Here is a 116,412-nt window from a genome sequence, read left to right on the forward strand (position 1 = left end):
ACTTTATATTTTAATGTATCCACAGTACCTAGAGCAGTTTCTGGTACCTGGCAAACACCTGTTGAGTGAATGAGTGAATGAGTGAATGAATGAATGAATGAATGGGCTTTTGCTTCCTTTCAAGTACTAGGATTTGAAGTGACACGTTGAAGTTGGTAACTGTGGCAAGTTTGGGGGATGGCAGTAGTATCCAATACTCAGCTTTAGGTGTAACTTACACTGTGTGTCTAAGATAATGTCTCCATTACCTTCAAACCTTCAGTAGAATTTGTCTACACCTCGCATCTGTGGGAGTGGCGCCCTGCGGGGTACAGGTGTCGCACACTGGGGGTGACAGGAGCCTGAACAGTCACTACCAGACCCAGGGGTGAGCCAGACGCTAGAATGTGGCCTTCCCAAAGAACGAGGTTCTTCCCGGTCATTCCCAGAAAACTTGGAGGACACCGGACTTCCCACAGAACGGGAGGTTGAGGTCCACGTCATTCTGTTGAGCAGTAGAAGAAAAGGTGATGAAGAAAAGGTGACCCCGTAGAGCAGATGGAGCCGTCAGGTGGGAGCGGAGGGACTTCTGAATTCTGCTTTTCTCTGAAAAAATGTACGAGGTAGAATGGTGGAGAATGTCTCCCAGTAAGGGGGAAGCTTTGCCAAGCGTGAGAGTTTCCTACCTTCCGGTGAACTGGGAGAATACCCACTTACTGTCTGCGTTTCCAAGCCTGGTTGCTTTCTAGATGAATCGCACGGGTCCCTGGCTACCATCCACGTTACATTATTTCTGAATCAGGTTCATTTCTGAGGCTGGAGATGTAAGGAATGGAGTTTTCATTCTGCTTCCCTGGGATCGCCTCATTCTGCCTCCGGATGATCCACAACCCTGGCAAAGAAGGAAAACAAAAACAAGAAACAGAAAATAAAACTCGATCTCTACACCATCAGAACTTAAGCAAACTCCTCTGAAAAATGCAGTTTAACATGTGGTGACACGCTTTCTTAGTTACGGACCAGGCGTGACCCCCTAAGGAAATCTTTTTTTTTTTTAAGAAGAAACATATACATATATATTTTATTTTACTTTTAATTACAGTTGGCATTCGATACTATTTCATGAGTGTCAGGTGGACAGCATCGGGCTAGACGGTAGCCTGGCTTGGAGGAGCTAGTGTCTCCCTGTAGTCCTGTCTGGCCGTGGTCTACCCCAGTCCCTCTCGCAGTGACGGTGCCCCGGAGGCTCTTTTCCTGTTTAGCTGCGGTAAGTCAAAACTAGTTCAGAGAAGACAAAGTCACCACCCTAAGGGGGCTTAAAGAAAACACATGGTTTTGTGTCTGAAAAGAAAGAAAACCTCAAACTACTGAACTAGAAGTAACCTGTGTGTGTGTGTGTGTGTGTGTGTGTGTGTGTGTGTGTGTGTTCTACTTTGGGTTTAGCACTTCATAAGGGAACAATGGCAGATTCCCTTTTAGAGAACACATTCAAAAGTTTTGGGGTTTTGACATCCCGTATGTTTCCACTGAGGTAAAGAACAACAACTCAGGCTCCTACAGGAGCGGTTAGCACCCCTTCCCTAGAGCCGGACAGTGAAGCATGGTGAGCTGCCCCCTGTCTTCAGGAGATGGCCCAGGCAGGTGAGCAGAGCTCAGACTTTGCGGGTGAGACTGACAATACCAGCAATCCCAGCGATGGCACATACCATCGGGTCATCTCAGGACGTGGCACTATTTCCTCTTTGCTCTGGTACCAGTATCTGGAAGAGTCCACAGACCCCCCAAAATGGTCCGGCAAATTTCTCGATGGTTGGAGCCAAAAGATGAGGAGGATTTCACCATGAGGCGGGCAGACAGCCCAGCAGCGCAGAGGGGTGAATGCCTCTCTGGCTTTCCCCACGAGGTACCTGACCTCAGACAGCAGATGAATCGACCCAAGAGTTCTAAGTAGAGCAGGTGACACCCCAACCTGAACTTTTCGCTTTGGCTGTTTTATTCAACAAATATGTACTGAGCATCTTCTAAATGACAGTCTCAGCTCTAGCTACTTGGCAGTTCTCATCACCAGCCTCCGACTAGCTCCTGGTTAATGCCAGGAGATACACAGTAGGAGATACAATGTGGGGGCGCGGAAGCTGGAATGATGGCTGGTGTTGTGAAATCCAATGGGTACGGTGATGTCTGCCAAGGACACAGGCCAGGGGAGGCCGTGGCTGAAGACCACGGGGAAAGGCCATTGTGGGTGATCAAGGTGAGACAGTAAGAACCCAGGTATCTAGATGGATCCTTCAGACTTCTTCTGGAGAACAAATGACCTCTCCTAGAGTAGCTTATAAATATGGTGCATGCCATTGTTTGACATTGTGCTGTGTGTCAGATACTTTAGGTACAAATGAGCCCTTTTCTGTCCAAGAGAGGGCAAGCCACCTGCGCAGTGACCGCATAGTTAGTAAGTGGAGGAACGAAGATTCAAATTCAGGATTTTTTTAGTCCAAAGTCTGTGCCCTTCCCACTATGCTATGACTCTGCCCCCAGGAAAGACAAGTTGTCATCAAATCCATGGAAAGTGGGGTGAGTTTAACACTGGCAATACTATTGGCGGCGGAAACTGGATCACGGGAGACGGAGAAGGGAGAGAATCCAGCGAAGGGCCGGGAGCCTGGCAAAGTCCTCACCCCAGTCAATTCTCCTTAAAGTGGCCATAAGTCCTAATGAATGAGGAAGCCATGGAGAAAGAAATACTAAGAAAAACAAAACCTTTGTGACTTCCAAAAAGGACATCCATAATGTTTATCTGTATTCTAAAATATAGTTTTTATTGCACGTACTCTTTTCATGAAAAATGTACAAAATGTATATAAATATAGGTTTGTAGGAAAACAGCATCACCAGCTGATAATCAAAGATGAAAGGACTGTTAGAGTTGGTTGCCAAGAAGCATTCAACATCCACACCAAATGCACCATATTTTCCTAGCACACCCTTCCCAATAGCCACATTCTCTCTGCCGAGGAGACTCTTCTAGTCTCTCTCTCTCTCTCTCTCTCTCACACACACACACACACACACACACGCGCACCTGCCATTGCTCTGGAAATATACATGCTGTATCCGGAATGGACTGAGTCCCCCACAGATCTCCCTCACGTCTCTGTCCCCATCGCCTGGCACTCAGGCTAAGGCTCCGGAAGTGAAGATCTGTCACTGGGATACAGGCTCTCAGTCTCCTGAGCTTATCACACAACCTAGTCCTCTTTTTCCATCCCTTGCACACTCATGTCACACCATGTACCCAAAGGACAGCCCTCCCCTGAGGTAGACAGCAGACCCACCCCCAAGAGGTGAGTTAAAAGGTGTCCTTTGCAATGTGCCCAAACACTCTTGGCCTCTGACGCTGAGTGTAGACGCCCCTGGAGCTGCTGTTCCCAGCCCTGCATCCTGCCGGGCAGCCCAGAGTGTTCTGTTCATCCGTGATCTCCCTCCTCCCATCTGGCTCAGGGACCTTGGGTGAGACGAGCAACCGGAGATCTGCTGGACCTTGTGGTCTCAGGATCCTCTGGGTTTCCGTCTTCTCACTCGACCTCAAGTGGGCTTAGGAAGACCTCCTTCAAGATAACATTCTCAGTGCCCATAACAAGGAACCATAATGGAGAGATTCCCAAAGTGCTTTTCTCAGAGCTTATATAAGCCAAAAAATGTCTTCGATTCCTCAAAATTGACCAGCGAGAGCTCAGACACGTTAACATGCAAGCGGTCAGCAGCCGTGAGGTTGAACACGGCGCCCAGGTAGCTGCTGCGGGCCCACATCTGGCCAGCCGTGCAGTAGTCCATCATCTTGTCCTCCATCAGGACCAGGTCCCGGAGGTACTCGGAGCTCCGCATGTACACCTTGTGGTTCAGCGGCTGGTTCTTGCAGGACTGACCCCGGAAGTACACTTTGGAATACACGAAGTACAGCCCGGTGTCATTGACCACAAGGCTGCCCTTCTTATACTTCACCCCGGAGACCAGGGCAATTCCGTAGGTGTCTTCCCATTCCAGAGGGATGGATCTGGAGCTGGGCTTGCCTGAAACCAAGTCAGAAAGGAGTTTTAGCGAGGAACACTCGTGCACCCAAGACACCAAGCTTCCAAGGCAAAACTGTGGGCTCTCCCCCCTTGAGCAACAGTTTTTCCCAAAGTGACAGAGCCCCCATAGAACCGGCCGAGGAGTCAGGCTTGTCCATCACCAAATTCCTTCAACGCCTTTATCAAATGCCCTGCCTCGATGTGACCATCCACGCCACCGGGCGCACAGTGGGACAGCCATATGCACCCCCGTCAACGGCAGTGAGAACTCCGAGGGCTGGGTTTGGTTCTCGGGGACAAAGGTCCTGCGGTCTTCAAAACGAGCACCCAAACCGTCAGGCTCTCCGCGAGGGGAAAGCCAAGTGCGAGGAACTCCACAGTTCCAGGGACCTCAGGGATCCCCTGCTCCAACTCCTCCCCTGCGGTCCCCCTTTGGGCTCAAACCCCTTTCCTGTGTGTGCCCACACCTGAAGCAGAGAGCACGCTCCAACCCGGAACCGGTGGCCTGAGTACCTCTTTCCCTGGGGATCTGAAGCTCCTTGAAGGCAAGAACCAGGTCTGTTTATCTCCAAGCCCCCAAGGCTGCACACACACACACACACACACACACACACACACACGCGTGCTCTATAAATGCCTGTCCATCCAAACTGCATCCTTCCGCAGCCTCTGCCTAACCGGTCCCAGGGAGAGTGGCACCCTACTGTCCGTGACACTCACCCTCTTCCCGCGAGGAGGCCCCTACCACGCGGCCGTCAGTCATTTCTCTCCACAGCACGACCACGTGCTGGAAGTCCCCAGTGCCAGGCTGCCCCCCACCCCGGGTACCAGCTCCCCAGGTGCCAGCTCCCTCAGAGTGAGCGGTGGACACCGAGTCCCTGCCTCCTGCGCCTCCCACATACAGACCTGTCAGATGTGCCGCTTTCCTCTGCTCCCTCTGCCCAGAGGGCGGACCCGGGCGACCTGCAGCGGAGAGAGAGGAGCCACGTAAGTAGGCGGAACTCTAAACAGGGCATTTGGAGATGAGAGATTTTTTCTTAAGCCTAAATGGCAACAGTGTGACATATATGGATGGTGCAAATCCAAGCCGTGGAGCTCACAGCCCCTGCGTCTCCCTCAGGGAGGGACCCGAACACCCCGCCTCCGCGACTTTGCTCATACTGTTCCTTCTGCCCGGAATGCCCTTCCCAGCAGCTCTCTGGGTCACATCCCGATGAGCCCTATAAATGCCATCGGAAATGCCTCTTTCTTTGGGACACCCTCCCAAGCCTTTTTCATCAAATAGGATTCTCCCCTCCTGGGAAACCCAGAATCCCCGTCTTCACCCCTCTTGTCAGGGTGACAAGTTTCCCAGCTCTCTCAAACACACGGTCAGCTCCCCAGCACAGAGCATTTAGCTCCGTTTCTAACACAGCGCATGTGGCCAGCAAACGTTTGCTCAATTCAACTGAGGAGCTAAATAGACGATGGTTCTCAAAACAGACCCTTCTCTGACTTGAAGTATTTAACCGAAGAGAGCCACCGCTTAGCGAAGGCACTGAGCTAAGACACTCGAGAAAGAGCCTTAGACAGGAGCGTGGAAATGCCCCCCCCCCCCCCGACCGAGGACATTCCCGGAGCTCGCACTGCCTCTGCAGCCACCCAAGGTTGCCCACCACAGATGAGGCACCAGGGAGCAGGAAGGCGAAGCTGAGTCTCGGCCACGTCCCCACACCACAAGCATCCGCGCCGCGGATCTGGCGTCTGGCCATGTGCTGACAGGAAATGGTGCACATCTCCGTATCCCTGCGAGAGCCCTGTGTGGTGTGCTTCTCACAGAGACACTCAGCAAGCTTGCTGCTGGATACGAACCGGAGTAAACAAACTAGACATGTATCCTGCCGTTTGGGGATGACTGTTTGCTGCCCCAGGATCTTTGCACATGCCATTCTGTGCTGAAATGCTTTCTCCTACCTTCCCACCCCACTGCACACACGCACACACACAGGCATACACACTCACAACACCTCCTTTAAGGGACTTTCCAGACCACCCTCCTTCAGGTACCCCGGGTGCAGTTTGAGATGATGTGGTCTGTCTGCCTGCTTTGTCTAGCTCCTCCGGCCTGCTTCCCGCCCAGTGAGGGCGGGCGCTTCGTCCCTCTTGTTCTCGGTGGTCGCCCCTAACCCAACACCCAGCCTGGCACATCGGAAGCCCCCCACGAACATTTGTGAATGAATAAAAGATGGCATGAGTTAACTGGGGAAATATATGAAAAATATGATGAAATATATGATGAAATATAATGAAAAATGAAAAAGAAGTACATAAGAAAGTTTAGCCAGTACCTGCCAGAGAACCTCGCTGTCACCACATTAAAATATAAATTCTTCTCGTTCTCCGCTGAGAACAAAGATATAAAAATATGCATATATGTATATAGTCGATATTAAACTAATTTGTCTTTTCACCTAACACTACAGAATGCACAATCTCCATGACATTGTCTTTCTAATACATATATATTTCTGTTTTCGTTTTTTATCTTTATTGTTGAGAGCATTACAGATGTCCCCCCTACTTTCCCTATCGACCCCCCTCTAATATATAGTTTTCAGTTGCCGTTTATTATGCTCCATTGCCATTCACCATGGTGTCTTTTTTTTGTCTTTTTTTTTTTATCCTCAGCCGAGGATATTTTTCCATTTTTTGTACAGATAGAGGGGGAGGGAGAGAGAGAGAGAGAGTGAGAAACATCGACGTGAAGGGACACATCGAGTGGCTGCCACCCGCACGACCAACCAGGGCCGGGGACAAACTGCAACCGAAGTACGTGCCCTTAGCGGGAACTGAACCCGGGTCTCTCCGGACCGCAGGCCGACGCTCTAACCGCTGAGCCAAACTGGCCAGGGCCACCATGGTGTCTTTAACTAAGCTCCTATTAAGAGGGATTTAAGTTTCTTCCAAATTGTTCATTATAAATAGCGTTATAAGGAAGTGAGGAACATCCTTATGGATAGATGTTTAGGCACATCTCTAATTATTTTCTAAAGATACATTCTTTCTGATAAAATTACAGGTAAACGAACAGTTTGAATCATTTGCTGTGTGTTTCCCAGTGCCGCAGAGAAGCTGCAGCTGTTGTCATTCTCGGCTCGTGGGTAAGTGGCTATCTGCTCTCAGCTTTGCCAATCTGTGTGGTTTGTTCTAACCTTTACTAACTTGGTGGATGAAAATGGGTAACCTTTGTTTTCATCTGCATCTCTCATCTTATTAGTAAAGTTGCTATTTGATTTCCATGTGATAATTCACCAGTTTCGGGTCCATCTGGGTTGATCTAGAGAAGATGATGGTTTGTGGGAGTTGGTGGCCCTGATTTTAGTCACTCAGATCAGAGTGGGTGAAAGGTGAGTAACTGGTACCTGTTTCACCAGCCACATGGCACTAATTTTCAAATCTATTTTTAGTCCAGAAATCTTCCAGAGGCTCTGTCTTTCCAGCAAATATTTCTACTCTGCTGTGTACATCTGGAGCTTCGTACACTTGGGGACTTGGACCCAGACCTGGGGATCAGAGCATCCTGACGGTGGCTCCCACCTTCTAGGGCAGTCGGGTGCCTTGGATCAGTAGAGTGGGTACCTCCTCAGAAACAGGCCCCCTACTGGCCAGTCTGCCTCTGTCCCCAGTGTCTAGTAAGAAGTACTTCCTATCCTCACAGAGGCAGCCTGCTTGAGTCCATGTTTCAGTCCATAAATAAATGCATCACAGAGAGATGGCAGCTGTCTTATTTCACGAGCCATCAGGTCACACACTGGAAAGCCCTGTGGTTCCGCACCAATAGTTTTGGGCACGTCACCTAATCTGCCTGGTATTTTGTCCCTCTTTGGAGAAAACGAGATGACTGAACCAGATACTGTCGACACTCCCTTCCAAGCCTAAGGTTCAGCGGAGCCTAGTTTGATGAGCGGGAGCATCCTAAATCTATCTGTCCACGGTTTCCAAAACTATGTCCCGAAATGCCATGAGGTCAAGGCTCACACTGTCATCTTCTGCCTGTCCCGGCTCTCATTCGAAGGGCGTCCCTTCCTTATTGACGGTAGCTCACAACCACCTCTGCGGGGGACGCGGGGCCACCTTTGAATAATGGCTGACGTCTTCCCCAAGCTTTCGAGAGACTACAAAACCACCACATCCTAACGTGGATGATTGATTTCACGCTTTTTAAAAGCTTAAACATATCCTGTAAAATGTTTTAACTAAAGCTTGACTCTTGAGTAAGCTCTTAGAAAATTGAAAGAGGAGACAATCTTTCCTAGAAACCTCTCCCTGCCCCCACCTCGCACTCATCCAAGGCGTTACGGCCACCACCCTGTGCATGGACGCCGGAGGCCCGAGGAAGGACCCTGGCCTGGAGCCAGCTGCTCAGGGGGCAAAGGTCCAGGGCTGTAGAGGCGTGTGTCCCTTCCCAAAGCCAGTGGAAATTCTTTCGACCTGTACGCGGTCCTCAGATACACTGATTTGAACCACTAAATTCCCTTCCTAGCTGAGGGCAGCGGAAGGGGCCCAGAGGACGGGAGATTCCGAATCAGCCAGGACTCCCGGCCAGTGGGTGGAGCTCACCGCACCGCCCGTGGGTCCAGCTCTGAGGACCAGCCTTGGACTCAATGTGCATGTGCAACAGGGACTCACCTACTTGCTTCTCCAACGATGATCCTCTAAGCCTCTGGCTGGAGGACTGGCAAAGAGAGAGAACAGGCGAGGAATGCACACAAAGTCCTCTAAGCAAAGGAGGCAGACTCGTCCAACACACTGGGCCCAGAGAAGAATCTAAGTCCCCCCGCCCCCGCCTCTCCTGCCTGGGACCTGGGCCGAGCAGCTGCGTCTCACGGTGCCCGGCCTTGTGATGACAATACTTCCCAGACTTTTACGTCTTTTAAAAATGTTTTAGTTTGGCCATTTGCACAGATTCCCTTCTCAGTGGAACACGAAGCTCCTTTTCTTCCCGGACCCTACAGACATGGTCCCCGGGCTGAGCTGCCAACTCAGAAGGAAGCAGGTGGCGGCCAGTCCTGTTCTAAAGCCCTTGGCTGAGACGCCGGGGTGCACGTGGACTGGGGAGCCCCCCCCGCGGGCCCCCCCTGCAGCCCCCCACCCCCCCGCAGGGGTCTCCCCGGGGCAGCTTGCTTACCTCTCTGAGCTCGGCCAGCTCCTTCTGCAGGTGGAGTAGCTGGAACATCCCCAGCCCCAGGGCCACCAGGGCCACCAGAACCATGAAAAACAGCACAAGGAGACACAGGCCGGTGCGGTCCCTCCTGTTCTTCAGCGGGGGCAGTGGCAGGGGTGGTGTGGGTGGTGGCGGTGGCGGTGGTGGCCTCCTCTGACCAGGCCTCCCAGGCACCGAGGAGGGACAGGGGAGGACTGTCCCTGGAGGGGCCCAGGGGGAAGGGGCCCTGCTGTCCACCCAGTAGATCTGGGGGTACGGGTAGTTCAGGGGCTGCTGCATGGCAGCCGCGGACTTGGGCAGCCCCGCAAAGGGCGTCCCTCCTGCTCAGTCCCGCGGAGTCGGGGCGTCACGAAGCGGCATCTGCTGCCGACTGCGCGACAGGTGGGAAGCGGCTCCTTCTTTATAGAGTTTCCATGGTCAAGGGAAACACCTCGCTTTCGTTCTCTCTTTCTGCTTCTCAGAGAGACGCCCACGCACTCTGCCTCTGAAGCTGAGAAGCCTCGAGAAGCTCAGTGCAAACCCCGGGAAGTTGCCACCCACAGTTTTCTGATGAAAAGCCTCCGGCCCAATGGGTGCTCGCGCTCCCTGCGCGGCCGGGGGGGGGGGGGCTCTCTGCCGAGAGACAGGTAGTACCAGGTGTAGCCCTGCGCTCCAGCCACCGCCCAGCCCGGGACAGTGACCAGCAGTACGTTCAGGCCCCGGGGGCATTGCTTCCCCGTGTTAGCCTTTGCCCGAGTCATCCCCTTGCTGTATCCCCTCCCCACACAAAGCCCTTGTACCCCACCTTGCAAAGCCCCATCGCTTACAGCTTAGACACCTGCCCTGCCCACTCTCAAGATTAGATCAGAGGTTGCAAACCAGGGGCGCCTGCACCTTATGGAACCCACAGACCTGCTTGGTTTGCACCTCGAAATGTTTTCTCTTTTCACTGGTTGTTTATAAAATTGGGATGTTTCGTATTTATTTTCTCTTCTGTTTTGGAACATTAGCATATGGAATACCTTCAGTGCCATCTCTGCAAACCCAATCAGGGGGATTGGGGAGCAGCTACCCGCACGGAAAAGGCGGGTGCCCAGCCTGCACCCCGCTCTCGCCGCGGCCCAGTCTCCCCTGGTCCCAAAGGGGCTGCTATTCGTAGCCACTCTTATGGTGAAATGCAGGCTGCCCAGTTACATCTGAATTTCAGATCAACAATAAATAAGTTTTAGGATAAGTAGGTCCTAAATATTACATGGAGTACGCTAAAAAATTATTTGTCGTTTATGTGAAGTTCAAACAGTCCTATCTGTTTGTTAGATTTTTAAAATTAAAGATGGCAACTCTATGCCCTGGCCGGCTTGGCTCAGCTGCTGCAGCATCAGCCCGAGGACCAAAGAGTCGCGGGTTCAATTCCAGTCAGGGGCATGTGTCTCGGTTGTGGTTTGATCCTGACCCTGGTTGCGTAGTCCGTGCAGGAGGCAACCAATAGATGTCTCTCTCTCTCTCCCTTCCCCCCACTTTCCCTGTAGATGAATGGAAAAATATCCTCGGGTGAGAATTTAAAAAAAGGTGACAACCCCTTTCTCTAGCCTCAGACACCATTTATATGCGAATAACTTTCCAGTGCTCGGCTCTGGTCACAGTCTCTTCCTATAAATCATATAACCTCCCACGAACGCTTATTTTCCATTTTACTGGAGGGCTCTCCTTTTCAAATGTCATTAGTTTCTCTGACACACGGTGGCACTTCCGCGACTGTCATTCCGGTTCTCCACCTGTACCAGACCGACAGCAAACCCGTGTCCCTGCACTTTCTTCCCGCCCAATAGAGCCTGTTTTGCCTGAGGTCGCTCGTTCTGGTGACAATGTCAACTCCTCTCTCTTCCTCTCCTCCAGCATTGTCCTAGTCACCGAAGCCTGTCGGCTGGACCCGAGACATGCTTCTCACGTCACCTTCTCCCACTCCCATTCTTCCTGCTGTCATTTTACAATCCCTTACCTGAAATAGTGCCATGGCACCCTAACTGGCCTCCGCCACCAGCTGTCCCCAAGCCCAAGTCTCCCTGCAAAATGCTGCAAAAAATGGTGTTTTTAAAGCGAGTTTGTCATCTGACTTCCCTGCCTGCACCTTCCGCTGGGAGGCTTGATTCCAGGAGTTGTCCAGATTCTTTCGTGTGCGACACCAGGTTCTTCACAGTGAGACCCCAGCACCTGTCACTCGCCGCCTGCTCTCCGGACATGTCACCTACATCCCACCCTGCACTCGGGAGACAGTGACCGGGTGAGACCAGAGTGGGCACAGTGTTCCCACCAGACCCTGGAGATGGGCAGCGTCGATGTGCTTCCCAAGTCACTCAAGGCCATGTTCCCAGTTATGGACAATGGTGAGCTTAATGTTACTAAGTAATAATCAGGAAACACGTTATTTCTTTTTCATCCTCACCCGAAGACATTTTTGCATTTATCTTCAGATAGAGCGGGAGGGAGAGAGGGAGGAAGAGAGAGAGAGAAACATCGATGTGAGAGAGACATATCGACTTGTTGCCACCCACACGATCCCAACCGGGGCTGGGGACGAACTACAATGAAGGGACGTGCCCTTAGCGGGAACCGAATCCGGGACTCGCCGGTCTGCAGGCCGACACTCCAACCGTTGAGCCAAACCAGCCAGGGAAGGAAATATAATTTTGAAAATATATTTAGGGGCTCCTATGTTGGGGGAGTATATGTTTACAATGGTTATATTTTCTCATTGGATCGATGCTGGGAAATGCAATTTTAAGAACTTTCCTCGTGCAAAATTGTTAGACTTTTTAAAGTATCTACCTTCTTAGATGACACATGATGGTCTGTCTGGCAATGCAGTCCCTTCAGAACTGTCCTGCTTGGCTGCAGAGGGAGAGGGACACTGGGAGGACAGCACCCAGGACACTCCTGGCCGGAATCTGTTTAGTCACAAACATTTGCTTGTGTTTCTAATTCACCAAATACGTCCAGGCTGCTCGTCTGAGTGGCTGAATCTATGGACACCGACACTGATGGCTCCCTCTTCCCACATCTTCCTCTCTGCTCGGTCCCGTTCAGCTTTCTCACCTCGTCCAAGCATCATGCAGCCGTGTCTCGTCTAGTGTTTTCCTTCCTCTGATTCCTGTGAGGTTGGACATCCGGGCCTAAACTTGTTGGACATTCAGGGTTTTCTCGGTTGTGTCTATGACCTGTTCATGCGCCACGCGTCATTGTTTAGCCATTGTAAATATCTCCTCCCACGCTGTCACAGATTTCACGTCTCTGGGGTACACCTTTGTGAAATGTGTCCATCTCTGTCTTTCTCCACGGATGACCCATGTTCTCCACACAAGCCTCTTCCCCTCGGTGAATGACACATTTATCACACATTTATCTCGGGGTGCATTTATCACACATCAAGTTTTCAGGTGTAGGACAGTTTTCTCTGGGCTCTCGTTTCCGTCCATTGATTTCCTTCTGTATTCCGGGGCCGGGGCCACAGTTTGTGTGACTGTGGCCTTACAGATGGTCTCGAGAGCTGGCTGAGGGAAGGTCCCCTCTGCCCTCTCCTTTTTCAGAATCGACTTAGTGCTTGAGTATATGTAACCTCCCATGAATGGATTAGGGAAAAATACTGTCATGTTCCCCAAATGTTCTAGGACACTACTAAGTGTAATCGCACAAATTTGGGAAGAGTGTTATCTTTACATTGTCTGTGCCCTAACTGTACGTTTTCACATCATGACCTTTACAATTTTTCTCCAGCCCAGCCGGTGTGGCTCAGTGATTAGAGTGCCAGCCCTCAGACCGAAGAGTCCCGGCTTGATTCAGGGTCAAGGGCATGTCGTATCTGGGTTGTAGGTTCGATTCCCGGCCCCAGTCAGGGTCGTGCAAGAGGCAACCAATCGATGTGTCTCTCTCATATTGATGTTTCTCTGTCTCTCTCTCCCTGCCTCCCTTCCACTTTATCTAAAGAATCAGTTGAAAAACATTCTCAGGTGAGAATCAACAACAATTGTCTCCAGGATGGTCTCATGCATTCTTCCTTAGATTAACTGCTTGACACTTTCTAATTCTATTGTGGTTATACAAGATGTCCTACTTTCTGTGCTATTTTTAGTTTCTCTGGAAGGCAGCCTCTGAGATGACCCCAGTGACCCCCACACCCACCTCCTGGGATTTGTGCCCTTTAATAATACCCTGCCCTCGAGTCTGGGTCGGACCTACTGAGTCACTTCTAACTAACAGACGCAGTGGAAGTGAGGGATCGCATTTCCGGGATTAAGTTACAAAAGGGCTGCGGCTTCCAGATCACACATGGTCAGCTGCTCACCGCAGCCTCACGTGCTGGACAGAGAAGGAGCAAGCAGCTCTCTCTTGAGTCTATTATTAGGGCACTAACCCCATTCATGAGGGCTTCATCTTCATGACTTTGATCCTCAGTTTTCCCCCAAAGGCTCCACCTCCTAATACCATCACATTGGGACATAGGCTTTTGATCCATGAATTTGGGAGGAACACAAGCATACAGCCCATAATACCCGGTGAAGCCAAACTTGCATTTCTGACTCACAGAAATTGTAAAACACATATACTATGTTACTTTAAGCCAGTGCATTTTGGGGTCTTTTGTTAGGCAGCAACAGATAACCCATACAGCTGGCTATCACGGGTTTAGATAAACACCCCTTATTTTGTAATAAGTAATCTTGAATCTTGCAAACCTGTGGAACTGTCTTTTTACTTCAGATAGCGAGTCTGTGGATTTCTGTTGTTTTGTTTTTTTTAATATAGCTAATTTATTATCAGTGGGGGAAAATGACCATTTTAAATCTTCCCTTCCCATCCTTATACAGCTTTCTTTTTCTTTTCTTTTGCATTGTCCCAAACCTCAAAAACCGTATGAAAGAATAACTGTCATTGTGGGCGTCTGCAGTTTCTCATGATGCGTATGATGTTTTCCTTACATTTTCTGTCCTGTATATACTGCTTCTGTCACTGAGAGAGTTTCCTGTGGTACTGTCAGGGTCTGGTCAGCACACACATGGGGGAATCATATTAGGGAGAGCTCGCGGGGGCTTCCGGGGAGGAGCTGTTTGCAGACACGCAGGTAGGGGGCAGGAACCCGAAGGGGTAGTGTGGTGCCCTGGGCAGAAGGAACAGGGGTGCCATGACCAGTAGACAAGGGAAGAGATACGTTACTGGAAACTAAAAAGGAGAAAATTGTGTGGAGAAGAACCAAACGGGAACTGTGACTTCCGGCCAAGAACTGCAGAGGAGCCTGAGCCCGGAGAAGAAATGCCCTGTGTGCCCGCTGTCCTCCCCTGCCGGAGCCCCACGCTGCACAGCTTCAGCCGGAAGCCAGGGGCAGGGAGCCTGTTGACGTGGTCCGTCCAAAAACTGTCAGGAGGGAGAGCCTAGAATTTTTTTTCTTTATTGATTTGAGAGAGAGAGATAGAAACATTGATGAGAGAGAACACCGATTGGCCGCCTCCTGCATGCCCCCCACTGGGGATCGGGCCCACAACCTGGGCATGTGCCCTGACCGGGAATCGAACCCGTGACCTCTTGGTGCCTGGGTCAATGCTCAACCACTGGGCCACACCAGCCAGGCAGAGCCTAGAATTTTAATTCTGGTTTGTGATGGATTCTTCTGTTTCCTTTGTCCTCATATTCAAGTGCTGCTTTAGCGGGACCTACTTTTCCAAATCAGTTATTCTTCTTCTTTTTTTAAAATCTCCCAAATTTTGCAATGATAACTCTTTGTCTTCTCACATCCAGAGCTGTTACAGAGAAGCTGGTGGTCCATCCGACTCCTATTCCTTTTCGGGCATTCTGCTTTGTACCCCACAGGAGGGAGCAGAACCCAGACTCATTCCCGCCAGCTCTGACAGTTCCTTTGGTCGACGCCCCTCCTCCACTCCCACCTCACAAGATCTGATTGGCTGGGGAAGACCTGTAAGGGGTTGAAGGTTTTTTTTGTTTTTTTTTTTTATCTCACTGGAGTGGACAGCTACCATTTGCTTTGTGCTTCGATTTGATCCCGTGTGTCCAAGAGAAAGGTGACTTTGGTGTCCTTTTCCAGTGTGGAAGGATGAGTTGGGGATACGCTATAAAGCATCATAGCTCTGGTTTCTCCAAGTTCCGCCAGGTTGAGGGGTGACAGCAAGAGTGAGGATGATGGTGGCGATGGGTCCAAACAGCCCTTCAGCCTTGCTGCCTTGAAACAGGACCATCTTGCCCAGCCGGTGTGACTCGGTGGTTGAGCATTGACCTGTGCACCAAGAGGTCACTGGTTCTATTCCCGGACAGGGCACATGTCCAGGTTGTGGGCCCGATCCCCAGTGGGGGGCATGCAGGAGATAGCCAATTGATGTTCTTTCTCATCAATGTTTCTCTTTCTCCGTCTCCTTTCTTCTCTCTCTAAAAATCAATAAAGAAAAAAATTAAAAAAAAAAAAAATACAGGACCATCAGATCTCAGGATATCCCAGATCCTCCCCTGCCCTTCTGTGCCGCGCTGGTCAGGAAAGCAGAAGCCAACCCAACATGCAGAGTGAGGAAAGGGTTAATAACGGGACTGAAGGCTGGGCAAGCCAAGGTCAGAGAGCCCACTTCTAGGAAACTGCACAACTCATGTTGCGACCAATACTTTTAGCTGCTCAGGTGGGTGATTCTGAGGAGGACGGGGAAAGTTCTAGAACACGCCGCATGCCGTCTCCCACATGCCCCCCAGTAGCTGCTGCAAACAATGTCTTCTCCTCGTCCACCTTCCAGTCTCATGCAATTGCTGCTCCATTGGCAGAACCCAGCGGGGATCTCACTTGCAAGGGGATGCAGGCATTGTAACGGGCTCCTAGGGACCGGCATTAACACCTTACATGCGGTACACTGCGTCTGTCCTGTCCACTGAGTACAGTCTCAAGCAACACGTGTTGGCTGAATTCAGGAAGGCAGGGGGGTCCCAGGGCAGGAAGGGGGCTATGGGTGGGAAGGCAAGATTCTTCTGCGGCCTCGTCGGTGGTGGGATGTCCCCAGCTCTGGCCCTCTGCGGTTGCTGCTGGCCTGCTGCCGGCTGGAGTTCACTGTGGAAGCTGGACTTCGAGATTCAAATAGAAATCTGACCGTGTAAGTCTGCTGTGTCCTACACGGGCGAAACCTGAATGCCAGTGAGCCCTGCAGTCTCACGTTCCTCCCTCCCCGCACTGCGATCACACCCGCCTTTCAGGCCACCGAGTGTGGCGAGTGCTGGCCCACGTCAGGGCCTTTGCCTCGGACGCTGCTGCTCCGTGTCTAGCCTAGGGCCCGGTGGTAGAGACACTCACAAATCTCTGCTGATGCGGCGAACACAGGCAAGGAAACGAATGGACGCTCACAGAAGTTACGTGACAGGCCTAAGGCCACACCGCACCCGGGCATTTGAGCCAGAATTCTCACCCCGAAAAGCCCAAGAGTGATTACGAAGCAAGGATGCTCACTTGAGCAGCACCCCCAAGTGCGCAGGGCTGGTGGCCCACCTGCAGAGTGGTGAGGAAGTGGGGAGAGGTGCGAGGCGCACCCCAACACCATCTATTAAGACTGGAAATGCTTGGGTCTTGTGGGCTCTTTCATGAGCCCGTGTCGATGTTTGAAATGCTTCACTGCAAAAAACATGTGTCATGGTGGGTTTGCAGGAAAGTCAGATGCACCAAAGACAGCCTTAAATGTCAAAGTCGTTGTTTTTGTCACCCACTGCTTCCTTTGAGTGTCTAGCAGATGTTGGGGGGGCTGTGCAGCTGGATGCCTCGAGAGCTCCCATCCTCGGGCCCCCAGAAACCAGTGGGGAGCGCACAGCCTGGCGCCGCAGGAGGGGAGCAGCTTGGGCCCGCGACTGCAGAGCAGGGCCCCCACCCTGAGCCTGCTGTGCAGACAGCTGCAGCTGTCTCACCAACTCAGAACCTTGCATGGCTCCAGGATCTCAACACTGGAATAATGTGATCACCCTCTGTGTCCCTTCCTTTGCAGATGAGGACCTGAGCGCCACGCGGGACAGAGGGGGCCCCTAAGGGCACCGCTGGTGTGTGGGGGAGTCGGGGAGAAAACCACTCCCGGCTCCTCGCACTGCCACCTCCCCCCACACACCCGCAACAGCTGGACGCGCACTGACCCCTGAGCGCCTCCAGGACAATGACCAGCAGCCTCGGAGCCAGCTTCTGCTCTGCAGGGGCCTGGCCCAGGGCTCTGCAGGGCCCGCGGTGCGTCCTGCATCCATCCTCCCATGTCTCACCTCTCACCTGCGAAGATGACTGTGCTGTAAAGAAAGGGGGGGCTGCAGCCCGCGTGGCTCAGTGGGGGGCGTGCAAGAGGCAGCCAATGATGTTCTCTCATAGATGTTTCTATCTCTCTCTCCCTCTCCCTCCCTCTCTCTCTAAAATCAATAAAGAAAAAAATTATTTTAATTATAAAAGAAAGAAAGGGGGAGCTGACCCCGGGCCTGCTGGGGCTCCCATCCCCCAACGTTGCGGACTCCAGGGAGGGAGCAAGGTCCTGAGGTCTCCTTCCTCTGGCAGCGCTGAATGAACTCACCTCCGGGCTCTGCACCTTCTTTACTCCCGCATCGCAAAGATTTCTGGCACCTGCACCCTGCTGCCTGCTAACCGCCCCCCCCCCTTACTCTCCCGGGGCTCCTTAACCACATGGGGTGGAGGAAGGGTCTGGAGAGGGTCAGGCAAAGAATAAAGATGTGGATAAGCCACCGTCCCTAAAGAGTCTGGTTCATCCAAACTGCTGCTTCTGCTTCAGCCCTGTTCCTGGAGTGAAGGGGCGGGGCCGCAGGGTGGGCGGGGCACTGAGGAGCAGGGGTCAGAGGGTCAGAGGCAGCAGGAAGCACTTCCTTTCACTGAAGACCTTGGGGTTGAAGCTGAGAGTCCTGATCTCTCTGCTGGGAAATCTCTCCTCTGGCTTGAAGATGCGTTTTCTCCGGCCTCCGGCCTCTGCTGTTCCACATCTTCCTACATCTCCCTACACAAGATGCCTGTGCTGGTGGTCCTGGGAGTGAGGACGGACGCTGATCTCAGCACGTGGCCGCCTGTTCGCTTGTTCGTCCGCTGGCTCTGCACGCCCTGCGCCCGTGTCCGGCGTGGGCCCTGCCGTGGGTCTCAGCGGTGTGATCGTCCAGGGCCCTCCTGGTCCAGCTGGCAGCCCCAGAGGACGACCTTTCCCACCCACCGGCACCCTGGGGCAGTGCATCCCTCCTGTTCTATTTATTTATTATTATTATTATTTTTATCCTCACCCGAGAACACATTTGCATTTATCTTCAGATAGAGCTGGGTGGGGGGCAGACAGACAGAGAGAGAGAGAAACATCGATGTGAAAGGGACACATCAAGTGGCTGCCACCCACAGGATCCCAACCAGGGCCGGGGACAAACTGCAACCGAGGTACATGCCCTTGTGGGAACTGAACCCGGGTCTCTCTGGGCCGTGGGCCGATGCTCTAACCGCTGAGCCAAACCGGCTAGGGCTCCTTCCTTGTTTTAAATGTCAGCCTATCTGAGTGGGGTTTCTGACCCTGGAAGCCAAGGGGGACCTGAAAATCCGCTACGAGGACACTGAGCGGCAGCTGACAGAGCACGAGTTTCGGCCGAGGGTAGTGAGCAACGTTGGCACTGGCCCGAGTCCTGCCAGCCCCCGAGAAGAGGAAAGGTCAACCCCACCGAAATGGGGGTGCTGGCTCAGGTGCCAGGGTGGCAGAGCCCAGCTTGCCAGGAGAGAGGAGCTCATCCCAGCTGACATCTCACCTTCCACCCACTTAACCTTCCATGAGATTCATCATGAGCTTACGAAACTGCTTTGATAAGATTTCGCCTCCTCTGACTCCCACAATGCTTTCCAGGTCCCCAGAGTATAATTTTCAATTTAGATGCACCCAAAGCAGCCCGAATGGGGTTCATCCCCAGCCACCTTCCCTCTATTGATAACAGACACCCCGATCTCCAAGCCCTTCCTTTCACCTCAGGGACCGCTGTCCCTCCCTGCATGGACACGGGTCCTTGCACAAGGGGGCAGTGTCAGCCCTCTGTGACTTACAGCAGCTCCCAGGTTTTGAGAAGATGCTTTGCTTTCTCGTGGCCTTTCCTGGTGGACTTCCTGCGGGTCCTCAGTCCCTCCTCCCCAGAAGGAGTTGGAGGAAGGGGCACATTCCCCGCCAATGAGCCCCACAAAGCCGGGAGCTCCTCTGTCATTCAACCCCCCCGCCAGCCCCAGGAACCACGCGGAGGCTGGAACAGGGACACCCCTGCCCTCCAGGGGTTTCCACAGGAAACCGCAGTGGGACCTTGTTTGTGGCTTGCAGGTGATGCTAATGACTGTCGAAGTCACTGACAGTCAAAGACAGAACACCTTTCTGGAGCCCAGGCCTCGTGTGGCTCCAGCAACCTGGCCTCATCTATCTGAAATGTGTTCCAAAGGTCTCCCAAGTCCCTTCCCAGCTCATCCGGACAGGACTGGGCAGGGCCCAGGCGGGAGTCCGGTCCACCCTGACCCCAGGCTCCCAGGTGCTGAGCTCTGGGCTGCCCACTGCAGGGCACAGGGAGGGGCGGGCCAGTCCGGGCATAGACCGAGGGCAAGCAGAGAAGGCCCCGCGGAACAGTGACTGGGGAACAGTTGTGACCTGGCCCCAGACACCCACACGTTAGCATTGGGCTGGACAGAAGTCCTGTTCGGACTGAGGGCGGAGTTGGGAGCCCAGGAAACATTCAGGCAGGAGGTTAAATCTGAGATGGGGCTTGAAGAATGATCGCCACTCATTTATTTTAACATTACATCTTAAAAAAAAAAAAACATGAAGCAAGTGACCAGTTGAAGAGAAACTGTCAGTCTGAGAATGGGTCCCTTCAACAGAGCCTTCCCGCCAGCCGGGGTCAGCCTGTCCCCTGGGCAGCGAGACAGCTCCCGCTACAGGACTGTCCCCTGCACCGCCGGCCCCCCTCTCCCGGGGGAAGGCACACGGATGCCCCTCGGCGGGCCATCCCCCAAGCTACCCCTCCAGGGCACAAGCGCCCCAGGCAGCCGCCCGCTCGGTGCCGAGCTGCCCCCTCCTCAGGCCGGCTTAAGCCTGGTCACTTTCTTTGGGGTCGGCTCTGACACAGCTTGAAAGTCAGGGTTTCCAGAGATGAGACAGATCAGAGGCGGCTCTGCCCACAGCCCTCTGCGGTCGGCTGGCGTTCCGGAGCACAGCGGAACATGTGCGCCACCCCCGCCAGCAGTGATTCAGCCTCCCCTGTCCCACGGCTGCCCAGCGGGTCTTCCAGAGAGCCGGCAGCCTCCGGGCTCCCTCCCGGTTCTCAGGTTCTCAGCGGCACACGGAGCAGCTTCCAGCCCTGGGAGTCACCTGCAGGAGGCAGGGGGGACCACAGCCGTCCAAGGGCTGCCAGGAGGGCGAGCTGTGCGGGGGGGAGGGGCTGCGCCAGGGGAAGGGCTGTATCAGGGGAGGGGTTGTGCCGGGGGAAGGGGCTATGCCGGGGGAGGGGCCTGCCGGGGGAGGGGCCTGCTGGGGGAGGGGCTGTGCCAGGGGGAGGGGCTGTGCTGGGGGAGGGGCCTGCCGGGGGAGGGGCTGTGCCAGGGAAGGGGCTGTGCCAGGGGAGGGGCTATGCCAGGGGAGGGGCCTGCCGGGGGAGGGACTGTGCCAGGGAAGGGGCTGTGCCAGGGGAGGGGCCTGCCGGGGGAGGGGCTGTGCCAGGGAAGGGGCTGTGCCAGGGGAGGGGCCTGCCGGGGGAGGGGCTGTGCCAGGGAAGGGGCTGTGCCAGGGGAGGGGCCTGCCGGGGGAGGGGCTGTGCCAGGGAAGGGGCTGTGCCGGGGGAGGGGCTATGCCAGGGGAGGGGCCTGCCAGGGGAGGGGCTGTGCCAGGGCAGCTTCTCAGGAGGCTGTGCTCTCCCTTCACCAGGGTCTTCTCCTCCGTCCTGACTGTCCTTCCTCGTGCACCTGCCTGCTCCATCGACACGGACGAGTTTGCAGCCTCCAGCCTGGGTTCAGAATGCCTGGGTTCCAAATCCCAGCACCAGAGTGTCCGGGCGCAGGGCAGGCTGCCCCCAGGATATCCCACAGTGGCAGGTGGATTATTTCAAACCCGATCACCCGAAAAGCAGCAGAAGCGGGAAGAGCTCGGACTGCTCTGTCCCCCGAACGTGGGAAGTACATCTCCTGTGCAGAGGCCTCCCTCCCCAAGGACTGACAGACAGCCTCTCACAAGTTACAAAATCCGGGTCGGAAAAGCCCGTAGCTGGTTTACTAGCCAAACCCAAGCGCCGCTTAGATTCCTTTCCAACGAGCACTTTCTCTGCGGTTTGTATCTTTGTCTAAAAAGCAGGAGAAGGTGCCTCGTGCCATCCCTTCTCTGAGCCTCGGTTTGTGATCTGAGCAGCACATTGTGATTCTCCCAGGTGCACGTATTAAATTAGCTTTTTTTCCTCTCCTTTAATCAGGTCTAGTGTCAGTTTTACTCTTTTATAACTAGTCCGGCCAGAAAGATGGAAGAAGGGTCGAAGGGGAAAATTCTCCTGCTCCCCAACAATAGCAAGGGTCCAGAATCCTCTCCCAGGGACTGAGCTCCCAGTAGGGCACCGCCCCCGCCCGACCCCAGTGCATCTGAGCTGGTCCTGTGCAATGAATACAACGTCATGGAAATGACACTGTGCAACTTCTACAGCCGGTGGCTAAGAAGCTAGTCATCCCATTAGAAGTCTGACTACCTGGAGGCCTCCATGATGTGAGGAAGCCCAAGCTAACCATGGGGACATGCCATACAGATGGAGAGACAGAGACGCCTGGGCTGCCCCCCAGTGTTCCAGCCGTCCCATCTGAGATGCCAGACATCTAAAAGCTGTCTCAGACACCCAGGCCAGCCGCCATCTAACTACAGCCACATACAATCACCTAAGAGACTCCAACGGAGACTCATCCAGCTGAACCCACTCAACCCCCAGAACCACGATAAATAATAATACACTGTTCTAATCCGCTGTGATTCCTTGGCTTGCTGTAGAGCAAGGGATCATTAAAACACTCCCGTTCCCACTTATTAAGAATGTGCCCCTTGGCACTTTATTTAGCATCTTTAAGCCTGAATTTCTACAGCTTTAAAATAATGATAATAATAGTACTGACTGCAGAATTTTTGGAAATTCAAATTAGATCCTGAACAGGATGTACTTAGCCTCGAAGCTAGCACACCCGAAGTGTTCGATAACTGTTAATCATGACTTTTTTTTGTTCTCATGACTGCTGTTCAAGTCTGTCCGGCGGGTCGCACCTCTCAAAACCAGCATGCCCGAAAGGGAGCAGAGGCAGGGCAGGAACAGATGACAGACCGGGGTCCAGGAGGGAGGGCGTGGAGAAGACAGTTCTCAGTGTGGTGGTGGGTGCCTCGTTCTCCCAACTCTGCAGTCCTGGGCAATTGTCTGTTTGCCCCATTTTGGCATCTGTACTAAAGATTCCGAAAGCTCTTAGCAAGGCACAATTCATTAATTCATAACTTGTTCAGAAACACTGACTGAGTGCTCACTCTGTGTGCCAGGCATGTTCTAGGTCTGGGGACACGGCAGGGAGCCTGTGGGCCCTCCCGGGGCTTCCATTCCAGTGCTGGAGAAGATATAAACAAACAAGTGAGCCGGTGATATGTACAGTGAAAGACCAGCACAAGTTAGGGTGATAATGAGCGCGGGGTGGAGAAAACCAGTTGTAATTTTAAGTAACTAGGTGGAGGAGGCCCGCCTGTGCAAAGTGAAAGAGGTGTCTGGCTGGGGAGGGACCATCATACAGAAGGCCCCCAACATAAAAATGAGCGGGAGCCACATATTGTCACATCTACCGACTATTAATCGAACTGCTGGGTATATATGTTATCCCCCAATGACATGAGGAGGCGAATTATGATGTGTCACCTTTCATTTAATCGATCACTTTTTTATCCTATTGTGCTATAGTTCTCTTGAGGCTCCTTTAACTTCTTTTTGGAACAAGGCAAGGTGATACATCCGGTGAAGTTAAACAAACAATGCCAACATTTCCTTAGCCTAACACAGCAATAGTGAATTTCTTGTTCACACAAAGCCCACAGTGGCTGGACTGTGTGTGTCTTCGTTCAGGGACCCTGGCCAGCTGAGGTCCCAACTGCCACTCTGCCAACCACCCCAGCGAGGAGGAAAGATGGGGAACTGGCACCAGCCCTTCAGTGCTTCTTCTGGGAGGCACACAGGTGCATCACCTCTCCTCGTATTTCATTGGCCAGAGCAGGTCATGTGTAGGGGTGTGTGTGTGTGTGTGTGTGTGTGCCCGAGCATGTGATCATTCTAATGCCTAGCGGGAAAAGGAAATAGATATTGATGAATAGTTTAACCTGTTAACCGGGGAATAACTGGGGAATTCCCTTTTTACTATATGCAACGTTTGACGTATTTATATGCCCAGCTCGGTTAACAGGTTAATGTCTACCATAGATGGAGAGATGGAAATAATGATAGTAAATGATGAATGATTGATAGATAAATAGATAGAAGATAGATAGATAGATAGATAGATAGATAGATAGATAGATAGATGATAGATAGAGTAGATAAAAGAAAGGGTATATAATTTGATCTTAGAAATGGTAAACAGTTTGCCCAAGGTGAGAGTTTTAAGTACCCAAGTCGAGATCAAAACTGGTATCCAGGTGGGTTTCTCTGGTCTTGGCGACCGCGTACAGGGACTCTACGGAGCTGAACAGAGTTCTCCGAAACCAGCTCAGGTGTCCGCATCTGAAGGTGCCTCTCTGAGTGGGTGTTGAGTTTATCTCTGAAGTTTTTTTCATGAAGCACAGTCTGAGAACCTCAGATTTTCCCAGCAAATCTGAAAAACCACCATTGCTCAACGACCACGACAGAGGACTGCACGGCTCAACCCTTTGCTGGTCCGAGGGAATAGCTGAGGGTCACTGGGGAGGAAGCCTCACTGTGCGGTGTCTCTCAAAAACCAGTTCTCGTTCTCCAGACAACTCCACTCGGTTCTGACACTCACTTCTGGGCGTTTCTCTCGGCTCCAGGGCCCAGACCCAGGACTGCTCGGACTGCGGAAGCCAAGTCGAAGTGGGGCCGCGCCTACCGCCGCCTGGCCGGGTATAAATCAGGGTTCAGGCCTCCAGGCCTTGCCCCTCACATCACCCTCCGAGCACCTTGACATGTTTACCACCCTGTAAGCTCCCAAGCTCCATTGTTTAGGGGCTTTTATGTAGACGTAAGTAAGCAAATCCTCAGCCATTTGGTGACTAACTCAATCCCCAGGGCTGAAAGTTCCAACCCTCTACTCATGCCTTGGTCTTTCCAGTGACCAGCTCCCAGCCTGAACTGTCTAGGGGCCCCCAGCCATCTGTCACCTCATTAGCATAAAAAATACTCATCTCTCTGGAGACCTCTTCCCTGCCTCCCAGGTGTGGGAGCTGTGTCCCAGGACCCCAGGACCCCAGGACCAGACATTTATTTATTTTTTATTATTATTATTTTTTTATCCTCACCCGAGGACATTTTTCCATTTTTTGTTCAGATGGAGCGGGAGGGAGAGAGAGGGAGAGAGAGAGAGAGAGAAACATCGATGTGAAGGGACACATCGAGTGGCTGGCACCCGCACGACCAACCAGGGCCGGGGACAAATCGCAACCGAGGTACATGCCCTTAGCGGGAACCGAACCCGGGTCTCTCTGTACCGCAGGTCGACGCTCCAACCGCTGAGCCAAACCGGCCAGGGCCAGACATTTATTTTTATCACACCACACTCACCATGCTCAGCTCATTCCAGAATACCCCAAACGCACAGCTTTGACTGTGGACACAATTTGTAGCTTCCAAGAAATGAAAACAAGGAGTGGGAGACACCTGAGCAAAACAAGCGTCCTCAATTTTTTACAAGTTGTTCCCCTGGATGGACTCCGGCTGTTACTGAGACGGAGTATCAATACCCGAACAACTCCTACGACGACTTTTCACGGGGGGTGCGCGTCCTTTCTACGAAGTATCTTACACGCCGAGTTCTGAACGTGTATCGGGGACACAGAGCTGCAACCCTCTCCCGTGAGGATCTGAAAACTGGGAATTTCCCATCATGCACGTGGCGGCGAGCCCTACGTTGAATTCATTTGGGGGTGACTTGGGACCTGGACTGCCAGGAGACTCTTTAGAGTCTTTAGAGTGCGTCTCTTTCCCACAACGGTGACGGTTGCTGCAACCAACCCCCAAAATGGGACCCTTGATCAGATATTAGCTGGACCGTGGGAAACTGGTCCGGATCGGGGTGTTACGTCATTGCAAGGCCGGGAGCATGTTTCCCTTCTAAAGTGAAAACGTTTTTAAATTTTGAAACACACTTGCCCCCTCCCCCCGCCCCCACGTGCATCAGAAATGATAACCTAGATCAGCGATTTCCAACTGGGGTGCCAGAAGAATTTTAAAGCATGCCGTACCTGACCAGTTAAGGCAGGGGCACGGACCTCTGGTCCCTCGGATTGTCAAATAAAGAAATGACAACAGCTAACTCAACAGTAGCTGTCCGGTGTGAATGCATCAAAATTATACATATTTTTTTGTGGTTGTTAGATCGGCAAATATATTTTGGGAGGTGCCGCAGAATTTTAGCAATTCGTTCATGTGGGCCAAAAGATGAGAGAGGTTGAAAATCATTGACCACATCGTCATCTTTCCTGCCGATAAAACCATCCAGGCATCTTGCCCGTGGAACCAGCCTGAGAGACGGGGCTCTCCCTGGAGGGGATGATTTTTCTTACCTCCCCGGGCGGAGACAAGACGTGGTTATTCTGCTGCTCTGTCATCAGTGAGCGGCCACTTGTCACTGGGTAACGTCCTCTGGGGAAAAAAGAGGTCCTCGTAGTCGGGTGTTGCCTTTTTGCGAGCTTGGCCTCATGCAAAGCTTTGCTCTTTCCTTTGGCCTTTCTGTTAACGGTCCCACTCGGTGCCAGGCGCCTGTGGTGATGGGGGAACCCTGCCTGGGTAGAGGTTCTGTCGTGCCCGAGCAGGAGCCTCTGTCCGTGGTGTCTTCCCACGCCGTCCTCATTAGCGTAACTTGGGACTATGGCCAGAACTCTGCAAACAGCCCGATGGCTTTCCGTGCCCCCCGGGTCCCGCTTCAGGGCAGCCGTGACGAGCATTGAAGGGAAGATTCACTAGGGTTTTCCTCTCACCACTGACACCCCCCACCAAAAATAAATAAATAAAGTCAGAATTGAAAACACAATGTATCAAATTCAGGGTTTTAAACTTGTCTGGGAGGGACAGAGCCCTTTGCAAACTTGGTGAAAGTCAGAGACCCCCTGACAAATGAGAATAGACTCAGACTGTGGCGTGAAATTCAGGGTTCTCGGACACCCTCCGCCAAGCCCGGATCAGGACGACCTCAGACCAGTGACTCTCCAAGGGGAGGGGTCCTGGCAGGTCCATGGGTCCTCGGGCAGAGAGGTTCCCATTCAAACCTCCACCCACACTCCCTCCCACTCGGAGACCACACCTGGAACCATCCGAGAAGCCTCTAGAATAAAGAGAAATCCACATGTCCTCAGGCTCCCTGGTCACTTGGAGCTTTGGTGTCTTCCATGCCCATCACTATACAAAACCTGAGTGTTTCTCTCCCTGTCCTTTGGAACTCTTGCTCCCTGTCCTCTGCAGAAAGATGATGAAGATGATGAGGGAGCGAGGCACTGTCCCCTCCGACAGCGATTAAAATTCCTGTGGTGCTCAGAGATTCAGAAACAGAAGTTAGTTCAGTTGATTCGCCCAGAATAGAACCCAGAGGACCCACAATGACAGCCAACGACTACTTTTCGACCCCACTAGCCACCATCAAACACAAGCCATGGCCACAACCAGCTCAGCAGCTAGAGGCCCCACACTTACTCTGTCTGCAGGAGCACACGGTGCTCAGGAATGGCACCTTCTGACGACGAGACTGAGTCCAAGATGACCTTTACCCTGGGAAAGAAATTGAACTCCACAGGGTCAAGGACCAGCTGTGGCTATGATACTCATCGCATTTCAACCTTCTGGGCTTTGTAGGGTTCTTTGTGGATGACATGCCCTCCTGATGCCCACGCTGACCCCACTCCTTCCCCAACCACGCCCATCACCTCTGCTCCCATTGCCTGGAAAACTACTCGTTCTCCAAGACAGCTCGAAATCTGCCCCGAGCAGGCAGAACGACCCTTGCTGGTTCCTAGGGCGCGTCATGGGACCTCACAGCCTAGGAAGGAGGGACGGAGGCAGACATTAGCCCATGGCTGTCATTATAACCTCAGGACTAAATGTGAGAAGACAGGTGTGTATGGAGGGATGTTGGACTTTTTTTCTACCTGAGTATTTAGACAGTCTTTGTCTGAAAGTCAGGGGATTTTTTTTCTTGGGAGGTACACATACATGCACAAGCCGTGTGATCTCATCTTCTCTGGCCACACCAAGAGAGGGACACAGCCCCCAGCACCGGCCAGGCCTGCGGGCCTCCCTCGCCCCCCTGAAGGATGCTTTATGTTAGGGGAACGTACTACTGGACTACAAAGACCTGGCTGTGCTACCCAGGAAACATTTTGAAATGGGTTAGACAATAAAGATCTTCTGTGAGGCCCCATTGGAACTCAGGGAAATAAATCAGTTGCTAACATTAAAGTTACCAGTGGACGCTTGTGCATCTGTAATTCTTCTCACAGGAGGGACGGGATCTATCAGCGATGGACACTCCTCGGTGGCGTCCTGAGGACAAGGAATCATCTCCTTGGCCCAGGCCGGGCGGCTCAGTGGGTTAGAGTGTCCTCCCAATAGGCCAAGGTTGCGGGTTCGACCCCCAGTCAAGGCACACACAGGAAGCCCCCAAGAATGTATGAATAAGTGAACAAATAGATGTTTCTCTCCCCACCCCTCTGTCAAAGCAATTGAAAAAAGAAACCATTTCCTCCGATTTCACGTACAGATCATCCTTTAGTGACGTGACTCCTCTCTCAGAAGTAGAATGGACAAGCAAACACACAGCCACAGTTCAAAGATGGATTGGCTGGCATTCGTCATGAATAGCAGTGTGAGTCGTTCGGAGAGTCACCGTAGGACCGACTGAAGGCGATGTGGCCAGAGCCGGGCTGGGACTCACGCCTGGAAACCTACACGGAGACTCCCTGATCTTTACAGCCTGACGGCCAGCAGGGATGGCTCCAAACTGGTCTCTGCTACGGCAGTGGCTGGAACTATACTAGGCAAGAAGGCCAGAGCCCAGGGCGGCAACGTGGCTTGCGGTAGCTGGTTCAGGCATTTCTGAGGGACTTATTAGCTCAGTTGCTCTGGGATATAGCTCAGTGGACCAGGGTTGGAGTTCAAGTGTGGCTCTTACATGATGTGTGCTGAGTGCTCTGGGGCTGTGGGGGAGATCAGTCTTGGGGGGAAGGAGAGCCACAGTTTCCGTTCTTTGCTGTGCTGGTTATTTTTAAGCAAAACCTCTTTGATCTGAGGTTCATTAGCATCTTCTGCTCCCTCAAATCAATCTTCTTTTTCATGTGGGGATTTTGAGTCATTTTTGTACTTCCTCTTTCAAAGTTCCATAAACTCCGATAAATAATAATTCTGATTGCTGCTCTTGGGGAGACTTTCGCTGCCCCCGACCTGAACGCTGTTCACGGCTCTTCATCCTGGCCGGGCTCTGGGAGCTGCCCGGTGGACTTCCTGACCCCCAAGTGGAGGGGCTGCGGTGGTCCTCTAGGCAAGAGTGTTCACCAAACAGTCACTGCCTCACTGAACAGCACACTCTTCGGAAAGGACTCGTATACGTGTATCTGATAGCTACATGCTGCACGTGATCTTTGTGTATCCACTGGACAAGCAGCTGGGTGTGACGCGGGTGGACCCCAAGCTGATGATGTCTTTCCGGGACACAGCCTCGCGGTCACAGCAGGGAGGAGGGGAGACGAGCAAGCTCCCCTAGACGTGCACAGCGGACTCAGGCCATGCGACCCACTGGTTCAGGGTACCAGCTAAATTAGGCAACGAGACAAGGAAAGGTACTATTCAGAGGAAAACATTGGGTATAAGATTGTTGGGGAAATAATTCAAGCCAAAGAGTTAAGCCAAACTATAGCCTTAAAGAGAGGACTGGGCCCTGGCCAGGCGGCTCAGTTGGTTGGAGCGTCTCGGCAGGGCACACACCTAGACTGCAGGTTCGATCCCTGGTGGGCTCACATCAATGTTCTTTTCTCTCCTTCTTCCTTCCTCTCTCTCTAATATCAATAGAAGCATGCTCTCTGGTGATAAAAAGAGGGTTGGTTCAGCACATTAACAGACAAAAAGTAGGCCCCAAAGCAACATAAACACCCAAACGGTTAAAAGTGCCGACTCTGGATGGATCTTCTCTCTCCCGAGAAGGAGTTCAGAGGAACATTTACTCTGCAGAGGAAGGGAAAGAAAAGCGTCGTAAAGATGCAGACAAATCTGCCTTGGAAAATTCTGATTGCAAGTCTTCAGGAAAGTGTGCAGTTGGTCTTCCCATCTGTTCAGAAGTCACGTCTTCCGGTTGGAAGGCTTTCAAAGACTCTTGGGCAGAAAGTGACATGTTCACACTCCCTCCTTCTCCTGTACACGTGGCAGAACCTGACTTCCTACTTCCCAGCTTCCCTTGCCGCTAGGTTGGGATAGTCACTAACCTCACGTTGGAATGTGTGTCAACAGTGTGTCACTGGGAGGTCGCCGAGAACATGTGTGCCTTCCCTGTGCTCTCTCGTCCCCTTTTGCAGCAACCGTTGAGTCTGTGCTCTGGATGTCATTGTCTTAAGATGAAGAAGAGCCACCCAACCAGCACTGGACTTGCCACAGATTTCACTGTGTTGACCCACGGAGATGAAAGAGTTGATTTGTTACTGAAACATGGCCCAATCTAAGCTGACCAATACAGAACAAAAACAAGACACAAAAACCCACAATAGATGTCAAAAGCAGGTTGATTAGGTAATCAGTATGATAGACGATCTATCAGTACAACAATCGGTTACATAAGACAGAGGATAAAACAACTGTGAACTGGATAGAGGTTCAAAAGCATTTGATAAAAATCCAAATACTATTCCAAACGGGAAAATTTAGTCATTAAGATCAAATACCTTAAACTAAAAGCCATTTCTCTTACGAATGAGCCATGGGAGCTGTCTTAGCTGCATAGTCACAAACGAGAAAGGGGCACCTGCCAGCACCTCCACTCATACTGCTAAAGCCTGGGCAAGTGGAAGAGAAGCAAAGGGAACTAAAGGTGTAAATATGGAGAGAAGGAGGCATCCTCATGGGCAGATTATTTGCCTGGAAAAACTAAGAGACTCAACCGAGAAAAACTGAGTAAAATTTTGAAAGAGGAATACAACAAGAATTTTATAAGACAGGCCATTACAAAAAATAGATTTCATAAGACCTCTGTTTTTAATTCATATTTTCGAAAACTCGATAGAAAAGTAGGGAGGGAAAATCCCATTCATAACATCAACAAAAATCTGAGTGGGAGACTTAAACACAAATTACAGGACTTTTAGGAGAATTACAGAGCTTCAACAACAACTTGAGTAAGTGGAGACATCCTATATTTCTGGATAGGAAAATCCAACATTCCTCTACCAATTAGTTCATGTATCTAATAAATTACGAACAAATGTTCGTAAAATCAACATTCCTCTACTAATTAGTTCATGTATCTAATAAATTACGAACAAACGTTCTAAAGAAGTTTGAGGAATCTGACACATTCTGAAAATCTTCATTTAGGTATAGAAGACTGCTAACATTTGAAAAGACATCGCGAGGTAATAAAGCAGTAGGCATTGGCTTTGCAAACACCTCCCACTTAGTTGGCTGACTTCGTGTTTCTTTGGTGGTTTATTTTGCTGTGCAGAAACTGTTAGTTTGATGGAGTCTCATTCATTTATTTTTGCTTTTTCTCCCCTTGCCTTTGGGTTCACAATAACCAAGGTTCATAAGTTTAGTACCTATGTGTTCTATTTATTTTATAGTTTCAGGTGTTATATTTAAGTCTTTAATCCATTTTTTGAAGTATGTTTTTACTGATTTTTTTTTTGGAGAGGAAGGGAGATAGAGAAACACGGATGTGAGATAGAAACATCGATTGGCTGCCTCCTGCACAACCCCTTCTGGGGATTGAGCCTGAAACCTGGGCATGTGCCCTGACGGGGATCGGATCTCTTGGTGCACAGGGCTATGCTTAATCCCTTCACCTTTTTCACCCAGTCCCCAGCCCCTCCTGACAGCTGTCCGTCTGTTCTCTGTATCTACACATCTGTTTCTGTTCTCACTGTTCATTCTCTCTTGCCAGAGTTCTGTGCAGGGGAGCAGAGCAGCAGGCAGCAGCCGGAGGACGCGGGCCGAGATCTAACCAGGAGGAAGCAACAGCACATCAGTACGCTGATAAGACCGATCCACTTGAAGGAGGAAAATGCGAGGTCGCAGGAAAGGACAGGAAGCCGTGTTCTCAGAAAGGTAAAGCGGGGCCTGAACCCAGCTCACCAGGAGAGCATGGGTTCCGAGGAGCAGGAGGAGAGCAGGTCACATGGTCGGGCTGGGAGTGGAGGCCTGTGCGCGTCTGTCTCCCCAGGGAGACGAGGCCACCAGCTGGGGCAGTTCAGAATGGACAGATGGCCCAGGGACACGCACGACGGCGGCCAGCAGCACGAGGCCCGCAGCACGAGGGGAGCAGTCCTGGAGCTTCTCCCTGGCCTGCTGCTGTTTGCGGGTGCAGGGGCGCAGTGGGCTGGCTTCACCAGCGTTGTATGTTGCCCGGCAAGTACATCAAGGCAAGGGAGGGAGAGGAACCGGAAGGTGGCACAAAGGAGCCATTTGAAGGCTGGACTATGGACTCCAAGCTGGGTGTGGCTATAGTACAGGGGTCACATAGGTGAATGTCCTGACACTTAGAAAACAAGCTCAGGTATTCAGAGGTCAAAGGTCATGATGGCCCAACTAACTTCCAGATGGTTCACCCCCAAAAAGGTGCGTGGTATAGATACACATGCAAACTTACATACACACACACAACCAAAGTGTTAACTGTCGAACGTGGTTGGAGATGCATGGGTGTTCAACTTTCCACGCCTCTGAAGCTCTTCAGTTTCAGAAGTGGGGGAAAGCATGAAGCTTTTAAATAACTTTATGAAATGGAGAGTTGAAAAGGCAGTTGTTTTAAATTGTTAAATAGATGTGTTCCACTGGGTTCATAGATGTAAGTTTACATGTATTTCATCGTCATGCCTACAAGTTTACATGTTCAAACTGGGGACACAGTAACACTGGAAAGTGAATAAAGAGCAAACCAAGCACAACAGCTGGAGACAGAGCTAAGACATGGCTGGTGGGGCAGGGGACCCTTGGTGGGGGAGGGGTGGGGGTGGTAGAGAGTAGAGAACAAAGTCCTCAAATGACATGTGTAACTTTTTAAAGAATCCAATGGAAAGAACTGCTTCACTTTGTATCTTTGCTCCTACTGACCCCTCGTTTCTTATTTCCTACTGTTTTAACGGTTCACTCGACATTGGCAGAAATGAACCGAGGTGGACCATCGGGCAGCCATGCGGGGTGGGCAGCAGCAGGCTGGCAGCTGTTCGTAGGGAAACTGATACAATAATAAAGGAATAAGTGCTTCGTGTGCTCACAGTTGTGACCCTGCTTTGCCTGCCTGTACATAGGTACACAGCTTTGCTTCTTACCGGGCACACATCTGTTAATGAGAACGTCCACTCGTCTCCTTTGTAGGTATAATCTCAAAGAGGAGAAATAAAACCCAAATTGTAAAATGCTCTGCTCTAATTAGATGTGGAAATTAAACGAGCAGTCTTAACGACGGCTCCTCATCAGAGAAAAGCGCACCGCATATTCTATCTACGAACAAAAATGCAATGCGCCCCTGGTGTTCGACAGGACGGAACGTCCGCGCGACAGGTCAGTCAGCTTGCGACTGGCTGAAAGGTGACCGGCTGCGAATGGCATGCGGGATGGGATGCTGCTGAACTCGGTTTCTGAAGTGGAAAGAACTTAAATCTGTGTTCGGAGGAACACATCTGTATGTTCTCCTTGAAAGAACAGAGGAGGCGACGGTTAATAAAGACAAGTGTTCAGATTTATTGGAAATTCACAGTTTCTAACGGCGCTCCAGCTCCGTGCAACGGGGCGCCCGCTCCGCACCTCGCCGGCGCTGGCGGGCCTGGCTCCGCTCGCTCTGCTGGCTGTGCAATCGGACCTCCTCCTCCGAATGGCTAATTGTACAGACTGGAAGAATGTCAATCACCCAAAACACACTGGTACTCTAAAGCAGCAACTTAAACAAAAAAGGCTTTAAATACGTCACATTACAAACAATACCCCCAGAAAGGTATGAGACAAGTTTAAACACAGTTACTACTAAAAGTGCTCAATAAGTTATAACTTAAGTCTGACAACACAAAATGGTCAACTCGCTCCCTTTCAAAAAGAAACTTTCCACTTTCACTCATTACTACAAACACACACAAATACAGTCGCTGCCAAATAAGGACATAGAGGACAGGTGAGGACAGACACGCACAGCACACGCGCTCCTCTGCACATCTGTAGCCGACACAGGCCAACACCAGGGACGAGGAAGCCCTGCACCCGGCCAGTTGAGCGGGTTCGGAGACTCACTGCCAGGCCACACGTCCACGGGCAGTGACTGCGTCCCGAGGGACCTGGACTCACTGGAGAAAGCTTCACATTTTCTATTTGTAGCAAGTGGAAGTCTGCAGGGTTGGTGCTTACTGTGAATGTTTAAACGGTAATGTAGCTACTGAAAACCTTTACAAGTAGTTACACGTGTTTAAAAGGTGAACGTATAAAAGATTTGCAAATACCAATCATTTGTAAGAAAAGATCTTGCAGCTTTGTTTCCCTCGTTGAATCAATAACTACAGAAAACTAGTGTGAATAAGTTAAATGAAAGGACAGTATCACCGTTCACCTAGACACGGACCTGGAAACTCCCGAGAGCTCATTTCCGGTGAGTCTGCCAAGCAGCGTCTACTTGGCGAGTCTGCAGGCCCTTCACACTGACCAACCCACTCACTGAGCCCAGGAGCAGATCACCTTAAAGCCTTGTAGTGTTTGCAGCTTCAAAAGACTAACGAAGTTACTAAAGAAATCAAATGACAGGAAAAGTCCCCTCCTCTTCCAGTGGCATTATAAATAGACAAAAGGCACGTAAATATGGAAGGTGCAAGAAACAGGAACAAAGCTACGGGAAGAGGTTCAGGCGTCCATTCCTACCCCACCCAAGGAACTAGGCCTCCACACTACCAGGATTAACCTGTGGAAACACCTTTAGAAAACGTCCACCACGTCCTTACAGGAAGGAATCAGCCTTGCAGAACTGCAGCTCATTGACCAAGACTGACGGACACAATCCCACTTACCTTTAAAAAGGCAGAAACCATAAATTCTGAATACTTTTCCCATTAATATTTCTCCCTCCCCCAAACCCTTCAAATACCACAAACTGTTCTTCAAAGAACAACAGAAAGTCTCCAGTATGAAAGTTCGATTATTCTAGATGTGGCCCGAGACTGCCGTCACCCCAAATGTCCCCACGGCGAGCTCCTTGTTGCCTTTGATGATGTCATGCAGGCTCGGCAAGGACCCTGACTTAGTCTGTATCAGCGTCTTTATCAGCTTTCCTTGGTCTTGGACTTTGGAGCGCCTTCGTTTCAAAGCCCTCTTCTCAGTTTTTGTCTTTTGGGACTGTCCACTGCACAGAGTCGTGCAAGCTGAAATGCCACAGAAATAAGACTCTTCAGACTGTGAGGAAGTTTCTGAGCTCCCCTCCGAGGGCGGGCCCTTGTGCGAGGAGTGATACACTTCTCCCACGTGAGCAAAGTCCCTCTGGTTCGTGAAGGGCTTCCTTCCTTTTATGTCTCCATTGGCTACAGGGTGCAGCGGGTCTGCCGGCTTTAGGGTCTCAATTTTTTCTGTTTTGTACTTGCAGCGTTTCTTCTACAACAGGAGTGAAAGAAGAGCAGGCATTAGACCTCCAGCAGTGAGGCCTCAGCAAACACCTGGAGAGCTGAGCGCGTGGAGGAGCCGCGCCACCTCCTGGTGGGAGCGAGACAGCGCTCTGCTCTGGAAGACATCTGCACTGCCTTCCTGTTTAGCCAACACCACTCAGTCAAAGCTCTCCCCACCACCTCTGAAGACAGATTTGGGGGTGCTAACTGAATACCTAGGATGCACCAGATATACTACTTGTTTTCATGTGTATCATACCAACCCTGAAAGGTGAGGATTTTATCCCTGGTTTTGGGTCTCTGCCCAACGTACAACATCCTGAGTGGCCAAGTCGCAAATGAATCCGTCTGTTCGACTCTAGAGCCCAGGTTCTTCACCTACAAACCCTCTAATCAACATGAGCACAACTGACTTTGAGAAGCAAATGGGAAAAGCACAGGCTTTGGGACCAGAACTGCCTGCTTTCCCTCAGAGTCCGCCACCCACTGGATGGGTCACATAGAGACAAACTCTGAGTTTCAGTTCTCTCACTTAAAACACGAGGCTGCGCCCTCGTCAGGTGGTTCAGTTGGCTGGAGCACCATCCCGTACACCAAAAAGTTTCAGGTCCTATTTCTGCTTATGGTTTGTTTGGTCCCCAGTTGGGGCAGGTATGGGGGGCAATTGATCAATGTTTCTCTTTCACATCGATGCTTCTCTCTCTCTCCCTTCCCCTCTCTCTAAAATCAATAAAAAGCATAGCTGAGAGAGGACTCAAAAGACATGATGAGATGAAGCACAGCAGGAGGCTGCTGGGGGCGCTGCACCTGCACCGGTCAGGGACCACACTGCCCAGGGGCACTGCACCTGCACCGGTCAGGGACCACACTGCCCGGGGGCACTGCACCTGCACCGGTCAGGGACCACACTGCCCGGGGGCGCTACACCTGCACCGGTCAGGGACCACACTGCCCGGGGGCGCTACACCTGCACCGGTCAGGGACCACACTGCCCGGGGGCGCTACACCTGCACCGGTCAGGGACCACACTGCCCGGGGGCGCTGCACCTGCACCGGTCAGGGACCACACTGCCCGGGGGCGCTGCACCTGCACCGGTCAGGGACACACTGCCCGGGGGCGCTGCACCTGCACCGGTCAGGGACCACACTGCCCGGGGGCGCTGCACCTGCACCGGTCAGGGACCACACTGCCCGGGGGCGCTGCACCTGCACCGGTCAGGGACCACACTGCCCGGGGGCGCTGCACCTGCACCGGTCAGGGACCACACTGCCCGGGGGCGCTGCACCTGCACCGGTCAGGGACCACACTGCCCGGGGGCGCTGCACCTGCACCGGTCAGGGGACCACACTGCCCGGGGGCGCTACACCTGCACCGGCAGGGACCACACTGCCCGGGGGGCGCTGCACCTGCAACCGGTCAGGGACCACACTGCCCGGGGGCGCTGCACCTGCACCGGTCAGGACCACACTGCCCGGGGGCGCTACACCTGCACCGGTCAGGGACCACACTGCCCGGGGGCGCTACACCTGCACCGGTCAGGGACCACACTGCCCGGGGGCGCTGCACCTGCACCGGTCAGGGACCACACTGCCCGGGGGCGCTGCACCTGCACCGGTCAGGGACCACACTGCCCGGGGGCGCTGCACCTGCACCGGTCAGGGACCACACTGCCCGGGGGCGCTGCACCTGCACCGGTCAGGGACCACAGCAGGCACCGCAGGCTCTCACAGCAGTGACAAAGCTGTGCGGGTCGGCTGTGTCCCCGCAGATTCCTTTCCATTTTAGTCCTTTACAAACGGCTCTGGGTTCGCACGAAACCTGCCACAGGCCAGATATGGCTTGCGGATCAGTCTGCTGACCTCTGCAAACACGGACTTTTATCATTACCATGACTGAAAAGAAACAGCAAGTTCAAGGACCATTTACTTAAAGGTTGTATTAAACCTTTCACCCTATTTCTCCCTCTACTACCATATAACCCACCAATACATGTAAAAAGAAACAAAGTATTACCTTTTTTTCTGGCGAGAACTTGAGAGGCTCTACAATGTACAAAGCATTTGGGTCTACTGTGAGTAAGAAAAACAAAAAGCAGATGTAAAGTACATTAGGCTATGATTAAACAAACAATGATAGTATCCCTTAGGGATTTTTCCTAACAGAAGCAACACATTTATATTTACACCAGGTTAACCATTCCTTAAGCACTTTAAGTTAGTAAGCCAAGAATAACAAGCTGGGAGCGAGGGGGGAGATGGCTCCATTCTTATTTCGGGCTTGGTCACCTTCAAACACCTTCCATCGTCTTCAACTACCAGCTGGCTGCCGGTCAACGCAGCCAGGACCCTTCTCAGGGCTCACTCCTACCCTCTTATCTGATGAGAAATAGTATCTCCAGTGTGCTAATACCAAACCTACAGGTCAGGTCATCAGAGTATTTTCTGAAAGACTACACTCAACACTGTGCACAGATGTGGGTCAACACTGTGCAACAAGAGCTGTGACCACGTATGAAAGTCAGAGGCACACAGACACAAAACCAGATCTAAGGCTTTTCCCCCTTATTGTTTGTTACTCTGTTTTACTATAATAAAAACTATGAGCCCTGGCTGGTTTGGCTCAGAGGTTAGAGTGTCAGCCCTGCGGACCAGAGAGTTCCGGTTCGGTTCCCGCTAAGGGCACGTACCTCGGTTGCAGTTTGTCCCCGGCCCCATGGGGTTGTGTGGGTGGCAGCCAGTTGATGTGTCTCTCTCACATCGATGTATCTCTCTCTCTTCCTCCCTCTCTCCTTCCCGCTCTGTCTGAAGATAAATGCAAAAGTGTCCTCAGGTGAGGATTAAAAAAATAAAACAAACAAACAAAAAAACACTGTGAACTCTGAAGCCTAAAAATAGCTTGAACATACAATATAAAATGACCAAACAATGATGCAGGAACACTTCTGGCATGGTGAGTAAACCAGAAACATTAGATTTAGGTTTCTAAAACTTCATTACTTTAAAGCACATTCAAGACAGCCCTATGCCACCCACACAGACGTGACCAACGTGCGAACACAACACTTGGGTTCCACGGAACAACTGAGAGTCCGTGATCTGTGGTATGACAGAGGCAGAAGTGTGTAAACGGAAAATTCACTATAAAACTTCAGATACCAGAAATGTATTAATAACATGATTCAACCAATTGCATTTGACATTATGCCAAAAAAATTTGTTGAGAAATATATAAAAATACCCAACCATTTCTCCAAATAGTAATTTCTATCAGATTACTAACCTCACTCAAAAAATATTTTTTCAACATTATGTCTCCTTGTGGAATGGGTGTTAGCATTATTCAGATCAACTTCTCCAATGACAGAAACTAAATCTGATGAATTTTTTTAATCACTAAAAGCATCAAAAGCTGCCGAGATAAGCAAGCAATCCCCAGGCCCAAATCAAAGGGAAAGTAGGAATCTAAAAAGTCAAGTGGACACAAAAGTCATTTCCGTCCAGAGAGCTCTGACCAATGCAAGAACATGTGCACTTCGGTTCCGAAGGCAGCCTGAGGGATACACCAGAAATCAAACCTCAGGGCCCACTCAAAGCAGTAGTTTGTAAGAACCCCTCCAGCTCCCCAGCACTACGATGGGACTCCAAGGACTAGACCCTCAGGGAAAGAATAAAGCCATGCAGGGACTGGGGGTCCAATCCCCATCACTGGGCTGGAAGTCAACAAACCTCCAGCCGTGAATGTCAAGTTTTCCTGAATGTAAAGCAAACACAAATTCTCTTGGAACCTGGACCTACACCCTACCCCTCAAACTGTCCCTACGAATAATCTTTCAAAGAGAAGGACCAGCACACAGATAACCATGCACACAAAGCTACAAAGCACCTTGAGCAAGAGTTTGCAAAGACAACTAATGAACACATTTTTAAAAATTTCAGATATTAGAACTATCAAACATAGACTATAAATACAGTTACACATACTATACGAAATAAAAAACAAGCTTGAAAATATCTTCAAGAAACAAAAGAAAAAGACCTTGATGTTTAACAAAATACTGAAAGAAATCCTAGAAATGGAAAACAACTGAAATTTAAAAGACAGGGGATGAATTTAATTGCAGACTACAGATAGCTGAAGAATGTATGACCTGGAAAACAAATCAGAAGAATTCATCCAAAATACAGCACAGACAAGCAAAAGGATGGGGAAATCAGGGGAGTTTAGGAGACAAAGGGGACACAGAGAGAAAGACTAACACATTTAATTAAATGGAAATTCTAAAACAAATACAAACAAAAAAATGAGGCAGAGGCAGTATTTTAGGGGAAAAATAATAGCTAAGAATTTCCAGTATGATAAAAGATACCAATTCATAGATTAAGGAGCCCAAAAAATTTAAACAGGAATTTAAATAAAAGATGTGCCTATATTCACAGAAAATCCGAAATAACCTACACATGATTAAAAGGCATAAAATGCTCAACCTCATTAGTAATCAGGTAAATGCAAATTACAACTGCCGTGAGGTTAGCAAACTTTAAAACGTGACAATTCTCAGTGTTTGTTGGCAAGAAAGTGGGCTATTGGACATTCTCACAGCACTGGTGGAAACATAAACTGTGATGCCTACTTTGGAAAAGTTTGCAATACCTTGTAATGTAGACAAGCACACCCTACAACCCAGCGATTTCACGTCTGGGTAATATTCCTAGAGAAACTCATGCAACTATGTTCCAGTATACAAACAAAGGAATGCTTACAGCAGTATTTTTTATAATAGCTCCAAACTCTAAGCAACAGGAAAATAGATAAATACAGTGTGATTTAGTCAGTTACTGAAATACTATACAATATTGAAAATGTAATGCAATCACGTATGTGAATCTTACAAATAGAATGCTGAAGGAAAGAAGACAAGACAGGATAAATACAGGGTGGGCAAAAGAGGTTTACAGTTGTGAGTATGCATAGCTTATTCTTGTATTATTATTATTTATTCTTGTATTTATTACATATTTTTCCAAACAAGTAACTGTAACTTCCTTTTGCCAACCTCTGCATGATATGATTCCATCTATCAAAAGCTCAAAACTAGGCAAGACTAAAATTATATTGTTAAGGAATACAAACAAGGATAATAAAACTATTAAGAAAATATATGATTATTTCAAAAGTCAAGATAGTCACCTGTGGGAGGAGCAATACCAAGAGAGATGGCCTTGTTCTACTTCCTGATCTGGGTGTTAGTTACACAGATGATCACTTCATAATTACTTGATGAGTTGTATAATTTAGTTTTATGAACTTTTTAAATATATCAGTTATATTTCACAATAAAATGTGTCACAAAAATCAAAACAATTTTGGTCCACTGGGCAGTCAACGTAAGTGACAGGACTGCAAATCAAAGTATAAACTTGAAGAGGAGAAAGAGGAAGACACTAAGAGAAGGAGGTATTTATAATAAATTAAACAATTTAGTTCACAACATGAATCATCTAAGTCCAATCATTACATAATTTCAAATGCTTACTAAAACAAGAAATTATGTAATTTTCCAATTCTGTACTGTAAATCAACTTTGTATAAAGTACTAAGCATTATATAAAAATAAAACATGGGACATTACAACCAATGCCATAGAAATAAAAAGATTTTAAGAGACTACTAAGAACAACTGCACTCCAACAAACTGGAAACCTAGAAGAAATGGATTAAATTCCTAGAAACATGCTTATCAAGCATGAGTCATAAAAAAATAAAAAATATGAACAGATTAACAACAATGAAGGAGACTGAATTAGTAATCAAAAACCTTCCAATAAACAAAAGCACAGAACCAGATGGCACCATCAGAGAATTCTACCAAACATTTAAAAGAGAATTAACACCAATCCTCCTGAAATGCTTCTGAATATTTGAAGAGGAGGAAACACTTCTAAGCTCCTTCTATGAAGCCAGCACTATCATGATACCAAGGCCAGACAAAGGCACTACAAGAAAATATAGAACAATATCCTTGATGAATGGTGATACAAAAATCAACAAAATACTAGCAAACTAAATTCAACAACACATTAAAAAAGGATTACATTATGACCAAATGAGATTTATTCCTAGAATACAAGGATGATTCAACATATGAAAATCGATCAATGTAATACACCACATTAACAGAATAAAGGACAAAAACTACATGATCATCTCAATTGATCCAGAAAAAGCATGACAAGATTCAACACCCTTTCATAATAAAAATACTCAATAAATTAGCAACAGAAGGAAACTACCTGAACATATCAAAAAAAAAACTTAAGAAAAGCCCACAGCTAACATAATACTCAATGGTGCAGGGTTGGAAGCTTTTCCTCTAAAATTACAAACAAGGCAAGGATATCTGCTTTCATCATTTCTATTCCACACAGTATAGAAAGCCTAGCCATAGCAATAAGGCAAGAAAAGGGAATAGAAGTTGGAATAAAGGAAGCAAAATTATTTCTGTTCAGAGATGACATAATCTTATATATAGAAAACCCTAAAAATTTCACAAAACACTATTAGAATAAATGAACTCAGCATAGAGTTGCAGGATACAAAATCAACACACAAAAATCAGTTGCATTTCTACACAGTAACTAACAATGAACAATCCATAAAGGAAATTAAGAAAACAATTCCATTTATAATAGTATCAGAGAGAATAAAATACTTAGGAAAAAGCCTAACTAAGGAAGTGAAGGACTTGTACACTAAAAACTCAAAACATTAATGAAAGAAATTATAAAAGATATAAACAAATGGAAAGACAGCTCATGTTCATGACTAGAAAACTTAATATTGTTAAGATGTCTATACTATCAAAACAATCTACAGATTCAGCATAATCTCTAACAAAAATCCCAACAACACTTTTTACTAAATTAGAAAAATGCATCCTAAAATTTATATTGAATCATAAGAGACCTAAAATAGACAGAACATTTGAAAAATAGGAATAAAGTTAGAGGACTTACAATTCCTGATTTCAAAAGACATTACACAAAGCTATAGTAATCAAAACAATCTAGTACTGGTATAAAGACAGACAAATATAGACAAATGGAATTAAAAGAGAGTCCAGAAATAAACCCTCACATATATGGTTAAATAATCTTAAACAAGGGTGCCAAGGCCACTCACCAGGGAAAGGACAGTCTCTTCAACAAATGGTGCTGGGAAAAGTGGACATCCATCCACATGTAGACAAATGAAGTGGGACCCCTACCTCACACAGTACTAACTCAAAATGGATAAAGACCCAAACATATTACCTTAAACTATTAGTATTTCTAGAAGAAAACATAGGGGGAAAACTTCATGATAGTAGACTTGGCAATGATTTCTTGAATATGACACTGAAAGCACAGGCAGCAAATCCCAAAATAGACAGATGGGACTATGTCAAACTTAAGCACCTCTGTCTATCAAGGAACACAATCAAACAGTCAAAAAGCAACCTATGGCCCTGGCCAGGTGGCTTGGTTGGTTGGAGCTTTGTCCCATACACCAAAAGGTTGTGGGTTTGATTCCCAGTCAGGGCACAAACAGGTTGTGGGTTCAAACTCCGGTCAAGGTGTATATGGGAGGCAACCTATCTATGTTTCTCTCTCACATCGATGTTCTCTCTCCAAAACATCAATAAAAACATATCCTCAGTTTAGGATTTAAAAAAATTAAAACAGCAATCTATGAATATGGGAGACTATATCTGCAAATCATATATCTGATAAGGGGTTACTATCTAGAATATATAAAGAACTCCTACAATTAAACAAAAAAGTAACCCAATTTAGAAAAGGGCAAAGAGTCTGAACGTGATTTACAAATGGCCAACAAACACAAGAGAAGATGCTCAACATCACTCATCATCACAGGAATGCAAATCTAAACCACAATGAGTTATATCACCTCACACCCTTTAGGACTGTTACTATTAAAAAAAAAAACAAAAACAGAAAAAAAGTGTTCATAAAGATATGAAGAAAACTGAAACCACTGTGCACTGTTGGTGGGATTGTAAAATGGTGCAAACATTATGGAAAACAATATAAAGGTTCATCAAAGAGTAGAACTCGCACACGGTCCAGCAATCCCCTTGTGGGTATATGCTTAGAAGAACTGAAAACAAGGTCTTAAAGAGATACTTGCACACTCAGGTTCATAGCAGCAACATTCATGATAGCCAAGGAGTGAAGGCAACCCAAATGCCCACTCACAAGTGAATAAACAAAATGTGGCATATATGTATAATAAAAATATTATTCAGCCTTAAAAAGGAAGGAAATCCTGTCACATGCTATGACATGAGTGAATCTTGAGGACATTGTGCTAAGCGAAATAAGCCAGTCACAGAAGACATATACTACTTGGTTCCACTTACATGAAGTATCACCTACAGTAGTAAACTTCATAGAAACAGAAAATACAGTGGTGGTTACCAGGGGCTGGGTGGAGAGGGGTAAAAGGAAGCTGTAGAAAATTTTAGATTTACAAAATAAGTTCTGGAGATGTTTCAATTAAAATTTTAAGTTGCAAATAGACATATCAGCCAAAAGAAGAAAAAAGAAGAAAAAAAGCAGGAAGGAGGAAGAGAGCTACTAGTCCTAAAACACACACACATGTAATAGGTTAAGTCTGTAAAGCTTTGTGATAATAGCAAACGAGTCAAGCTCAGGAATGATTACTCGAATGATTTAATAAATTAAAATATGCTGCTTAGATACTAAACCCTAAAGAAAGAGAGAAGCCAATGATTAAGAAAGCACTCCTAATTTAAATACATAATTAGTTTGCTTATTTTAATACTGCTATGAGGATAAGTCTCTTAATAAGCATTAATGAAAGCACTACTTATGAAAGTACTGATATAGAAAAACAGCCACTAATACAAACCCATTCACTGCAATTTAAGTATTCATTGAATGTTAGCCAATTAAATGCTATTATAGGCTCTGGGCTTTAAAAAAGAGAAAACCAGATTTTTCCCGAAATGCCTCACAGTCCTAAGCTAGAGGCAAAGGAGTCCTACCTGAGCAGGAAGAGGAAGCAGATAAGCACAGGATGCTATGGGAGCACATTCAGGTTTTCCATATCTGGTGAACTGTCTCAAACATCCCTTTCTAAAAAGAAATACTTCTAAACAGGAGCAAGTGCAAACAAAGCTACCAATGGCTCATTAAACAGCCCCTCCCCGCCCTCTGGGCTTTCAGTAAGAGACAGATACAGAGTGTGAACAGATACGGTGGCTTTATCACCCGCTATTTGTTGTGGATAGTCTCCAATACAATACTGACATTATACTTATGTCACAAGCAGGCTAGATCCACGTTTTCACATATACACACAAATTGCATCTCCACAAAAATCTACCTTCTTTGCCAGTTAACTGTAGAGACTTGGATCTGATAAGCGGAAATGAAGTTCTCCTTTTCAAATTCATATCATCATAGGAGGAGAAACACCTAACAACAGGAAGAAAAATCAACATTGGACACAATGAGTACACTACATATAATTTACTCTGTAGTAGGAGCTAGATGGAAGTTACTGAGAACTGTACAAGCCACACAGAAATCACCTCTAAGGTAACACTCCAATTATTGCTAATACATGTAAAAACAAACATTTAAGGATCATTCTCTAAAAAGTGAAGTATTAAAATACCTATTTCCCTCCCCCCTTTGAATTCTACATTCACGTCTTCCACAAGCAAACAGTCCAAGGGTTTTTATGCATTTACTGTTAGTGTTTTCTCTATTACAGTCTATAGAACTTACCAGGCATAGAACCATCTCATTCGTTCTAAAGAGGTTTTTAACATTTTGGTTGTAAGATAATCATATGGGGAGGGAAATGATCTCAATATCCCTCATTTGCCCAAATTTCTCAAAAATATAAAAAGGATAGTAAAAATAATCGTGAAATATAATACTGACGTTACCTTTTAGGGCTTGGATACTGATTACATTTAGGAAGTCCTGAACCGTAATCTCCATCAAATTGAGAGATGTTTCGACAGCGCTGCATACAAAGCATCAGTCCCAAGACCACACAGAGAACCAAAGAGGTGACAAGGTAGCTCTGCCGATCTGAAACCTGAGATGAGAAGAGAGGAGACTAATAATACTTTTAAAATCATACCAGGAAAAATATAATGGGATTTAAAATTCAAAGGACAAATCACTTTAAACATTTTCTTAATGTGCCGCAAAATCACAAATGCAGGGCATGCTCTTTGAAAATGTACAACCAAGACAATGTTCTAATGTTTCTTCTTTTTCCTCCCAATTCACTGTAATTTTCTAACCTATGAAAAAGTTTTGTAAATAGTTCAATGAACACACTTGAGCCTTTCACCAATGTTCACCAATTGTTAACATTCTGTCACATTTGTTTTGTCTTTCCATTTGCACTGTGTCCTCCCGGGGAGAAAAAATATTGTGCTCTTACCTGTCTTTCCCATCTTATAAAACTGAACCAGCAATTACCTAGTTATTTAAGCCAAAAACTTGGTGATCATTCTTAATTCCTCACCCTACATGTCCAAATCCTTCAGCAGGCTTGTCTTTCTCCTCTTCAATACATCCTGAATTCAACAACTTCACCCTGTCCTCCACATCTAAAGCCCTAGTCCACGCCATCTCCTCACCTGCTACAGCCACGCCCACTGCCTCCTAGTTTCCTCCCCACTTCTGCTCTTGCTGTCCCCAGAGGTGATTCTCCACAGAACAACAAATGGAGATTTTCTCCAAGTGGTGTCAATGAGATGATCTAAGTCACTTCTTTACACAGTACTTGCAATGACTTACAACGATTAGAATAAAATTCAATTCTAAATTGCCTACAAAGGCCTACCTACATGACTGGGCTCCTGCCAATATCCTGAACTCACTTTTTACCCTCACTTCCCTCATTCACTCCGCTTCTGTCACACCAGCTTTCTTTCTGCACCCAAACAAATCAGTCTCTAATCGTGGGTCCTTTGCCCTAGTTCATCTATAACAGACTTGTTCTGATCCCAGCCTCCATGGTGCCACCTCCTCTTAGCACTAGTTAATGCCATCTCCCCAGACAAGCCTTCCAACTTCACTCTGGCTATAGCTGCAACCTTATGCCCACCACTCCACCCCCCACACCTATTGTTCTCTGTGCCACTGTCCCTCACATGTTTACTGTAAGGCCAGGGACTCTTCATGTTTGTATGCCCCAGCCTGGGGCGATACAGCTCATGCCAAACACATACTGGTTGCTCAATGAATACTTTATACATCAATGAAATCTCTGTTGTGTTAAGAAACTCAAGCTTTTTTGAACTGAAAATGAAGTCTGTATTGCAACTTTCAATGGTTTACAAAAGGCCTAACAGAATGGCTTTATAACTAACTATATTTTAGGTAAGACCTAAACCATGAAAACCATGTTTTCCAAAAGATTATGATAATTAATATATTTCCACAACTTTTTAATGTCACATTTTGGTGTTCTGAAAAGTTCTCTATAAATAACAATTTCATTTGGTTCAAGTTCTTAGATACCATGTTCTTAACTTGCCTGCTTTTATGACAACCTCTAGATATGCACTCTTAAAATACAAACAACAATTACTTCCTCCCCCCCCCCTTTATTAATGTTAGAGAGAGTGAGTGGGAGAGAGAGTTAGAAACATTGATGAGAGAGAACATCAACTGGCTGCCTCCTGCACACCTCCTATTGGGGATTGGGCCCACGACCTGGCCATGTGCTCTGACCAGGAATCAAACTAGCGACCTCCTTGGTGCAACCACTGAGCCACACCAGCTGGGCTTACCTCCTGCTTTAATTCTGCTACTGTTGCTGATAAGTTTGACACCAGCTGTGTCATGTTGGTCAATTGTGCTTGCAGCAACTGGATGGATTCTGTTTGCCGCTGATCCTATGATAAAGGAAGAAGTATTATTTGTCTTTGTGTTTCATCTATACATTAGCTGGGTTATAAATTCTAGTAAAATAATCTGGAAAAACTATTAAATTCCTGGGGGGGGGGGATTAATAAGCAAAGCCCCTAATGAATAAATAGTGTAAACTATTTATTTATTTTTAAATATATTTCCTTTTTTCCATAACTATTTATCCCCCAAACCCTCTTGCACCTTCACCCACCCCTCTCCCAACCACAATCACCACACTGTGGTCTGTGTCCAGGAGTTCTTTCTCTTTATTCTTTTTTGCTCAATCCCTCCATGCCCTCTGCCTCTTAACAGAAATTTTTGAAAAACAAAAAACACTTCAATAATCTGAGACCATTCAAACCTCTGCCCCTGCCACCACCCATTCCCCAAAAAGAGCCCATTTTGCCACTCCTTGCTACCATGTAGAAGACTGTCTAACAGAAGTTAATAAATTCGTTTAAGTTAATATGGACTCCATATGTAAAAACCACCATATAACCAGCTTTATGCAAAATTGTTACTGTCAAATATGTGTTTTTAAGGCAAAGCAATTGCCACGAAGACACGCTGAAAAATTTTTGAAGAGTATTTTTGGATAAAAAGCAGGCTCACACCAAGGTTTTAAAAGTTTTATTTTATATTAGGATGGAACCTTAGGATACCACAGTCAAAAATCTACTACTGATTATGTAGTTAATGCCAGAATATCACCAATGAGAAGTAATTTGTTAAAACACCCAACTTTTCAGCTCCGAATTTTAGAAACTTTAAATATCAACAAATATGTCTTTATTCAAAATATGCATGCATATTTTAGGGAACTGTGCATCGTGTTCATGGTTATAAACCTACATCAGGTAGAATGCACTGGAAATTTCACATTTATGAATTGAGGGAGCAGGAAGATGTTATGGAAGTCTAACACTCTAATCTGGGGCCCTCTATGAAACAGCTACATAACCATTTATTATTCTAGACTTCAGTTTTTCAAATTTAGACTTCAATGTTAAGTGCAGCTGTGTGTGTGAGGTTGGAGTAGGTGGACATACACAACTGTAAGGAAAGTTTCACTTGCTCCCCGCACTGTGGTCCACTGTGGGGCTCTCTATCCCAGTTCATCTTTCTCAAATGCTAAATGAGACTCATTAAATCATTTCATTTTACTGAGATTTTTACCTACAATGATAAATTCTAGACAGTTACAAACATTTAAAGGACAGTCTATTAAATTTAATAAACCGGTTAATACTTCCGTAATCAAGATTTACTTCCAATAGTGTTAATAGCACACAAGATTATTTAAAAGTATTTCAACAAATCTTTGAGACATAAGACAAAAAAAAAAAAAAAAAAACATACAGAAGGAAAATCACTGTATTAAAATTAACAAAAAATAAAATATTGTGTTCATGAGTCAGAAGACTTAATACTGTTACGAGGTCATTTCTCCACACTGATCTATCAAATTAATCCCAATTAAGATCCAAACAAGTTTTTGTTTTGTTTTTAATAGAAAGTGACAAGCTGATTCTAAAATCCATATGAGCCATGCCCTGCCCAGTTTGGCTCAATGGTTAAAGCGTTGGCCCAGGGACCAAAGGGTCACAGTTCAAAGGCTTGTGCCTGGGTTGCAGGTTTGATCCCTGGCCCCATTCGGGGTCATGCAAGAAGCAATCAACAGATGTGTCCCTCTCACGCTGATGTTCGTTTCTCTCTCTCTCCCCCTTCCTCCCTCCCTTCCACTCTGTCTAAAAAAAAAAAAAAAAAAAAAATCAATGGAAAAATATCCTTGGGTGAGGATTAAATAATAATAACAAATAATTTTAAAAAATAAAATCCATATGAGCCAAATCCAGATTGGAGAAAAAGTTCTGGAAAAGAACAAAGCTGGAGGATTCACACTACCTGAGTTCAGGAGTTCCTATAAAGCTACAGTAATCACAACAATGAGGTATTCGTATAAAGATAGACAAACGGAACAAAAGGCCTAAAAACAGACCCACATATATATGGTCAACTGATTTTTATCAAAAGTACAAAAGAAATTCATTGGAGAAAGGACAGTCTTCAACAAATGATGTTGGAACAAAGGTATTTTCATGTTTCTCATCTCTCCCCAAAAAGAACTATGATCCATACCTTTCAACACATAAAAATGAAAGTGAATCATAAAGCTAATGTAAACCTAAAACTATTAAAACTTCTAGAAAAAAAGTTAAAAACAAATCTTTGTGACTTGGGATTAGGCAAAGATTTTGTAAAGCAGAGAGAAAATGTGTAAATTGAGCTTCAACAAATTAAAAACTTCTGCTCTTCCCTAGTCCCAAAGAAACGTTCAGAAGAGGATAACATTTCTTCACCATGGTGACACACAATAAAACACTAAAAAGCATCACACTTTGTCATGCAATACTGAAATTTTTCCCTTAAAATCAGTTAGATGGGAATGACCACATCAACAGCCCTGTTGCATCATTGTACAGCTTTAGGTAAGAAATGAGAGGGAAAATGGAAGAAACAGGTACTGGGATTACAAAGGAAAAAACCTGTTTTTGTTTGGAGTCAGTAAGGCTGTCTACACAGCAAACAACAAAGGATTTTCGAGTTTAACTAAGTTGCACAGAAGTCCACTGCACTTACACACACACACACACACACAATCTTGAAATGTAGTATGAATAATGCTCAGGAAAGTTTTCTCTAGAGGAAACATTAGTGCTAATAGTTTGGGAAACTTTCTAAACATGGCATTAACAGGTTTAGTCATAAGCTATTTAGGGGGAAAAGAAAAGCAACATTACTAATCCTTCTTACCAGCGAGTCTACAAAATTCAGTGGACATTTATATAAAAATTAAATAAAGCATGACGATAACCAACCTGCTGCTCTGCTATTCTTGAAGTATTCTGAAGTTTTACTATTGTTTTATTGAAAGCCTTTTGCATTTCTTCCATTTGTTTTCTGTACCTGTGAATTAATAATCAATTTAAATTAGCTTTAATTTCTTATTTATTAATTTATTACTGGAAACACTTCTGATTTCAATATATGAGACAAATAAATTTTTCTGAAAATGACTGAAGCCTATGCAATACAGGACCACTACATAGCTGAAATAAAGAAGTCACTTAAGGTATCTGCTAATAACCTCAGCATTGAATCTACATATCTCATGCCATATAAGACCTACTGGTTGCATATATGAAAGTTGCTAAGAGCACAGATCTTAAAGTTCTCATAACAAGGAAAAACAAGGAAAAACAACTTGTAACTGTGTGATGATAAATGTTAACTGGGCTTATTGTGGTGATCATTTTCAAATATATACAAATACTGAATCATTATGTTGTACACCTGAAACTAATATAATGTTATATGTCAATTATCCTACTTTAAAACAAGATTAGTGATTTCTGTGGTCTCCTTAAGGGGGCAGTGGGGACAGGAGACGCAAGAGCAGGTATGTGGTAGCTAAGTGGACATGTACACACAACGAGCCAATAAACTGTATGCATGGATTAGGAATAAGACTCCTTTGGGATACAATGACTACCTCAGTGATGTCTCATTAGTAGCATTTTGATTTAAAAAGAGTAGAAAAATGTAGTGTATCAGAAACTCCAGACACTTAGTGCCTAGGCAGTTACAAATGTTGGAGGAGAAGCCCGAAGGACACTGGATACTGAGGGAGGAAAGAGCAATAGGTCTAAAAACATGGAGACTGTGCCTGGCACACCGGCGCTGCCTCTGGCCGTGCCAGCGTAAATGACTACAGCTGGAACCAAGGTTGTAGGAGTTGTGGAAAGTGCAAATGCTGCCTAACCATCCACTGGAGTCTTTCTTCACTTAGTTCAGTTTTTAATGCCATCTAGTCACGTTACTCTCGGAGCTTTAAGGTCCACAGACCGTAACTCCTCCCATGAGTGTCTGGGAATCAAACAGTAAACATGGCTAAAATTAAGCAACAGAAGAAAGAAGAAACTGATTATAGATCATTCAAACTTAACCTAAGAATAAAGGTGTTACGTACTTCTAAGAAAGACAAGAAAGCCTTTAAGTCACTGATCAATATCGAAATAATTCTCTCTCTTTCTCCAGCTAAAATGGTGCTGACTGCCTGGCTGGTGTGGCTCAGTGAATTGAGCATGGTCCCTTGGACTGAGCGGTCCTGGTTCGATTCCGGGTCAGGGCACATGCCTGGGTTACAGGGTTGATCCCCCAGTAGGGGGGGCATGCAGGAGGCAGCCAATCAATGTTTCTCTCATATAGATGTTTCTATCTCTCTGTCCCTTCCTCTCTATAAAGTCAATGAAAACACATATTTTTTTAAAAATGGTGCTTACTACTATTATATCATGAGATAATTAAATTTCCTCCTTCTCTAGTCACAGATCACATTCCACTACTTAACTCACTGTGCGGTGTGGGTTGCGCATACTCATAATAAAGCTTACCTTTGGCTAAGCTCCTCCAGATAGCGACCGCTGAGAGACATGTTAACTTCTAAGGCTTTAATACGATTATTAAGTCTCATAAACACTGACTCCTTCTGGTTTGATCCATGTACAAGATTTCCATTAGCATATCCTAGATCTGTCGAATTTTGCAATTCAGCATAAAAATCTGTAGCTGTCCTCTGTAACCCTCTTAAAAGGGCATCCTCTGGAGACTGTTCTTCCTCTTTCACTTCAGGTAATGCAGAAGCATCCACAACAGGAGGCATCATTTGCTTTGGTGTGTCAGCTACGTTCATTTTGGCTTCCCCGCCTTCACTGTCTGGCACGGCAGCTGTGCTTGTAGGTGGCACTATTGTTTCGGACAGCTTTGTGATCATTTGCATGGAGTTTATGTCTTCTTTTACAGTACTATCTACTACTTCATTAAGTTTAGTTTCATAGATGATCACAGTTGGCTTCTCTACAAAACTAAAACTCTCAGACTTCTTTTCTATTTCATTATCAACCTCAACAGAACTCTCTTGGGGAATCACTTGTGATGGTGTGTGCCCTGCTTCATATTTAATTGGCTCAGATACTTCTATTTTAGATAATGAACTGATTTCTGGAGTAACATCTAAATGAAGAGACTGAGAAAGAGTTTGAGGATGGCTTGGTTCAAGTTCAATTACATCTACAGTGTGATTAATCAAATCACCTTGGTGCATACTACTTAAGTCACCTAGAACAACCGTCTCGGCTTCCTTTGCCTTACTCTTACTGTTCAATTCTCCAGGTGCAGGCTGCAATACTGTCACATCGACTGATTCTGCAGGAAGTAGCAATGTTGGTTGCACTGGCACAAGATAATCTTTTTCTTCACTCATAGCACTTCTGCTGTGTTGCCGATAAAGAGCAACTCTAACTGAACACCATTTATATATGTATTCTGCAAAACTAGAAATGCAACAAATTGTGGTCAGTTCACTGCAAAATATTTGTGTCTCTGCCTCAAACCAGGGTGATGACTCATCCTCCTGTTCTCCGCTACCCAGAAGGGTCACTGTGGATGGACTTGCCTCTTCTTCGTCCTCTTGAACTAGCTGGACAATGGGACTCTCTTTTGGAGTATCTAGTGATGACGGCTCTGTGTCATGTCCTTGTTCTTCAGCGGTTACAAACCTAGAAATATATACCATAATTACAAATCACTTAAATTATAAATCTAAAGTTAAAATCTTGCTTAAGAAAAATATCCATGGTTATTAATACAGATGAAATGAAACTAATTCTTGGATGACTTTTTTCCTGTCAAACAATTTTCATTATAAAAACAAATATCATTCAGAAATGGTAACAGAAAGACCATTTATCAAGCACCCAGACAGATGATTCAAATCACCATATTTAGCAAATCAACCTTGCTTTTCTTTAATCTCTGTTTAAGAACTGTTTGATTATGAACACTACTCCCATTTCCTGGAATGTATTATGTACCTTTCCTCCTATAAATATTCACCAAATCTTTACAAGCCTCATTACCCCTTATATTTGAAGTTGAGCTCCACAAGAGCTATAAATTCTCAGAGCAGAAACTATCTAGGATTTTTTTTTTTTTTTATCCTCATCCGAGGACATTTTTCGATATTTTGTTCAGATAGAGTGGAAGGGAGAGAGAGAGAGAAACAGTGATGTGAAAGGGACACATCGAGTGGTTGCCACCCACACGACCCAACCAGGACCAGGGACAAACTGCAACCGAGGTACGTGCCCTTAGCAGGAACCGAACCCGGGTCTCTCTGGACTGCAGGCCGACGCTCTAACCGCTGAGCCAAACCGGCCAGGGCTATCCAGGATTCTTAATGCTTATGAATTCACTTTGTGCCTGAATATCCTATTTTCAAAATGCAGATAGATTTCTCAAAGATTATTTTTCTGTGGATGATTTAGGGAATACCAATGTGGCACAACACACGATTATCTGTTTTAGGGAGAAGAAACATATCCCCCTCCTCCCCCAAATAATCTGAATATCATCTGGCCTGTGGAATGTCTACCATTGATAATGGAGCTTTCTATAACCATTTCACACAAATCACAAGTACCTTCCTACGTACTGGCAGACTTAGTTCTCTGTTTCAGCAGAACTCAAATTGCACAATGGAACTTACTCAGGCGGAGGAGCAGGAGGTGACCCGGGACCTGCTGCAGGCATCTGGGGTGCAGCTGGGGCAGTGGCCCTCTCAGACATACTTTTGTTTCCTATTGTGAGAAAGACGCCCATGTTGTTTAATTTGTGAAAGCTATACCATGATATCTCATTATAACAAATACAGAACTTTAGTTTCTCAAGGGAGAAGAAAAAGTCAAATAAGTTTGCTACTGCAGACTATTTTCATCCACGTTCTTTTAGAAAGAAATGATTGCACAAGGTCACAGCTACAAGTAATGCGTGTTTCTCAGCTTCTCAGATAACTGAAGCAAGTCAGCTGACTGTGACGTCTGTGTAATCGCACATGGTTAGTATGCCTGCCAGACAGACACCTGAAAGAGCTTCTGGAGAGAATGAACAGAAACAAATGTGTCATTTTAAGTTTGCTCTTGGAAATGAGTTGTTGATGTTTTTTTAAGGGCAAGATTACTTCTCCTGGTTAATAATATTCTTATGTGGCATTCTGTAAGGGAAAAAACTGCTTTCTAAATTGAGTAGATATTTGCTAAATAAAGCATATGTGAAGTATCATTAAAGCACCAAAACCCCAGGAAAGAGATAAGGGAGAAAATCATTTTACTTCTACAGCAGGGAGAGCCAAAAACCAAATTCATGAATTTTACAGAGATAGGACCCTATTCTAAAAGAGAGCTTGTGTAACTGAAATAAACAGCAAATAACAGAAGACTGAAAGATTCCACTGGATCATTTCTATATTTCTAAAGTAAAAATCAAACTGCTTAGCTTATTAACTAGTTTTCCTAACCAGGAAGACCCCTTGAGTATTTAAAAGACCCATAAAATTATTAGGTACCTTCTGTCAGGTCTTCAGTTTTTGCTCCCAGAATATTAGCGGCAATATTCACCATATTTAGAATGGCATCTAAAACAAAATTCAATCAGAAAGAAATACCAATACACCTAAATATTCCCAATATTAACTTAATATCAGATAATCAAAGAACCATTTATAATGGCCTTTTTGCATATTTTGGACTAATTACTTTTTTATTCACCTTACTATGTAAGTCCAATAAAGGACATACATTTTAGCCAAAAAAGTATAAAGCATAAATCTGAGATTTATGTTCAGAGGAATTTAAAAGTTAGCTATACTTTTTTTTAAAAAGGTTTTTTTTTTTTTTTTCAAACCTTTTACCAAAACACTGTCTTCAGCCTTACCAAATTCAAGTATAATTCAACATATAGACAGGGAAGACATGTGACAACCAAAATTCATTTTACCGAAAAGCCTGTTTTTCTTTAAGAGCATTCTACAGTCTAAAAGAAAACCCAAAAAGCCTGAAGAAACAAGGTTTTCCTAAACAGGTGATTATCATCAGTAAAAATAAACAAAAAGGGAAGATTATTATCCAAAGGGAAGCAGAAAGATTTTGTTATAGTATCTATTGGTAATATGATTAAACTCCAAGCTGATCTGTATAGAATCAATTTTCTTTGATAACTTTTACAATGTTCTATGGATGATAAATCACACAAATTCTTTCATGAACTGGGAGCTTGGGCATAGGCAGATTCATTAAAAGCCAAAGTCATAAAACTCCAAGTGTTGTACGTAGAGCAATCTGCAAACTTGCTAATTCTGCCTCTTTCCAAAGAGGATGTTTATTTTAGATGACGGGTAAAGTGGTCCAAACCTTCGCATCTATTTACAGAGCCGAAGGTACACGAGGAGCACAAAACAGCAGGGCCCCAAACAGCAGGTGCTGGGAACAAGAGGCTTCCTTCCAGTAAGATGACGGGACTTCACGGGAAATTAACTTCCATCCCCAATCTAATCTCTGATGATCCACTAGAAGTTAATTCTCCTATTAAAATACTAAGATCTGGCACGGGCCACATATTAAGCCGTCTTAGTCTCCTTTCCTGAGAGAGAGCCCAGGGTTTTCATCCCTCTGCTCATGAAAACCACAGATGTGAGGAACTGGACAGGATCTAGGAGGAAAAGCTAGTATATCAAGAAGGCTGGGAACTATCACCTGGAGTTAATTCTGTAAATGTGTGCTTTATGGCAGGAGAAGGGAGTAGGAGATTTTAGACTGCTTTAATGTCATAACCAGTTGACAGTTATTAACTTTGATCTTTACATAAACGTGATTCTACAATCTGAAAGACAACAAAGCAGTGATACTGTTTCAATCATTATTAGTATGACACAAAAGCTCTGTATTTGCTTATTGAATGTCTAGAATGATGTCAACTTTGCCCTTTGACCTGGCAAATCGGTAAACAGAGAAGTGGCCTTGGTTCTGAGGGCTCAGGAGACGCCTCAGCATGAGATAAAAACAGGAATGGAAACTCTGTATTTCCTCACAAACCAAGATGAAGTAGCAATGGAAACTGTTATTTCCTCATAACCCACTTTTATTGTCAGCCAGCAGTGCAACAGGAGCAGCAGCTCGTCTGCTCAGGCCGCTGGCTCCAGTGCAGACAATGCGGACGGCTGCACGGAACCCCACTGCACGGAACCCCGAGTGTGCAGTCAAGTCTACCCTCTCAGGCCCTTATGCTTCAAGAGCGATCTAACCTTAGACTTCAGTTTCTTTGGCATTTATTATTAAAGAATTCAAGGAAAGAAATCATCTATTAATCTGTGCAAAAAAGTAACTTTAGAGCATATTTTAACCTGAATTTTAATGCTAGCACATACAGTAAAGATTTATACTACCCATCACTTAAAAATATTACTTATCATCATTCCAGGGGCCACTTGAGTAACAGAAGCAAATTTCTACTTTTTTGTAGATTTCTAATCTACAAGAAATAATTTTGCTATGTTCACAGAACACTGCCAAATGCAGTTTTTTTTTTTTTCCTTTTGAGAGAAAGCAGCTTTGTGAATATTCTACTCTGACCCTTCTCAATCTGCACCCAAACATATGACAGCCTGTCACAACGGTCATCTGGTCACTGAAAAACCTTCAGTGTAGCCAGAGGTAATCATCAGAAATACAGTGCCAAATTCGATACCTGTCTCTAATTTCTCCTGGATTAGCTGACTCCCTTATCTTTGAGTTGGCAACTATCATCCCATCTCTGCCCTTTAAGAATGATATTCTAGGAACCAAATATCATTATGATATACTCGGTCTCCAGCACACCAATAGCTCTTGACAGAGAACACAGACGATATATGCTGCAACAGAACGAGACACACCAACAAAAAACTATGATAGTCTTCCATGGAGAGGAAGAGGGGAAGAACATAAAGGGGAGAAAGAGAAGACGAGGAGAAATGCCTCCTGACCCACGCCAGCGCAGGTACACACCTAGGCCCTGTGCTTCGGTCGGGCGTCCACAAGAGCTGGAGTCAGAGGGCTGAGACTGGGCTCAGCGCCGCCACTCACTAGCAGCAGCAAAGGAAATGCACAAGCAGCTGCTTGTCTGTTTACTAAGACCCGCCCCTACTAAATCCAACTATTAATCTCCAAATAGAAAGGAAGCCTCTTCCAGTAAACTTTACATTCTTCAGGAATAATCAAAAATAACAAACATTAAAATATACCTACCCTCATTCTAACAGTAAAAACAAAACATCAGTGGGTAAACAGTCTTTTCCAGGAGTCTCCTTAGTGAGCCTACCACTAGGTTAGATACTAGGTTACAATGACAAGAAACAGAACTAGTATCATAGTTACTGTTTCTGTTGTTTACAAAGAGTAAATTAATATTCCTGCTGTTGTTATTGCTTGGAAATCAATATTATTATGGATAAAAACAGATTTTATATTTTGTAATTAAATAGAAAACTAATCATATCCACAGATTAAAGATCATTGGCTAGGATTTCGGTGAGGGATACAGCCCCTGAAACTACTGTTCAAACTCCTCTGCCATGCAGTATGACTACCCAGCTGCTCCTACTCATTGGTCTAGGATCTCTAATAATTCGGTCCCAAGTGAATCCACAGCCCTTTCCTCACTCTAAGGAATGTGCCAAATATTATGAGCACTTAGAGAATTTAAGCTTGCATTTTTTTCCTCCTCTCTTCTTTTTCACCGATCCTTTCTATTTTATTTCCATAGAAATATTTTTCAAAAGCCAGGATCTAATTTCAACTCAACGTTGAACACTGGGAGGCAAAGCCTTCTAAACATACCACAACAAAATGACCACATATGTCAGGGGAAATGCTTTATCAGTGACTAAGAAAACCCCAACATACTTACTTGTAGCAGAACCAAGAAGATTTTTTGAGGCTTTATCCTCCCCTGTACCATAATCCAGTGGATAATCTGTTTAAAGAGACAATGAAGGTACTTACACTGAGAACTACCTCCAACGTCAGCTGACATTTAGGATAAATTTTATAATAAATATTCATACACATCTAAAATATGTTGGCAAAAAGAAAATGAGATTCAGAAGTCAGTTATCTAACATGTAAACCAACAAAAGTAATTCCACTGCTTAACAAAATTTTAATAACTGTAAGACTTTTATTCAAGTTTTCAATGTATTTTACAAACTCCCTGTAAATGTCATTTTATTCATGGGAAAACTGGAGGGAAATTTTAGATTGTTCAGATTACGATTTCAGAGATGCTAAAACTAGGACTTGATAAGGCAGAAATGGAGGGTGTGTAAGCCCTCCTACCCCTCAGGCTCACAGGTGTCTTGCAAAGGCTCGGGCTTTAGTGGGCTTGCTTTTGGTTTCAAAGCAAATCAAAGGAACTAATGCTCAATTCTACTATTTCAGGTGTTTCATGAGTTTAATAGGTTTTTGGGCCTGGCATAGGGATATAATCTTAATTTATAGCACAGATGTTATGGACGGGAGCTCCAGTTATAAATGCTGATTGATGATCTAGAAAACAACTCAATTTACAAAGTAGAAACTCATTTTAGAAAATAGGGTTAAGAAAAAATTAGTTATTAAGGTTAAAACAAAACAAAAAACTAAAGACAATCATCATATTAATTTTTTAATTAACCTATATTTAACCCTTTACTATTAAGTTTTTTAAAAAAAAATATATACACATAATAATCACCTATTTAAAGATCACTTACCATAGTCCTCATCAAATAGTTCTTGCCGTTCTGAATGATACTGGGAATCAGCAATCTCTTCATATTCTTCCACCATGCTAGTGCCAAATACCCTATTAACAACAAATTATTAAAGACAAACAAAACGAAGTTGTTGAGAGTCATCTCTTCACAATAAACGACAAAGCAGATGAACTTTGGTCATGTTTTGAGGGCTATTAGCTTTTGAACTCCAAAATAATAACTGCTTCTTACACTGCAGTCAGTCACTGTTTCCATTAAAATGTAAAATTAATCTATTTAAAGGCATTTAAAAAATATATAATGACCAAGTTTTGATATCAGTCTAAAATGTTCCCTATATTATTGTGATAGCAAAATACAAGCAAACTAAACCAAACACAAAATAATGGTTATTTTTACTCAGAGGGGATTTTGACATTTTCCTAAAATGTATTCAAGAACAAAAAAAATGTAACAGCTTATATTTCTATGGCATTAACCTTATATGACAGAAAATTACTTTTTCACTTTAAATATGCTTGGATTTTTGTGTATCACTTTCTTTTTTATAACCACTCAGTAAATGTATTTTGCTCTGTTACCTTATAAGGCTTAGTGGACAAAAGTGCTCTGATCCAAAGTGGGACACCAACTCCACCTAAGAATAAAAGCACATGAAACAGGAAACTAGCACGGTGCTGCGAAATTATCCAACAATATACTCAGATTTGCATTTATAACATTTCTAAAAATAAAGTCCTTGTTTCCCCAAAAATCAGGGCTTGTAAAGTTTGGGGTTTTTTGCCATGCAGTAATATGCTATGCCCTGTTAGCCAGTATTGCAAAAGAGAAGATTGCTAACCTTTATGTACTTGATGAACATCTGAAGCGAGAGAAAGGAAAAGAAAAAGAAATCAGTTCCAAGGTCTGGATAACATGCTGTAAGCAACATTTAATATTTGTAAATTATACTGCTCAATTAAAGTATAGAAAGCAATGTACTTGGATGGGTAAAATTGTAGTATCCTTAATTCTTTGCAGAAATCAAAGCAATGATTTAAATTTTTACCATCACAAATATAAAGTACCATCTAATTGTAATTAAATACATTAACTTTAATTTTAAGGTTATTAAGTTAAATAACCTAAAATTCATTGCTGCTGTTTTATTTATCTATTAGTTAAGAAAGCTTTCTAAAAGTAATAAAGTCTCTGGAAATAACCTGTGCCTTATATTACTTAAGTATTATTGGTATGTATCATACATATACTACTACATGTGAATTTATATATTAATACATATGTGGATAAACATATCTATATACATACATATTCAAAAAAAGATAAACATAATATAAAATGTGTATTCTTGTACAAAATTGGGTACACATTGTTTTAGGGAAAGCATAAATTTTTGATATGCTGTGTTATTTCAGGATAACTTAGAGCACTCTATAATACGTTAATCCACTATTAAAATATAAGCTCCTAAAGAGTAGTTTGTAGATTTGGGTTTAATTCTTTTGGGATAAGAAAAACTCAGGTAAATTTATATCACATTTAATGTGTTTTGCTTTTAGACTTAATTCTACCAAAAAGGACTTTTTAGAAAATTAATCATCAAAATGCTCTAGTCTCCCATCATAAAAGAGACATGGTAGGGAGTTTTTCCTGGCATGTTTTTATGCTAAAATAAAATGTTGTTTCATTATAAACAAAGTAGATGGTGTAAAGAAAAGATACTCAGAATTATTTCATAATATGTGAGTTGTAGGAATTGTAAGATTAAACATAACTATCACCTGCCAAATAATTTTTAATGTTTTTCCTCCTCACTGTGTAGACATTGTTATATAACAAGACCATTAAACAATTATTTAGTATTCATTTTAAAAGGAACTGAAGCCCTGGCCGGTTTGGCTCAGAGGTTAAAGCGTCGGCTTGTGGTCGAGAGAGACCGGGGTTCGGTTCCCGCTAAGGGCACGTACCTCAGTTGCCGTTTTTCCCCCGCCCTGGTTGGGTCATGTGGGTGGCAACCACTCGATGTGTCCCTTTCACGTTGATGTTTCTCTCTCTCTCTCTCTCTCTCTCCCCTCTCTCTCTCTTCCTCTCTCTCCCTGCCACTCTATCTGAACAAAAAAACAAAAAAAATGTTCTCGGGTGAGGATAAAAAAAAAAGGAACTGAAGATGAATGCACCTTAATTTTTCTGAACACTGTTAAGTTACTGAGAATATCAACTATTTTAAAAATAGAATTTAGTATGTTTATACTGAGAGTAGGAATACTATAAGTTTACCCATTTATAGAAGCCAATTTAATACATGCTTATTACAAGACATAAACAGTAAAATCCCAGAAGACAATTAGGTAGCTATAAGTTTTCACATTTAAGGAAGAAAAGAGAGAAATCAGAGATGTTGTCATTCAAGAAGGCCATACTATGAACACAGTGGTACTTTAAGGTATGACCACTATTTTTTAAATTATTTATTTATTTATTTTCAAGCGAAAGGAAAGTTTTATTTGAAAAATAGACGGACTCCCCACAGCAGGGAGGGGACTCAAGTGGGATGCCCATGGTCACTATTTTAAAGAAAAAAAGGAGGGGGGGAGAAGAGTAGGAAATTCCTATATTTAGTCTAAATCCAATTCAAGTGTGATAATTCTACCTGACTTAGCGGTGGGGACAGCAGCAGGGACACTGAATGAAAATATTTAAAGGCTGACTTTATTTGAAATTGGTATTTGGACACGTAGAATACTTTACTTGAATGTGAAAAGCAAAGTCTGTAACGACAACACGCAGCTGGAGGGGAAAGCTGAAATGCCCTAACAATCACCTGAGAAGAAATCAGACCTGCTTTCCAGACTTCAGCGACTACCACTGATACAGGTTTTGAAATGAAGAAAAATGTCATACTATGAAGATGAAATTTTATATAAAGACTCAAGAAAATTAAAGTTATAATCTGGGATTTCATCAGTGCCACAAATAAAAAACTGGCCTAGATTTCCAGTAACACCAAAGGGAATGTATTACTATTTGTCTCAGAAAATAATATATCCAAGTAAAAATTATTTTATTAAATAAAATAAATTCAGTAAATTTTCTCTTAATTTTTCTGATTTCTAAACAGGTGTGGCGAGGTTATAAAGCATGAGTAACAGGTGTGTTTCCATTCTGGACATAGTCCCACATGTGTACACATTACCTTCACATATTTTGCATACATCTGTTCATCTAAAGGGAAGCTCTGGACGTTCCTCTCATCTCTCCCATGGAAAGTCCCCAGCTTAATCCACTTATTTGTGGGATACCTAGAAAATATACATATTCTTTGTAATAAATCATAAAACAAAAACACATACTGAGAGGTCCCATCACACCTTCAAAATATATCATGGGTATTTTTTTCCTCTCCAGGTGAACATGATTTAACAGTTTAAATATGAGTTAAATATTGAGTGAAATACATACATTTTCTTTCTCAACTGAAAGCCTGACAGATTCCTTTTTTGGAGAAAGAATATTTTGAAAAATCACACCATTATCAAATAGAAGGGAAGATAAGAAGACAAAAATGAGCCCTGACCAGTATGGCTCAAAGGTTAGAGTGCCAGACCCCCCCAACCAAAGAGTCATGGGTTCGATTCCAGTCAAGGGCACATGCCTCGGTTGTGGTTCAGTCCCCGACCCTGGTCGGGGTCATGCAGGAGGAAACCAGTCGATGTGTCTCTCTCACATCGATGATTCTCTCTCTCTCTTTCTCCATCTCTCCCTCCTACTCTATCTCAAGATAAAAACGCAAAAGTGTCCTCAGGTGAGGATTTAAAAAAAACTAAAAATAAATAAAATAATTAAAGTTTTAAAAAGTGACCCAGTTAAAAATGTTTTAAAAGTGACCCACCATAAATTCTGTAGAAACCAGTTTTAGAATTTACCTGTCACTGATAGAAACCAGAAAGTCCTTAGGAGTAGAAGAAAATAATTCATAATTTGCAATATCAAACTGCTTTACTTGAATTGGTTCACAAAGTTCAATAACAAACCTTCAAAAGAAAAACACAGGACAATTATTTAGATAAACCAATTAAAACAGTTCATATCAAACATTACATTAACAGTTTGCATGAACCAGAGGTTCATTAAGTGACTTGTGCAAACAAGGAAGGAGGAGGATTTTCGGCCTTATTTACCCATAAGGGAACACCTGTATTTCCCAAGCATGTCCTTTGGGGGGGGGGGGGGGGACACGACTACAAATAAAACAAGATCTTGATTTTATGCCATATTATTTTTTAAAAGATTATTTTCTTTAATGAAAAAAAAATCATTCTTAGAGAAGAAATGACTTTTCACTAAGATACTAGTGATAGTATAAACTGACTAGTAGGGCAGAGTTTGGCATATAAATCATCTCAAAGGGTGCCATAGTCTTTGACTTAGCAATACTTTTAGAAATTTAAAACGCACTTTTAGAAATGTATCCTAAGGATACTGGCGCCAAATGTTCACTCACATACACAGTTTAATACACCAAAGCACAGTCTGGGGGTGGGGGTGGTAGTCTACCTAAATGGTTAGCACAGAGGACTAACAAAGGAGGACTGAATTCATAGCCCACCCAGACAATAAATCACCAGACAGCTGTTAAAAATGACATGAGAAACGATATATTCCATTATATAGAAATCTAGAAAATGTAATGTGTAGTAATAAAAAACAGATCTTTAATTGCTGTGGGGGGGATGACAAAGGAGTCTAAGAACACTTTTTGGAGAGATGGCTAAGTTCCTTATCTTTACTGTACAATGGTTTCATATGTGAAATGTCAAAGGTAACAAACTACACTTTGACATGCTGCAGATTATTTTATGTGTAGTTCACTGTATGGCAATGATGTCTCAATAAAGCTCTTTTTAAAAAGTGATGCCAGGGCCCTGGATGGTTTGGCTCAGCAGTTAGAGCGTCAGCCTAACTGGTCCAGAGAGACCCGAGTTTGGTTCCTGCTAAGGGGCATGCACTTCAGTTGCAGTTTGTCCCCAGCCCTGGTTGGGTTGTGTGGGTGGCAGCCACTCGATGTGTCCCTTTCACATCAACGTTTCTCTCTCTCTCTCTCTCTCTCTCTCTCTCTCTCTCTCTCTCCTTCTCTCTCCCTCCCATTCTATCTGAACAAAAAATGGAAAGGTGCCCTCGGGTGAGGATAAAGAAAAAAAAGATGCCAGAGACCTATATTTATGGACATGGAAAAATGCCACAAATTTTGCTGCTTAAAAAAAATGAAAACTATGGTGCCATGTGTGTACACTAAAACTGTATATAGCACAGCATTTGGAGAAAATACTAATGACATCTAGCACTCTACTCATACTTGAATAAACTATTATATCAAATGAGATCATATGCTGGCCATTAAATGCTAAATAAATCAAAAGGATTAAAATGAACATACTGTGTTTAATCTTGGAAAACAACAGACCAAGTTCCAGGAGATGGTATAAACAATCAGGTGTCAGAGAGCAGCTCACGAAGAAAGCCAGGGGCCATTCACTGAATGCTCACTCTGGGTCAGATACCCTGGGAGATGACTTAATCCATCCTTAAACTGCCAAGGGTATTACCTCCATTTTATAGAATCATTTAATAAACACTCTCTGGTTACTTCACATTCTCCCCACTGTCTTTTAGTAACAGAACTCCCTTAGATGTCATTGATTTGCTTGTTTTTACCTCCCTAATAAGTACAGCACCAACACCAATCACAGATGCTTGTTAAACTACATGAACAAATCAATCTAACCCCAAAGTAAAAGTTTAACGTAATAGGTACATATACAGAGTGTGCTTTATTCAATTTTATATTACTTACCAAATCTTAGTGCTGCAGGGATTCAACATATAAAGATCCATATTTTCTATAAGAATAGCAGATGTGCTCTAGTTTAAAACGGGGGGAGAGAATAAATTAAGTAAAAATACATATTTCAATTCTAAAGCTTTCTAGGATTTCTATATTTTTAGATCTTAAAATACACCTAAGACTCTGAAACACTCATTTGGGGAAAAACATTCATTTGGATAAAATTTACCAGTTATGGCTATAGCACCGTTAGTCTTGCAACAACACATTTGAAATTAAATGTCTGTTACTAGAAAGAAAAAATGATTTTCTATTGACCAGTTCCTTTTTAAAATTTCACACAGGTTTAAAAAGTTAAAAACAGTGCACATGCCCTTAGGTAGGTAAATGGATAAATAAACTGTAATATACATCTAGACAATGGGATATTATTTAGCACTAAAAAGAAATGAGCTAACAAGCCATGAAAAGACAGGGACAAAAAGTAAATGCATGTTACTAAGTAAAAAAGCCAGTCTGAAAGGCTATCTACTGTATGATTCCAAGTACTTGGCATTCCTGAAGAAAAAAACTACTTAGGTAGTAAAGAGATTAGTGGTAGCCAGGGGTTGTAGGGAAGGAGGGATGCACAAGCAGAGCACAGAGGATTTTTAGGGCAGTGAAAATACCCTGTATACTATAATGATGGACACATGTCATTATACATTTGTCCAAATCCACTGAATGTATAATTGAACTCTAATGTAAACCATCAACTTTGCATAATAATAATGTATCAATATAAGTTCATCAACTGTAATAAATGTATCACTCTGTTGGGGGATATACTGATGATGGAGGCGGCAATGCATGTGTACGGGGAGGGGTATATGGGACATCTCTGTATCTTCCTCTCAATTTGCTGTGAACATAAAACAGCTCTAAAAAAAGTCTTCAAAAGAAAAAAACAAAGAGTGCAGTATATCAACCAATATAACTCAAGAATTCATACAAAAAAAAAAAAAAAAAGAAGGACTTTAAAAGCATAATACTACATTTATTGGCATATCAGGAAAACAGCTCATGTTGAAATATAGCTCCCAGAAAATCACTAGCTCCTTATATATGCAGAAGAAGTTCATACTTAAGTACCTTGGCTTCTGGATTAGCTGCCAAAATTTTGGCACCACATTCTACCGAGGCATAATTATTTCGATTTTTCTGGACCTTTTTCGTGGCGTGTAGACCTCCATTAGATGATGCATGCATTGACTGACCTGCAGATAAACCTTATTATAAACATATATATGATGATTATTTTTGAAAATAACCCAACAACACAATGATCTCAAAAGCAACAGGCAGCTGTCTAGAGGACAGGTTTTAATGCTTAAGAGAATATTTTTAAAACACATTAAGAAATTCAAAATGCTCCACCTCAATAACTTTAAAATATCCCCCAAAACACAAATTAGCTACAAACATCCATATTGTTTGATTCATGTCTAAGTGATATAATTCACAAAATGAAGTTCATCCATGAGAATCAATGCTTTTAAATATGTAAAATACACATTTAATTCTATTAAGGATGAATGCTATCCTCCATCTCTAATCCCAATATTAAGAATTCTTAGCCCTGGCAGGTTTGGCTCAGCATTTAGATCATCAGCCTGAGGACCGAAGGGTTGAGGGTTTGATTCCCGGTCAAGGGTACATACCTGGATTGCAGGTTCGATCCCTGCCCCAGTGAGGGAGGCAACCAATCCATGTTTCTCTCTCCCATCATGTTTCTCTCTCCTTCTCTCCCTTTCCACTTTATCTTTTTTTAAAAAAAAAGTCAAGGGAAAAAATCCTCAGGTGAGGATTAAAAAAAAAAAATCTTAACTTTGAGAATTGGTCAACAAAAGCATAGAGTTAATAACTTTAGTCCAACTCCATTTACAGTTTGAAGTTTTATGACTCAGATCTTTCCATTCCTCAATTTTCCTCTTATAAACTGAGATGAAAATCGCTGCTCTGCTATCTTGAGCTTATTTTATCTTCACTGAGTAATTTACAAGAATGGATTTTAAACAGGATTAAAACTGTATATAATTATACACAGGTAAAATACATATGGATAATTAATAGCATCTTTGTAAGTTTTACTTTTTAAAAGTTTTCAAAGTTTTATTTTACTAATTAAAAAGAGAAAAGCATATTTAAACCAGTTCCTTTAGAAAAAGAAAATAAAAAGAAATCACAGTGCTGTCTTACTTTTTTCTTTTTCTACTTCCATAACTTTCTTTTTCCATTCATCAAATGTTGGTATATCTTCTGGGTCTTTGGGACTTGTTACAGATGCAGGGTCAATTTCTTCTGGTTTCGTATAATCTGAACTCTGAAAGAAACACAGTTTTCAACTCTCAGAGAATACAAAGGTATTCTCTGCAATTTAAATAGTTCCAAAGAGGACATTTTTGTAGCGTGTGTCTAATTTTATTTCTGGCTGTAGTATGTGACAACTGAACCGTAACGTAGTGTGGTTTGGTTTCACTGGGAACATTCATTCCTTCAACATACTGAACTCCTATACTTATAAGAAGCTTCACAGAAGCAGCAGAAGTCTCCAGAATGAAGCGAAGTTAGCTGTGAGTGCTGACTCACTGAAAACATGTGGAAGAGAAGGTGAGAACAGGGAGACTAGAATTTAAAGGCACAGAGGTGGGTGTGGCATCCGGCACTTTAAGGTGCTCTTTGATTCCACGTTTTGTTTCTGTTCAGTTTATGGAAAGGCCTTTGTCTCTTTTGTTCCGTTATTTCTTACCTAAAGGGAGCCTAGACTTCTGTCAACATTTCTTCAGGAAATTCTGTACTGGCCTCTATGAAAGTAGAACTCAGAAGGAGAAAGGAAAGAAATCTACCACATTGGCATGAGCCTTGTCTTTATGGTAAGAATCATGCTCTTCCATATAAGCCAGTCTAGTATTTTGCACACAAATAACAAAAGATACAACATCTTTTGAAATAATTCTGGTTGAAGGGCCTAAATTTAACCTTGTATTATTGAGTTAAACTCATATTCTGAAGATACTTAAATAGTCATAGCTGCTTTTATATAGCTCAGAACCTGCTTAATTAAATAAGGACATGATGTACCCGACAGTGGCAGAAAACCATTTAAGTACACATAACCAGAGAGTTCCTATGAGGAACGTCTTCACATATAAACAGTGCACTGGCAACAGTACCATGAAGTAACCACTTGCTCTTGGGGAGCACAGCTCACTTAAGTTTCACATTCATCATTAACTACTTAACCCCTGATTTTATGGCAATCATGGTTAGCAAATGACAAGATTACCTAACAATAAAATGCACTGTATAACAAAGTAGGAGATAGTGCAAGGCATAATACCTACCTCATTTTTTAAATTATCTGAAGCCTTCAATGCAGACTTTGGATCACCACCACCCTGATCACTTGCTGAAACTTTTGATGCAAATTCTGATTTTGTTATCTTTCCTTTGCCATGTGAAGATGACACATTTTCTATATGCTGGCCAACAAGGCTATTTGAAACCAAAAGACATATTTGAGCACATTTTAGCTGAATAACAAATTTATGCAATCTCAACTGCTGTAATTATCATGTACAAAGTCAACCAAGCAAGAAGCACAAGGGGGATCAGCTGTCTCTCAACCAGAAAGTGGAATTAAGCCTCCACCCAGGTCCACTCCAACATGACATGCTGTACTACAGAATCCTACAAAAGCAGCCGCTGCTCACGCCCACCTTTCATGGGCACCGACAAAGGCAGGCTGCTCAGTGGGAACGCTGGCATCAAGGGCTTCACCAACTTCACAGTCAGTTTCAGGCGGCTCTGTTTCACGAGGCTTAGCTATAGGAATAGTACCAGATTCTTCTATTTCACTAAAAATAGAAATAAAACAAAAACAAGCTGGTGATTTGGTTGACAAAATGTAGAATAAGTCAAAAGTGATATTAGTGATTTCCAAAACATAATCTAAGCCACAGAAGAATGTTTTACATTTCTTCATATTGTTTTCAAAAATTCACTTCTTTTAAATCATCTAAGGTCAACTGCTGACTCTTGATCTGTTAGTGCTCTTAAACTCTGAATAGCTAATTACCAAATTTTAATACATGCTATTATAGGTTAATATTTGGTCTTATCAAAAATAAAAATTTTAGATTATTTATTCTAAATTCATCTTCTCTAATGTTTCATTTCTATCTCTTAGTATTCTACCAATGTTAGCTTTGTTGCCTACAGTATCAAAAAGTCATCTATTATCTCAAAACATTGCCCTAAGTTTTTAAGGTGCCTTTAGAATTTCATTTTAAAAACATATACCCCAGCCGTGGCCAGCATGGCTCAGTGGCTGAGCACTGTCCCATGCACCAGAAGGTCTCCGGTTCAGTTCCCAGTCGGGGCACATGCCTAAGCTGTGTATTCCACCTCCAGTCAGGGCTCAAAGGAGAGGCCGCCAAATGATGTTTCTCTCTCACATCTTTCTCTCTCTTTCCCTTCCCCAGTCTCTAAAATCAATAAATATATCCTCAAGTGAGGATTAAAAAATATATATACTTTTCCCCTACATCACTTCCATTTCACTAAAGAGTCATGGTCAATATAAGTAATAAATAAGGTACTGTTCAGATATATTGTATCCAGCCTTAAATTATTTCTGGATTAAGCATTTAATATTTTAAAATGTTAAATATTAAGCATGTCTTCTGTCCCCTTGTCCCTTACTGGAACCAATTCCTAACTGGTAACCAGAACATTCCTGTGTCCAGTTCCTTCAACCCATCCCATACATTCTAGAGAATAGGGATTTAAAATTTATAAAGTACTTGTGGAAAAAAAAATTATAGTGATAATAATAATGATATTAACTGACACATATATTCTTACAATGTGCCAGATTTTGACTTATGCAGTGTGTGTGTGTGCTCATTTGATGAAGGAAATGTTTAATGTAGTATTAAGGAAATTTTATTTTCTTCTTTGCAGTGTTGCTCGAAGGAAGTAGGAGTACATAGTAGGTTTTCTAAATTAAGGAAACCTTAAGCCTAAGTGTTCTGAATATTTATTATCAAATTTGAAAAAGGTAGCTATTCACACAAGCACATAAGTATATATGGAGTGCCACAGTTATATTAAATGCAATGACTAATTTGACATTTGAATTTTTGATAATTATAGAAAAAATTATTCAAGTAAGTTTTATGTTTCTTAAATAACTAGACCCTCACTTTACCTAAATGATATAAAGATTTCACATCTGGGATCTAATCAGTTTCACTGAGTTAGGCAACAAAATAAATATTCATTATAAGATGATTACATCAAAAAATAATAAGAACGCAAAGCACAGACATTATAATTTAGGTCTGCTATGGAGCCTATACTTCAAACGTGATCATCAAGCTGCCTGATTCTCTAAAGAAAATTTTTTATCATTATCCAATGAGACATATTTTTTCTGTCTGAGGACTTACTCAAGTTTTGAGACTGGAATGAGCTCTGAGGTAGATGAACTGGAAATGTTTTCCATGTTTTCACTGCTCACTACACTGGAAGAGTCTTCATGGAGATCAACGGTAGAGAACGTCTCAGTCACAGGTGGTCTTAATTTATGTGACTCCGTGTTCTGTTTTAAAGAAAGTTGTATTAAATGTTGAGATTAATAAATTATCTCTTTAGCTGAACAGGACTGTATAAAAAGTATGCCTCAAAAGTGACAATATAAAGAATGTTCACTGAAAAAGTGAAAATCCTTTCTTCCAATATTACCACCCTAAGGAATATATTTCATATTAAAATATAGGTTCTACACATTTTTCATGGCATTTCATAAGCTAGGACAAAGGAGCTTATCTTTTGTCTCTCCTATTTTGGACCTATAAATATTTCCCTCTTTCTATAATTAATCAATCCTATTAGCAACAAAGAAATCCTATGTAAATGTTCAAAATAATACAACACACAGTTCTGCTTCCGAGCAGTTCAGAAGATAATGAGTATCAATAAACAATGACACAAGGCATGTACAAGTTAACATTAAAAACCAATTCAGGAATCTTGCCATCCTTCAGTCCTGGGTGCTCTGGGCCATTTGCTCCTCCCAAACAGTCTGAAATCTACCTAATATCTACTCATGTTTGAAAACCCTTATCAGCACCGCCTCCCCTATAGCCAACCACAAATAGAATTAGCCATCCTCTTCCTCTCGGCTCCACTGTTCCCTGTACACTTTTATCACAGCATCTACAGACCCCTTATTTACATCTCTTCTTCCTCAACTCTACTATACGTGCCTTAACTAAGGATTATAGTCTCTTGATCTTCATGTTCCTAGTACCTAGCACAGTAGACATCCAATGCTAACTCAATGAATATCAAATGAGAGGTACTCATGCTAAGTTCAGAGAAAAGAGACTATGGGCTAGAAGAACTAGGGCTCTGAAGAAAAGTAAGGTCAGTACGTAAACAGAGAGAAAACACAAGGCATAGAGTCAGAAGAATACAAAATGTGATCATTTGGGGAATTATTTACACTGAAATGAAAACTTCACAAAGAAAAGCAAACAGCTTGCATTTTATTTTATGATGAAGGCCTTAAGAAGAGAGGAGTATGCCCTGGCCAGTTTGGCTCAGCAGTTAGAGCGTCGGCCTGCGGTCCAGAGAGACCTGGGTTTGGTTCCCGCTAAGGGCATGTACCTCGGTTGCAGTTTGTCCCCGGCCCTGGCTGGGTCGTGCGGGTGACAGCCACTCGACGTGTCCCTTTCACATCGATGTTTCTCTCTCTCTCTCCCTCTTCCTCTCTCTCCCTCCCACTCTATCTGAACAGAAAGTGGAAAAATGTCCTCAGGTGAGGATAAAAATTAAAAAAGGAGTATGACATTGCTAACAAATATTGAATTACATTTCAACATGTATTCAATATTTAAAAATGAGGTACTTTCCGCTTTTACTTTCCTTTACAAACAAAACGTGCCGTGAACTTTAACCAGAGACATCTCTACCTGGACCGGCGCTCGCCAGCCACCGTGGCTAGGGCCCCAGACTGAACAGCTCGGCTCAGGCCGATGCAAAAAGCACTTCAAAGTGTTTGAACAACAGTATGCCTTGATGAAAAATTCTAGAAAACAAACAATGGTAGGACTGTTCAGGTTAGTCGTGTAACTAGAAGGGCTACAGAGATCACTTTTCTTACTCTTAAGCACAAATTTTTGACAAATGTCTTCCAGAATCCAACAAAACGAAACTCTCTGTATCTCCTTAGATAACCCAATTAAGTCATAGAATGGCTCTAGCTGAATTTAAAAAATAGAATTCTTCCTCATTTTAAGCTGAAATTTATTTTTGTTAATATGTGATAGTTTCTCCTTAGCCCTCCTTCTTCTAGCTCCAATATCCCCACTTCCTTCAGCCATGTTTGATATTAAATGGTTTCCAAATGCTTCAGCATTCTGGTCAGCTTAAATTCTGATTTAGTTTTTAATATCTTTCATAAAATCTGGAGTACAAAATGGAAAATAATATTCAGTACATAACATGAGAGAAAAAGGGAAAACATTTTAACCTAATATTTATTAATTCATCTCTCACAAAAGTGATAAAACTTTTTTATCAAAATACTGTGTTCTACATATAAATACTTTCTTTTGTTGTCAGAAAAAAAAATTCCCAACACCTGAAAATTTGAAGAGAAAAGGTACGTTACAGTGAGTCAAAATAAAACCTAAGAAGAAATAAGGACTTACACCCAAACTTTTACTACAGAGGAAATGGTCTCATTTATTATTGTCAGTAATTGTGCATTTTCTCAAAAGCAGAACTCTTAGCAAGTAAATAGTACGAAGGCCAGTTGCATGGTACTTCAAAAAGAAAAAGTATCAATACCCAATACGGTGCCCAGAGGTTTCCAATGTTATGAAGTGGTTAGAAAGGGCATATCACTACAAATCAGAGCAACATAGCTTACTTGTACATCGACAATGTAGTCATCTGCTACTTTATGTTCTTCTGGAGGAACAGGTAAGTTTGAATCCACTTTTCCCAATACTTCAGCATTGACAGGTCCCTCTCTTTCATCCTATATTGCAACAAACAAAAAGGCTAATTGATAAAAAGTACTGTTCCACAAAACAGTCTTGAAGCAATATTAAAGCCCACCTCTTTCTATGCTTTAACCCAAACACTGTCTTGTATGCATTTGACTCTCATTGATTTTCTTTGTTTCCATGTTTATTATCTACCTTCCTGCATTTCCCTCCTTGCCACTATACCTCATAGGTACACTAAAGGAGGTCATGAACCTCATTTGATTTCTTAATAAGCATCCCTATATGTTAGGCACACAGTAAATATTTGATAAATGAAGGAATTCATAGTTCTTTGTGTCATCTCTCTTTTGACACTCATTTTCAAGTTAGGATTTCAGATACCTTTATGTCTTTAAATGTATCTTCTAGAATACAAGTTTCACAAAAGCAAAGTTCACCTTTATCTCTGTTTAAGCCTGTGTAGCATATAATTGATACCTCAATGTTAGCTCAGAAGAGATTAGACCTAAGTCTTATGGATTGTGGGTAAAAGCACAAAATTATACTCTTTTTGGAGAAATATTCAGCAAGTCTTCAAAATTTTAATTGCTCCATCCCAGAAATATAGTCTGCATAACTCAAAAATTTAAATAAGCCACTCTAAATATCATGCCAAAAAACCTCAAGCAATATAATTATGTGTGTTCGCACACACCACACACACACAAATGTACACACAAACACATATACACACACAGCTGAGGCACAATGCAAGTTTGGCAATAAAGAAACATTTAAAAAATCATGATATATCTATATAATGAAATAAAAATGTAGCCATTCAGAAGAATATAGCAATATCAAAAGGTATCTATGAGAGATTATGAGGGGAGAGGGGGAAGTCTATCTGTTGAATATTTGTAACATTTTAATGAAAATAAAAATATTAATTTGTTTGCTACATAATGATATATCTATTCCTAACAGAATGGTCTGAACATTTTCACAAGAAACAGTAAATTATGGTTCCTCTGGGGAAAGGAATAGGATATAAATATTTTATATACAATATAAATTCCTTCTGTATTTTAAAATAAGTACATTAATTGGGGGGCGGGGGAGTCTAGTCAATAGTCACCTTTTATCACTTAAAATGATAAAATAATAAATTAGAGACCATCAGGTTTCTTGGACTTTGTCTATTCATCCCACCCAATTATATAAAACAAACTACAGAGCCACTGATTGCAGACTCTCCCTGTAATCTTCATTTCTAATAGTTTTTAATTAATGAGATGGGTTTCTTTAGAAACCCTGTAACTATTTTATGCATTAAAAATCAAGACAAATCCAGCCGGAGTAGCTCAGTGGTTGAGCTTCGACCCTGCACCAAGAGGTTGCCAGTTCGATTCCTGGTCAGGGCACATGCCCAGGTTGTGGGCCTGATCCCCAGTGGGGGGGCGTGCAGGAGGTGGCCAATTGATGTTCTCCCTCATCAATGTTTCTATCTCTCTCTCCCTCTTACTTCCTCTCTAAAAATCAATGACAGAAAAAAAAAAAGCAAGCCGCTAGTTTCCAGTTCCCTGAATAAGTAGTATCTTTCTCCCTCCTGTAGGACTAAGGATGTTCCAACATTCCAAATATAAACAATAAGAATATCTCAGAGGTAACAATTTCAGAATTACCCAAGTAACTCCTCAGATTATAGAAACAAAAAAATTACAAATCTCCACCAGAAATTATGTCATAGGATTTAAAAAATTATTTCTATTATGAATGTTTTGAGAAAGTCTTAGAACGCTGACACACAGATTACATCTTCAATTTTATTTAAAGTACCTTTTTCTGGAATTGTATATCTTCATTTTCTAGTCTGCAACTGTCATCCTGAGAGTAATATGATGAAGCTGAAGCTGAAGAACTCTCTTTACAACACACATGCCAACTGGGAAGCCTGGAAAACATCCACAAACACCACCAAAAAGAAAAAGAAAAAGATGTTAAGCCAACACATTCCCTATGATGGGCTAGAATCTGAGTCAATAAACACAAGAGTGGTTCCTATCTAATGCCCTTAAGAACTTAATCTCATGATGAAGACAAATTTCCATAAAACAAGGGTTTTTTATTTCATACGCTAGGAAAAACATAAGCTGTTATCAGCATTACAAGTAAGGCATTCTTAATTTCATGAAGGTAAAACAGGAAAGACTTCACAAAAGGAGTGTCTGATGATTATCACACAAGGAACAAAGAAAGCTGTCAAAGAGCTAACTCACCTCAGAAAGCACCAGATTCCAACGATAGTCTACATTCTACCAAATTGTTCAGAACAAATCATTCTAAAGTTACCTAAACTATTTCAAAGCATATTGGGTTTATATGGGAAACAAAATAGTGATTCCTGGTCAAGGACACGTACCTGGGTTGCAGGTTCAATCCCTGACACCGGTCAGGGTTGTGCGGGAGGCAACCAATTGATATTTTTTTCTCCCTCCTTCCCTTTCACTCTAACAAAATCAATGGAGAAATATCCTTAGGTGAGGATTAACAACAACAACAACAACAACAACAACAAAGAATACTGAAGATTTTAATGTGAGGGAACTACATGTCTATGAAACCACAAGAATGTCAACAATATGATACTAGATGAGAGTGGGAAAGGGAATTCCCAGGGTAACTGAAAGAATAATTCTAGATGACAGCTGTACACAAAGACTAGAAGGCAACCAGTCCAAATGGGAGGTTCTCAGAAGCTCCAGGAGAGCCCTCTTTAGGATGAAAAGTGACAGCACACCTCATAGGTCTTTGAAAATGTCCAGTACAGATTTTGGTAAGTGGCACATAGTTTGTAACTAAATACAAAAATAAGAATACTCAGGTCAAATATTAGTTGCAGGAAAAAGGAAACGTAGTAGAGAAAAGGAAAAGTAATCATGTTTTACTATATGGCTCAGCTGTGAATAGCATTTTTAGTCATAGTAATATAAATAATGAATGCTCATCTAAACAAATTATGACAGAACTATATTATTACCAGCATATAGTTAAAAGACTCTTATCATCTACAGTGGCATAATACCTAAAACTGACATTAAAGTAATTATTTCAGAGACAAAGAAGTGCATATAAAATCAATCAGCTAAGAGATGAAACTGGTTTCCTTGAAAAGAGAAAATGGGAAGGAGGGACAGGGAATGGCTTTATTGCAAAAACAAAAATATCTTTTAGAGCCATCTGACTTTTTCATACTATTTTGATAAAAATTAAAACAAAACAAAAAACAAAGAGGGAAAACAGCAAGGTACATAATAAATAATATAAACACACAGTATGCCTACTGTGTGTGCACATCTGCACATATTTATATGTGCATACATTTCTCTGGAAGAATTAAATAGTAAAAAATAAAAAGCATCACCTTGGTTGCATCCACTAAGGGGAACTGGAAGCCTGGATTGACAAGGGCAACAGAAGGATATTTTTCACTCTGGAATACTCTATGTCTTTTGAATTCTGCCTATTAAAAACTTCATATAGATATATCATTATTCATTAAATATTTCTTTTCTTTCCTTTTTTTTTGGTTAATCCTCACCCAAGGATTTTTTTCCATTGATTTTTCAGATAGAGTGGAAGGGAGAGAGGGAGAGAAACATTGATGTGAGAGAGAAACATCAACTGGCTGCCTCCCGCACGACCTCAACTGGGGCTGGGGATTGAACCAGCAACCCTTTGGTCCATGGGCCAACACTCTAACTGCTGAGCCAAACTGGTCAGTGCCATTAACTATTTTAGTGACATTCTTTTGCACTGTTTCTTAGCTGTGTGTGTGTGTGTGTGTGTGTGTGTCAGCATGCATGTGTGCTTGCAGGTGCATTTGTGTGTGGGTGTATATATATACATATAAATATTTGGGAGAGCAAAAAGTTTTAGATAATGTATCCAAAACTGTGGGTACTGGAATTTTGGCGATTATATCCCTTATCTTCTCTATCCCTTTTTATACTTTCTAAATTTCTAGCATAAGCATGTATTAGTTTTATCACCAAGAACTCTGCATGTGTGTATGTGTGTAAGTCCTAATATCCAGTGCCAGCAAACAGTAAATCTCCTTGTTTTTACTATGATCCTTGTTTTTACTATTATAGATTAAAATGCCATTACCCTCAATTTTGAGTTTTTTGGAAATAAGCATTTGAATCAGTGGACCAGTAGAGGGACTGCATGAACATAATACAATCATTTGAGGACCTAAATAGAACAAAAAGCAGAAGAAGAAAGAATTTGTCTTTTGCTTTTCCTGCCTCATTGTTTGAGCTAGGGCATCTCATGTACCTTATTTTAAAAAATACTTTATTAATTAAAACAACAATGAGGTATCACCTCACACCTGTCAGAATGGCCGCCATCAACAAATCATCAAACAACAAGTGTTGGCGAGGGTGTGGAGAAAAGGGAACTCTAATACACTGCTGGTGGGAATGCAGACTGGTGCAGCCGCTATGGAAAACAATATGGTGCTACCTCAAAAATTAAAAATTGAACTTCCATTTGACCCAGTGATCCCACTGCTGGGAATATACCCTAAGAAGCCTGAAACACCAATCAGGAAGAATATATGTACCCCCATGTTCATAGCAGCACTATTTACAATAGCTAAGATCTGGAAACAGCCCAAGTGTCCACCAGTAGACGAATGGATCAAAAAGCTGTGGTACATATACACAATGGAGTACTATGCAGCGGTAAGAAAGAAAGATCTCTTATCCTTTGAGACGACATGGAGGGACCTGGAAAGTATTATCCTAAGTGAAAGAAGCCAAGCAGAAAAAGACAAATACCACATGATCTCACTTATATACGGAATATAATGAACATAACAGTCTGAGGAATACAGTAGACCCAGACACATGGAAGTAGGGCACAGACTGACATCCCTCAGAAGAGGGGATGGGGGGTGGGGGGGTGGGAAGAGATAAACCACAGAACTTATATGCATGTATGCATGACCAATGGACATGGACAACTAAGCCGGGGACAGGGTGGAGGGGGTGGGGTGGGGGGTGCCAATGGGGTAAAAAGGTAAAATATCTGTAACAAAAAAATAAATAAAAATTCATAAAAAATAAAAAAATAAAAAAAAAAAAAATAAAAAAAAATAAAATAAAATAAAATAAAATAAAATAAAAAATAATAAAAATAAAAAAAAAAAAATAAAAAAAAAAATAAAAAATACTTTATTGCTAAAACAATGATAAACATCATCTGAGCCTTCAGTGAGTCATGATATTTTTGCTGGTGGAAGGTTTTGCCTTGGTGTTGATGGATGCTGACTGCTCAGGGTGGCAGCTGCTGAACTTTGGGGTGGCTGTGGCAATTTCTTACCTAATGGGTAGCAGACAGCGTATTACATACAGAGAGCCTTGTTAGAAAATGTTATACGTAATTTAAAAATTTGAGTAAACTTATATTGAGAAAACATTAAAAAGTAACAATTTTAATTAAGTAAACAAAATTAAATTTAATTGAAAAACATTGTCACAAAGAGAGAAATGTATTATCTACTGGTAAAAAGATGTGATGATTATAAATACATATGCACCTAACACAATCACTTCAAAATATGTAAACTACTGACAAAGCTAAAGGTGGAAGAAAATAGTAAAAAATGATGGCTGTCTATTTTAAATGATGTCTTATAAAATAACAGATGGACAAAATGTAAGGAAACATGAGATTTATATTATAAATAAGAAACAAGCTTGATCAAATGTACAGAATTTTACAACAAATACAAATTAACATTCTTTTCAAACATACATGAAATATTTCCGAAGTACTGACCACATACTAAAGCTTCAAAAGAAGACTCAAATTCCAAAGATTCAACATCTAGTAAACTATACTCTCCAACCACATACCAACAAAATTTGAAATAGATAGCTAATAACGTTCTAAGCCTGGCAAAAAATTATACAGCAGAGTAATCCTTCAGTTAGAGGAAACAATAAGGAACATTATGAAATATCACACCAGGAGACTTACAGGTCAAAATTGGTGGGATGCAGATAAAAGAACCACAGACAAACTATGCTTTTGAAGGCAATTGAAGACAAACACTGAAAAGAAAGACCTAATCTTTCAACTCTCAAAGATAAAAGACACACTGTAAATCCAAAGAAAAAAGGAAGGCTAAAAGGGCAGAAATCACTGACATAGAGAACAAAAGAAGGCAAAGAAGATTAAGAAAACCAAAAGTGGGTCCTTTGAAGAAAATATCAGAAAGATCAACTCTGGCAAAACCAACTAAGGAGGGTTGCTGATGTGAATTAAACTATGGTGTAAAAACACGAAGTAACTACAGACAAAACATATTTTTAAATTATAAAATATTATAAACTATATATAAACTATATATTTTAAACTATATATTTTAAACTATATATATTATAAACTACATATTTTAAAACTTAGGAAAAGAAATAGATGTTTCTAGGAAAGTAGCAAAATTGGCACAAGTATACAAAACTTGGAATAAATTAATGATAATTAAAGAAACTTGAGTGGCTTAACACCACAAAGAGAAGGGGGAAATTCCAATCCAGGTTTTTTGTTTTTGTTTCATTTATTTGGAAATCATTTCAAACTTTCAGAAGAATTGTCAGTATAGTACAAAGAACATTCACAAACTCTTTACCCATATCAATCTGTTGTTAACATTTTACCCATTTGTTCCATCATTTGCCATTTGCTCATGACATACACGCTCACCCCACCCTTTCTCCATGTAATTTATTTCTAAATATATTAGTATCTATTTCCACAGAATGAGGGTATTTATTCTCTTACACAAACACAGCAGTGATTAACTTCAGTAAATGTTACACTAACAATGCTTTATAGGCTGTATTCGATTTTGTCACTTAGCATCATAATGCCCTTATAGCATCCCCACATCCCCACACCCATCACCTCAAGTATAAACTGAGTCTGAGGTCTTGTTTAGCATTTGTCACCCGCCTCATTTAACCTGGAATAGTTCTTGGCCTTTATCTTAAGTGGCACTGACGTTTTTGAAGAACACAATCCTTTTATTTTTAAATAATATGATCCTTATTTGATGTTTATCTGATGTTTCATCATGACCAGATTCAGGTTATATATCCCTGACCAGAATCCTTCATAAGTGATCTGTGTCTTTCTCCAGGTAATATATCCAGAAGAAGCATACAATATCCATCTGTGTCACCACTTGCAATTCCACTGTTAGGTGGAATGAGAAATGAAACAGTCCATAAAAAGCCTTGAACAAAAACAACTGCAATAGCTTTTACTCCTAATAGACAAAACTGGAAGCAGCCGAGATGTCCAACAACAGGATGAATAAACACACTGCAGTAATATTCATACAATAAAAAAGAACAACTTACTGATGAATATAAAACATGGATAAATCTTGGAAACTTTACCCTGAAAGAATTCAGATACAAGAATAAATGCTAGATAATTCCATGTACGTGAAGTTCCAGAAAAAACAAAACTAATCCATTGGTGATAGAAATCAAATCCCTTTTGGTGCTTTGGGGGATTTGCTAGAAAGGGACATGCAAGAACATTACTGGATAATGAAAATGTTCTATATCTTGATGGTGTGTGGGTTACATAGATGTATGCATTTGTCAAAACGTATCCAACTATATATAGTTAATATATGTACATTTCACTATATGTAAATTATCAGGATTTAAAAATATAAGACACAAAAAAGTCAGTATTTTCCTCCTCAGCAATAACAACTTGAAAAATAACTATTAGCAATAATAAAAAATCAAATAATTTAGAAATTAACCTAAATAATACACAACCATTTAGAACTCTGGTAACGATCATAAAATGAAGAGATGAGTAAATGAAGACCTAGTATGTATGCAGAAGAAATGCTGGTAACAGCAGTGTAAAGACAGTGATTCTCTCCAAAGGGATGCATCACTCAAATATAACTCCTATCAAAATACCTGAAGGATCTTATTGTTCTACATACAATGTGGGAAAAAGTGGCCCAAGAATAACCAAATTAACAGAAAGCCTAAAGGTAACTGGTTCACCTTGCCAGATGATTAAATTTGTTACCAAACCACTCTAATTAGACTGTAGTACTGGAACAGCAAAAGACAGGCAACTGGGACAGAATACTCCCCAACGCATTTCTTGGCTTAAAGTCTCTCTTTAGAAACAGCCTACACACAGTGCTCAACACATACCCAGGGAGTGCATGAATGACATGAGGCCTTCCTGAAGGCATCTGCCACATCATTATATGCTAGAATTTATTTTAATGATGAGTCTACTAACTAAAGCAAGTTAAAAAAAAAAGTGTTAAGTGGGAAAACTAGGAGAAAAGAATGAGATCAATAGCATTATCATTTATGTATGTTCTGAAACCCATGAACAAAATATTATTTTGGAAGGAAACACACATCCAAATAAATACATGAAGACTGACTGGAAAACGCATTGAACACATTCTAGGGTAAATGCCTGAAATGGGGGTAAATAGGAGTGAAACTAAAGACAGAAGATAAAAGAGTAATGATGCAATGTGGAGCAGAAAAGGGGACCTGTGCGACATGTGGCAGAACTGAGGATGACCAACCCAATCCTAAACATCTGATGTCTCCAGAAGCAAAAAACAGTCATGTTTTTTAATCTAGCAAGACCTTTATATTAAAGTATTGTTCCACCCTGGCCAATTTGGCTCAGCAGGTAGAACATCCTATCAGCCCACAGACCAGAGTCTCAGGTTCGATTGCGGTCAAGGGCACGTACCTGGGTTGCGGTTCAGTCCCCAGCCCTGGTCGGGTCCTGTGGGAGGCAACCAATCGATGTGTCTCTCTCCCATCGAAGTTTCTCTTTCTCTCTCCCTCCATCCCACTCCGTATGAAAATAAACGGAAAAATATCCTCAGGTGAGGATTGAAAAAAAAAGTATTACCCCAATTTTTACAAATAAAGAAACTAAGGCTCAGACATTAACTTGCCCCAAGTCACTCGACTTGTTACTGCAAACCTAGAACTCTCTCCACAGCCTATGATCTTTCGGTACTGCTGTATTTCGTTCTTACTATTCTCGAGTCAACAGATGAACAAAAAGACAGGTGAGAAAATCACATGGACCGTTCACTCAGGAACAGATGACATCAGTGCAGGCTAGTTATAGCAGAACATAAGCTACCAGGCAGGAGGAGCTGCATCTGCTCACGATGTGGACAGCGGTGCTCACCACGCTTAGTGGAGTACAGGCTAGGGCCTGGACTTCTGTCAGGAGACTCGAGTGGCAGGAATCCCAGATCCCTTGCTTATAAGTTGCATGTTCGTAGAAAATTACAAAACATGTGTGCCTCAATACCAACACTGTAAAATGGTATTATTAGGAGGAAAATGATATAATACTTGTGCTATTCTTAGCCTGGCAGAGAATATGCACTCAAATCTGAGCTGTTATCAACTATTGGCCCTTCCGTCTTCTCTCACTTATCAAATTGGTGTGCTTGTGGCAGAATTTACCTTTTCTTAAAAAATTGTTTTTATTGATTTTGGAGGAAAGTAGAGGGAGATAGAAACATGGATGAGAGAGAAACACTGATCTGCTGCCTCCTGCATGCTCCCTACTGGGAATCAAAGTGGCAACCCAGGCATGTGCCCTGACCGGAATCAAACTGGTGACCTCTTAGTGCCTGGGCAATACTCAACCACTGAGTCACCCCGGCTGAGCAGAATCTACCTTTTTTATTTCTCCGCTGCATGTGGCACCTCTGACCACTGCCACCTGAAACCCTCTCCTTGGCTTGTCAAATGCCACAGAGAATTCTGCTCATCCCCGATTCTTCTGCGTCTCCTTTGGCAGGCTGCTTCTGCTCGCCACTGAACCCCGGGGGCGGCCAGGGCTCTCCCCAGTCTCCCTGCTGGCCTCCACACACACTTCCTGGGCAGTCTCAGCCACCTGCACGGTTTCGGCTGATGGCTACCAAAACTTGCATCTTTAGCATTTAGCATCTTCTCCTAACTAGTCCATTCCTTAAAACTCTTTAATGACACCCTATATTAATTCTGAGAATAAATTAAGCATATTAAAAAGTTGAATCTCTCCTTCCTTCATTGACCATACTAAAACAAAACAAAACAAAATTTAAAAAAAATTAAATCCAAACTTGAATAGTCTTTCCTTTTCCAAACTTCCTCTTCCTCCATCCTGGCTCTCACCATGTGGTACTGCTATCCACCCAGTCCTCAAGTTAGAAACCTGAAAAAAATCCAGACTATTCCTTTTCAACTGCCTCCATTTTATTTTACCTCAAACTTGTGTTCTCTTTTTTCCCATTCCTGTTATGACTGCTTTAGCTCAAGCCCTTATTTCTTACCCAGAACAACCCCAACAGAGTTCCCTAGTTCCTACCACGATTCAATCCTTCACACTTCTGCCAACAACCTAACACTGAACAGTCTCAGGATACCAGTCCCCTGTTTAAGATCTTTCATAGACTACATGATAAATTCAAGCTTCCCTGAATGATTTTAAAAATCTCTAAAATTCTTACACTGCCTAAGTCTTCAGCGCCGTCATTCCTGCCTCTCTCTGCCTCACTTTATGCTTAAGTGATCCAAATTCCTTGTGTATTCCTCAAATGCATAACATGCTGTGTCTCATGCTTACAAGTCTCTTGGCTCATGCTGGTCCCTCTTCCAACAATGTCCTACCCCTGCTCTCACTCCTTACCATCCAAGAACTGACTAAATTCTTATCATTCTTCTTGCCCTGGCCAGTTTGGCTCAGCAATTGAGCATCGGCCTGCAGACCAGAGTCCCAGGTTCGGTTCCCGCTAGGGGCATGTATCACAAAAAATAAATAAATAAATAAAAATAATAAATAAATTCTTATCATTCTTTTTTTTCTGGGGCATGAACTAGTTAGTTAGAACCTGGAGATTTCCTTCTTTCCACTGGCTGGATTTGTGGCCCTCCTCTAAATTCCCAGAGCCTGTTGGCATCTCTCTAGATGAGCACTCACTACAATTCTGAACTGAACTGTTTGTATTTCTGTTTCTCATACAACACTGGGCACACCTAGGGCAGAGACCTTACTGCCCTGTTCTCAGCACAGTGATCTACTGAGCTCTTCCTTTGCTATGGATTGGAACAGCTTTCGAGAAGAGCTTAGAAAAGGGAGAGGCTGATAATCAGTGATTTCATGGTAAAAGAAAGAACTGAATGGGCAATGAGGAATAGTTTCTTAAACATGAGTGCAAATCTGATCCCCATTACAGACATACAGTGTCAGCCATTCAATTAGAGCAGCGTGGTCAAGTAATGCCCGGACCACAGCCCCCTTCAAAAAGAAAAGGGCATTTCAGGAAAGACACCTACGGAGGTGGGAAAGTCCAGTGAAAATTATGGTAGCATTTTGTTTTGTTTTTTAACATTACTTCCTGTCTAGAAATTTGAAAAACATTAACAGGAATTCTATGATGTACCGAGAGACCTGTGGGAAATGGGTGAATAATATAAAAGTCATGGTGGTCAAAAACTAATAATAAAACAAGACCAGTGTCTTTGCTTAATAAGCACCCTATTTCCTTTCCATCACAATGTACTGAAGACAGATATTCTTCCTAATCTAGTCTCAGCTTGGGGCTGTTAAGGCTGCTCTCTCCTGCGGGGCCTGTCTGCTGGTAGGGGAAGAGGTCACACTGTGGTGCCCTTCTCCTCCCAGTTCTTATTCGAATTGCTGGCCTTAGCATCCCCAGTCAAAGGAACTGTACAGCTAAGCTGAAGAAAACTCTATATTCTAATGTTGCTTCTAATCAAACCTTTGAATTTCAAAAGTTCTGATCTTTCATCTTCACTTTGATGTAGGACTGGTCTTGGATTCTCTTAGCTTAAATATTCCACAATCCTCTACTGGAAGACTGTTTCATTGCATTGGCCTATAATTTCATAGATCCAACATGAGGAAGCACTTGTTAAACAATGTGTAATGTTAAGTTTTTACATCTTAATATACCACTAGAAATTTGGTCAATACAATTTGTCATTAAGCCCAATTGGTGTGGCTCAGTGGATTGAGCGTCGTCCCATGAACTAAGAGGTTCTGGTTGGATTCCCAGTGCGGGCACATGCCCAGGTTGGCTCGATCCCCAGTGGGGGGTGTGCAGGAAGCAGCCGATGGATGTTTCTCTCTCATATTGATGTTTCTATCTCTCTCTCCGTTCCTCTCTCTTTAAAAAAAAAAAAATCAATAAAAACATATTTTAAAAAAACAATTTGTCATAAAAGATGCTGGAATTAATCATATCCTAAAGGTATTTGATGTATTTTTTAAAATTGCATAAGGTATATTTAGCTTATAAAACTCAAGCCACAATTTGCTACCTTAATTTTTAAATCAAAACTACAAACATAGTCCCCAAATAAATAACCACCAGCTAACAGATTAAGCATACTACAACAAAAAGCCCATCTAAGAAACAATGGAAAATAAAGCTAGAAAAGCAGGTTTGGTACAGACAAACATGAGGGTTTACAGGATGTTCAGCAAGTGGGTGCCGTGAAGCTGCGTGTCCGTAAGGCCACTCTAGTGGCGCTGTGAAGGACAGCTAGCTCTTCTGTCTCTTCCGGCTGCCAAACAAATGTGTGAGAACTCACATGTACCAGCTCTCCAAATACCTTCCATTTTCCACTCCCAGAAGCCCATCAACCACTTCCCTCTTTTGAAAACAAGGCCCATTTCTCCGTCTTCAAGCTTTCCAGTCTTGCCTGAGACCTTTCATATTGCTGACCATTCAGATGGCTTCCTTAACCTCTTTCCTTCCTTCACTTCAGACCAGCTTCCTCCTTCCCTCCCAGCTGCGCTTGGCTTCACACCTTCCTTTATCTGAAGTATACAACAAGCTCCTGTCCGGTCAAGCATTCTATTCAAAACTGTCGTCTGCAGGGCGATCCGGCCCAATCTCGCCTGCACTGAGGCCTACTTCTAGGTGCCTATGTAATGTCTCCACGTGGATATTCCACTTGCCTGAACTAGCAGCTTCTCTCCGTTCAAACTCCTGCAATTGTTCCAGTTCTTTTTGAACACCTCCGATTCTTCTAGTTGACCCAGTTTTTAAAACAACTAACTTTTCTTTTCTCTTTGAACTTTATCTCACAGATGCTTAATTTTAGACCCTGGCATGTACTTTCTCAATCGCAATAGGCTCCATGAAAGCAGCTACTTTGTTTTGGCCACCAAAATCCTGCACAAGCCACCAAAAAAATGGCAGGGCTAAGACTCCTACCTAGTACTAGTTCTTCATCTATTCAGCCAATCACAACTCTCCTCCCAAATTTCTACACTTTTCTTTTTCTTTTTTAATTCTCACCTGTGCCCTGGCCAGTTTGGCTCAGTGGTTAGAGCGTCGGCCTGCGGTCCCGAGAGACCAGGGTTTGGTTCCCGCTAAGGGCATGTACCTCGGTTGCAGTTTGTCCCCAGCCCTGGTTGGTCGTGCGGGTGGCAGCCACTCGACGTGTCCCTTTCAAGTCGATATTTCTTTCTTTCTCTCTCTCTCTCTTCCTCTCTCCCTCCCACTCTACCTGAACAAAAAAATGGAAAAAAGTCATCGAGTGAGGATTAAAAAAAAAAAAATTCTCACCGGCACCCAAGGATATTTTTTCCATTTATCTTCAGATGGGGGTGGGGGGGGAGGGAGGGAGAGAAAGAAAGAGAAACATCAATATGAGAGAGACACATCAATTGGTTGCCTTCCACATGACCCCAACCAGGGCCAGGGACCGAACTGCAACCGAGGTACATGCCCTTGACCAGAATTGAACCTGTGACTCTTTGGTCCTTGAGCCAATGCTCTAACCGCTGAGCCAAACCAGCCAGGGCTACTACATTTTTAATGAGAGCAAAAAGGTACCATTAACAGAAGGTTGCTTGTTTTCTTTCTCATCTTTCCTAGACATCTAATCTGTGTAATTTATTATGCATATTAATATATGATTAGCATACTAACAGACTAATACTTTATTGGCACATGTATATATACCTATAAGCACGTATTAAAGGTGCACGCACAAGGTTTTATTGACTGGGCACATACTCAGAAATTTCTGAATATCCACTGCTTATGGCACAGACCAAGTCTTTTTCCTCTTTTAGGTGATAATCAGACTTCCCAGTTTGCTAGGACTGAGGAGGGTGTTTCAGGATGCACAATGGCCTCCAGAGATGTCCAAATCCCAATCCCTGGATTATGTCACTTTACACAAAGGCCTTTGCAATTGTGATTAAATTTGGGATGTTGACATGGGGAGAGAGTCCTGGATTGTCTGGTTAGGCTCAATGTAATCCTGGTGAAGGAAGCAGGAGGATCAGAGTCATCAGCAGATATGAGGACTGAAGCAGAAGCTGGAATGATGTGAGGAAAGAGCCACAAAATAGAAGCTGAAAAAGCCAATAAACAGAGTCTTCCTCTCAGAGCCTCAAGAAGGAACCAGCCCTGCTGCCCAGACCTAGACTTATTTTATATTTTAGACTTCTGACCCCCACACCAGAAGTAATTAACGCGTGCTGTTTTAGGCCACTACATGTTTGGTAACTTGTCACAGCAGCAAGCGGAAACTAATACAGGAGATCCTTGGGCTGTGGGGCTGTTACTGCGAATACTTAGAAAGTATTGGTCGGTCACCCCATTTTTATGTTTTCAATGCTAACAACCACATCTGGTACATTGCAAGCCTGAGAAAACCTGTGCTGAATGATTATGTGATGGGATGTACAGATAACATACCCTTACTGTTCTACCAAGCTCTGTCGTCACATGTCACCTCATTTCATCCTCCTAACAACCCTGTGAGCTAAGAATGAACTCGTTTCCCCAATTTTAGGGTATAAGAATTAAGATTCAAAGAAATTATTTAAGATTCAAAGAAATTATATAACATGTTCAAGGACACATATCCATCCAGTAAGTAGTGAAAAGATCCCAACAGTTAGCATCTTCTGCTCTAGATCAGGCTGCCTAAGTTCAAATCCAAGCTCCAATACTTAATAGCTGCTTAGCCATAACCAGGTTATTTCTCTACTCCTTGACTATAAAATGCAAAATGAGGTTAAAATAATACTTATATCATAGAGCTGCCGTGTAGATTAAAGGTGCTAAAATGTGTAAAGTACACAACACAGAGATAGTTGACAATAAACATTAGCTATCATATTACTTCGTACTAACTGATAAAGAATCACATAAAGTATGCAGAAATAAAATATAGCACCCGGAATGAACAATAAGATAGATAGGATGGGTTTTCTGTGAAAATAACCTAAGGTTAGGGCTCTAGACTGGAAAGACGAAAGGAAAGAGGAGACATAATCAAGATCTCTAAAAGTGTGACAATATAAAATAAGGTGGTAACAAAATTCAGTAATATTGGTAAAACGAGGGTGAGGGAGAACCTTAGAGACTAGAATACTGTAGCCCTGGCCAGTTTGGCTCAGCGATTAGGGTGTCCGCCTGCGGTCCGGAGAGACCCGCGTTCGGTTCCCACTAAGGGCATGTACCTCGGTTGCAGTTTGTCCCCGGCACTGGTTGGTTGTGCGGGTGGCAGCCACTCAATGTGTCCCTTTCACGTCGATGTTTCTCTCTTCCTCTCTCTCCCTCCCACTCTATCTGAACAAAAAATGGAAAATGTCCTCAGGTAAGGATAAAAAAAAAAAAAGAAACTAGAGTGCTGTAATTTAAACATAGAGCATTCATACATTTACAAAACAGCACAACTTATCACAGATTTTGGAACAATTTATGAATGACAAAGATAACAAAATTGGCTACTAAGAGGAGCTTGTCTATTCTGCAAACCTTCTGTCTAATTCTATAATGGCTTTAGGTACTCGTGTGGGTTAAGGGGGACGGAGATGTTGGGAAAGAACTAGCAAAAGTCAGACCTCCAGCTGGGTCAGTGCTGTAATGTCAATATTTTAATCTCCCAGGGAAAAAGAGTCTCAAAAAAATACAACATACCCTTTGCCAAACAATGCCATGTACCAATCCTCTTCCCCAATCTCATCACCACCTTTCCAAAAAAAATTTCAAGCCTAAATATCCTATTTTGATGCCTTTTAATGGCTTCAGTAAAGAATAATTAAAATGTCTCTAAATTTGGCAGTCCAACAAATCTCAAAATATACTAACCCAAATGTTTCTTAAGCTCAAGTTTCTTAAACCTTTCCCTCTTAAACTTTCAACATCCATTTTTCAAAGTAGGAGTCAACAAACTTCACAGAACTTTATGACTACTATTTCAATACTAAGCTAACTGATTTTTCCCCCTAACAGGTCATGATATCCTCATTATTACAAATGAGTACTATTGAGAAATTGTATTGAGGTTGCTTAAGCAACAGATAGCCAGAAATTACACAAAGTAAGAGAAGCATGGTTAATCTAAATCCACAAATTATTTTAAGAACCACATGTAATATTTGATTTTTAGCCAATTAAAAAAGACTTTAATTATGTTTCAGGGTACAAACTTGCAGCTGGTAGATAAGTAAGTCCTGGAAATCTAATGCACAGTACAGTGAACACAGACAGTGATATTGTATGACAATCATCAAACTTGCTAAGCAACTAGATCTTTATTGTAACTACACTCACAAAAAAGATAATCATGTGACATGATAGACGTGCTACTGCTACAATGGCAATCATATTGCAATATGGCAATCATATTGCAATATATAAATGTATCAAATCTACATGTTGAACATCTTAGGTTTAAACAATGTTTTATGTCCAATATATTTCAATTTAAAAAATCAGGAACAATGGTGCATTCTAAACATTAATGAAAATTGTAACCTCCTATGAGCCATTTCTGGAAGTGCTAATGAAGAACATGGTCTAAAGATGTGTAGATCAAGAAAGTGGAAAAAAATAGATATAATCTACAAACAACGAAGCAGTCCCCAGGAGGAGACAGATATGAATATAATGTTTTGGTATCTCATCTACAGATTTAAATTTAAAGTGGGGTAAGTAGATTCACCTCCTCTATGCACTTCTTGGTACCCAACATGATACTAAAAGGTTGTGTGTGTGTGTGTGGGGGGGGGTCTTAAGAGGGTTTGAAATGAAAGATAATAGGGCAAATTTATTTTTCCCTAAAACTTCTATCAACCTTCCAATCAAAATTCCCCAGCCGGGCAAGTGTCGTTTCCCCCCCTCGTGGTTAGGTACCATCTTATGTGAGCAAGAACCCTACAACTCCAGGGTCTCTGGAATTCATGAAGCCAGCCATAAAAACAGAAATACTGCTGTCTTGCAGACATAAGCTAAACCAGAAACTCAGAGTATCCGAATTTTATAATAAACAGCAAGTCACTTTGAATGAAGAAATACCTCTGAAGTCAGCAAACGTCACACACCTCTGAAGAAACCCCCTAACAGGGAAGAATGACTTCCCCAAGTACGAGGATAGCAACCCTCTGACCCGCAAGCTCTCCGCTCTTCAAAAAAAAAAAAAAAAAAAAACCACAAAAAAAACCAAACGTGCCGGGAATTAACAGGAACGCCAAAAAACTTCGTCTTCCCGCCTTCAGAACACGGGGCTGGTCCCCCCCTACTCAGGGACGCCGCCCCGCCGCCCCAGCAGAAAGGACGCCCTTCCACCCCAGTGGCTTCCCGTCACTCCCCGGGCGCAAAGCGCTGCAAACCCCCGGAAAGTTCCCGCGGGCAGCCGCCCCGGGCACGGGCGGCCGGACTGCGAGCGCGGCCAGGACGAGCGTGCGCCTGGCGAGCCCGGGGCACCACTCGCGTTTTCACCAGCGCACGACGGGCACGTCCCCCCGCCGGCCGACGTGCCCGGTGCCCGCAGCGCGCAGGCAAAGCCGCGGCCGCCAGCGACCCGAGCGACGGGCCCACCCCGACCTCGACACCCGCCGCCCCCGAGGGCAGGGTCCCGGGACACAAAGGCGCCCAGGTGTCCCCTCTTCCCCGGCGGCCTGCCCCCCTCCGGCCTGGAGATTCCGAAACACAGCGCGGACACCTCCGCCCCCGGCGAGTGCTGCCCGGCCGGTCGGCGGGGCCTCCGAGGGACCCTGGCACCCGCAGCCTCCAGGGCGAGATGCTGCGGGGGTGTGACCCGCGCCCCCCACGCCCCGGGGAAGCCCGCGCGGCGCGGGCCGGGCTGCTCACCAGACCAGCGAGCACAGCGACAGGCAGGACACCAGGGCCAAGGCCCGCCGGTACTTCTTCATCTTCTCCTCCTTCTTCCCCCGGCCAGAAGGCGGCACATCCTCCCGGCAGCCGCCACTGCCGAGGCCAAGATGGAGGAGCCGGAGCCGGAGCGCGAGGATGGGAGCGAGCGTCCGGAGGCTGCGGCGCCGGGGGAGCGGCTCCTCGGCGGCCCGCGTGCCGGCCGCCCTCCCCCCGGGGCCCGCGGCGGCGCCGACCGGGGCGCTTCAGGCGAGGACTCCGGGGACTGCCGCCGCTGCCGCCTGCTCGTCCGCGCCCGCCTCCTCCAGCCGCCGCCGCCGCCACTGCCACCCGTGGTCCCCCGCCCGCCCCGGCTCTCCCTCCGTGCGGCCGGCCACCAACGGCCGCAGCGGACTCGCCGGCCGACAGCCAATCACCGGCGGGGCCGCGACACCTCACACACCGCTGAGCTGGAAGCAGCCGCGTCACCCACGTCCCGCGGCGCTCTCACCCCCCCGACTAGCCCCGCGCGGGCCACGCCCCCTCGACGTCTCTGGCGGAGGAGCCTGAGGAGGAGGACACAAAGCGCGACCGCCGGCGAGGCCACAGCCCCGCCCACCTCCAGTCCTGCCCCGTCAGTGGCTCACGTCCAGGAAGTCGGAGAAGAGCCCCGTGACGCTCAGCCTTCTTCCTTACAATGGCCCGCCCCCTCGCTCCGGACGCGCCGGGTCCGCGCAAGGCCTCTTGGGAGTTGTAGTTTCCCCTTCGGAACCTTCCTTTCCCTGTCCCCGTCCCTCCTGAAATCTCGGAGTTGATGGAGAGGTCTATAGTTTCGCCTCTCACCGCAAGGCTGACCGGCTTTGGAACTGGTACACTCAGTTGTTTCCTCTTCGTGCACAGTATGTGGGATGGCCTAGAATGACGGTGGAGGAAAAAACAACCACCTATACTAATAACATTTGAAAGGTGTTTTTTCCCTTGTGAATGGGCCCGGGCCATCGAGCTAGGTGCTGATTGGTAGGCGGGAAGGGGGTGTGCCAACATGCCTCCCGTCTGATTGGTTGGAGCGGAAAGTCTCTTGGGGCTTTGCCTAAGAGAATTCCGCGGCCCGCCGGATTCCTCTGTTGGGATGGGTGCTGCTGGTCTCGGTTCCGCTGGATTCCTGCTGTGGGTGGGCCGCGGAAGGTCTGGAAGGGACACAGCGGCTCCTGCCGGGGAGCTCCGAGTCCTGGGGTTCTTCGCAGCGGGGAAGGCTGCCGTCCGGCGCAACACACGCGACCGCTTCTCAAGCTTCAGTACCGAGCATGTGATCAGCCCAGATTTGTAGGCCACAGGCCCCTAATTCCTCTCTGTATTCATCCACTCCCCCCTCTCAGCCATGCCGACTGCCCGCCGTTCCTTCACTAAGACAGTCAAACCACTTTTTCCAAGTCTGCTAAGTTTCCTCGAGCCACGTGCAGTGTCAGCGCCTGGACGCCTTCACCAGGGAGATGGACTCGCGCTGTAGGTGCTCAGCGCAGACAGGCAGGGGGGCACCAAGCTGGCTGCTCCAGGACGGTGATGGGAGAGCCGGGCCAGGACTGGGCCCTAAAGCCTAGTAGCAGGTTCCCAGGCCTTGGGCACCTGAACTGCAGCACCAGTGGGTCCTGTTTCAGGTGCGGGGGGCACGCTCCAGGCAGTGGGAAGGGCAGAGAGCTAAGGCATGGAGGTACGCCTCCTATGCTCTGGGAACAGAAAATTCAGTTTACCTTGAGAGAAGACTACAGACATGTCAGGGGGTTGAAAAAGGTAGTTTAGACAGATGACAGAATACCTTGAATGCCCTGCTCAATCCCCCCACGGGTACGCACTGCTCCCCTCCTGGTCCAGGGACAGCATCTCTGGGCAGAGTTATTTCTCTTTCATTCCAGTGAGAAACCAATACAGATTCTCGGCCTTAATCTTGAAAAAGGCACCCAATGACACCTCCCTGTGGAAGACCCAGCGATGGTTACTGTCTGGGGAAGACTTCATCTGCCTGTTGGATACAGTTAACCCCCAGAGAAAAAGTACTTATCAGAGAACTAGGAAATCCAAAGGGTCTTCCTCTAACGTCGAGAACATTCAGATATCACATCTTTAAACGTAACATCCTCACAACATTAGAAACCTGTCCAGATAAAAGAATATATGAAGAGAGGGGAAGAGGGGCAATATGAACAAGAGACGGAGACGGGGAGAAAAAAGGAGAGTTATGGGAGCTGTAGGAGAAGGAGAGAATAAGGAATGAACTTGGCAAGTCCTACAGCTTTGTGGTCACCATGGTGACCCTCATGAAGCCATTTCTCTGTCATCTTGCCAGTTCCAAGAAAATCTTTGAAGGGTTGACCTACAGTCCAAGGAAGCCAAATGAACAGTGGAAGAGATCCTGTGTCTCTTTTTTCTTTTTTATTGCCCTTACTGGTAGTAATCAATGTGACATTTTGGGTCTGACTTTTTTTTTTTTTCCAAGAAAGGAGGAATTTATGTAAAAATGTAAAAGCTAGAAGCTGAATAGTTACAGGAACGGTGGGCTAGTAGGAAATAAGGCCTCCTTCCATGCTTTCCTGCTGTGGTTGCATAAGAAACTGAAAGTGCACAATGAGGAAGTGGCCCCCGGGGTCTTGCTTCTGTACCTGAAATGTCTGGGGAAAACCAGAGCTGCAGAGAAGAGGACGCTTAGCACGCTCACTTTGTTCTTGGTGGGTTTGTTTGAACATCCAGCACCCCCAGGGAGCTCGTGAAAGGACAAACACACACAGTGCCACCATATTGCCGAGGGCTACATTCTGGCAAAATAAAACCCAGGATCAGGTGTTCCACCTCTTGCAAGTTGTCATTTATCAAGAGAGATCACAAGACCAGAGTGAGGCATTCTAGAGATATTTATGTCACCGGGAAGGGAAAACACAAAAATGAAATGAGCTTTATTCTGAGTGATCCATTTAGGGAGAATTGATTTTTGTTCCTAAAAAATCCACTTGATAACTATTTTAATTTGAAGTAAAAACACCAGCATGTATCCATTCTGTGTTTCCCTAAGAGAAGCTTCGTGTTGGACTTGAGGACGTTTCATGTGGAGTTGGCTAATAGTGTGCTGCTTGGGACAGTAAATATGCCGAAGGAGCACTTATCTTTGGGTCCCACATGGCTACATGACCCTCTGATATCACCAGTGTGACTTCCCAGACACAGCTGTCTTTGAACACATGCAGCATAGGGCTGTCGGTGAATAAATAAAACTCCACAAGCAGGGGGATAGCCCACATCTAACACCTGAAAGTCCATCCTGCTGTGTTTCACCTTCCACGTGCTCTGCAACACGGTGCAGGTGTTTATAAAAATCAAACACACACACGCACACGGCCCCAGAAGACGTGCTTCACGACTACGCAAATTACGGGTTGCTCTCTATTCTCCATTGTTTCTATGAAAACTGCTTATTTTTTTCTTTTTGTTCATAAAATTAAAACTAGCAAAGAAAGAATCTCTTTCTCCTCACCCCCACCCTCCATGCTACTTTGTCTCTAAATATTGATACAACTCATTTACTTGGGTAAAACGGAGGCAAGGGTCAAGAGAAGGAGCACAGGGGAAAAAAAAAAAAAAAAACCAGCCCCTCACTCGACAGTTCCTCTAAGTCTGTAAAATAAGAACCACGAGACTTCTCGGGGGTTGAAAAGAGAATCAAATAAGGTAACGGGAGCGTTTAGCAAAGTGTCCAGTACAGAGTCGTCACTAATGAGCACTCGTAGAATCTGAATCGGAATCAGTGGATGGAAGAGGACGCAAAACACTCGAAAAACATTCATTAGGACTATTTTTAGTTCTTAAAGCAGTTCTGCTAGCTGAAGAACATATTCTGTGTGTTTAGTTACTGATCTGGAGTTTAATACTTCAAGTTCCTTATATTTTCTCGACAACGAACCAATGAATTGCTGAGTTTTCTTCATGCATCTTTTCAGAATTCCAGCCTAAGATCTGCACAGAATAAATTAGACCTAAATAGTATTCTTTCAGTCCATGTTGTCTTCCTTCCATGTGTATATATTTCAAAGAGCTCTGCCTATAATGATAACCCTTATGGTCTGCTTTATTGCAAAGCACTCAATGATTACTTTGCAAGTTCTTTTCATTAATAAAGACAAAAATATCCTTCTTATGTGTGAAATATGCCAATCCCTTTAAAATTAAGTTGATAGACACAAATTGGACAGGGGCTGTTTATATCCTAGAGGTCTACATGGCCAGCTTCTTGGGTTAAGAGGGATGGAATTTTCACTCTAAGTGAACCACGAAAGATGAAATGACACCTCAGAGGCTGTGTCAGCAGACCAGGTGGGGCTAAGTTTCCTATTTCTTAACCCACTCATTATGACTCTTTAGGTGGGGCTCCCATGAGATCACCATGAATAATCCAGGTGAAGACAGGCCTGAAGCAGGCAGAGTCTTGTTGGACCCAGGTAGATGTTACGAGTGTTTTCCTACTACTTTACATAAAGAAGGGGAGGGCTGACTCCTGAGGGAAGAGCCAAAAATATGTACTCATGTTCTGCGATGTGCTTATAAAGAACAAAACTGGAGATTTTTATTATTTGTTTCTGCCCATCACCCCTTCTTTCTTCTGGAAATAGTATTCCCTTGTTCTAGGGTAACTGAACTCCCCCACCTTGTACCTGGCCCCAAGGAGTCTGGATGAAAGTGGACAGTGATTGGCCCTGTGGATGGGCACGTGACCCCGGCTAGCCCATTCTGAGCCTTTCCTTGCGGTTTTCAAACTGGGGTTTGGGGGAAGTGTCTTTTTTCCTTTGTGGTAGGTAAGGGATGGAGACAGAACCCCGGGACTGCTGGTAACCTGGCGTAGGGACCGATGAAGTCAGCAGCAGAGAGAGAGGATACAGGATCCTGCTGATATTCAAGCCCGGGCTCCAGGTTTCCCAGGACAGGATGTCCTTCCTGGAGGGTGGCTGTGTGAGACAAGGCAATCCTCTGTTACCTAAACTAGTTCCAGCTGAGTTTCTGATCCTTGCGATCTAAAGAATGCCAGTTCACATGCCCTGCCTACCCAGAGACGTCCTGAAGAATCGATTTCTTCACAGGTGAAAGGAGCCACGTAATTGTTTTCCATGGCAGAGACCTTATAGACAAGTAGCTTTCATCTTTATAACCAGTTTCTAAAAAATAATTAGAAATGACAGGTAACGTTGCTATTGACTCTACTTGACAGGGTTTGTTAACGACCGACTTCCTCTGTGAAGTCTATGTTTTAAAGCTATTTCAAACCCAATTATTTCCTAATCATCAAACCCAGTGGCCATTTTCTTCCTTCTCTTATGACTCAAGTTAATTTGTCCGGTCGTGTTTGCAATTGGAGCCCTTTCCGTTCCTTGGGAAATTTTATCCCGTCAATCGCAAATTTCCATTAATTAGAACTCGTCCTTGTGTATCTTCAACTCCATCTCCACCGCTTCCTTCGCGTCTGCTCACACACAGCCTTACATCTTCCCTGTCTGAGCAGGAGTTCTGGGTGAACTTGTTTTATTAAAATAAATGCCTTTTTATCCAGACCCCACAGCAGTAATTTGATCCTCCAAGTAGGCAACCTCTGTGGATGGATGTATTCTGATTTGAGATAAAACCAAATAACATTTTTTCATTGAAAGGTAATCGACATATAGCCTTGTGTAAGCTTAAGATGCTCTTTGTGTTGACTTGATACATGTATATATTGCAATACGACTATGACCTTCGCCTGGTAATGCCTCTATCATGTTACTTTTTTTAAAATGGTGGAAACAATGAACATGTAGTCTCTTAGCAACTTTGACGTTTATACTACAGTATTGTGTCTATCCTCAATTCCTCAACCCTGCAGCCCCTGGTAACCACAAATGACTTTTAATATAGGAATTCCACTTAAGTCTCCAGTAGACTATAACCACCTTCAGGGTAGAGAAGTGTCTTATTTATCTATATCCTTAGCCCCCTAGGACTCTGGTTGGCATATACTACATATTCCATAAGTGTTGAATGAATGAATGAATGAATGAATGAATGAATGAATGAATGATTTTAGTCATCTTCTATAGAGGTCCACTCTCAGATTCACTAGTTAACTACCTAAGCAATTCCCAAGCTTGGGGGTTTTATGAACACCTGTAATCCTGGAGCCCAAATGTAAGATCATTATAATTTAATTAGAAAAATCTGAGAGATACAATAGTAAACTCAGGGGCAATAGATGAGAACGCAAACTAGGACCATGGTCACAAATACATAGGCCCAGCTCTGAGTAGAAAACTGTAATTTATCTAAACAAAGCACCAGAGAAGTGGCCTACCTATAGAGAAGATTAGGGAGAGCAGCGGGCACCATGGCAACGGGTATGCCCTGAGATTGCTATGTATTTTCTGTATTTTTTTCCATCACTGTTTAGCTTCTTTATACCAACTCTCCCCACCTCCACCCCACCCCACCCCCTGCAGTTTTAGTAGGTATATCACCTCTTTCGCTCAAGCAGGGAAAGTTGCATTTTTGGGAATTGTGTTAGGACCCATGTGTGCTTAATTTTGATGAAGGTTCATGCTAAAAAGGAGGCTTGGGATCTAGCCAGGATGGGCATTTCAAACTCCATGAAAAAAATCAACAAAGGTTGAATCAAAATCACAGGAGGAGTTTCCTCCAAAGAACAAGAAGGAACAACCTCTTGTTTGACTGCCCAGTAAGGAAGCTTATCCAAGATGCCAGTTTCTTGAGGCCTGGCCCCTACAGAGAAGAAACATGCCTTGAGCAGCAGGAAGAGCTCTGCCACCCATCAGCTGGTGGCCAGGGGCGGGATAACCAGGGATGACAGAAGGAGGTAGGGGTGGAATCAGACTTTGAGTCAGGCAGACCTGTGTTCTAATCCTGACCCTGCCTCTTCATTAACTGTATAAATGTGGACGAAGCCCTTCTAAGACACTTCTCCTTAGATTTATTATTTCCACCAAAAGTGACTTGTTCTTTCCTCCTACGTCATCAAAGAAATTGCTTCGAACTTGTTCTGAGCCCAGATCTGTTTCCCAAGCAGTCCCCCCCCACCCCCCGAGAAATTTAGCTCCTACTGGGGACCACTTTGTTGTGCAAACAAGGACAACTATTTCCCCAAGGCCCTGGCTCAGCAGAATGTTCAACTCTGTTAAGCCCTTTGTGGGAGTTTCTGGGAGTAAAAACAATTTGTCTAGATCCATTTCATCACTGGGTGCCTGACCTGTTTTATAGAGCTATCCCAGTAACTCAGCCCAGTCCAATCAGGTCTAATATATTCATAGCCAAGATACAAGGTATTCTCTCCGCTGTCCTTGAAGTATCGTTTTCCTTCCGACTGAACTGGTCCTCTCTGGGTAGCCAGGGCCAGGGAACGCATCCTGGGATTATCAGGGCTGAGCCGAGGCTGACCTCAATGCAATCTGTTGCCACTCGGTCGTTGATCTATCAAACATGTTGCTGAGCTCCGGCTGCTTCATTCCAGGTACTGCGCTGAACATCCAGGACACAGGGATGAACTGCGTGGCCCCCGCCCTTCGGTTGTGCACAGCCTGGGAGGCTGCATGATGTGCTGGTGAAAATCAGACGTGGGTTCTAATCCTGACGCTGTGTCTTACTAACTGGATCAGTGTGGACAAAACCGTTCGAAGCTTCATTTTGCACATCTACTAAATGGGAATAATAGCCCTACTTCACAAGGTTGATGTGACCATTACTGAGAAGAAATACAGTACCTGGTGCAGAGAAAGCACTCAGCAGATGGCAGGTACAACATCATTGTCTTCCTCATCCTGGGGACAGTTAAGCAAATGAACAACTACAATATCCTGTGTGATGACTGAGGACAGGGGAAGGTACTATCAGAGCATCACCTGGGAAGGTGATGAAGAAGGTGACTTACACGAGGAGGAGAATTGATATGGAGCTGAGCACAGAAGGAGGTAGAGCAGGAAATCCGGCACGGGAAGCACATTTTGGGAAGACAGAATAATGCACATGTGAAAGTCTAGAGGACATTGCAAGTAGTTCAGTCTGTCCGCCTCTTGGAATAACGGAGGGACATGGTCAGAGAGCTAGTGGGGAAAGGAGGGGCCCCTCTCTCCCTGCAGTGGCCGCAGGGTCACGCCCACCTGCTCTTCTACTACTGTCCTCCTATCAATACCAGGCGGTCCCTTGTCCCTTAGGAACCTGGTCCCTTGGCCTGCAGTTTTCAAGGTTTGGGTGCTTCTTTCCACTTCCCATTTCTTCCTGTGCCAGGGAGGGCAGGCATCACGAGGGAGGGGCAGGCCCTGGCGTAGTCTTCAGGAGGTCCCCTGAGGGTGGGACCCACTCCAGCACTGGGCCAGCCTGCAAGGTCCTCCAGCCCCAGAGACCGCCCCGCAGATGGGAGGACGTGTTCGTGACTGGGAGGGGAAAGGAAGTACCGACTAGTGACCAGCTGCTGCACAAGGCATTCCTGGGGCCAGTGTCTTTCTCATTGATGACTTTGACCTCCCTACCACTTAGAAGAAGGAGGAACTTCAAATCTGCTACAATGTCCCGTCGGAAAGTTCAGTCAAATCAAGTCAACAGACATGGTGAGCACAGATTTGTGTCTAGGACCATGCTAGGCACTGGAGAGAAGGATTCGGACATTGTACTGAGACCCAAAGGGTGATCTAAAGGTCAGGTTCATGGTTACAAGCCTGTAGACACAGCAGAACCAGAGATCCAGGTCTGCAAAGCTCCGGAATGTCTTCTTTCTGATACCTGAGGCTGCCTTTTTTTTGGTATTAAGCATGGCCAATTTAGTTTAGGGACAGCTAGGAATAAAGTACAAGCCATGGCTGATTGCAACATTGCTGGTCTTATTGCTTAATCTCCACAATCCTGACACAATAGAGGATTGTATTCAATCAATGGGAGGAATAGTGATTGGCCTTGCAAAGCAGGAAGAGATACAATATGACCAGGAAACTCTTGGCAAGCTCTGGTGACTTTAAAGAGGTCAAACAAAGTGAGGGCTGTTGGTCAACTGAGCTCTGGGCAAATCAGGAGAAACCCTAACTGAGCTACGCATCCGCCCTGTGGGGGTAAATCAATGGGTCTCTAAGGAGCCCTTGGGCAGGAGATGCACTCTGCTACCTGGGCCAAGAAGAACCAAAGGCAATAACTGGAGGTTGAGAAGGTTTCTGGACCCTTTAGTTGCCTTCACTAGATTTGGTAACCAGAATAATTAGTGCCTGGGGCTCTGTATCATGTCTCATTGGGAGTAGTGAGGGGGAGAAACAACACAAGAGGGGGAGAAACAGCCCAAAGGGAGAAATGGATGGAATTCAAAGGCAAAAGACTCCACCAGACTCACAGAATAAGCCTGCGTTAGCCTGGAAGTTCATGTTAAGGCCCGTGTGCCCCCAGGCTCTGGTACCTTCAGACACAAAGATTTCATTGCAGGCATCATGAGACATATCCACGCGACACTAAAAGAGGAGATATAATGAGTCCACCTTTCCGAGGGACAAGTGAGAGGAGGAGGCTTTAAGCCCAAGCAGTTGCCTGGGAGAGATAAACATCTGCAGACTTACAGGGAACAAGGGGGTAGTCCTAGCAAGGCAGCTGCAATGCAGGACTCCTTCCAGACCAGGAGCTACAGCTGGCCTGCGAGAGGGACGTGGAATTGAGACTCTCTCTCTGCCTCCAGATCGGTTTCCCTGATACATAATGGAGATGACTGACAGCTGCCCCGAACCCGCCTCGCAGAAGCATCGGAAGGTGAATAATGCGGCCTATTAGCCTGCCTTGTGACCTGTGAGAGATGCCTTGTGTAAGTGCTGGCTGTGACTTTGCCATTATCATTAGCACCTTATCACCTTAGCATGCTCGGAGATGTTGGCCATTTTGACATCAATTTCTGGAAAACTTCTCCCTCCCGTGTTTATTTCCGCGCGAACAGACATGAAGCCAGTGGAACTGGTCTGCTCCATCTCTCTAACAGACCGAGAGCATCCTGGCCTTGGGTCCCTGCTCGTGTCTGCCCCCTGCATGTTCGGTCTCTTCTCCATTTTTCTATTCCTGTCCTTTGCTCAAGGTCTAACCCGGGTTTCCGCTCCTCTGTGCGGTGGCTCGTATTCAGCCCCGGCTTAGCCAGGCATCCCCGGAGAAACACTCAGTATGAAAGAGGTTACGAGGGACTGACCCGCTCACGCGACTCTGGGGCTAAGTCCCACGGTCTGTCATCTGCAAGCTGGAGGCCGAGGAAGCCAGTGGTGAGTTCTAGTCCAAACCCCAAATCTGTAAACCCGGGAGCCAATGAGGTACGTCCAAGCTCACGGGCCAGGAACCAGAAGCACAGAGGTCGGAGGGCAGGAGAAAATGACTGTCCCAGAGCAAAGACTTTCCTCAGGTCCCAGTCCAGGTAACAATGGCCTCTTATATCCTTGCCAGGTTTTTTTTTTTAGACTGTCCAATAGGGGAAAACATGATTTCTTAAAACATATATTTAAGTTTAAATTGGCTTCAAACAAGGAAAGAAGCACATACTGTTCTGAGGCCAGGGGTGATAAGTGAGTGTTCATTGCTCAGGAGTCGAGTTGGCCGTGGAGGTACCCATTCATTGCCCAGCACCCGAGTTGACTGTGGAGGTACCCCATTCATTGCCCAGCACCCGAGTTGACCGTGGAGGTGCCCCATTCATTGCCCAGCGCCCGAGATGACTGTGGAGGTACCCCATTCATTGTCCAGTGCCCGAGTTGACTGTGGAGGTACCCCATTCATTGCCCAGCACCCGAGTTGACCGTGGAGGTGCCCCATTCATTGCCCAGCGCCCGAGATGACTGTGGAGGTACCCCATTCATTGCCCAGGGCCCGAGTTGACTGTGGAGGTGCCCCATTCATTGCCCAGGGCCCGAGTTGACCGTGGAGGTGCCCCATTCATTGCCCAGCGCCCGAGATGACTGTGGAGGTACCCCATTCATTGTCCAGCGCCCGAGTTGACTGTGGAGGTACCCCATTCATTGCCCAGGGCCCGAGTTGACCGTGGAGGTACCCCATTCATTGCCCAGCACCCGAGTTGGCCGTGGAGGTGCCCCATTCATTGCCCAGCACCCGAGTTGGCCGTGGAGGTACCCCATTCATTGCCCAGCGCCCGAGATGACTGTGGAGGTACCCCATTCATTGTCCAGCGCCCGAGTTGACCGTGGAGGTACCCCATTCATTGCCCAGGGCCCGAGTTGACCGTGGAGGTACCCCATTCATTTCCCAGGGCCCGAGTTGACCGTGGATGTACCCCATTCATTGCCCAGCACCCGAGTTGGCCTGTGGAGGTACCCCATTCATTGCCCAGCACCCGAGTTGACCGTGGAGGTACCCCATTCATTGCCAAGCACCCAAGTTGACCGTGGAGGTGCCCCATTCATTGCCCAGCACCCGAGTTGACCGTGGAGGTACCCCATTCATTGCCCAGCACCCGAGTTGACCGTGGAGGTACCCCATTCATTGCCAAGCACCCAAGTTGACCGTGGAGGTGCCCCATTCATTGCCCAGCACCCGAGTTGACCGTGGAGGTGCCCCATTCATTGCCCAGCACCCGAGTTGACCGTGGAGGTACCCCATTCATTGCCAAGCACCCAAGTTGACCGTGGAGGTGCCCCATTCATTGCCCAGCACCCGAGTTGACCGTGGAGGTGCCCCATTCATTGCCCAGCACCCGAGTTGGCCATGGAGGTGCCCCATTCGGAGAGCATCAGCAGTCATTGTGCGTCTGCACCACCCCGAGCGTGAGCAGGGAGAACAAGCCACCCTCTGCGAAGGGCTGCCCCAGTCTTCCTCTTCTGTGAAATGGGTATGCGAGTCCTGGCTTCCGCTCCACATCACGACATCTTTAGAGAGAAGAGACCTGACCCCACCTATGAAAACCGTGCGGTCTTACAAGAGGCGATTTCTCTTTCACTGGTGGCACTGCCCTCTGGCCACCTGCCAGGAGAGGTCACGTGTCAGGTGGGTGGGCTAGCAATTTCCTGGACCGCTTGGCAGTGCCCACAACCTCCCAGGGGAGCCCTGTGGGCTTTTAATTTCCTTCCCCCTGAGAAAACCTGAAGGCAGTCCTCCGTCCCTCCGAAAATGCCAGGAGAAAGGCTCAGAAACCTCTGCCAGCCTGCTGGGGGGAGGGCGGGGGGACCTGGTTATACCTGTCAGCCCAGCCTCCTTAGCTGAAACTGACCATGGAGCCAGAGGCCCCGCCCTCGGGCCAGGATGTCCTGCTTACAGGCAGTTTCCAACTGGGCCCAGAAGCAGGCAAGGCCTGAGCCAAATTCCTGGGGCCAGGGCCAGAGCTGTGCCTTTCATCAGCCAGTGGAACACAGCGCTGGTGGGTTGGACTCTGACACCTGTCTCAGGACGCTCCTGGCAAAGGCCTCCATGTGTCACTACCATCTGACGCTGACACACAGGCCGTGGGTGTCAAACTCCAGTCCAGAGGGTGACGTGGCTGGGGCACCTGCTGAGGGCCTGTGTCCCACCCCGTTCCCCTCCCCCCCTCCTGATGATGCAGACTCCACCGAAGAGACAGAACTGCACGTGGGGCCTGTTCTGGTCCCGGCATGCCCAGGTTCTAACCCCAGCTGCTCTGCTGGGTAGTGTCTGTCCTTAGGCAAATTACTTAATTTCTCTGGGTGTCAGTGTCCTCGGATCCATCTATGATACGGAGATGAAAAAAATGATCCCTACTTCAAGACCTAGGAAAAAGAAAAGAGTGAACACATGCAGAACGACAGGGCCTGGCTCCGGGTATGTGCTCAGGAAACGACAATGTCAAGCACTAAGGACAATGCCCCCTCCAGCCCTCCGCCAGCTGCTCCACGCCGGGTCAGGGAGAGGGCATTCAGGAATATGAAGTTGGGCCCTGACCGGTTTGGCTCAGCGGTTAGAGCATCGGGCTGCAGTCCAGAGACCCGGGTTCAGTTCCCGCTAAGGGCATGTACCTCGGTCACAGTTTGTCCCTGGCCCCGGTTGGGTCGTGCGGGTGGCAGCCACTCGATGTGTCCCTTTCATGCCGATGCGTCTCTCCCCCCACCCCCCATCTGAACAAAAATGGAAAAATGTCCTCGGGTGAGGATAAAAGAAAGAATATGAAGTTGCTGAGGAACGTAGCCAACTCCCATCCCCACCGGTGGGCCAGCCCTTCCCTGATCCTTGGGGACGTGCGTTGCCTTTGGGACCACGTGAGGGCCCACACTGGCATGGCAGCCTTTCCGCCTGGCCCCGCTTCTCAAACCACAGGGGCCTCGGTCAGCCCTCGGTCCTGCCTCCCCCACGCCCCGCAGACGCTCCCCAAGGGACAGAATTCATTCGTCTCCTTGTTGCTTTTCTGGCCCTTGAATTCTACTTTCGGTGAATTTGGGGCGGGGGGGGGGGTGGAATCCATAACCACCACCAAAACCCAGGGACCAAATCTAGTTCCTCCTTCGGAGACTCAGTGAATCAGGGAACAGAGGCGTCCACCGGAGGGGGCCATGAGGCCGAGCCGATTCACGTTTCCAGATACCTGTTTCTTCAGAGTGTTGCCCAGACTCCCGGAGGGAATACTGGACCAGGTGGGACCCCCGAGAGCCCCTCTGCCCTCCGCTCCCGGACGAAGGCTTCCAGGAGCCCCTCTTTGGCCAGGCCCCCGCTGAACCTTCCCAAACCTCCGTCCTCAAGTTGGGTGAAGGGTGGCTGTTCTTACACGATGTGGTGGGGACAGTGACAGCCACGTGGAGCGTCCTCAGCCTCGTGGCTGGGATCTCACTGCGCCTCAGGTCACCTGGAGGACAGGACACGGGCTCACCCCAGCGTCTGGGATTCAGTAGAGCCGGGCGGGGCCTGAGAATCAGCATGTTCTGAGAACCACTGGTTTGCCCAAACCAAAGGGATCCTCCAGCCCCTCTTCAGCAACCCAAACTCCGGCTCCGCCTGGCTCTAACTCTCCCACGGAGCAGAGCATCAGGTGAGGGCGAGGCCAGGCTCTGGGGGCAGGCCGCCTAGGTTCGACTCGGCCTAATGTTACCAGCTGTGTGGCCACCTTACCTAACCTCTCTGCCCCAGATTCTTCACAACACTAAGTGCAAACCTCTCCGAGAGTCTGCTTAGTACCTGCCAGGTGCAGCCCACATACACTTGACTATGTGTTGAATCCTCGCGAGACTATGAGCTTAGTGCCATTATTATCCCCAACTTACAGATGAGGAAACTGAGGCACAGGAAGGGACAATCGTAAGGTCCTTGACGGAGTCAGTGAAATAACCCACGCCAACCATTCGAACACCTAAGACCGGTAGTTACTTTCACTATGGAAACAAGGGTCCCTTTCCCTCTTTTGAGAACTTTCAAGACGTGCCTAAGAGAATGAACCATCCTGCCTCCTTGTGGGTCCTACAGGAAAGATATGTGAATCACATTCCACATTTTGCCCCACATTTATGTCCTCCCACAAGAGATGGGCTCCCCCTGGCAGACTTTCTGTCCCCAGAGAGCTGTCACAGTTCTCAGGGCCTGGGGGCTCGTGGGGGTGGAGCAGAGGACACCGGGAGGGGGAGGGGGTGGAGGAAGGCTTCAGGAAAGGGTGGTGTGAGCCCCTGGGGGAAGCAGGGAGTCTGATGAGACCTGACAGGGCAGCTCTGGGAATGCAGACAGCTGGCAAACTCACCAGACCAAGAGGAGAGAAACCGGGAGGGGAGGGGAGGGGAGCGGAGGGGAGGGGCTGCCCCAGGCCCCTGAGCTACGCCAGCACATTCCTCCGTGACTGCCACTCGCTAGTGGCTCTGGTGACTCACGGCATCCCTTTCTCCACCAGAGCCAGAGGGCAGGAGAGGGACACCAGCCTTGGCTTTTCCTGACCTCCACACATTTTAAGTTTTCTTTGCACAGCTCAGTGCGGAGGCTCAGTATGAATACGAATGGGTCCTCTTCACCATCATGAGACCGAGTGAAAAGCTGGTGACCACACTTTCAGAGTGTTGCAGCTCTATGTAAAGTATGCCGAGATGCCAGGGCCCACCCGTCAGCTCTCACCTGCTCTCTGTCACCTGCCGGCAGTCACGCTGGCTCTTGAGCCTGCTCTCTGCCCCCTCCCCCCTCCCCACCCAGCCGTGTCTTTGGATCAGCTAATACCTACTCAACCCTTAGGATGCCAGCTCCCCTAGACTGTTCCTTGGGTCCCTTTCCCAACCCCACTCCTCACCAAGGTTGGGCCAGGTGCCCACCTTTGGTGCCCCCATCGCCCCACTTCCCGCCACGCTGTGGCCTGACGGCTTGCTCACTGGTCTGCCTTCTCCCTCAACACCAGGGCATCAGCATCGCGTTCGCCTTCGATTCCCCAGCGCTGAGCACCGCACCAGGCGACAGTAGTTGGTCATGCAATATTTATGGGCGGGTATTTTGTGCATGCCCACCCTGTCTTTGCCATGCCAAATGGGGGGGGCTCCTCAAGTGAAGGGCTGATTTGCAGACTCGAAGAGAACCGTGACAGGCAGGATGCGTTCAGCTTGGTTAGAAGGAAACGGGGGTGACAGCTTCAACCGGGGACGACTTGATTGGGTTGCGGACAAACAAGAGGCGGCTGCCCAGTGCGTGAACTGGTTCCAGAGGCGACGGATGGATGAGACGGTGCTTGAGCCGAGACAAGGGACGCAGGCTCACTACATCCCTAGTTCCTCCTGTGGGTGAGCGGGTGCGCGGGAAGACGGGCTCTCCGGGGCCCTGGCACTGGGATGAGGGTGTCGGGAGTGCCACGGGCTGGCTGAGCAAGGCACTGCGGGATTTGCGTCTCCTGGGGAGAGCATTATGCTGGCCCTTGACGATGCTCCTCTGGCAGGCAGCTCTGTGCCCACTTCTCAGTGCTGGAACTGAAGACTTTCTCTTCTACTCCAGCTGTTCCCAAATACGTACTGTTGGCCATTAAGGAAACCAGGATAAGAAGGTATTTGGGGGGGGGGTATGTTGCTCCCCAACTCAATATCTATGAGGTCACCTCCTAATAGGTCAGTGGGTCCTTTGCTGTATGAGAGAGGAAGCTGAGCGGCGTCCAGGGTCTGGGAAGGCAGACAGTCTGGGGGTGGGGGTGGGGCGGGTATACTTGCAGCAGAAGGTCTCCACACCCGCCTCTGGTGACTGGTGCTCGCTGGCCACAGACTGATGGGCTTTGTCCCCTCACTTCACTGCTTTTGTGTGTACACAGCCTTTAAGGATGCACATAAGCTCCCAAGGGCCGGGCACCAATTCTGGCGTTTCCTCTGTATTTTAGCACCGTTCTGGGGACTTGGGGTGCAGAGGGAGGGGAGGCCAGACTTGTTGAAATGATGATTAAGAATCAAGAAAGGCGTTGGGCACAAAGCCCCAGGCCTGTCCATCATCTTCTCAATCCACAGGTAGTGCCCCAATACTTAGCACCCTGATCGTATTTGGCTTTGTGCATTTTTAGGTGAAAGTCTGTGCAAAACTTCTGCAAAATGCGCTGCCATCTGTCGTGGAAGCTCAGGAGTCTGTGAGGTCGCTGGGAAGCTCGGGTGTCCACTGTCCGGGCTCCCGCTGGCCCCGCTCAGGCTGCAGAGTTCGGCAAGTTCTGAGCGACCTCGTGGTTCGGAGGCGGACTGGGCCGGAACCATCAACGCGCAGTGGGTGCCTGATTCAGCAAGACACGCGGACCGGCCCTTTCCCCGCAAACCCTCCAGCAGTTTCCTTTCCTCTAGTCCTAGCCGAGAGGTCTGACCAGCCAAGTGGCTGACCTTTCTGGCGTTCAAGAAAAAATTGACGGAGGCTGTTAAAGAATCTGCTTCTTTGAAGCAGCGAGACTAACAAAGATTCGAGAAGGGCCTCGATCAGACAGGGAGAAACTTCTGAAGACGGGCTGAGGGCCAGACACAGAAGCGCATCCCTCCCGGCGCCATGGTGACCACGCCAAACGTCCGTGTGCAACGTCGAAAGAAGGGGCTGGAGCCTGACCGTGTGAGCGTGAGTGGTGAGTGTCCTGCTGGGGTGGGCAGCTGAAGACTGGAGACTCTGGACAAACTGACCGCGGAGGAAGATCACTTGCCAGAGCAAATATTCACTTTGGCTGAAACCCTGCTCTGCGCGAAAGGACGTTTATCCATCGGGAGGTCAAGCCAGGTTGCAGGACAGGATAACAGTCTTGCTGGCGGCAGTGCTGCAGGTTACAGATCGAAACCCTTTGTGATCTGGCACCGGGAGAACCCCGGGCCCTCAGGCGTGTCGATGAGCACACACTGCCAGTGGCCTACAGGCGTGTCTGAAGTCACGGATGACCCAGTTCCTCTTCCAGGACGCCCTCCCGAATTGCTACGCCAGAGATGAAGTACTGTTTGGAGAATAAGATGCCTTTCAAGATTTGCTTGTTGTGGATAAGGCCTCCTTTTATTGGTGATCTGAATCCCAACGGCAAAATGGCATTTCTCCCTCCAAACATCACCTCCTTGATCCAACCAATGGGCCAAGGAGTTAATAGTGGCTTTGAAGGCCAACTACCTCTGCCCAGGCTATGGGTGCAAACGAGGAAGACACCAGTGCAATTCTGGAGGAATCGCAGCATCTTTGAGTCCTTCCGGAGGCTTGCTTGGGCCTGCGGTGATGTCACCAAGGAGTATATGAACGACATCTGGAAGAAAACACTCCGGAGGTTCATCCATGACTTCAAAGGATTTGCCAAAGACAAAGAGGCGGCAAAAACCAAGAGGCCATGGTAGGAATAGCAAACTGCTCTCCCCGCGTGAGGATGAGCGTAACCATAAGTGTGAGCGTGAGCATGAGCATGACTGTAGGAATGAGCGTGAGTATGACTGTGAGCATGAGCATGATTGTGAATGTGAGTGTGAGCATGAGCGTGACTGTGAACATGAGTGTGAGTGACTGTGAGCATGAGCGTGAGTGTGAGTGTGAGCATGAGCATGATTGTGTGAGTGTGAGCGTGAGTGTGAGTGTAAGCATGAGCGTGACTGTGAGTGTGCCACCAAGGGGCTCCTGGAGGTGCTCCTGAGGACCTGACTAATGAGTTGCTGGAACTAAAACAGGAACATGTAGCTACAGAAGAGGCAAGAGAAAGGAAACCACAGGAGAAAACCAAGAAGCACCCTCAGAAAATGTGCAGTGAAGGGGTTAGCAGAAGCTTTGGCAGACCTCAACCAGCTCCTTCAAATGCTGGAGAACATGGACCCCAACCCTGAAAGGTTTCCATTCATAGAGAGGGGTGTTCATGGTACATGATCTGCTCTCAAGCAAATCTGATAAAAAAAGAAGCAAACCAAGCACATGGCCATGGACATCTCTCTGAAAAGAGTGATGCCCCCTTGTGAAGAGCCCCAGGCAGGTCCTTCAGGAGGTCTTCCAGGGGAGGCGTCGTCGTCATGGGAGGCGAGAGGTCCACTCCTGTCACCGCCCCGGAGATCTTCCCAAGGGGAGTGGGTGAGGAGTGACACCACACAGAGGCTGAGTTCAGCTCAGCAGCTGAAAAACTTTCTACGGATTTCAGCCACCTGAACTGCAATGGCCTCCAAGCATTTTGGGGGGACACCTGCTCTATGACATGTGCTGGGGACACACTGGAGAACAAGATGCTGTGTCTTCCCCTGAAGGATCACATAGTCCACGGGGGAGAAAGGGAAGGAAAGAGTATCAGCTGAGTATGTTGGGGAACCTGTCAGATCTAAGAGCTTGTGGGAGGGGCCCCGGAGCCCAGCAGTCACATGAGGGGAGCTTCCTAACAGAGGCGGTAGAAGGGACAGACAGATACTCTGCAGGTGAGTGGGAAGCAGGTATTTCTAGCAGAAGAAAGAGAGCATGCCCAGAGATGTAAGAGAACACGGCAACTCAAAGGGCCTTGGATCTGGAGCTTAGGGCTGGTCGTAAAGGAGGGGCTGGAGATGAGCCAGGAGATGTCAGCTTTGAGATGCTCTAGAAGCCACACTTGAAAGTGCAGTTTGGGGGAACAAGCAGCCACTGAATATCTCGAGCAGGAGAATGGCCTTATTAGAATTGTGACTTAGAAAGCATTTTAAAAAAGTAACAGCAAGATTAGTTGATATTTATTGAGCACTTATTATGCACCGGGCATATTTGAGCACCTTTCTTGATAGGATGCATTTCGGTCTCACAACAGGTCTTGCCCAAAGCCACAGGGCAGCAGTAAGGTGCGGGCTCAGGATGCGACCCACCAGGCTGCCCCCAGCCACCTGCTCTGGGCCAGGAGGCTATGAGCTCACCTGACGTCATGGCTTCTCAGAAACACAGGTTAATTCTCACTGCTTATCTGTCCCCTGCTGCTTCCCCACTTGAAGCCCGCCTATTCCAGCAACTTCATGCACAAACCAGAGGTGTGGCCTTGTGAACCCCAGATTTCAGCTGTTTACAAATGAGGACGGAGGCGTCGATAACTCCCCCCAGGCTGGACTCCACTGGCTGCCCGCATCCTCAGAAAAGATCACCTACCTGTCCCTCCTTCCCGTCCCGGGAACCCCCAGAAACCCCTAGCCCAGCCTCAGTTTCTGGACCCCAGAAGGTCGCTCCTTTTCTCCATTTCACTCGAAAGCCCTTCTTCTCTCCTTCACTTGGAGCCAGTTCCGGGGACTCAAATTCCTGGTTCATTCCGAGCTCGAATAAGAAAAGTCAAACCAGGGTCAAACAGGGGTAGTTAAGAAAGAAAGGAATCTCTCTCACGCCTCAAGGGCAAATCTTGTGGCTGGAGGACGCCCCAGGTTGTGTGTAACCCTGAGACGCGCCTGCCGAGATGAAATGCCGCTCGCTCTTCTTCAGCCCACCGAGCCACATGTGCCCGAACGGTGCTGGCGGCAGAGATGTCCGAGTCGCGGACACCGCCTTCGAGGCTCGGGGGCACGCCCAGTCAGTCCTGATACTCTTACAGTGGCGCTGTTTGTCACCGCACCTCCCTCGGCGCCTCCGTCTCCCCTGTGACTCTCACCAATGAGTCTCTCGACGGTCGGGAAACCCGGGGACACTCCTTCCCCCACGATGCTCTCAGTCTGGATGACCGCTCTGGCCAGACGAGGAGAAAGGGCTCCTGATGGGCCATCTGGTTGAGCCAGGTGTCACTGAGTATTCCTTCCTCCCCCTTTCCCTGCGACTAACAGAGGACTAGGCACACTCGGGCCTATTGGGGGGTCAAGGGGTTCAGATCAGGCCTCCCCAGGATGGGCTCCCTTGTCAGGTGAATTATTTTGCGCCGAAGGCAATGGAAATCCTTTGGCTCAGAAGAAGTTTCTGCCCCTCCCTAGAATCTAAGCTGAGGAGCTGCCCGTAGAAGCGTCATCACCAGAGGTAACTCTCAGCCACTAAATTATGGCGAGACCAAGGTGTGATCACGGAATGTCTGCTCCCCTCACCTCCCGTAGCTGCCTGGCCCCTCCTTCGCTCAGGATGTCATCTGTACCGCGCTGTCCCTGTCTCTGCACCTCTCAGGATGTGGGTCTCTCTCTCTCTCTCTCTCTCTCTCTCTCTCTCTCTCTCTCTCTCGTATGTGGGGTTCCCATATATACACAGGAAATTAAATTTGGTTAATTCATCTTATTAACCTGTCTTATTACTATTTCATTATTAGATAAGTGAAGAAACCTAGAAGGGTAGAGAACATTTTCTTTCTTCCCCAACGGGAGTTACCGAGCTGTGGCCATTTTCTAAAAGGAAAATGGAAGAATTTTGATTGCAAGTCATCTGGGGGAAAAAAACCACTATGGCTTGAAGCATTGAAAACAGGTATCTCTCTGAAGAAATGCCAACCCTTTGGAGAATCTCTGAAAAGCCCAGCTACGCGAGCCGAAGCCAACTCCATCCCTATCCCAAACATACACATTCCTGCTTGGGAAGGGCTAAGGGCTAAGGATCAGTTGCCATGGAAACAAAGCCGGGCATGAATCGCTCATTCAGGCAGGTACCCCTCTCCAAGGAACGCTGGAGGGCACGGCCGCCGAGCCACAGGGACAGGCTGGGTCAGCGAGTCCCAGGTCAAGAAGCTTTACCCTCTCAGTGTTTCTCAGGGGAGACCGTCTCTTCCGTCCCTGGGGACGCGGACAGCTGTGACGAAGTGCGGTCTGGAGTTAACTTGCCGTTCACTCCGTTAGCGACTGTCTCCTGCTTCCTCTCCTCCCCTCCAGCCCGCTCAAGCGCAGTGCCGCACTGCCCTCTGTCCCGACCTCCCCTGAGTGGACAAACCAGTTTCTCAGCTATCACCTTCCCCTCCACAGTCGCCACGGACCCAAGGGACAGGCCAGCCTTCGGAACCGGACAGGCAGGATGTGCCTTTGTCCAGGAGCGTGGGGGCAGAGTGCCCATCTCAGCTGCTCCCTGGGGGCGCCCCGCTCCGACTCCCTGAGGATGTCGCGACGTGACGACACGTTCATGCCGGGCAGCAGTGGCTGACGCCTTGCTTTTCCACGGGTGAAGGTTTGGTCATCTTTGTCCAGTGCCAGGCCGTAGGTGGTCTATATGGTATCGCTGGCTCACCCCACCCTCTTGGACTACTGTCTCTGTCCCCTCACTTCATCTTTCCGGAGTCCTCATGCCGTCCCACCCCCGTGGTCAGAATTGATTGCGTGTTGACAAGGTACCTTTCCGAGGTGGTCGAGGTGATTTGGCCTGGAGTTTGGGGCTTGGAAACAGAGTGGCCCAAAGCCACAAGCCATGAAGCTTAGAGGATGCCAGGGGCAGGCTTTCTGCCCCACGGGAACAGTCTGCAGCAGGACAAGGGGAAGGCAGCACCAGGAAGAAGGACAAAGAGACCCAGTTGTCACCCAGTTAGGTCCCCGGTGCACCCCGGGGGCGGCTGCACCCCGCCCCTCCCATGGCTGGGATGCTCGGGGAGAGAACCCCGGATCCATCAAGCGCACTTACGCTTGTTTCTTAAGCTATGAATTGAGTCTCCATCACTTGCCACCAAAAGGATCCTGACTCCTCTCTGGCAAGTAGGTAAATGTTCACTGAATGACGAAGGAGGGCTTTTCAGTGTCCAAACTCGGAAGAGCAAAAGGCTGGAAGACGCGGGGGGGCCGCTCGGTTTATCCCTCATTCCCAGGGCAGACCCCCAAGGCACGCGGCCGAGGACAGGGGACTCTTCCTTTGAAAGCCCTCCTGGAGGAAGATGTTATCACACCCCGTGGTCACTTGGCCAAGGAGAGAAGGAGGAATGGCAAGCATGACACCTTCAACCTCTCCTTCTTTAAAAATTCTCCTGCCGATGCAAATTAAAACAACAATGAGGTATCACCTCACACCTGTCAGAATGGCCGCCATCAACAAATCATCAAACAACAAGTGTTGGCGAGGATGTGGAGAAAAGGGGACTCTAATACACTGCTGGTGGGAATGCAGACTGGTGCAGCCGCTATGGAAAACAATATGGTGCTACCTCAAAAAATTAAAAATTGAACTTCCATTTGACCCAGTGATCCCACTGCTGGGAATATACCCTAAGAAGCCTGAAACACCAATCAGGAAGAATATATGTACCCCCATGTTCATAGCAGCACTATTTACAATAGCTAAGATCTGGAAACAGCCCAAGTGTCCACCAGTAGACGAATGGATAAAAAAGCTGTGGTACATATACACAATGGAATACTATGCAGCGGTAAGAAAGAAAGATCTCTTATCCTTTGAGACGACATGGAGGGACCTGGAAAGTATTATCCTAAGTGAAAGAAGCCAAGCAGAAAAAGACAAATACCGCATGATCTCACTTATATACGGAATATAATGAACATAACAGTCTGAGGAATACAGTAGACCCAGACACATGGAAGTAGGGCACAGACTGACATCCCTCAGAAGAGGGGATGGGGGGTGGGGGGGGGAAGAGATAAACCACAGAACTTATATGCATGTATGCATGACCAATGGACATGGACAACTAAGCCGGGGACAGGGTGGAGGGGGGGTGGGGTGGGGGATGCCAATGGGGTAAAAAGGTAAAATATCTGTAACAAAAAAAATAAATAAATAAATAAATAAATAAATAAAAAAATAAAAAAAAAAAAAAAAAAAAAAAAAAAATCCTCCTGCCGTCCTCTCCCAGTCGTGAAGACTTTCTCCTTCCCATTAGAAAAATAAGTTATTTTAAATCTCTCTTCTCTTTCCATTTTTCATATCACCTGAAATCTGCTTGTATCTCCCAACCTTTTTTGTTTGTTTCAGTTGGTAACATCACATACGTCATTGTCCCCTAATGACAAGCCTGCTCACTTTCCAGAGAACGGCAGCTGGTCCGTCCGTGACGGGTGGGTGTATGATGCCCACCCTCTCGTCCATACAGCATTTACTAAGAACCGGGCACATGCTGGGCACTAGGCTAGGAGCTGTGGGACAGAAACATCGCAGTTGGCTGCTCAGAAAAAACAAATCACCCCAACCCTTCTCTAAACCTGATATGGAATTCCATTTTCCTGAAATTGAAATCCTTAAAGCCATTATCCGTATTTTCCTCATTGATGCATTCACTGTTTACTCACTGAAGAAATATTTCTGAATTTCTCTTTGGGGCCAGACACTGTCCTGGCCCTGGGCTTACAGAGTTGAATAAGCTCCCTGTAGTCTAGTGGGAGAAGACAGACAAAAACAAGCTCACAATGAACTAATCATTTCGGGCAGTCTCGGACAGTGGTCACTGCTATGACTACAAGAAGCAGAATGAAGGGTTAAGCATCCTGGGTTGCAGGTAGGTTATTATAGATGAGATAATCAGGGGGGTCTTCTTAGAGGAGGTGGTATTTAACAGAGACCTGACTTATGCAAAAGGTTGAGCTGTGCACACATCTGATATGATACAAGCCTGTCAGATGGCCTGAGGAATTGGACCAGTCAGCCTCTGGGGTTCTTTCCGGTAGGAAAAAAAAAACCCTAGAATTTTACCACCCCACCTAGTTCTTGTTTCATAATAGTTTGTCTGGTTCCTATCAAAACCTTTGCCAGCATCGGTAACGTCCAATTCTGGGCCCACAATGGTCTCTAGGAGCTTCTGTCCATAAGTAGGACTCATGGCTCCAGCAGCTTATTGTGCTGTCTGTAGACGCCCGTGTGACTGTTAGTCAAAGGGACCACCTGCCCTCCTCATGTCGGGAGGAGCTGAAGATGCAAACACAGACAAGCTCTGCTCTTCCAGGGAAAATGGCCCTTAGGAGCACTGAGTGGGCACCCCAGGGCTCGTCGACGTGCTTAGGAACCCTAATCTCTCCACCCGTAACCGTGGAGCGATCGCAACAGACGAAATACTCTGCTCATGATTTGCGCTCACAAGAGAGAGACTAGAGTCTAGAACCCTCCACAGTCCAGTCGAACCAATGCCCTTTGGTCGCATTAGAAATGTACTGGTTTTAGTTGTCGCCAGAGTCGGTGGGCCATCCTAGGGGCCCTGTGAACCTTGCTTCCGAGGGTTTCCTTTGCTTCTGCCAGTCACCCTGATGCCCCTTCACGCTGAATTCTCACAGCGAGACTGTCTGGGCCACACGAACAGTGTGACCTCAGACCAAGTGCATGTGCACTGGCTTGTAGTTTCAGTTCTCAGACGAGGTGGGTTCACCCTCTCTCCCCTGGGGCCAAGACCGAGGCATGCAGAACGGTGCGGGCCGTTCCCTGTGCGGCGTGAGCTCATTTCTTGTTGACCTCTGCAGCGAGGGGGTAGCCCTTTGGTGTCTCAGCTTCCGGAAGGGCTGCTCGTTAGACCCTTCCTCGTGGGCATGACTTGTTCTTTGTTAGTTCAGAAAGCAGTGGTACATGTTATCATTGCTGGCAAGTTAGCACGGGTGTGGCAACCCAGTAATTAACGAGAACGCCTAGCACTTTGAGAATGGGACTGTGGCATGAGGGTGCCACCTGAGGGAAGAAAGCCACCGAGAAGGGACAGGGCCACGCATGAAAGACAACCTACAGTCAGCAGAAGATGATAAGGCTCTGGCGTGACTAACACGGCACTGTCATTAACTGGCTGCAGGGCCACGTGGAGTCTGATCACCTGGGGAAGAGAGATGACATCAGCGAGACCTTGTACCTTAGCACATCAGAGGCTGAACCACCGCTGGGACAGTGGCTCAATGTGTGGGGGTCCCAGCGCCTTCCCTGGAAGGCAGGGCGTCGGGGCCCTTGCCCACCACTGGGTTATCCTTTATCCCCCCACTAAATGTAGGGTCCACGAAGGGAGGGACTCTGGTTTCCTTTGTCACAGTGTCTTCCCAGGGCCTCGCATGGCCTCGGACTCCTACGAGGGGCTGACAAACACATGAGCGGAGAGTGAAGAGGTGATGGGTCGCCACTGGCGTGGTCACTGGTGTGCTAGGGGGTCAGGCCTGAGT

At 45.4% G+C, this 116,412-nt stretch overlaps 2 protein-coding genes across 13 annotated transcripts; both read right to left on the reverse strand.

Annotated features, from left to right (window-relative positions):
- Nucleotides 1–3,228: 3,228 nt before the first annotated feature.
- Nucleotides 3,229–9,604, reverse strand: FASLG (Fas ligand). Its single transcript, XM_036273329.1, has 4 exons — nt 9,214–9,604; nt 8,715–8,760; nt 4,953–5,009; nt 3,229–4,046 (listed from the first exon to the last, which is right to left on the reverse strand). The coding sequence occupies exons 1-4, from the start codon at nt 9,526–9,528 to the stop codon at nt 3,652–3,654; spliced, it is 813 nt and encodes a 270-aa protein (XP_036129222.1). The 5' UTR covers nt 9,529–9,604; the 3' UTR covers nt 3,229–3,651.
- Nucleotides 9,605–33,366: 23,762 nt separating this feature from the next.
- Nucleotides 33,367–91,428, reverse strand: SUCO (SUN domain containing ossification factor). 12 transcript variants are annotated; one of them, XM_036272100.1, is made up of 24 exons: nt 91,055–91,428; nt 74,659–74,773; nt 72,759–72,869; nt 70,270–70,421; nt 68,536–68,673; nt 68,161–68,311; nt 67,016–67,139; nt 65,909–66,033; nt 64,787–64,854; nt 62,859–62,966; nt 62,129–62,234; nt 59,777–59,797; nt 59,517–59,572; nt 58,933–59,024; nt 58,089–58,154; nt 54,712–54,780; nt 53,857–53,947; nt 51,704–52,867; nt 50,129–50,216; nt 47,129–47,233; nt 45,263–45,417; nt 44,692–44,783; nt 37,297–37,352; nt 33,367–35,271 (listed from the first exon to the last, which is right to left on the reverse strand). In XM_036272100.1, the coding sequence occupies exons 1-24, from the start codon at nt 91,114–91,116 to the stop codon at nt 34,828–34,830; spliced, it is 3,759 nt and encodes a 1,252-aa protein (XP_036127993.1). In that variant the 5' UTR covers nt 91,117–91,428; the 3' UTR covers nt 33,367–34,827. The 12 variants fall into 12 exon arrangements, with proteins under 12 accessions (XP_036127993.1, XP_036127990.1, XP_036127991.1 ...); XM_036272097.1 differs by having other exon boundaries at nt 45,263–45,438; nt 91,055–91,206; XM_036272098.1 differs by having other exon boundaries at nt 65,909–66,045; nt 91,055–91,206.
- Nucleotides 91,429–116,412: the final 24,984 nt, after the last annotated feature.

The sequence above is a fragment of the Molossus molossus genome, unplaced genomic scaffold (genome assembly GCF_014108415.1).
Source record: "Molossus molossus isolate mMolMol1 unplaced genomic scaffold, mMolMol1.p scaffold_m16_p_20, whole genome shotgun sequence".
In the NCBI taxonomy this organism is placed as follows: Eukaryota; Metazoa; Chordata; class Mammalia; order Chiroptera; family Molossidae; genus Molossus; species Molossus molossus.

Coding starts and splice junctions, on each gene's coding strand:
- FASLG (XM_036273329.1), bottom strand. CDS start 9,528: ATGCAGCAGCCCCTGAACTACCCGTACCCCCAGATCTACTGGGTGGAC. Junction 5,010..8,714: donor ATCGTTGGAGAAGCAAGTAG/GTGAGTCCCTGT, acceptor TCTCCGCTGCAG/GTCGCCCGGGTCCGCCCTCT. Junction 4,047..4,952: donor GAAAGCGGCACATCTGACAG/GTCTGTATGTGG, acceptor ACTTGGTTTCAG/GCAAGCCCAGCTCCAGATCC.
- SUCO (XM_036272095.1), bottom strand. CDS start 91,116: ATGAAGAAGTACCGGCGGGCCTTGGCCCTGGTGTCCTGCCTGTCGCTG. Junction 72,870..74,658: donor ATATACAATTCCAGAAAAAG/GTACTTTAAATA, acceptor GTTGCAATATAG/GATGAAAGAGAGGGACCTGT. Junction 45,439..47,128: donor TAGCAGAATTAAAGCAGGAG/GTAAGCCCAGCT, acceptor AAGTATTATTAG/TCTCCTCTCTTCTCATCTCA.